The sequence below is a fragment of the Rhipicephalus microplus genome, chromosome 2, assembly GCF_043290135.1.
Source record: "Rhipicephalus microplus isolate Deutch F79 chromosome 2, USDA_Rmic, whole genome shotgun sequence".
NCBI classification, from domain to species: domain Eukaryota; kingdom Metazoa; phylum Arthropoda; class Arachnida; order Ixodida; family Ixodidae; genus Rhipicephalus; species Rhipicephalus microplus.
In genome coordinates, this window is record NC_134701.1 from 259,149,036 (window position 1) to 259,270,931 (window position 121,896).

Genomic DNA, 121,896 nt, shown 5'->3' on the forward strand with positions numbered 1-121,896 from the left:
CAGATGCAAGGTATTCTCAGAAATATTTTAAATATTCAAGTTCTAAATTGTAACTATATTTGTTACCAACACAGCAGTTTAGCTTTTTCCACGAAGGCACAACAAGTTTAATTTTAGTTTGTCCGCCAGTCGTCTAACGAAAAAAACTTCTTGTTTCGCATGTAGTAGTAGGTACATACTCAGCTTCAACCTCACACTTCTTCTGAATGCATGTGGCTGGTATTACCAACAGCAGCCTGCACGTGGTTAAAATATGACTGCTATGGGGGACCTGCGCTGGATAGGTGGCGCCCCGAAAAAAAGCACCTGGCGGAGAGTCTCGACACAACTCGGCTGCTCGCGCCCAGACGACCGGCCGCAGTGTACCACTCTGAGAGCACGCTCGTGCGCCGCTGCTGCGCTTCATTTTGGAACGCACAGCTCGAAAAGCCAATGCGCCAATAACACTGCACTGTGGTTTAGAAAAATAACTTTTTCCGAAGGCTACTCTCACATAAAAAGCACTAAAGAATGGAGAGAAGCCCTGCAAAGCGGACTGCGTCTATGCATATAGTATCGAAGGGACAGTGCTGTGCCATGATGGCAGCTCCCTCATCTTCATTTTCTGGTTTCGTGCTGGGTTTTGGGCTAATGCCAGTACTGGCTGACATGCCCCCATTCATAAGTCCATGCTGCGACGATACCACGCTGCCAACATCTGCAGTAAAAGAAAACAAAAACAGAGTAAGTGGTAGCTGCGTCATTTTTTTTTTTCTGGCATCGTTTGTATGCCCTGTCCGCGATATGTATGCATGGGGACGTTGATCAAGCAAACAACCGTGGCAGCATAGCATGTGTGGTGCCGCACTACTATTCTTGAGGGCGCGGAATAGATTGGCGACCACGGCTGCCGCACTTCGATGGGAGTGAAATATAAAAAGAACACCTAATAAACCAAGATATATGTGTGCATTGGAGAATCCGAAGTGGTCACAATCTCGATACGCACACTATACAGAGTACCTAAAAAATTGTATTTTGTTTGGCACATGAAAGCCTTGCAATTATCAATGTTCAACAGACATCTTCATTTTAGGCTGACACAGGCAAGCGGGAAAACTGAAACTGTTGTTAGGCGAACTAAAAAACGAGTGAAAAGTTAAAGAAATTTGATACTTCTCTAGAAAGGCATAAATTTCGATGTTACTTAGCCACGGCAGCCAGTGAGCAAAATGCTTATTGCATCAGCTGACTCCAGAAAACTAAGCTTCGAGTAGTCTACTGCTTTGTTTGAAACAAGAGCCTTGTCTTTTGCACAAATTAAGTTAAACAGAGGCATTTCTGCATCGAGTATCCACCGCGAGATATCTTTTATAACAGCTCAGAGGCGTAGGTGAACGTGGCCCCGCACAAGTCTTGTGGACAAGGCAGCTTTTCTTTACACGAGACTGTTTACAAAAAAAAAAAAAAAAAAGACTACCTGCTTACCATATCATTCACTTCACGCGGTGGTGGTGGTCAGATGGATGGATGCATAAAAACTTTTTTAGTCCTGATGTGCACGACTCAACGCTCAGCGGCCACATTAAAAAAGAAAGTTTACATAGGCCGTATGTTGCATAATACGCTCGTTTTATTTCCGGCGAAACGCCGTTCAAACTCTACTCATTGACCCTGGTTTCCACTGGTGGCTGTCTTCACTATTGAATAAATATAAAAGACACGCGCCTTTCAGTTTAGAAACGAGCTCGACAGCACTAGACAGGAGAGCGAGAGCAGAATTTTGCTCGCCTGACCGCTTGGATGCAACGCCGTCTCTTCTTTCTACGTTCGCCCTCTTTTTATATATGGCTGCACCAAAATACGCAGTAGTACCGCCAGTGCCCTTTGGTTTTGTCATGGCGATGCATGCATGCACCACCTCTATTAGCCGCCACTCTAGTCTGCGGGAGCAGCTGAGAAGTGCGCGCTCTCACCACGAGGGTGGTCGTGGAAACTCCAGCGCTAGTTCCCTATAATAGTACCTACTTTTCGTTCATGGTTAACTGGTTCATTTTTGCTCATTAATTTTCACACCAAATTTGAACTGGACTGTCTTGTAGGAAAGGGAAACCCTTGAAGACAAGAAGGCAGCTCTGGAAAGGGAGCTTGAGCTGTCAAAGACAAGACTGGCTGCCTTCAATGAAACAACAAAGGCATTAGGAAGCCAAATAGCTGGTAGGTTTATCAGCTTTAACGAGTTGCATTCAATATGAATTTGAAGAGCTGTACATCATTCTTATAACTGGTAGTATTTGAACTGGTGTTAGATTCATATCTCCATGCCATTACACAGTCTTGATGAGAAGTGCCTTTAACTGCATGCCCCATGTTGCAACTCATATTGCAAGTGACCTTACACAATGTATTTTCTCGCATACAACCTACGAACTTTATGCAGAAAATTCCTAGCTGAAATCTAGATGTAGGTTGTGCTAAGCAAATTTCACTGTAAAAGATGGCTTTGTGGCACTGCTTCACCGTAATGCAAAAGAGGGCAGATTCATGGCCATACGCAGGGGTCTTCCTTTCTTAAAAATATTTTAGGAGCTTGCTCAGCAATCTTCTTATGCTCGCTCCCTGTCCGGCGGCGCCGGTGTGTACATCAATGTTGGCAGTGTACACTTCTTCAGTCACCACTGAAGGCTGCCGCTGCGGTCACCTCTCCAGTGATTCCAACAATGCTCACTAGATGGCCCACCGCCACCCAAGTTATCGGTTTTCGACAGCCCGCGAACTCTCCTTCTCGCGACTACGTCCATTTCGTTCTCGTCGCTTAACAGGCACGGTAGCACGTGAGGAGTTCCTATGATGAGTGTCACGCACGGGTATCGTTATCTCCCAAGCCCCCTCGCCTGCCTGCTCAGGAGCCTGTTATGCCTGATAGCTCCACGTCTGCCATTTATGAGTGTTAGGCATTTGACTCACTGCAGCGGCCAGTATGGCATAAAGGGGCAGGTGGTTAACATGCCGATCGACGTGGCCAACACTCTGCAGTGCCCGACCACGCTGCCTTCGGCGTACACATCATGCGCCGGTTCATTCACAAGCCTTCCTACAGAAATGGTCTCGCCAAGAAGCGTCCCGTGCACCTCTGAGCAAGCTCCTCTAACATCATTCACTTTGTGGATATGGCGGTGATATTTTTTTTTAAGATTTATTGTTCGGGCTATGGTTTACATAAAAAAACTAGTTTTATATGAGAAAATACATAGTCAATTGAAACAACGGGCTGGTCAAGAGTCAAAGGAAACAGATGCAGACAAGACATGCCCATGTTATTCTTTTTTTTTTTTTTTGATGATCGTGAGTCTTGATGGTCGTTGCGCAGCATAAGTGTACAGCAACTATCTTGAACTCAAGATCATTCTTTCTTATAATTATTTTAAAAGTTCACATGAAAAAGACTTTCCTTTTGCAAATTTTTGTGTGCTTGCTCAAACTGATGCAAGACCTAAGCACATACCCATGCCCTCGTGTTGGTAACTTTTGTCATTGAATCTCATTAGGATGATGAGTGTGGTCACATGCTGACGTTCCAAAGGAAATTGCATTGCATATGTGTATATTTAACATCATAAGCAACATAGACAATGGTATATCTGTAAGTAGTATCAGACAGCAGACAAGATAGTTCATCATGTCGCTAGCATATACACAGTTAGATCTTATTTTAATAAAATGGATTATAACCAACTAGTTGGAAAACAATGTAATAGTGTTTCCCTTTCGAACTGCCATAGCACTTTATAGGTTCAGTGGGTTAATGCGACAAGTACTAACAGCAACATTCAGATGCGCCCGCAACAGGAGATATGCAAAAAGTTGTGTATTCTCTCCTATCTATAGGCTGAACACGCAACTTTCAATGAAAAGTCTCAGCATGTGATATCTCAGGAGGGTTACGCATTATTTCTGCAAGGTTTTGCAGGCCAAAACTACATTACAATCACGGGTCTTGCCATAGTGGAAAATTAACTGGCGCTACTTTTAAGACAAGGACGAAAAACACGAGACACAGACAAGTACACTTACGGGTCATGCATTAATAAAACGGAAATTTGCCATGGGGCCATTGGCCTGTCGACTTTTGTCGACAGGAATATGTGTGCTTTGTCCAACTGCTGAATGAAAGTATTACGGGAAACTTCCAGAGCTTGAAAGCGATTCCAATGCCACATCTCGGATATACGAACTGGAGCGAACTGTTCAAGAAATGTCTGAAGAGAAAGCACGCAGTGAAGAAGACTTGCAAGCTGCATCGAAAGAAATGGCGATTCTTCTACTAAAGCGGACAAATGCAAAGGCTACGGTGCGTATAGCAAGTTATTCATGGTTGGTGCTCTCTAATCAATTGTTGCTGCACTGTACTTAACTGGCATGTCATTACCATGCAGAACTTTGCTTTGACAATTCTTTTTCACAGCTTACCCGTACTGTGGTGCCCTTCTAGCAGCATTGCATAAATTAGAACTTGTGCATGGTAAGGCATCTTTGTGATGGAACACTTCAAGTGAGGAAAGATTGGACAGACTGGAAAGTCTTGCTTTTTGTGCCCATCTATCTGTCTCGCTAACAGAACTTTGTTCTCATGATGTTTCACTTTCCTTGTTTGGTTTCTTAAAAATGACTGGCAAGATGCAGAAAAAATGACTACTGTGCAGTGTCGATTCACCAAACACGTAGCCAGAAATTTTTTTCACAGAGGAGGGGGGGCATAACCTTGATTTCGGGAGGCTGCCTTTTAAGATGGCCATTTTTCACTCTCTATGCAAGGGCGAAAAAAAATTTGGGGGGAGGGAGGGCACATGCTCGGTTTGCTAATTCCTGGCCATGCCCCTGTGATTCACCACTGACGTAAATGATGTTTCTAACTATATATGTCTCTGAAGGAAAGAAATTCCTCAAAATAAATTCACGAAAGGAATGCTTCAGCCCTATAATATTTTTCATTGATCTTGCCGTACGTCGTCCTCCTGTGTAGTCATATGGCATTGAACTCACTGAATTAATTTAGTTGGATAAATTATTGTTCAAGAACTCTGTTGCACTTGACTTCCAGTCCATAGTTTAATTGTTAAAGGAAAAGCTAAAGCTCGGTGTCTCATTTCTAAATTTCTCACTGAAACACTGCTGTCTCAGAATTTCTGTGACGTCACTTTATTGAAATGTCTTTTTTTTTCATATTTTGGTCACATTCGTTAAATGAAATTTCTCTGGACTTGCCCAGTTGAGTGGTTGGCTCCCTCAGAACACATCTTCATTCACTTTGTCAATGCAATTAACTCATTTCTTTTCACTGCAAACATAAATAGAGACACAAGTTTTAATGTAGTACGGGCGATGCATACACGTCAAGCAACGTGTATGCATCGTCCTTCATGTGTATGCTGTTACAAATGGTTCGCCTAGTAGAGAGGCCCAAAGTGAATTTAGTGTTGTTAATTTTCTCTTTCTGCCATGCCAATCTGCAGCTAAAAGAAATCAAGAAGAAGGCCTCCATGTTCGGCATCGTCTCCAAGAATTTGAACACATACCGCAGCATGGGGCAGTCCGAGGTATGCAAGTGGCACCAATACACCCAGTGTCTAACCTTTGGTTGTTGGCTTTTACTCACACTTTCGAGATTCAAGCATCGTAGGTTGCATTCCGTACAAATTAAATGTAACTGCATAAACTTACTAATCTTATTTCCCACTCACCTACTGAAAACTATACTGAATTTCATCCATAACCTTAAAGAGGCTTTGCAGCACTATTCCGAGTAGTCATAGAAAGGCTTTGTGGAAGAAGTTTCGCCAAAAGAACAACTTGAAACTGTGCTCCTAGTGCAAAGCAGTGTCGTTATGTTAGCGCATTTTCTAAGCTTGTGCAAATATTGAACTTCAGGTTCGATGCAAATAGTGATTTGGTTCAAATACCTAGAACCAAATTTGAATAGTAGTATATATCACATAAAAAATATTATGAAGAAAAATGAGCATATTTTTTCTGACCCAACTAGCCTGCCCAATATATATATATTTTTTTTTCATATTGAAGCAAAGCATGTGAAAATGTCACTTTGTGTTTGTTTGAAGAAAGTGGAAGGAACATAGAATTGTAGGAGGACTTTATTTTTGGCAGAATGCCGAAAATAAAGTCTTCCTGCATTTCGGCAGAATGCCGAAAATAAAGTGTACAACACTAGAGCACAAAAGCTGGCATAAAAAGCTTTTAAACTTAAAAAAATTATAGTTTGATGCGAGGGTACTATAATCATTTAACCTTCAAGTGAGGCTACAAGGCCGGCTGTGTTTTTTTTTAAAGATGTATTCATAAAATCGGTTCGATTCACCTGCACCAACCCAAACTGGTTCGCAGCTGTGCACGTGAAGTTCACAAATTGTGCAGCGCGACTTCAGTGGTGCAGGCACAGTGCGACACCCGAAACGAGTGACGATGTGCCAAAAAGATGCTGGGCTTATTTATGTTTGCTTAGTTTACATCGTTCAGCAAACACTGACCGATATAAAACCACACATGCATACAGTTTATGAGGTGCAAACATCTTCACAAGACACGCTGCATTAGTGGAGGCGAGTATGGCGCTTACGGCAAAGTGCTGCGTCGTCTGCTCAGCTGCACACATGGCTGCACCAAGCCGGCACCATCAGCGTAGGAGGTGCAATAAAAACGTGAACCAGTGCTGCACCTCTTTTGCACCTTTCAAAATAAATGGTAGAGTTCAGAGGTCATCAATACTGCACCACTGAAATGAATGGCAAGGTGCAGCGCCTTGTGAACTGGTTCATGTGGTGCAGGCGAATCGAACGGACCTATAGTGTAGCACTTCTCCACTGAAGAGAACCCACCTTCACAAGAGGTTACATGTGGACTTGTATTCATCTCTTTGTTTAGAATTTTTTGAAACTTCCAATTATTCAAATTTAAATCAAAGCAAATTAGAACACGTTAATATTCGTTCAAATATTTGAAGCGCTCGAATATTGACGCAAGCCTAGTGTTTTCTCATTAAATAAACTTGGTGTTTGTTCGCAAGCAATGCGGCCTCTTAATTTATGGCAGCATGTATAAAGTTCAGTATTACAAAGATGGTAGTGGTAGTAAAACTTTATACACCCAAAAAACGGTCCCGCAAAACACCCAACTGCTCATCAAGGTTCAAAGGGCACTTTCCACATCGGGACAGGGAGCCTTAGTCTCACCGCTGCTTCGCGGGCCTTCTAGACAGCCCAGAAACGGTGATGTTGTCATGTACATCATTGGATACGAGCGCATGGAATATTCAGAGTGGTCACATTTCCTTGGAACTACCATATTTAATGCATTTTTTTGTTGTCCTTAGCCAGAAATGGTGAAACGCTGATGGGTTGTTGCAAGATGGCCACACGTGACATCTGCACTTCAATTTCGTTTAGCTAAGCATTCTATTTCTGTCGAGTTTAGATTCTATGTGTTTTGAAATCATGGCAGCAGGCTAGAGGTCAAAAGTTTAAGTACTATATCTATAAAGTGGGCATATGACTCAAATGAATGAGATTTTCAAAACGTGCGATGTGATATTTTGTGGCTGCATCACTTGTGCTTTTTTCCATATCCTGCTTATAGTGGCATAAATAAAGTGGAAAGGAATGACAGGATAGTTAATGCATGCATTTAGACACGTTTCAGATGTATTCTTCAGAACATTTAGCTTGTTTCGGTCTCTCTTTAGAGGAGCCTAACTGCATATTAAATTTTTATTCAAGGTGCCAAATGTTTGTTTACCGATGGCTCAAAGTATTTATTGCTGCTGAAAATTGTTTAATTACTCGTCGCGGGAAACCTTAAGCAATGCAATTTCGACACTTGCACTTGTTTCATTGAGTAGCTTGGCCAGTGTAGCGATTTCGCGTGAAATGGCACCGGTCCGAATTCCTGCGGCCACTCCGCAGCTCGATCACGAACGGCAGCGTCTGCAGAGGAGGATTGACAGGATGAACCCACCTGACCTCCTGGCTGGCAGACTTCATGACCAAGCCTCCAAGATGCTGAATGAGGTGCAAAAGGGTCTGGAGGATGTGGACGCAACCCGTAATGTACGTACAGTCACATTGTGTCGAAGCTTGTTCGCTATACAACTCCAGCCATATGCATTCGTTTGTCGTTGGCCTGACTCTACAGTGGCGCATTAAACATTGACGATGAGAACTGTGTGAACTGTCCTTATGTCCTCTCTCCCCCCCCCCCCCCCCACCTTCCCCCTTTTTTAATTGTTTGTACTGATATTTGTTAGTTGCCAAAGAACGAAGCAATTGTCCCTGCATCAAATGCATTGTGCCAACATAAAAAGATGTTGGACACAGGCTCCAGTTGAAATTCAGAGCCTTTTCTTCTTATTGTGTGCATTCATGTGTGTCTGTGTAGAGGTGAATGCATGTCCACAGCCTTTTTTGTCCATGTATGCAAAATAACACATGCTTCTGAGTGTTGACCAACCATCATTCACACAGTCAGGCAGCTTTGAGAATACTCAGTAGCTTCACTGTTTGGAAAGCCCTTAACAAGGCTTTCAATTCAAGCTAGTGTTAGTAAAATAAAGAAAGAGTTTCACGGCATTGTTCACATGCAACTGTGCGGTCTCTGTGTCTGTCTAATCACACAGAATCGGCACGTTGGCTTGCTGGCTATGGGCCAGCGAAGCTAAGCGACTGGCCGAGCCACGTGTTTATGTTTGCATGCCTAGAATATGCTGCTTAATGTGTGCATTTTTGCTTGTGGAAAAAATATTGCGGCTGTGAGTGAACAAATGCTTGCTTTTTGGAAGTTGCCTCACTGCGGTTGTATGGTGGTTACGGCGCTCAGCTGCTGACTCAGAGGTCGTGGGATCGAATCCCAGCTGCGGCGGCTGCATTTTCAATGAAAGCAAAAATGCTTGAGGCCTGTGTGCTCAAATTTGGGTGCACCTTAAGAACCCCAGGTGGTCGAAATTTTCGGAGCCCTCCACTGTGGCGTCTCTCATAATCATACGGTGTTTTTGGGACCTTAAACCACACATACTATTACAAAGGTAGGTGAAGCAGACAAAAGCAGGAATAGTTAAAGGAAAAAGGACTCACGGCTGCATTTTGCATCCTTTTTGCCATCTGTGTTTGCACATTTTATCTATCTTTAAAGGCAAAGACCTTACTGCTCTTGCTAAGTGAATTCAGTCACACTGTGGAGTTGTAAGTTAAGATCTTAGATCTAATATCTGTGCATAATACTTGCTCACTAAAGCAGTGTATCTTCATTGGAGTTAAACTAAATTGTGGTGTGTCTATCTTTTCCTTCAAAGGACCTACTTGGTTCTCCTTTATTTATTTATTTTTTGCCCCCCCCCCCCTCACACGCTTTCTATTTTTTTTACCTCCACCACTCTTGAGATGCTCGTTGAATAGTAAAGAAGATGCACAGAGTTCTGCAATCAGTGCCGTTGCTCCGGTGTGAGGCTCGACATAGTGTGGTCAATGCTGGGAGCTAAGATGGCTGCTTGAGACTGTCTGTAGACACCAATATTAGAGCCTCAATTATTGAATTCCCCGTTTTACTTGGCGGTGGCCCTGGGTAACTGTGAAAGCTGGAACTCCAAAGATGTGCCCGACCCGCTGCAGCAACCGTGACCGTAGAAGCCACTCAGTGATTAGCATCAAGTGCACATTGCATCTTCTGCACTGCAGTATTAACAGTACAGTGCTTCAAAAAAGGTTCGTTATCTGGATGCAGGTTCAATAGGTACCTAAGGCAAGAAAATTCAAAGTGAACCGCAATACTGTTGCGAACAATGGCTCGTTATGTCTGAGTTTGAATGTGCCTCTTCAAGTTGTATAGAATTATAACATTTTGTTTTTTTTACTAAATGCTTTTAAAAACTTAAGTAACGAAGAATTTATTAAAACCCAATTAGTGCTTCATTGTTAGGACATCCACATTGTATTGTCCTTAATGCAGACAGCTGAGGAACTGACAGGCAGCCAAAAGGATCAACAGTTCTGGAACATTGAGTTTACTCTGAAGCAAGTATGCAAACATTTCATGGATTTTTTCAAGAGGTTTGTGCCTAAAGGCCAGGCCATGATGGTGGTCAACATCGAGAAGACAAATAAACAGGTGAGTATCTTGAAATGACTCATTATTGTTTTGTGAATGCAGCTCGCAAGTGAGATCTCATCATGGATTCTCTGCAAGCACCTGTCGTGGCAGCCAAATTGTGCTTACCGTGGCATAAAAAAAAGAATTGCTGACTCACAATGTCATTATTGGCAGTGCTTGCTGGAGCTGACACCGTCTTAACCCTTTAATGCTGAATTGTGAAACTGCTGAACAAAATAAAAATTATTTTCATTTGTCAGCTTTAAGTGGTAACCTATGAATGATTCTGCAGTTAAATTATCTAAATGTAACTTATATGCATACCTTTATGTATGTCGCAACTTCTCCGTATGCCACAGAAGCGAAGACCTTGCAAGAAAAAACATACTTCATAACTGTGTAACATGTTCTGTGCCACCTCTTGGATGCGTGGACACCAAATAAACAAAATTATTAAATATAGAACCCAAGCAAAAAAGAACAGAGAAGCTGGAGCTGTTGCATGCGTTTCGCGCTGTCCACCACTGTCTACAAAACAATAGACCTCTACCGCGATACGTCACCACGTGACGTCACCGTTGCACATGCAAGGCGGTGATTGGCAAAACACTCCCACCGGTGGCGTGTGGGGCACAGTCGCTCGGTGCTTGGGGCATGTTTTTGTTTCATTTTGAAAGCTTAATCTTCATCTCACAATAGCAACATTAGCTGTGGTATATGTCAGAGAACATTTAGGCATGTGGTAAAGTTCGTGATGAAATATTTGTCACGCTGGCTGACTGTTTATCTTGGAGAAATGAACGCACATGGGGGCCTGTGCGAGGAACAGCGGCATCGTCATCGAAAATAGTGTGCGTTGACAGACATCGACAATATTGGTTCACTTTTACGGACGGTTAAACTGGAAATATTGTGCTTGGTGTGTGCAGTGTGAATAACGCGATGCGTCCTGTTTGCTAAGAAAATAAAGTTTTTTCATTCCATTCCATTCCTGTTTGCTAAGACACTGGTATTCGTAGTGGGCGGGTTGCAGTAACCGGTTGTCGATGGAAATTCACGATCTGACATTTTAGTGAAGGTAAAAATGCATTTGGCGCGATCATCTGCCAGTGGGTACATCTCAGCGTATGCACGGCGTGCAGAAAACTAAAAGTATGTGATCTCCGGGTGATATATACAACTACGCATGAGCTATAAGCATGTTGTAGCATTGCAGAATCTGCATATACGCTTCACCACGGCTATAACTCATATTATCGAATACCTGATACGTGTTAATCGAAACAGCACAGATTTTTGTTTCTTATCCACTTTCTACTTTTACGGCTCGGTTCTTATGAAGTGACAATGCGCATCAGAAGTTTGTGTATCAAACCTAAAGAAGCAATATAGGTACGAAAACACGTTATAAGTGTCAAATGCAGTAAAATAATATTATATATAATAAAAATGTTGGGTTTTACATCATATGAATTTTCACTGGGTTATTGAGAAACGCAGAGGCAGAATTTCACTTTAATTTTCACGAGGATATGTTAACCTCAGCCTATCGCACGACGAGAAGTTTTTTTTTTCTTTCATTCATCTCCGATCAGACTTTTGTTCAATGAGTGAGAATCTTATCCGTGACGTCGCCCACAGCAGCTCAAAACCATGCTGCCGCCAATGCTGTACCTTGTTTAAACCCCCCTCTTTCAAAAGCTGTGACTTTAGAATGTAGCAATGTAGAAATTTCTGTCGAAAAAATGCAGACATGCAGCTCTGCTATGCAGAAAGATGCCGCCGGCGGAACTTTCTTGCCAACCAGCACCTGCTACGAGAGAGAGAGTATGGTGGGCGGAGTGCCCGCAGTGACGTCACACCGTTTACAAACAGGGAGAGGTCTATTGGTTCTCGCATAAAATACCTTAGACGAGGCAGCGCTAGATCTTTCACGCTGAGGGCTACATTCCCCATAAGTACTTGGCAGCTGGCATTAAGGGCAGTTGCTTGCTTGCTTGAAGTTTTTTGGTATGTTGCAAATTCACGACACTCGCAAATAAAAGGGTTAAGGGGCCCTGCTACACTCTTCCTAGTAATTATTGGAGGGATTCATTAAATGGGCTTGAAAAACTTGAAAAAGTAACTATGGCATGAATTCACTGTAAGAGCTTATAGCCTCACGGATTCAACGCAGCAAAAATTTTTGAGAATCCGTCCAGTGCGAGTAGAGTTACAAAGGTTTGTGGCATGGCTGCAATTGCATTCTCTCTTCTCTCTTCCCGATGAAAGCGCTGGAAGCTAAGCAGGGAAGGATGGCAGGGCCACAGAAAAACGTCATGTACGATTCGCGACCTTGAGCACTTTTTTTTTTTCTGCGAATGTGCGGCTTTTTTAGTGTGATCGCATGCGCACGCGTGGACAAGTAGCGGCCTCTTGCGGCGATCTCTGTTATGAGTGAGCGCGCCATGTTCAAATCAGCCAATGGCTGATGGATGGGCCGTTGACGTGTGATTTTTGGGCATATAACGTGATTTGTTGAGAGAAGAGAAAGCAATTTTTAGCTGACTTTGATCAACTATTGTGAATGCCAGGTTGCGTGCTGTGCTATATTATTTAGCTCTCGCGTGTTGTCGAGAGCCTCTACTACTTATCTACTACCGAGAAATTGATTTCTCTTCTCTCGACAAATGATGGGGGAAGCTCAAAAATCACTCGTAGAAGGCCTTCTATCAGCCATTGGTTGATTTGAACATGGCGCGCTAGGTCGTTACAGAGATCGTCGTGAGAGGCTGCCACTTGTCCATGCGTGCGCGTGCAATCACACTGAAAAAGCAGCAGACAAAAAGAAAAAATGCTCATGGTGACGAGGTGCACGTGACGTATTTTCATTGTCTATGCCATCCCTCCCTCTTTAGCTTCTAGTGATTTCGTTGGGACGAGAGAAGAAAGAATGCGATTGCAGCGTGCGACAAATCTTTGCAGCTCAGCTCGTTGAATTCGTGAGGCCATAACCAATTTTAGTGGATCCAATGCATGGTTACTTAAAAAAGGTGTTTCAAGGCCCCTTTAATTCAACGCTGCATCTCCCGCATCTGTACGTGGTCTGTAAAGTGGACTGGGTTAGAAAAATACTAACCATAAGAAATGTGTACGTATGGTGTAGCAAACAGGCCTGCAGGGATGGCGTGAGCTGAGTAGGCGATGCGCTGCACACATCTAGTCGGAAGATGATCAGCTCCACATGGCCGTACCAGAGAACACTGCTGTACCGCGTGTTTTTGCTTAGTAGCAGATTGCTATGCAAAAACACATATGTTGGGTAATCCGTTGCTCTCCATTCTGTCAGTACATCAATCACTGCGTATCCCGAACCCCAAACAGTTAAACCCCTGTATAACAGACATGTACCAGGTAGCAGTTCTTGTCTATTACATGAGGTGTCTCTCATAAGCAGACTACCACATATGTATTTTCTTATCAACCTCTATTTCAATGTATGCACACTGATGCCTCTGTACCCATTTGTTTCTTATATCAGTCTCTCTTATAAAATGGTTCAACAGTAATAGTTTTAAATACTCCATAGCTTCAACCACTACGCTCTATAGCACAGTCAAGTGAGTGCTAGAATCTTGTTTTGCACATCAGCAAAATAAAATGAAAAGGTTTGTGGTAGTTACTTTAGGCAATACAGTAGACTCTTTTTAAACAAAACCTGAAGGAACCACGAAAATGTGTTTCCTTTAAGAGATGTTTCATTTACTGACAGATAGACAGGGGTACAACATTAAAGCACAAAACCAAGCATATTAGTTGCAGTTGTTCCATTTAAGCAGCAATTTCATTTAAGAGAGTTTCATTTAATAGGAGTGTGCTGTATTGCTCGGGCATTGTGTCTATTTCTATGTTGGTGGCAATGGCACACATTAGGAGAAGCAAATATTTACTTCGTGGTTAATGCGTATTACTGCTTAGGTTGGAGTTATGGAGTGCTCCTGACAGGTACGTAATAACAGGGTTTCACTGTACATTTAACCCTATTCTTGTTTCATTATTCAATTATTATTTTTCTACAAACATGAACACACAGGCAGATGCAAAGCCATATGTAAATAATGTAGGCAGGTGCATCATGGTAAAAATAACAAAAATAATGTGTGCCACTTATTTAAACCTTTTATCTTGAAATTCAGGTTGAGCAGCATGCATGACGTCTCTCGCAGGGGGAAGAGGAACCCGCAAGGCAACAGAGATGCAAAGGCATCGAGTTTCTGGTAACGTGTTACGAGCATGCATTGTGCTTGTTTTTTTTTTTTTTGTTGTTGTTGTTGTTAGACGAGTGATAGTTCAAAGGATATATGTCATGGTAGATGTGAAGAAAGGTACAAATATAATGTGCCACAATTGTGTTTTCATTTGCCTCCGTGTTGTGTGGCACTTTGACTTTGTGGCATGTAAAAGAACAACATTTAAAATGCCAGGTGTTTAAAGCCGTCGTAGAAAATGTGACATTGCAGACATACTGGTTGTTGGCACAGGCATCACAGAATGACAATGTTAAATTTGGTCAAATAAAAACGAATGGCTTGAATAGTATATATTACATATTGTAAAAATTAACAAGCACATTTTTTATGATCAAACTAACCCACACAATATTTTTTAAAATTACAGCAAGGCACACGCGAACATCTTTTTACTTCGAAGTGAAGTAGAAGCAAGTTTGAGTAATTTCAGTAGGGTACAAGTGATAACTGGTAACAAGTCTTAGAGCTGTATCTTATGTTGTAATTCATATAAGCTTATACAACAGGCTTTTAAACTCAAAAATTCATTACGGTAATCCATGTAAGTAAAACATTCCGTTAACATAGATGTGAAACTTTGCGACAGTGCAAATTTTTCTTGGGAGGTGTTTTCATGGCATAGCATTTTTAGACTGCAGTGAAAGCATCTTTACAAGAAATTTACATGTAGTATATTTATTTATTTTAAATACCTCGATATTTTACATAATTTAAGTTCATGTACGGGCAAATTCAAATCTTTAAATTTAAAGTGCTTCAATATTCCCACATGCCTACTCGACATAATTTTTATCCTTAATCTCGACGGTCCCTATTCATTTTTGCAACAGGCATCTTTCAGCTCGCGCAGCATTCTCCAGTCTGTGGAGTGCTTCTCTGGGGGCCAGCAGACCGTGGTCGCCCTGTGTTTCATCCTGGCCCTCCAGAAGTGCGATCCCGCACCTTTCTACCTTTTCGACGAAGTGGACGCCTACTTGGATACAGAGCATCGGCAGTGCCTCGCTGGTGAGTGCATCCATCCCAGTTTTTTGCAACGTAACACCATAGACGGGGACAGCACATCTCGGGCAGTGGACAGGCTACAGGATCAGGGATTCTGCACATTCGAGCTACTTCGCAGTACAGCAACATGCAGCTGATTTTGGTCTTGTTTGTTTGCTTGAATCGTTAAGGCATTTAGAAAGAAATATTATATGAGAAAATATTGATGGCAGGCAGAGGCTCAGTGTCGCATTGCGAGTGTATATTTTTTGGAGAGCTAGACACCATTTTCACAACCGTACGCTCACCCACACACATCAGAAGCTAAGCTTACTTTGGGTAACGAGCATGCTGTCTAAAAAATGAAAAATGCTGTGTAAAAAATGAAAATTATAGAAAGCTTTCTTGTAAAGTGAGCACTAAATTTATTTACTAATAACTTCTAGCTAATGTTTGAGTCTCACAACTAAAGCAGTATTCATTTCAGCAAAGCGAATGGGAAAATTATCAAAAAACTTAGTAGCAGGCATGCGTTTCAGTTCTGTTGCTTTTACAGTACTGCCAAGAAATGTTCTCCCTGAGTATTGTCATGGTATTGTTGTTTTCATCAAGCCTCATTCATAAATCAGGTTGAAGCTGGCTGCTCTGAGACATCACAATTTCGAAGGTGGGTTATGCCACACTTGGCTGTAGAATTTTGTTGAGAACAGCTACAGTGGTTCAGTGGGTACAACATTTTTCTCTTTAACATGCGGCTACAATTTTTGACCTGGCTACAGTGATGCCATTGCAATGGGGGAAAACTGCAAAAACTGACCGCGTACTCTTATAGAATTAGGTGGGAAAAAATTCTAAGATATCTATAAATAAAACTCGGAGCTCTCTTCTTCATGGCATTTTTCATAGTCACAGTGCTACTTTCGCAAATTGAGCACTAGTACATTTTGTTAGCCCCGCAACTTTTTTTCAGGGAAGTCAGAAAAAGCTGCGGATCGATATTCAATGCTACTGAAAACGTGCGAGCCAAACATCGTAGCACGACATGTCGCCTGGAATTAACAATTAATTCTCAAAGCCAGCCAGAAATCGCACGCTCTTATCTTGACAAATGATGCTGCACACCCGAACGACGACGGCATATACTCCAAAGTTCACAGTAATTGGCTGATTTTAGCATCGTGTGCTGCGTAGTTCTCGCAGCTGCCACAGGATGTGACAACGTGCCTGCGCTTGCACTAGTTATCACACTGAAAGAGTAAGCTGCATGTTAAAAAAAAACAGTTCTCAAGGTCAACACGTGCTGACGAACGGGCATAGCTTCTTGCCCCTTGTCCATTCCCCCCTGCATATCCTTCAGCACGCTAACTTATACGAAAGGAGAGAGAAAGCTCTTAAAGCAGGCGACAAATCCCTGTAACTCCTCTCGTACCTGACGGATGCTGAAGATTTTCTGCGGCATTGGATTCGTGAGGCCACAAACTTCTTTAGAGGGACGCTAGAGAGAAAAAATATTTTTTTGCATATGAGTATAGTACGATTCCACAATCCCCAAAATGCCACTCTTACCACGAGACAATGCCTGGTAAGCGAGCAAACACGCGAAAAAAAAAATGCAGGAGGTTAGGCCACTTTGAGATTCTCGTACCAAACACTGTGGCGTCATGGATTTCGGCAGTGTCTACTAGGTCCTACATAGTTCCTTATTGGTAAGAATGAAGTACATTGTTATTTGTGGGGGCCATAGACCTAACATATGTATTTCACAAAATTTCATCGAGCCAATGTCGTAAAAATACAACAAATAAATTTTGAAATCAGTGACATGCGTGCGGAAATGTCAGCACCAAATAAAAATAAAACTTTTAAGGTAAATTTTCTTCTCTAATAATGAACTTATAATGGTAAAGCTTACAACATTAGAGTTCTCAGAGTGCAGTTTATTAATCTAAACCAAGTAATTGTTTTACTTTAGTGTCCCTCTCATGAAACCACTCGATGGTGTCTTGGGAAAGTGTTGCAATGCACATTTAATATCTGCCACAGTCTGAACAGAAATCTATTCTTTACGCAGTAAAGCAAGAAATGTTACTCCTGTCATGACGTGCCTAAATCCTGCACAACAGCTCTGGTGAACGGGTTGTATCGAACACACAGTCAAGAAGTTACGCAATAAAGAATTACACAGTAAAGAACACAGTAAAGAATTTTAATGGTGTGATGTTGGGCATTTTATGTCATAAATCCATGTTACTATAATCGCTGAGTCGTCTAGTGCATCTGGCCGTGATACAGCAAATAGCACCTTCGACATATAGACAAGGTACTACAATACACAATGTTCAAAACATGGCTGTCATAAAAGTGTTTCCGGGATCATCAATTCCTCGAAGAAGCTTCAATTTCTCCATTTTTCAATTCCGTTTCTCTGAGGACTTTATTTGATCTGCTGTGCTTATTTAATCCTGTTATGCCTTTTCATAATCTATGAAAGTTATGCATAAGGGTTGGTTGTATTTCGCATATTTCTCCTTCAAAAATGTTTTTCTCCTTTAAAACAAAAGTGACTTCAATTAAACTTTCTGTGAACAAAGTCGATATGATTGTCAATCGTATGCGCTTTTCTCCTGATATTTTTCTTGGACCACCGTAGGTACTGCAGACTTTTCAACGTAGACCAAAGTGGCATTTCTGCCAAGTTCAGGATTTTATTTTAGAGTCTATGTGCCACACACCGGCAAAACAAAAATATTTGTCAATAGTACGTTTAATGGAGAGTTTGATAGAAGTAATTTGTGCATTCTATAGATGGTCGTGTTTTATAGAAAATTTTTCGAAAACACTACAGTTTGCTCAGTTTGTGTATTCTCTAAAGAGTGAAAGTTTTGAAGTTATCATGAGGAACTGCAACATAATAAGAGCACGTTGCTCTAAAAATGACAAACAAGCAAATATTGAAAGAATGCACGAAACGGTTCATATATAGGGAATTTTTTTTCGCACCTAGTTTTTCACCATTTCGTGAATTTTAAATGGTGGTCGCAGGCACAAATATATTTTGCTGCTCGATATATCTTAGAAAAATACTTAACGAAACACCATTAATGTGTAATTTTCTCTGACCATTGATGGAAATTTATTTATGGCGAGTGCCCCGGTTGGGACAGTTGGTGTGAAATGACCCACATATAACAGCTGCATCTTGCCGATACTTACCTACGGAGCAGAAACCTGTAGGCTTACAAAAAGGGTTCAGCTTAAATTGAGGACGCAGCGAGCGATGAAAATGAAAATCATAGGCGCAACCTTAAGAGACAAGAAGAGAGCAGAGTGGGTCAGGGAACAAACCGGGGTTAAGCATATCATAGTTGAAATCATGAAGAAATGGACATGGGCCGCACACGTAGCACGTAGGCAGGATAACAGCTGGTCATTAAAGGTTAACTTACTGGATTCTCAGGTAAGGCAAACAGCACGAAGGGGAGACAGAAACTTAGGTGGCCTGATGAGATTAAAAAGTTTGCAAGTATAGCGTGGCAGCAGAAAGCATGAGACTTGGTTGATTGGCAGATCATGGAAAGTTCTTTACCCTGTAGTGGGCATGGTCAGGTTGATGATAATTTTACATGTGCATTTTTTTCTTTCTCTCTCTCTCTCACTGCGCAGATATCCTAGAGGAGCTGAGCTCCGAAAGCCAGTTTATTTGCACGACCTTTAGGCCAGAGCTCGCTTTGAAAGGCAAAGTTTTCAAGGTCACCCATCATGAAGGAGTGAGTAGTCCTTTGTTCCATATTTCTTATATGTTGCCATTATGGGATGTCTTGCTGTCAATGACAAATGAAACTTTGTGTTTTATTTCAATACAAAATTCTTTTTCTGTTTGACAATGCAAGTTAAATGTGACTTACTGCGATAAAGAACAACCTTGCGTACTGTGGAATGTGTGCAATTAATTCATAAAGACAGAATACATGGTTGAAAATCAAACATGTAATTGAAAAAAAAATATCAATGCACTTCTTAACATACATTATTCGATTACTTATAAAGCTATGTGCAAATACTATGTCGATGTAAAAAAAAAAAATCTAGAGAGAAACTTAAGCTTCGCTTTCAAGAGCGGCATGTGATATCGTAATTGGGCCCCTTTCACGTCACGTTCTCATCTTTTTGGCACACTTTGCTTCTTTGTGGGTATCTAAACCTGTTACAAGCTGCCACTCTAGCGTCGCCAGCGCGAAGTCGGCGACGGGAATGACAGCAGGTTGGTTCGTTCAGTACGCAAGCAGAGACAGTGAAGAGATCAGAGACGTGAGAAAACAAAACAAACTTTACTCTAGTGATAGGGCAGCACACGGGATCTAATACAACACTTCAATACAACTAACAAAATACATCAACACTTGATACAACAAAAAAACATATAACAGAAACAATAAATTAGCTTACGAGAGAGAACTATTACAAACTACACCAACTAACAAGAATAGAACGACGGAGGAGAAAGTTCGAAAATATAAACAGGTGAAGGCATACGTGTGATGACCGGCAGCGTTGTGTCCCCGACGATCGGATGCGAGAAGACGAAGAGAGTTCTGGCACGACTGCGATGTCGGTGGTGTTGCAACGCTGGTGGCTCCGGGAGGCTAGTGCTTGCAGGTGACTTCGAGCAGGTTGAGCTAACTCGAGGCGAAGTCCCGATGTCTACGTTGCAGACGTTAATATCGCGTCACAACTAGACGAACGGCTAAGTTTAGGTGGCCAGCCGATACAGAGCCACACTAAAAACTTCTAGAAGAGATGCTTGTTGATCTGTTTCTACACCATCTTGGTCAGCGACTAGTCTGCCTAGCAGGGCAAAATCCTGCGCTTAAATCCCCCTCGTGTCTCCTCGCTCTCTTCCTTGGGGACAAGAGACCTCTACATGGGTCCAATCATGCGCGTTTAATTGATGGAAACTCCGCCCCAAAAATATTTTGACCCCACCCCTTTTTAATTGGGAGAGGGCCCGCAACTAGCGAGAGTGACAACCTGTCGGGTTGTTGTCATACGTCTTGGCCACCAGAGCGTTTCCCACGCTTTTCCCCGTGGGAACGGTCAAACGTTTGGCTCTCAGCCAGCGTGTCTCGTAGTCTAATCCTTGTTCGGGGTATACCGCGGCCTTCTACGACCTTGCAGACGCCGCCACAGTTACAAAAGGATTAACCGTCGGCGGCGACGTTCTAAGAAGAGCACCCCATTTTGCACTTCTCGGCTCCCTTTCATGCGCCGCCGTTTCTCACGGTCAGTCGGGGAGTACGGCACCCGTTAATTGCCGTGACGCGGTGTCGCCAAAAATGGCCGTCCGTGACAAAACCATACCACAAGAAAAAGACTGTCTGTGCACTTAAGTAGTCTACTGTAACATGAGGGCATCTTCCAGCAACCTTCAGTTACATCAACTAATAAATACAAAGAGCTAGGTTATATTTTATTGCATGGTTAATGTGGGGAATAATACTACTACACCATTTCCTCAACGTGAGTGCCCATGAGGGAATTGCTGTGGTTTCTTCAAGACAGACTGATTGACAAGTTATTACTAGTTCTTATCTCATACAATGTTGCTGTGTTGCTTTTAGACAATGCTATTGTCATGATTTTGTAGTGTAGTTACAGTCTCTGTTCTCATCTTTCATTCTTTTGCGCACCCTTCTTTAGTGCAAGGTGACCAACTAGAGTCCTTCCCAGTTCAGTTTCCTGTCTTTTCTCTATCTATCTCTCTCTCCCGGTAAACTTTGTAATATCATCGTACCATTTACACTGACGCTAGCTTAGACTCTTTCCATTTCTTTAGCACCATTTCTCCTTCATTAATGTAATGGAAGTAAAGAAGAATGATGATTACAATGAATTCAGTTTCACTACATAAAACAAAATGAGCAATCACTTAGTCGCTTGTTAATACTATTGTATTAATCTCTGTTAGGTTGAATGTTAGATGCAACCCAGCAATCTGATTATGTGAAAGGACCCGTGGATATGAGAGTACCGCACATTATGGCCATTTCTAAATTAAAAACTATAAAATTAGAATAAGCCTGGGGTGAAATGTAAAAATTTTCATGTGTTAAGAGTTAAACACAAGTCAAAGAGTCCTGTGTGTTCAAAATGAATCTGATATTCCCCAACCCGAGTGTCAAACATTATAACGTGGTGTTGGTATGTGAAACCCTGAAATTTAATTCAGTTATTTGCCTGTGTGTGTGTTTCAGACAAGTAGCGTCAGAGAAACAACCCAAGAGGAGGTACTACGTATGGTCCAGGCTGCACAAGAACTTTGAAGGTTGCCCCAAAGCATGAACTAGAAAGTTGCTACTAGTCATTGTTGCTACTCTCTCTTTAACTGTCTACATTTTGACAAAAACTTCATGTCTTGCTGTTTATGTATGTGGTCTTTATTTAAGGCAATGTACCTACATATTTACTTACTCTTCTGACTTACTCGTCTTCCAATGTGATAGTCCATGTTGTCACAATTATGACATAGCAAATGCTCTGTATGCTAGGAGCCTCTACTCTCTTTTTAACTGTGTTTGGACAAAAGCTTCATGGCTTGCTGTTTATGTATGTGGTCTCCATATAAGGAAACCTACCTCCATATTTACTTAGCCCTTCTTCCTGCGTGATCGTCCATGTTGTTACATTTATGACATAGCAAATGCTCTGTATGTTACATACCTCAATATTTATTTACTCGTCTTACTTTGTGATCGTCTATATTGTTACATTTATGACAGAGCAAATGCTCTGTATGTGAAGAGCCTCTACTCTCTTTTTAACTGTGTTTTGACAAAAGATTCATGTCTGGCTGTTTATGTTTGTGGTCTCCATATAAGGAAACGTACCTCTATATTTACTTAGCTCTTCTTCCTGCGTGATTGTCCATGTTGTTACATTTATGACATAGCAAATGCTCTGTATGTTATGTACCTCAATATTTATTTACTCGTCTTCCTTTGTGATCGTCTATATTGTTACATTTATGACAGAGCAAATTCTCTGTATGTGAAGAGCCTCTACTCTCTTTTTAACTGTGTTTTGACAAAAGATTCATGTCTGGCTGTTTATGTTTGTGGTCTCCATATAAGGAAACGTACCTCTATATTTACTTAGCTCTTCTTCCTGCGGGATTGTCCATGTTGTTACATTTATGACATAGCAAATGCTCTGTATGTTATGTACCTCAATATTTATTTACTCGTCTTCCTTTGTGATCGTCTATATTGTTACATTTATGACAGAGCAAATTCTCTGTATGTGAAGAGCCTCTACTCTCTTTTTAACTGTGTTTTGACAAAAGATTCATGTCTGGCTGTTTATGTTTGTGGTCTCCATATAAGGAAACGTACCTCTATATTTACTTAGCTCTTCTTCCTGCGTGATTGTCCATGTTGTTACATTTATGACATAGCAAATGCTCTGTATGTTATGTACCTCAATATTTATTTACTTGTCTTCCTTTGTGATCGTCTATATTGTTACATTTATGACAGAGCAAATTCTCTGTATGTGAAGAGCCTCTACTCTCTTTTTAACTGTGTTTTGACAAAAGATTCATGTCTGGCTGTTTATGTTTGTGGTCTCCATATAAGGAAACGTACCTCCATATTTACTTAGCTCTTCTTCTTGTGTGATCGTCCATGTTGTTACATTCATGACATAGCAAATGCTCTGTATGTTAAGACCCTCTACTCTTTTTAACTGTGTTTTGACAAAAGATCCATGTCTTTCTGTTTATGTACGTGGTCTCTATATAACAAAACGTACCTCCATATCTACTTAGCTCTTCTTCTTGTGTGATCGTCCATGTTATTACATTTATGCTCTTTTTAACTATGTTTTGACAAAAGCGTCATGTCTTGCTATTTATGTATGTGGTCTCCATATAAGAAAATGTACCTTTATATTTACTTAACTCTTCTTCCTGTGTGATCGTCCATATTGTTACATTTGTGACATAGCAAATTCTCTGTATGTTAATGACAAAAGCTTCATGGCTTGCATGTTATCCTTCATGACTGTATGTGTTCTGCCGCCTGTGATATAGATTATGAACTGTATTTTATAGAACATATCTACATGTTAACTAATTCTTTGTTTCAGCATTTATGTTGTGACAGTTATGACATCGTAAATTCTCTCTATGTTAAGAAGCACACATCAATATATCAACTTATTCTTTAACAGTCTTTCAGGCACCCTTCCAGAATGTTTAACTCTAGTGTACTGTTGAACTTCCTATTTTACAAATGTTTATTGCCATGTTATTTACAACTGCTAGAACTGCAGGACCTTTCCATGCTTTTAAGTATATTTTATGTTGTTTGTTGCTTATTCATATTGTTACATATTTTTTGCTATATTTTCGAAGAAATATATCTTTAGTTTATTGTTAGTACTTTGGTTCTGACGACTATCCTATGGGTATGATTCTTAATAAAAGCATTTTGTCCAGTGATTTTTTTTAACATGAGATGTGTATTATTCAGGCTTGGCAGCAGTGGAATTAAACTAATAAAATTATAGTAAAAAATTACTTTTTGCTGTAATGAACAAAGTAGTGAAAAATTTTTTATTAGTTGTTGGTTTTGTAATGTAATTAATTACATTGCAATTTCAATTACAATTTCAAGCAAGCAATTTCAAGGAAATTACTGATTACTATCTCTATTATATTTGATTAAAACAGAGCATGTTCGTTTGCTTCTGGCATAGAAAAGTGCCAAAAAAATAACAAAGACAAGTTATTATGAATGTTAAAACTCATGAGTGTGAACAATGCAAAGAAAATAGCAAAGATTTCGAGGTACATATATCAGTTCTAAATAATGTGTAAATGAGATAGTGCACGGATGACAAACTTTTCTTCAAGTAATTTCAATATCAAATAACTTCAAAATCATAAAAAGTTTTTCATAGACTATATATCAAAGTAATATTTTGAAAATATTGACACACCTCGATGGGCGCATGAAGAGGAAGAGGTAGAAGCTGTCTGGCTCACGAGCAGCTCGGTCGCCGGTTTCTGGCTCTGAGCTGTACCGATCTCAACCATTTTCCTGTAAATAAACGCGTTCCTTCGTCACAGTTGTGGTGGAAGGTGCTGGGTAAGCCAGCTACTGTCAAGCGAGACCGGAGAGCAGCCGTCTACTAACGACGGAACCGCAAGAGCACGAGCTTCGCCGCAGCCGTCGACTAGCGGGCTTGCCACCACTACCTCAAGATATGAACTTGGACGGAGACATCCAGCAGCCGGTCGCGAGGGCGCCGTCTTTCCACTACCGAGAGCCACGCACATTTACAGGAAAACCTGGCGATGACGTTGAAGAATGGCTCAGCCACTATCAACGGGTGAGCCGAGCCAATGGCTGGAATGCGGCCAGCCAGTTGTCCCACGTGGGTCTATTTCTCGATGGCAGTGCTTTAGTGTGGTTCGAGAATCACGAAGACACCTTGACAACATGGGACCAGTTTATGGAGGAGATCAAGAAGTGCTTTGGCGACCCTGCGACGAAGAAGAAACGTGCAGAGCAAATGTTGTCGCAGAGAGCTCAAGCTTGTGGTGAGACATGCAGAACCTACATTGAGGAGGTACTGAAACTGTGCAAATGTGTGGACACCAACATGACGGAAGAGGACAAGGTGGGCCACATTCTCAAAGGAATTGCGGAAGACGTCTACCACTTCCTTATCGGCAAGGAGAGTCTTGAGTCTGTGGCCGATGTGATTGGGCACTGCCGAACGTTTGAGGCCCTGAAGACTCGCCGCATCACTACGAAGTTCGGACGCCTTGCCAATGTTACGACCGTCGCCACTGTCGATGTGTGCCAAGACTCCGTGCCTACCGACCTTTCGTCAACGATTCGCCTCATTGTACGTGAGGAACTTCGTCGTCACCTTTACGCGCCCTTGAACGCCCGAGAACCACCGTGCGATACACCGTCCACAAGTATCAATGCTACGAGTGTCGAGGAGCGCAGCTATTCCAACCGCGGCCCTCAGCTAAGGGCTCCACCACCGGCGTCTTCTTATGTAGAGCCGCCTCATGCTCCCCACAGTCGTTACGGCTACAACAGCCATCCACCTCCTTTTGCGTCTCAGTGGGAACAGAGCGCCGCGTACCCTCAACATCCAGCGACGTTCCCTATGCCCCGTGAACGGCCCGTCTGCTACCAGTGCGGTGTTCGTGGACATATCGCCCGATTTTGCCCAATGCGACGTAATCCACGTTCGACATTCCCTCAGAGATCCGCGACGTTTGCACAACGAAGCCAACGGCCTGACTACACCTACTGGCCCCCCAACCCAACTAACGAGCGGCACGCCTACCAGCCGATCAACCGGAGTGATTCGCCCGGATCTGTGCGCAGCTTAACGCCGCCCACCACCCGTCCACCTCGGTCACCATCTCCACGGCGCCGGTCACGAATGTCGTCTCCGCCACCGGGAAACTAGCCAGCGCGGCCGACGGAGGTGAGGTCGCTGGACGTACCGATTTTCATCAAAGAATGCCTCCACCAGTTTCTATGCTTCAGAATAAGGTTCAGGTACTTGTTGACGACGTTCCCACGATGGCATTGATAGACACTGGCGCAAGTGTTTCCGTGATGAGTTTAGTTTTTAAGCAACGACTGGGCCGTAAGGTTATGTTTCACTGGGACAAACCTGCCACATTTCGGGCAGTGAGCGGCGCATTCTTGCGTCCTGTCGGCGTCTGCACTGCGTCTGTTAGTGTTGCCGGTAAAACGTTCAAGGCGGAATTCACAGTACTGGCTCAATCAACGCATGACGTTATACTTGGCATAGACTTTTTGCGAGAGTGTCGTGCGACCGTGGATTGTGGAGCAGGTGAGGTTCTGTTGTCTACTCTCGCCCAGCAGCCTGATTGTGAGAAAGGTAACCTCACTGTAGCTAAAGATGTACTTCTGCCAGCGTGGTCCACGGCCAGCGTACAAGTGACCACTTCGGAAACCAACTCGAGTTTGAATTCACGTGACATAGTGATTGAGCCATTGCCTGTAGCTTGTCTCAAGAAAAACATCTTTGTACCACGGTGCGTTGTATCTCTCGCAGACGAGACGGCTCAATTATGGGTGATAAACAGCTCACCCGAGTCGGTTGTACTACCGGCTGGTATGCGCCTTGCCCTGTTCGAAAAGCAGAGCAGCACCTGCATTGGAGCTTTAAGCGATCTTGAAAGGGCGGGTCCGGAAACTTCTGGTATGGAAGCTGAATTTTCAAAAATGGTTAGCAAGTCCATTTCCTCACAGAAGCGCAAAGACCTGGTTGCACTGCTGGCGAGACATGCTAAAGTATTTGATTTTGCACGGACGGTGCCTAGGGCTCAGATACCGACCACGCGCGCTCGTCACAAGATCGATACTGGCTCTGCTCATCCTCTCCGACAAAAGCCCTATCGCGTGTCCGTGTCCGAACGCAAAGTTATTGCTGAACAAGTTGGCGAGATGCTAGCCACTGGTGTAATTCAAGAATCGTCAAGTCCGTGGGCTGCACCTGTTATTTTGGTAAAGAAAAAAGACGGGTCCTGGAGGTTCTGTGTTGATTATCGGCGTCTCAATTCTATAACCAAGAAGGACGTGTACCCCGCACCTCCACCACAACTAGCATAAGCACCACACCGATGCCAGTGGAGTTGGTCTCGGCGCGGTGCTTATTCAACGACACAACAATGCTGAACACGTCGTCGCCTATGCAAGCCGGTCCCTGAGCAAGGCAGAGCGTAATTATACGGTTACCGAATTGGAGTGCCTCGCCGTCGTTTTCGCCGTACACAAGTTTCGCCCCTACATCTACGGTCGTCGTTTCTCAGTCATCACCGATCATCACTCTCTTTGCTGGTTGGTGAGCCTACGTGATCCATCTGGTCGACTTGCGCGATGGGCCATACGGTTACAAGAATTTGACTTCACGGTCCGCTACAAGAGCGGTAATCGCCACGCAGACGCTGACTGCCTGTCACGGCTTCCTCTACCAACGACCGAGTGTGAAGCTGATAATTTTGACGATTTTATCACAGCTATTGACTCTCATTTTCCTGACATCGCGGCTTTCCGGACAGCACAGCACGAGGATCATTGCTTAGATCACCTGTTTGCCTCCGCGAATGACCCGGCCAGTTCAAGCTCTTTTGTAGTCCATGACGCCGTCCTTTACAAGAAGAATTATTCTGGCCAAGGCGCCCGTCTGCTTCTGGTAGTTCCACGCGCTCTACGTCCCCAAATTTTTCGGTTCTGCCATGACAACGCAACCAGTGGGCACATGGGCTTCGCCAGAACGTTTCATCGCATCCAGCAAAGGTTTTACTGGCCCAAGATGCGACGCGACACAGAAAAATACGTAGCGGGTTGCGAACAATGTCAACGTCACAAGCGTCCCACGACTACATCACCCGGACCTCTCCATCCCGTACCACCTCCTAGCTCTCCCTTCGAGATTGTTGGTGTCGACCTTCTAGGTCCGTTTCCGCGGTCAGCCAGTGCCAATCGATGGGTCATCGTGTGCGTCGACCACCTGACGCGCTACGCAGAAACTGCGGCTATACCTACTGCAACAGCCTTTCACGTGTCGCAGTTTATGCTTCGGCATATCATTCTCCGTCATGGCCCTCCACGAGTCGTCATTAGCGACCGGGGACGTCAGTTCGTCGCTGACGTCGTTGAAGAGATCCTACGCCTGTCTGCCAGCCAATTCCGCCACGCAACCCCGTATCACCCCCAGACGAATGGCCTCGTAGAGCGGACCAACAGGACGCTAACGAACATGTTGTCAATTTATGTTGATGCCAAGCACAAAAACTGGGACGAAGTACTGCCCTATATCACATACGCCTACAACACCGCGAAACACGAGACAACAGGGTACGCGCCCTTTTTCCTGCTCTACGCCCGCTCCCCTCGCAGTTGCCTCGACACCATTCTGCCTTTTACGTTAGATGTGGAAACATCGGTTGCCGAGTCACTATGCCGCGCTGAAGAAGCCCGTCGCGTCGCACGCCTTCGAACCATTGCATCTCAACAGCGCTCCAAGACCCGGTACGACGCCCACCATCACTCCGTTGCCTACACAAAGGGTGACCTGGTGTGGTTGTGGACACCTGTCCGCAAACGTGGTTTATGCCAAAAGTTTCTGGCCCACTACTCCGGACCATTTGTAGTCATTGACCGTCTCAGTGACGTCACATACGTCATCTCCGGCGTCACAAGCAATGGTCGGCGCTCTAGCAAGACACAGCTGACACACGTCGCGCGCCTCAAGCCATATCACCACCAACCTTCCTATTGACTCGCCCAGTGGGCATCGTCTGCGAACGGGGGAAATGACACACCTCGATGGGCGCATGAAGAGGAAGAGGTAGAAGCTGTCTGGCTCACGAGCAGCTCGGTCGCCGGTTTCTGGCTCTGAGCTGTACCGATCTCAACCATTTTCCTGTAAATAAACGCGTTCCTTCGTCACAATATTTTCTGAGGTAATATTAACATCATTACTTTCAATCAGCAGTGATATTTTATGCAATTTAACTACATTGAAAGAAATTACTGACAAGTAATCAGTAGTCACAAGTGTAATTTCAAAAGATTTTAGAAGTAACATAGCGACCTTTGGCTAGTATTTTTAATACTGAACTGACCATAACTTACAGTTGTTCATTATTTTGTGCGATGTATTGATTTATTTCATGGGAAAATATGAAATGCTTCAATTTTCAACTGTGGCATGGGAGTACAAAACACAACCCCAGCAGTGAATTTTTGAGGGCTCACGCCTATTTAGCACAGCCCAGACAAGATTACGGCGGCGCTCAGGGAGCGTTCCGTGAAAAGGTCAATATCAGTATGTAAAATTTTGCTTTGACTTTAATATTAATTACAGTAAACTTATATATTAATTACAGTAAACTGTATATTCATCTATGCCAAAGCTCTCAAACAGACTCGCAAACCTTTTGCTAGCAACCCCACCTGGGCATGACTGTCTTTGTCCCACATTTTTTTTCTTAATTACAGTGAGCTGCGCACCGGCGACTTGTGTTGAATATTTTTTTTCATAGGCACTCTATCCAGAGATCATGTGTTAAAACCATGCTCGCAGTCAGTGGGGGTGCCATGCCGTGTAGGTGCCCAGGTCAGATGGAGTGGGGGTTTTTTACAGAGGACAAATAATAAAAATAAGTTATTTCAAGACCTTTATCGAGTGCCCCCCCCCCCCACCCCTTGAAAAGAATTTCTGGCTACGAGCCTGGTTAAAAGATAACTGTGAAAAAAAAATATGTTCCAGGATTAGCACCCAAAGTAAGTCATTGTGGAGGTTATCATCAATATGTTTCTTGGAACACAACTTTGAGTCCCTTTCAGAAATGACTGATATATATTAGGTTTAGAAAAAGGTTTCTTTCAAATGGCAACATGTTAGATGACGTTTTGCCTAAACTCTCTCCTCCCTTCCTTTCTCCTTATCTTTTAGAGAGAATAATTTTGTTAGTGCTGCTGCCAGCTGAGGTGAATTTGATACACTTGATCTATACATATCAGCCACTTGGCTCACAATATAACTTCTTGTTATTATATTTTGGTGCTGCAAACAGATGCACGCACTTACCTGTCAAGATTGGTGCTGCAATGGTTGAATAAGAAAGCGCTGATGCTGCTGGTGCTCACTCCACTGGACACGTGATCGGCGCTCCGTGGTGATCAGGAGATCCGCGCTTGAAAGTCGCAAATTAAGGACGCGTAGTGCCCACCAGTAGGTAAGCTTAATCCCGAGCGCAAATCTTGTACGGTATGTCTGTATCGAAAAAAGATTGCATACGAAACTTTGCGCAGCAGTATATAAGTATATATACACAATCACAGCAGTATGCGTAGAGCACCTCAAATATACCGTTTTCCCCTCTTGTGCACGCTAACTCTGATTAAGCTGTTCTGCCCCTAACGTTCATCTTTTCTTTAGACATAAGATTACCGTTGTCTCCAGTTGCCTCGGTTGCCTGCGCGCGGTTGTTGGAGGGGGCCGCATGGCCAGTTTACGCAGATAACTCGCACCACAGATCACCAATCGATTTTAGGAAATGTCAAGTCGTGCCCTTTAACGTGGTTACTGTCTGAATACCCAGAGTGCCGGCAACCTACAACATTGTGGGAGAAGCAACGTGCCGTAGGGCGCGGCCACATCGACATGTCTCGCTATTCTCGCGCCGCCGCGGTAATGTGGACAGCGTGCCGCTGCTTGAAGCACGGAGGCGCCGATGGGCGGCATGCTGCCGCGGCAAGCTTTCCGCAAGTGAGCACGATTCACACCGAAGGCGAAACAGCAAAGCAGAAAGCGGGAAAAACCTCCTTTCCAGTGAGCAAAAGTAGGCATAAAACGAGGCGGAAAGTGTGATCGCCCCCAGAGCAATTTTTTGCCGCTCGTTGAAGCTCGCTCTTTCGCCGCGCCAATCAGAACGCAATGCTGCGGTGGCGCTGGTGTACCTTGAGGAATATTTGGGAAAAGCGTTGCCCTGTGATAGCGACGCGTGAGCAAAAGCGTGAAATGCCTAGGAAGGACTATGACGGCAAACAGTAAACCGTTTTTGACGTAAGCCGGTGGGTGCGCACCTGGGCACTCGCTACTCTCGCATTACGTATTGGGTATGAAACCCGTCATGAGAGAAATCGGTCGCTTAGGACCACTACACCTGAAAGTAAAGTCATTCCCTTCTCTCTGGTGCCAACTCTCTAGAAAACCACCTTCTTCAAAAAAGAACGCACATGTCGTAAATTTTATTTAGTGCACACGTGCACTAAATTCACAAATCGACAAAAAGAAGTTCGTTAATTTCTGTGCACTCCAAAAAGGCTTAAGTCATTCCCGCGCACTTTATGACCGCGTACTCGCCTGTAATCATCCATTCTGGTGATAGCTCCGCCACCTCGTGGACAACCGATTTATCCACACCCACCACAGTGTTCGACTTGATGGTGCAGAGTGCGCACAAGAATGTTGGCTCAAAGCCCCTGATTGCCTGCTTGAAAGGAACTGACGGGTCCCACTCGAGGTCTCCCACCAGCTTGTGGTAGTTGGCGTCCCCTTTGATAAACACCAAGTCCGCCGACTGCAGCGTCTTGTAGAGCTCGGGTCTCTGTGTCGCCATCTGGGCTTACAATCGAATGGCTGCGTCCAAAAGATGTCGTCCTGCATGGACCAAGTACCGCCATCCAGTCGGCACTGGCATCACTCTGCGAGTGCCCGCATTGACTCGTGTTCGCTCTCCTGCATCTTGCGCAGAGTCCACGACATGTCCCGGCGCATCACGTCTGACACGTAGTAGGGTATGGCCTTAGCGTGTATTGTCACGCCGGTCACGTAGCCCATTATGTGCAGGAAGTCGAAGAGGACAAAGTCCGAGCATAGCTCGTAGCCCGAGCTGTCCACCACGCAGTGCAACCGTGTCGGCTTATTGCCACCGAGATTTCGTTCGCGAAGCTTCCACAGGTGCTCCATCAGCTTGTCGGTGTGGTTGGAAATGATGAAGGACCGAAGCGTGTCAGTCTTTTGCAGAGCGTCGGCTTGACTAGATGCGTCGACACCGCAGGACAGAGACAGATCACATCGGTTGCCCCACAGGGAAATTTCAACCAACCTATGCACGAGGTATACCGCTTCGTCAAACGCCAAGTACATGGTGGAACATCATAGCACAAGTGCACTTTAGTGCACTTGTGCTATGATGACGGTGAAGACGCGTATAATACTATTTGGGATTTTACATCCAAAACCAAGATATGAGGGACACTCTAGTGGAGGGCTCTGGAAATTTTGACCATCTTGTGTTCTCAAACATGCACTATATATCACACAGTACACAACTCTATAATTTCACCTCCATCGAATGTGACTGCCGATGCCGGGATTGAACCCGTGACCTTCGGGTCAGCGGTAGAGCACAGTAACCATTGATCAACCACAATGAACGAGAGTCGCGCAGGACACAGCGCTGTGCTCACTGCCTCGCTGTTGTGCCACAATGTTTATAAACCAAATAGTCCGCGACCCAAGATGAAAAGCTGCATGTAAACAAGAAAAACGTCATCCATTTTCATTACCTGTACAGCAACATGCATAGTCCGCATGTTTTCTTTAGTGTTGTGTCGCAGATGAACACGCTTTTACAAATAAGGTGACGGTACATCATCACATGCTGACTTCACCGGGTCACTTCATTACATGTATACTCTTCGCCAGTTGATACTCCCCTTTTGGCCTGGCAGAATATACAGTTGGCTATTCATGAACACTGCACGAATAAGTGCTAAAAGTTACGAGCACACAAGAAAGAGTAGAGAAAAAAAAATCACAGCATATCCACAGAGTGAATGATGATGAGCGGGGCGAATTGTTTGTCCCTCCACCCCTCCGTGCTTCTCTCTATCCGTTCATTCGAGCATCTGTCCGTCCGTGCATCCATCCGTCTCTACTTTCATCCGTCCTTCCATATGAATGGACACACAGACGAACGCTTCGCCCCGCTCATCATCATTCAATTCATGAATATGCTGTGAAAACTACAAATGCAATCTATTGAGCCACTCATAATCTAGAGGTGGCTACATACTACATACGGCTTAAGGAGCTTTACCCCTAAAACTGACGAAGTACATGTGAATGGCAGTGCAGACATAGGACAGCGCCTGTCATGTGTCACCTTTTCCTTTTACATATGTGCTTCTTTCAGCGTTTTGGCCTGGCCTCACATTCTTAAGTGCGCTACGGCCTTTTGCCCACAAAAGGCGGCGACACACAGTCTCACCTATTTGTATCATATGTGTTGTTTCTTTGATTATTCGCCTAAATAAATGTTAGTCATATTTTGAGCCCGCAATATCAAAAATACATGGCAATGGCCATAGTTGAAGGTAGAAGACATGCATTGCGTGCGTCCACATATACTTTGCAAATTTTCTTAACTACATTTGTGTATATATGGCGATGCTACGTTCAAATTAAACGTGTTTGTACAGTACTGGTACACAGATTTCTTAACTGCCCTCACTCGCGGTCAAACAGGGCAAATAGCAGTTCAGTTAAACGAATCAAGACATTCCGGCATTTTTAAGCTGCCAATAACAGCTGCATCTTGCCGGTACTTATCTACAGAGAAGAAACCTGGAGGCTTACAAAGAGGGTTCAGGACGACGCAATGAGCGATGGAAAGGAAAATAATATGTGAGACAAGAAGAGAGCAGAGTGAGTCTGGGAACAAACCAGGGTTAAGGATATCATAGCTAAAATCAAGAAGAAATTAACATGGGCCGGGCATGTAGCACGCAGAAAAAGCACGAAGGGGAGACGGAAGGTTAGGTGGGCTGTTTGCAGGTATAACGTGGGCGCAGAAAGCTCGTAGCCCGACATCTAAGAATCCCAGGTGGTCGAAATGTCCAGAGTATGCCTCCACTACCGCGTCTCTGTCTCGGGACGTTAAACCCGGGCCCAACAATTCATAGAGCTTCCTCATTTTAGGAAACTGTATGCAACAATTATTATCATTTGTCTCCCCCCACCTCCATATGATCACATTTTTCACGCAGTTCTTCACAGGGAACAGCGTTGTTGTTGGCGGGCAACATGTTCAAACACACGAGCACGCTCAATTGCCGCTTACCTGCGAGTGGCCTGCTTGAGTGCCGTCGGCGCAACATCCCGCTGTTCGCTTGCAGCCGCAGAATCGATGAGAATGCGTACTGCATTGATCGAGCCTTCCAGCGCCTCATGCTTGAACTTGGCAAAGTAATCGTAATCCTTCAGCTTCGGCGATGCGTAGAACGCCCCAAAGATGCGCCGGTAGAAGTAAGTCTCAAAGTACAACCAGGGCACGTCGTACCAGTGCGGCGGGTCGCCCTTGCCTTCGGCCGTGTACTCGTCGAGCACCGCGTTCCACACTGTCGCATTTTCAAAGTCGTCCTCGAGGGCAACCAGCGCCTTGTTGGCTGCGATCTCGTCGCGCAACTTGGTCAGACGTTCTGCGACGAGGTTCATATCTTCGCACGCGTCGGGTTCCATCGTGGCCACATCGTTAGAAGCGGTGTCCATGGTTCTGGTCAAGATGACGGCCAGCCTTTCGTGCACTGTCTTGTAGGCGAAACCGGCGGGGTCCTTGGCGGTGAGCGGAGGTGGCTGCGACGTCGTCGCCGTGTCTGACTTTCGCTGCTGATCGAATGGGCTCACGTGCGGTGGGGCACCCGATACGCTTGACGCCGTCATGTGGTCGCCCGTGGGCTTGTAACTAACTGGATCGCTACTGGAGGCCGGCGTTTCACTCAAATTTTGCGCGCTGCTGCGCTGATTGCGGTACGGGCAGCCGGAGGCGCCAAGGCTCGAGCCACTCATTTTTAGCACATTAGAAGTGCTAAATATAGCCAGCGTCATTGGCTGCACACAAAAGGTCTCAGAAATGTCCTTGGTGTAGAACAACGGGCAGGGCCTTTGGCATGAACCGAAGAGCACTACCAGGCATGACTCTTTGATTAGCGAAGTGGCAATTATTCTGGCGACCCGTGCAAACATTCTACCTCTTTTCTCGCAGCCGGCGCGCTGTTCGAACGTGTAGTGGTAGGTGTTCTGTGGTAGTACGTACTGCGTGGGGCCGCTTTCCGTCCCCACGAAGTGGGAGCAGCCCGCAGCGTTGCTCTAAAGGAGTATCAGGACCCCAGTTAGAGTGTACTAGACTAGTACACTCTAACACTGTGCCCCCTTTCTTATGTTATTCTTAAAAGAGAAAAGAAGATAAAAGTGAGCCCCGTAACTGTCTGCATCAGTGTGCGACACCTCAACAGTAGCTCATGAGGGATGGGGTTAAGGAGCGATTAAAAGGATATTATTAAAGGTATAGAGATAGAGGGTGGAAGGAGAGAGCGTGGCGCAGGGACAGTGACACCTACCGGAAGATGGACACGGTCGCAGGAGACCGAGGACGGGGCACCACTCAGCGAGAGCTCTTGTCGGCGGCAGGAGATGGCGTAGGGCGAGCCAGTCGGCCAGAGCTGCGCTGTTGTCGGAGATCGCGGGGGCACAATCTGGTCGGCACGAAATCCAGAGAGCGAGTCCACTGTACCCCAGTAAAGTTCTGTGTCATTTTGTAGCATATGATATTAGCAGAGTCCTTCAATACTTGAAGGACTCTGGTATTGGTTATTCTACAATTTAGTCGCGGGGTATGCTCATGGCAGACCATGATTCGTCATACTTGTAGCACAGAACACCTATACACTACCATCGTAGTGTAGTGTATGCCGGTTGGTGCTGGATTTATTACTCAATATGGTATGGACTTAAGATTTTTTATGTCCTTGCTTGCTTGCTCCTATATGCTGCGGCTCGTACCCACTATGCGGGATTGGCCATTAAACTGGCTGTTATTATAATGAGGAAAGCGAATCGTTAAAACTTAAAGAAGAAAAATATTCAGTCATCTAGGGAATATAAGAGTGGATGATCATACGGTGGCTTACAAATAAAGTAAGTAAATAACTAATAATTGAAAGGAGTACAGCACTCTGAAAAGCGGTTCCAAAAACACAGCACGGTTTATTAATGCATTTCCGCCATTGTTCCAACTATTTCTTCTCTCTCCTCAGCAGACTACACACTACTAGCTTCCCCACTTCTAGATCTCTGCTTGGCTGCGCTCGGTTCTCAAACATGCAAGTGGCTGGTCGTGCTTGCTCTAGGGTTTTGGCTTAAGTTTGTGTAGTGGCTGTGGTTTCTTTGTCTGTATTAGGTGTTTCTATAGTGCTTTTATAGCTAAGTAAGCGCTTTTAGCGCTAGAAAGAGCACTCAGATGCCGTTTTCTTCACTTGGACCAGGGGCTTTCTTCTGGTCTGCTTCACTTCCGCCACAGGAGATACCAGTGGATCAGTTTCTGCGCAACAGCATTCCCGCAGTTCCTGTGGTCCTCGTCTCTAGCAATGACGACTTCATACGGATGAAGAATCCGAAAGTGGTCCGGTCGGGGCTTAGAGCTGCGACGTCTCACTTTCACAGCATCGCAGAGGTCCGCCAGTTCGACAGAGGTGGTATTCTATGTTTTTCATCTGATCAGCTCTGTGTTTAAGACCTATTGAAGTGCTCGAGTTTCGTGACCAATCCGGTGAGCGCCTTTATTCCCCCGCATCTGGCATGTGTGAAAGGTATTGTTCGCGGTGTCGATGTTAACTTTACCCCGTCTGAGGTATTAGAGATGTTTGCTGTGACTGGTGCTATCTCCGTGTATAGGTGTGCACGACTGGTAGAGAAGCAGAAGATGCCAACTGAGTCGGTAATTGTAACCTTTGCTGGAGCGAATCTCTAAAGCGAAATCAAGACATGGCCACTAATATACAGAGTGGAACCGCTATCACCGCGACCACTCCAGTGTACGAAGTGCTGGCGATACGGTCACACTATTAAAGGATGCAGGTCAGAACTCAGATGCCGGGTGTGTGGTGACAACCACAAAACAAATGACTGCAAAGCTAAAGAAGAGAAATGTTGTCTCTGCAATGAACAACACAGTCCAGATAGCCCTGATTGCTCAGCTAAGGCTCGAGAAATGCAAATTCTTGAAATTATAAGGCGTAGGCGCTGTCGTCGACGAGAAGCCGTAGAGGAAATACAGGCTTGAACTCAGGGGTATGCCAGTGTTGCAGCACGACATATCTCGGAAATAAATGGGTAGATTTCCCTGAATATCGCGGAGGTCGTAGAAAAGGCTCTAGAAAAAGCCATGGAACGACTGGCTTATAACCTTTGCGATTCTCTATCTCAAATTTTGGCTAACCAGATGACTCGCATATTTGGTACAACGGGAGAGTCAGGCCTAGTATCCCAACATGTTGAGAGTTCACGACCAATGGCTGACGGTGAATCTGAAACTGTGCCATCGTATTATCCGTCTGCAGGAGCCTCTGCAATAGGCATCCACAGCCAAAAAGAGGAATTTGAAACCGCACCATCGTATTCTCCGTCTGCAGCACCCTCTGCAGTAGATATACAGTCTAAGTGAGGACAAAGCTGCATATACAATAGATTCAGATGACATGGATTTAGACCCTAGGTCCCTGAAGCGATCTAGATCCCCTGTGTCAAGGAAAACTAACTCACTGAAACAAACAAAGAACAAAAAGTATCAGAAGAAAAAGGAGAGCCTTTCAAAGAGAGATTTCTTGAAAGAAAGCATTCTAGAGAAAGTTATAGAGAAAGCAGCTCTTTCGAAACCATAGGGTCGCTTAAAATTCTCCATTGGAATCGCCGATCAATTTATTCTGCATCTACGGATTCGGTATACTTGACTTCTAAATTCGCTCCTGATATTATAGCATTACAAGAGACATGGGTAGCTGTACGTAATTTGTTCCAGTTAAATAACTTCTGGTCTTTTCGACTAGACCGTCCATCGACAGGTGGGGGTCTAGCTTTCTTTATTAATAATAGAATTAATATGAAAGTCAAATGCTCATACAAACATATGTCGCCAGAATGCGAAATTTTGGCAGTAGACATTACATTACCCAACTGCACTCCTTTCACTTTAGTTATTATGTATTTTCCGGATGGAGTTCAAGACACATGAAGTTTGGATCTAGCTACAAAGTCGTGGTGCAAAGACAAAGTTTTAGTTGGAGACTTTAATTCTCACCCCACGAGTTGGGGTTTTAGAACTGATCTGAGTGGGAAACGCTTGTGGGAGTGGACAATGGCTAATGACCTGACGTGTCTCAACGTCAGAACCCCCACATTTATTCGTAATCACTCCAGGTCGGCCTTAGATTTAAGTTTTGTCAGTTCGGCCATTACTACCTCTTCTTGGAAAGCGCTGGACTGTGGCACCAACAGTGACCACTTACCGATAAGTTTTGAAATTTCTTGCCCGATAATTCCATCTTGTTCAAATGTAAGAGTATTTGTAAATTACACTAAATTTAAGAATGATCTGAAGTCAGCATTGGCTTTTCACTCGGAAGAGAGCGATGATACAAAAGCACTGAAGATAAATGCAGTCATTAAAAGATCCTACAAAAGAGCCGAATTTACTGTTGAATCCACAAAAAGGGTATATAGCCGTTGGTGGAATTATGAATGTACCAGAGAGCACCGACGACGTCAGGCGGCTTGGAAGCAGCTCTTACATAATCAATCCCCCCAAAACTGGGCCGATTATAAATTCATTGCAGCAGGCTTTAAGAGAACGGTAGCTCAAGCTAAACAAGAATATGACAGAAGACATTATGAATACCTGTCGAAGCCTAAACATACGAAAGCACTGTTCCGATATATGAGAGCTCGGAAAATGTTGCCATCACCAGCTAATGTAGCTTGTGATAATCTATCGGTGCAAGAAATGACCACTACCTTAGAGGCAATCGGTAAAGGTCTGGAAAGCAGATTTACTTCAGTAGTGCCAAACAACTGGCACAAGTCTACGACAAATTCTGACTTTGATGAAGTGACACAGACTAAAGTATCCAACGTGATTAAACATTTACCCTGTGCGTCTCCTGGCCCAGATAGAATCACAGTACCCATGATTAAAATTCTGTTCAATTTATCGCCTAGAGACGTCGCCAATGTTATTAACTACTGCTTAAAAAACTCATGGGTGCCACAGGATTGGAGGATAGCAAAGGTGATTCGATCCTATACTAAAAAATCCGGGTGTAGGATTAACAGTCGATAATATCAGACCAATCTCTCTAACATTTAACATGGTCAAACTAGTAGAGAGGGTCCTACATAGCCGAGTAAGTATCTGGATGGCAGACAATTTAGTAATAAAACCGAACCAAATTGGCTTTCGTAGTGATTTCTCTATTTGGTGTGCCCATGCTGATTTAGAGAGCTGAATACAGCTCGCGCGAAAAAGAAGGCAATACGCTGCTTTAGTAACGCTTGACATAGCCAAGGCGTATGACAGTGTGGAGCACTTCATATTGTTAAATACGCTAAAGAGATTGAATTTCCCACAATATTTTATTGAGTGGGTTGCAGAATTTTAAAATCAAGAGAATTCTACTGCGTCAAGGATGGATGTTCCTCATCTAGATTTAAACAAACGCGCGGAGTTCCCCAAGGAGCAGTCTTATCTCCAGTGTTATTTAATGCTTTAATGAGCACAATTCCAACAGATCAAGAAGTTACTGTCTACATTTATGCTGATGACATCGCATTCTTTGCTGCTGACTGTGGTATTTACTCACTACAACTTAAATTAAAAAGATATATTAGCATGTTAGAAATTTGGTTGCAGTCGATTTCGTTATCGTTAAATGTCAACAAAAGTGCGCTCTTGGTGTTTCCGCTTGCAGAACCAATTTCAATTTCAGTTCTATATAAACACGAACCCATCCAGCAAGTAGAGAGAGAGAGATAGACTTTATTAATTTCCGGCAGATTGCTGGGATGGGCTCCCACCTAGGGGCCAACGGAAAGACCGTGTCTCCCGGCAGCTTCCTTGGCCTGCTGGATCGCCCAAAGTTGTTTGTCCAGGCCCGAACTGAGCAGCGCAGTCCGCCAACGCGCCCGAAGGTCTTCATTGGAGGCCGCGACCCCAGAATTTCTGACTAATGCTGGACATTCCCATAGGATATGGTCGAGAGTGGCTCTGGTGGTACAGTACTGGCATAGATTAGAACTATAGACGTCAGGATATATGTGGTGCATTATGACAGGGTTCGTGTATGTGCGTGTTTGTAGCTGTCGCCACTGAACGGACTGGGCCCGATTCAGCTTGGAGTGAGGCGGAGGGTACTCCCGCCTTTGCAGTCGATAGTGTTGAATTATGTCATTAAATTTAGTGAGCCGATCGTCCCATTCCCACACCGGCGCAGAAAGGTCCGTTTGGGTGGCCGCTTCGTCTGACGTGATTCGGAACGTAAGACCTCGAGCCACGTTGTGCGCCACTTCATTCGGATTGGCCTTCGCGTTACCTAGTGGTGTGTGGTCAGGGAACCACAAGATGTGTACGTATTTGTCCGCCTCGTGAATTTTCCCTGTATTAAGAATCCGCAATGCCTCGGGGGAGATTCTGCCGCTGGCGTAGTTTCGAACGGCTGTCTGCGAGTCGCTGATTACGCATGAGGCGTTAGTGTGGGCTATGGCCATCGCGATAGCCACTTCCTCTGCCGTTTCTACGTTCCGTGTGATGATTGACGCGCTGCTTTTGCATTGTTGTGTGTGGTCTACGACAGCAGCCACGAAGTGGTGACGTTCCTGGTAGCGTGCTGCGTCGACAAAGACTGCCTCATGGTTGCGCCCAAACATCTTTGACATGATCCTGGCTCTACTGACACGTCTGCCCTTGTTGTGTTCAGGGTGCATGTTTCTTGGTATGGGTGGTACTGTTAGCTTAGCACGGATAGTGCGTGGTATGTCGTGTTTGTCTCCGTGTTGAGTGTGGTAAGTAATACCGAGATTACATAGAATCTGGCGGCCTGGCTTAGTCTTGGCTAAACGCTCGAATTGGGAGATTTGTTGTGCCTCAATAAGTTCCTCAAGGGTATTGTGTAAACCAAGTTGAAGGAGTAGTTCGGTGCTGGTGTTTTGAGGCAAACCTAGCGCTTGTTTGTAAATTTTCCTAATTAGGCTGTTGAGTTTTGACTTTTCCGCGGTGAACCATCGGTGGTACGCCGCCGTATAGGTGATGTGAGTTAGAACAAACACTTGGATGAAACGGATGATGCTGGCCTCTTTCATGCCTTTGTGTTTATTGGTAATGCGCCTAATGAGGCGCATCGTGTTAGACACTCTGGCTTCAATGTTGCGAACTGTCTCTCCGTTGGTACCCTTACTTTCTATGATCAAACCTAGCACTCTGATTTTGTCCACGGTTGGTATGGCGTGACCATCGCTTGTAGTGAGTTTTATATCAGCGTGTGCCTGCGCTTGGGGATGTTGTTTGGGTGGCCGACCTCTAAGTGTAGGGCGATATAGCAGTAGCTCAGATTTCTCCGCCGAGCAGGATAGTCCAGTTCCTTGTAAATACCGTTTGACTGTGTCAATCCCCTCCTGTAATCTCTGTTCAATGGAACCATCACTGTTGTCGCACACCCAGAGGGTGATGTCGTCAGCGTAAATGGTATGATGAAGTCCTTGGATGGTTTGAAGTTTTGAAGGAAGACCAATGAGGGTGAGGTTAAACAACATGGGAGATATCACGGAACCCTGCGGGGTGCGCGCACTTCCTATGGTTATTTCGGATGACCTGAGTGCTCCCACGGTGATCGTGGCCGTTCTGCCCGTAAGAAATGCCCTAATATAGTTGTACGTGCGAAGCCCCAAGTTTAGGGTATTGACCTGATTTAGAATGGTGCTATGCGTGACAGAGTCAAAAGCATTCTTCAGATCAAGACCAAGTATGCCCTTAGTGGAGCGTCCCGTATACTGTCTATGATGTGATGCTTAAGCTGCAACACGGCATCCTGCGTTGAAAGATTCCTGCGGAAGCCAATCATGGTGTGTGGGAAAAAATCATTGTCTTCGAGGTAATTTGTCAGTCTAGCCAGGAAAGCGTGTTCCATCAATTTGCCTATGCAAGATGTTAAGGAGATGGGCCTAAGATTGTCAATATTCAGTGGTTTGCCTGGTTTCGGAATCAGAATCACCTTGGCCGTTTTCCAATGCGGGGGCAAGATTCCGGTGTTCCAGCAGTTATTAATATAGTCTGTGATATGCGTGATCGACTCATCGTCCAAATTGCGTATCATCTTATTCGTGATGTTATCCGGAGTGCAGATTTAGTGTTAAGTTTTTGTAGGGCGGCACGAATATCCGCTTCGGTGAATTCTTCGTCTAGAGTAGTGTTGATCTGGCCCGTATAATGTGGATGCTGCTGAGTAGGAGCCTGAGAGATATATTTGAGCTCTACCTGCCTAAGAAACTCCTCGTCGGTGCCCTTGTAAGCATGTATTAGTTTGTTGATGGTTTGTCGTTGGGTGGTTTTGCTGTCTTCTGGGTCGAGCAGGAACCGTAGAAAATGCCAAGTTTTACTAAGACTTAGCTGCTTGTCCATCGCATCGCAGGTTTCATCCCAGTGTTGCCGGCTTAGCTGTGTTGCATACATCTCTATCTCTGTGTTGAGGAGTGCTATGCGTTTCCTGAGGTTTCTGTTGTGTTTTTGTGTCTTCCACCTCTTTTGGAGCGATTGCTTTGCCTCCCACATGTGGAGGAGCCGGCTATCGATCTCTTCGAGGTGTGCCTCGGGAGGTACGATTCGGGTGGCATCATTAATATCCTGTTTAAGCGTGTGTATCCAGTCCTCTATGTCGCTAATGGGTTGGACCTGGTTCTCACGTGATTTGCGGAACTGGGTCCAGTCTACCAACTTTAGCTCTTTTCCCGTGGGTTTACGTGGGCCACCTTGAACATGTACCTCGATGATGTAGTGGTCGCTACCCAGGTCCTCTAGGGTATTTTTCCAGGTGGCTGCTGATGTGTTTCTCGTGAACGTCAGATCAGGCGTTGTGTCTTTACTGGAGCTAGTGCCCGCACGTGTGGGTGTGCTAGGGTTGGTGATGAGAGTTAATCCCTCTTGCTGCGAGTCAAACCAGAGGGCCCTACCTTTAAGAAACACATAAGAGTATCCCCAGGCAGTGTGTGGTGCGTTGAAGTCCCCCGCTATTAAGATGGGATTTTGGCCAGCTATGTTGAGGGCGCGTTTAAAGAGTGTGAAAAATCTGTGCTTCTTTTGTTTAGGGTTGCTGTATATGTTTAGTATAAAAAGACTTTCCTGTGTCTTGCGTTGCGGAACAAGTTCAATAAATATATTGTCTATATTGGTAATTTCCGTGTCGTGTTGCGTGAACGTAAGGTTTCGTCTAACTAGGGTGGTAAGGACAGTCGTCTCCCCGTTGGCATGTCCGATCGAGCGGTAGCCTGCCAATTTAGCGAGACAATGTGTCTCCTGCAATAAAATGATATCGGGCTTCACTTTCCCCTTAAGGTATTGGTTAAGATTTGCTTGCTTATTTGCGTAGCTTCTACAATTCCATTGCCAAATTGTGTAGGCGTGATTTCTAGCTATGATGAGATGCAGGGGGTAGGAATGTCGCCGGCTGTATCACACTGAATGCCGACGAGGAAGGTTGCTTTACATTCGCTGTGGGGTCCAGTCCGCTAGGTGGCAGAGGGGTGGTTCTAGCCTCCACAGCGATGAGTCGCTGTTGTAGGTGTTCGTTTTGTTTCCAGCAAGTAGACTCTATAAAATATTTGGGAATCATTTATAATGACAAACTTAACTGGAGTGCACACATAGAGTATATAACTACCAAAGCACAGCGGGCTTCAGGCTTACTGCACAAGCTAAGTAACCGGAAATATGGGTTACGGAGGCACACCTTGATAACGTTGTACAAGATGTATATGCGCCCCATCATGGAATTCGGCTGCATATTATTTTCGGGTGGCTCTGCTTATAAAACGAAACCTCTAGTTGTCTTGAAGCGAGATGCAGTGCGAATGTGTCTGGGACTCCCTAGGTTTGTGGCTATCAACGTACTGTACCAGGAAGCGCACCTGCCTACACTACATTGTCGATTTCGAATTTTGACCGTACAAGCATTTTTAAAATTTTATAGCTTACCGGCAAGAAGATCTCAATATGCTTTTATCGCAAACCCAGACGCCTTCTTTCTTGCTCATTGGCCACGGTTTCACACACCTCAGATAATGTTTGTACAAAAGAATCTACATAGTATAAATGTGAACATTAGAAATTTAATTGAGACTAATGACTCGAATTGTCATGTTATAATTGAGTATGATGATATATTCCCCCAAAATGCCAAGTTACAATTTCTCAAATTTTTAAATAACATTTATTAGATTACTTGGAGCATGCAGAAACTAAAAATATAATAGCCACAGATGTTTCCGTAAATAATCAAAAGGCATGTGTAGGCATTTCCAACCGCGCCTCCCCGGGGATGCGTTCTACCGGTGAAGGGGATAACCGGGAAATTCTTACAACATATAACGAGCTCACTAAACATTTCTACCTGTCTAGAAGGATTTTCCCTCCACCTCACAAAAATCTAACCCGGCCCCAAGCACTTACATTAAGGCTTTTGCAAACGCGGATGTACCCTACTTTGAAAATGTTACACATCATGTACCCTGACCTATACCCAAGTAATCTTTGTCCACATTGTGGGGAAATAGTTTCATTAGAACACATGCTCTGGCAGTGCACCAAATTCGCTCATTTATCGCACATCACCTTTGCCAGATGGGAGGCGGCAATCCGCAGCTCGTCTTTGGAAGATCAGCTCTGGGCTGTCCACCAAGCCCGCGAGGCGGCTGAGGAGCTTGGCATCTCAGTCCACACGTGGGAGCTGCCCGCAACACAGTGATCTGTGTTTTGGAGGACCAAATAAAAGTTTATCCAATCCAATCCAATGTGTAGGCATTGCCTCTGATTCGCTTGACTGGTCCTTTTCAGTGAGACTGCCTGATTTTACTCCAGTTTTTGAAGCGGAGCTCGTGGGGATTATTTTAGCTTCCATCAAATCGAAAACTTCCATCAAATCAAAACAACGCAGTCATAATGACGGATTCTCTTTCAGATTGTGCAGCTCTGACAGCTTCAGAGAACTCTCGAATTCTAAGCACATTCAAAACATTAGTACCCCCGCAGTTGAGACTCCTGAGGTTACTATGGGTTCCAGGACACTGTGGATTAAGATTAAATGAATTGGCCGATTCCTTAGCACGAGCCGCACTTGATGGGCCAGTTTTATCCATACTGCCAGATGTTGAATATATTACGGCAATAAGATATTGAAAATCACCAATCTCCACTGATACGATAGAAAAAGTAACTACATGGACAGAATATAACCACCTCAAGTTTCCATGGCCACCCCGCTGGAGTCAGTCCAGAAAGCTCGAAGTTTTAATTACTAAATTTCGATGTCGTGTCCCCCCAATAAACCTGTATCTACACAAAGCTGGTCAGACAACATCACCCCTCTGTGCATTCTGCGGAGAAATGGAATCACCAGAACATTATATTTTGTATTGTCGGCACTACGCTATACTTCGAAAAAGGTTACTAGTTATTCCATTTCTGAAAACAGGCGTTAGTTTGACGGCGGAAGCGGCGCTAAGCTTTGGTGCCTCAGTTTTGGGACATTGCCACAGGGATATGCTTTCAATGCCGTTTGCGATTATATTCAGACAACCAAGCGTATACCTTTGTGATTTTCAATCAAAAAATTATTATTTATTACTCCCCAGGGCAAAGTGAAGTCAATGCAGCTGAGTGGTAATTATAACACCTCAAATCTCAAAATTGCTCAACTTGACTTTTCTAATTTTTTTCTTTCTTATTTGCTCTTTTTTTGTTTTCCTTACATTAGTCTTATTATAATACAAATTCGCGATGCTTAGGCGGAACGAGTCGGTGAAGAGCCTGTTTGACTGTCGTATATGGAGTGTCACCAGGCGGGCCCACAAGGATGTCGCGTATTTCGGCCATTGCCTGTGGCGGCAACGCTTCAACGAGAAGATGCTTGCAAACTTCTGACGTGATGCGATGAATGCGGAACTTGTTCTCGACTTGAATGAACCATAAGGAGGGATCGGCAAGCCACAGCTGTGGTAGCGTCATCGTAGTAGTACCTCCAACAACACCCGAATAGGGTACATGGCCGGGTGCAGTGGCAGCGGTACCAGGGCTGAGGCTGTCGAGATGCTCACGCTGCTCCATGGAAGGTCGCGTTCGTAGTCCGGGTCACCAATAAATATAGCACTCTGAAACGCGGTTCCGAAAACACAGCGTGGTTTATTAATGCATCTCCGCCATTGTTCCAACTACTACTTCTCTCTCCTCAGCAGACTATCCACTACTACCTTATGTCCCAAGTGTGTCGTGCCAGAAGAAGAAAAAAAGTATGCCACAGGAGTACATGGATGGTAATTTAAAATAAATAGAATTTCATTAGTTAATAAAAAGGAAAAAAAAGGAAATTTACCAGCAATGGACCGTCCAGCAGGCCCACGAAGCGGCCGCCAGGTACTCGAGTCCTGCAGGACGCGCTTTAACGCGTAGCCGGCGTCTCCCACGTAGGGACCGACAGGGATCTGCAGGATGCGCTTAGCGGGCGTCTACCACGTAGGGACCCACAGGGATCTGCAGGACGCGCTTAGACAGGGATCCTGTCGATCCCTACGTGGGAGAAGCCCTACGCGCGTCCTGCAGGACTGAAATAAAGTTTTTTTTTTTTCATTCCATTCTATTCCAACAAGCAAACCTTTGTCTGAGAAATTCACAAACTGATACGCAGACCATCCTGTTGCTGTGGTCCAGAAAAGAAGCCCTAAGGGAAATTATATTTTCAAAATTTAGGATAATTGTAATGTTTAATTTTCTGAATATAGTTTCTAAATATTTCTTCTTGTAGCTTGTGAAACGTCGGCAAATCTGAAGCTGATGCGGGCCGCTCCGCCGTCGGGATTAAGAGGCCGAGCCCCCCTCTGCCACCCACGAGGAGGTCGTGCTGCCACCCCGCAGGCTCAACGGAAGCATTTCACTTTCTCTATCTTTGTAACATCTGTAACATCTCTTTTATATCATCTTTCATTCTCCTTAACCCCTTCACACAGGGTAGCTGCAGCCAGTCTAAGAACTGGCTAACCTAGCTTACTGTCGTAAGGTCCCTAGATAAAAACTTGTTTCATCTAGGGGCCTTACCCTGTCCTTCCGCTTTTCTTTCCTCCTTTTCACTCATAGGCGTATCAGACGGGGGGGGGGGGGGGGGGGGGGGGGTAAGGGGGGCGCATGCTTTTCACTGAGAAAGGTTGGGGCAACGTTTATAGATACTTTCTATAAATGTTAGTTGAAAAAACTGAGCCGCCCCCCCCCCCCACACTTTCGACAATGGTTACTCGATCTTGGCTGCACGGTGGGGAAACCAAAAAGTAAGGTGAAGTTTTCCGTCACAACAGTAATAACTCAATGAAGGTGGCGATTTGGGCTTGTTGGTATGGTAGCATGATTACATGGTAGCGCAGACAAAGGACATGGGCAAGAGAAGGCACATACTCAAGACAACACAGCGATGTGTTGACTTGAATGTGCCTTCTCTTGTCCATGTCCTTTGTCTGCGCTACCATATATATTATCAAGTAATTACTCAATTTGTTCTTACGTGGGAGAATGAAAATGTTACGAGGCAATGTTACAACATAGTGAAGTTTTGCAACATATTTCCGCTGTGATGATTTTCCTTGTAGGTTATTTGCGGTGCGGGTTGCCTCTGCGACGTTTTCGAGATTTGTGCTGTAGTATTGCAGAGCAGGCAAGCGCTGAACAGGAGTTCCCTAATATTACATCACTTGTTTATGCTTTTATTCTGCTGTGGCTTGTTGATGCAGTTACGAATTGGAACGAGCAAACGTCTTAATTATGATCTGGTCAAAATCATTTTGGTGCTTCCGGAAAACAATTTTCTCCGAAAAGGGTATATATCATCGCCGCTGCTCTGTCGAAGCTGTTGCGAGCCAACCAGGGTGGCAAATTGTTTTTGATGTTTAGGTTTTTCCGCACAGAAACGCCAAAAATTGTTTGCGCTTTAGTCTCTGATAAGCCTGATCAGCCTTGCTTGTGGTAACTTGGAAGTTGAAGTTATAGCGGCAGTGAACCGCTAAAGTAAAACGCACCTTTACAGAGGTAATTGAATATTTACTGTACATTGATAAATGAGGGTTTATCGAATGTGTGTCGACGGTTGGTACAAATTCATTGCATCCCGACAACAACCCTGATACATTTCCTGAAGAAAATGTTTTTTTTTTTTTAATTTTGCATACAGATACGTACAGTGAGGTTGACCCTCTCTATTCCCCCTTCCCCCCAAAAATTGACGAATAATATTTAGTTGTTAGAGCTTTTAGGTCGTTTGTCCTTTCCTCAACTGCCCGTAGCCGTCTGCTAAACAGCGGGAGTGCCGTGTTGTGGCCTGACCTTGTTTTTTACTAATCTAAGTTTTATGTCCAGATTATGCTAGCGGTCCACGCACGATTGCATTGAGCACTAACGACTCAGAACTTCGTGCAAGCTGTTCCACGCTAGCAGGCCAACTTCACTTTTGGCCAACTGCATTTCCGATGGAGGCGGAAATGTTGTAGGCCCGTGTGCTCAGATTTGAGTGCACGTTAAAGAACCCCAGGTGGTCGAAATTTCCGGAGCCCTCCACTACGGCGTCTGTCATAATCATATGGTGGTTTTGGGACGTTAAACCCAACATATCAATCTTTTGGCCAACTGCAATTTAACTGCTGCCTTTCCGACGTGCACGTAATAAAGCCAAACAAGCTTTCTTTCAAAACACTTCAATTAATTATGCAATATGCCGAAAGGTTTTTAAACTATTCTATTTCAAATTATTATTTTTCACACGTTGGTTGCGTTTAGTAGATGCAATAATGCGGCCTGGCTGAACGGTACCTGGCCATATTGGCAAGTGCGAGCAAGCGAGCAGGCTGTCGCGCGGGGTTGTGCTTTCGTTGCACTAGATTCAGCGACTGACTCGAATAATTACGAAGGTCTAGCTGTCGGCCTATCCTTGCATGTAATGTCTGCAAAAGGTTAGTACGAAAAACTTAGTCACTACTTCGCTGAGCGTCACCTTGTCCGCGCTCTTGCGGGCAGTTTCTTGCGCGGAACAAATTTCGGTAGACTGGTTTTTCACGCTGCCGAGTTAACCTGCGGAGCGTTGCAATGCTCGAAATACACCAACACCGTTTTCCTGCGGAGCGCAATTGGCAACGTGCTAAGGCGTGACAGTTGCATCATTTACGATAGCGAGACTTTTTGAGCGAACGTGTACGTACGGTGAAAGGTGAAGTTTATTTTAGGCGACTGATGGACGTCGCACTTCGCTGCAGCGCCGCGACAGAAAGTCAACCATTCGCGTGATTTTTTTTCTTAAGAACTTTACGCGATTTGAATGCTTTCATTTCACGCACGACAACCCCACCTGCGGCCTTGTCGTACAGAGAACGCGTCTCTTTCGAGGATGGCGGCTGCAGTGCCTTAAAAGTGCTACAAGCTCGCCATGGTGTTCGCAATGGGTACTACCAAGGAAGACGAAGCCGGAGGCAGTTTGACAGACAATGGAGCGGCCACCGTTGCTTCTCCCGACACGGCGTCTAAGCTGTCGTCGAGGGATGCAGGCGCACCGGTGGCGTACTTCGGCGTAGCCTTGGGAGCAGGGATGATTCCCTGCGATGACGATGGTGAGTAGAGTGCGCGCTTTCATCGTTTTGGTGCTAGTTCCTGACCATCCACCTGCTCTTAAGTTAATAGATGCAACAATTTAGCGGTCGTCCGCCTCGGTGGATCAGTGGCTAGGGCGCTCGGCTGCTCATCTGAAGGTCGCGGGTTCGATGCCGGTCGCATTTCGATGCACCGTGCAATGTCAGTGCACGTTAAAGAACACCAGATGGTCGAAATTTCCGGAGCCTTGCACAACGGAGTCTTCTTATAAGCATATCGTTGTTTTTGGACGTAAAATCCCACTTACTATTGTTATTTTTATTGATAATAATATTAACAGGTTAGCAGTCTAGAACACTGTCACGTAGCACCCAAGTGCTTAGCACGTCATGGGTCCGTCTTGTCATACTTCTTTGTCACGTCACATGGTCATGCAGTGGTCACTACAGGCGCCAAGCGAGGCTCACCATGTTGAAAACTGGAGCAAAGTAGCAAGGTTGAACAATGTAAGCTACAGAAATAACGAGGAATGAATCGCAATAATTCACCGACGATTGCGAGAAAAGCTTTCGAAGCATGCAGCCGTTAGCCACACTGCAGAAGAGAAAGCGCCACCGCCTCGGCAAGGGTGCGACTGTCGAGGGAACCCGTGCTACGCACTTCCTCAAGTTTTGCGCTCGTGGAGTTGCATTAAGTGCAGGATTTAAAACTGCGCCAAGACCTACACAAGAACTACATTAGCGCAGGATTCAGGACTGCATTAGGACCTACACCAGGATGAAATTGGCGCAAGTTTTTTCTACTGACTGTTGCCGAGGGGCATGGGCGTCCGGAAAGTGGGCCAGGAAGGGCCACCTGCCCCTTCTGGAGTGTTGGATTGTTTTCCTTGCAGTAGCAACAAGCACAGCTTGATTAGCACACTCATTTCCCGTGTACCCATTTGATACAGCCTTTAGAATTGCCAGCCAACTTTTCATGCTACACTAATTTTTCTGGTAATGTCGCAGCAGTAAAAGAAAAGCTGCGCTGGGGAAGTCTCCTCCCACTCCTTTGCAAAAAGTGGATGCCCTTGCCGGAGGATACATGTTCGCACTGTTTACATATATAAATCTTTAGAAAAAGAAGTTCTTGCTGTTATGGCTGAACAGTTCCGAGATAAATTTTGAGGAAAGTTTGCATTTCGTTGCTGGGATAGTTTAATGTAACATTTCCTCCTTGCTGCATCTCTTTCTTTCTCAAGATTCATCTTTTCTTTTCCATGTATTATATGACCAAAATATCCTTCTAAAGAAATTTAACACCTCATCAATGAAACTGCTCTTTGTTTTAATAATGGTAATAGACATACTAATTGCCTTTTTTTTTTTGCAATGCAATCATGCCACGTAATTTACTTTGAATTTGTCGGCCAAATCACAAACCATACAGCAATCTTTGTTTTTACTGCGAATAAAATTCTGAAGTTATATTTCAGCACTTGATTCGTTTCATGCAGAGTTGCCGTTGGTTTTTGTGGACCGCACCCTGGCATTGCGCTGCGTAAAGAAGTACCGTGGAGCTCGGTTTAAGTCTTTTGGCTCCAGGGAGGAAGCGGCAGCTTTCAGCCTTACACCAGCAGTGGCAGTTGTGGAAAGCACGGATGTGCCAGACTCCACAACCGGTAAGTAGTACAGTTTCATAGTCTTCACGTGGTGAATTTATGAAATTTGAGGATGTATATGGTAGATGTCATTAAAACGAAGTCATGATGTGCATGAATATAGTACTATGACAGTAAAAAGGAAGCAATACCGCTTTACTCATTACTGAACAAGATCTTGCCCAGGTGATGCTCTCGTTGGCCCAAAAGTAAACGGAGGAACACTCGGTTGATACAAGTGGGTTTGCCCTACACAATCCAGAAAGATACAAGAAACGAAAGTGTTATTGTTTCCTGGCATTTACCATCAATATATTATTCCTTGTGATGCCAGTAATTCGTTCTTGTGGTGTCATGTGGGTTAAGTTTCAGATTGCTCCTAATATAATGGGTATTAGCTGCAAATTGTCACATTACTCTGCCTTGGCTAGCAATCAGGCACCTGTTCTGCCTTGCCTAGCATAACTATCATGTGCGATCAATCGATTTCATTTCACTTTGTGCATCTCTGACTGCGTCAGTGGATTCTGTGTAGCCGAAAAACATGAATACCTGATGGGCTTAATGCTTAGTGCTTCCGTTGCCCACGTATTTTACGAAGAAATACGTGGTGGCGTGGAGATGGTCGGGAATGGTCGGGAAAACAAGAAACTGCTCTCTTTGAACTTTGGAGGGCCGGTGAACAGGTTCAGACCTTTTTTTTTTTTACCCCCCTCCCCCCGAACAAGTTCATCAATTTGAACAGTAGACCACCGTGACCACAGTATTCTAATATTACAGTGCCGTGCATTATGCAGACCCCCCATTTGAAATAACGATTCTTGCGTTTGACCGATCCCCCTTATACACACAATGAGGCAACCATGTCCATGGGCAACCTGATGAGTCACTGGGCTCATCAGGTTGCCCATGGACATGGTTGCCTTTGCCCTTCGAAATGGCATATTGGCCTTGCAATGATGCAATGAGCCCTTGCAATGAGCCATGCAGTCTGCATTTCTATTTTCCTGTGCTGTCCTCTGCTGTTTTGTAGAGCCCGAGACCTGCGAGAAAAGTGGTATTGCCATAACGAAAGCCTTAGAGATAAAGAGGTGTCTTGCTACTTTACCGCTAGGGCAGCGTGCTCTTCGCATCGTGCCACCTCCGCAAGCTGCAATGACATGTGCACATGTGGGGAAAGCCTTGCTCGGTCGTTGGCTGCACACAATGACGTATCATGTCACGTTGCCGAAGTAGGCGGAGTCATGACGAGGGGCTACGCCGTCCCCTTCTTATGGCGAAGAAGGGTGGAAAGGCCACACGAAAATTTGAAACCAGCTGAAATAAATGCTCTAAACCTTGTAACTGTCTTATTATAGAGTATATTTGCAAAATTCTTGGGGCAGCATGTTCACACAGCAAAATCGCACGTATTTCTCTTTATTAAAATTTTTGGAGTAGCGCAGTATGTGGAATTTCCTGTTCTACTGATTGTGTCTGAGTGTGCACCCTTATTCAGTCAAAAGATGAAACAATTTTTGGACCTTGCGGTTGTTTACTGGAACTTTAAAAAGGATGGTGCCACCGCGTTTCAAGGGTACGAAAAGCCTGCTGTAGGCTTCTTTTTTACACAAGGACAGTCAGCACGAAGTAATCACAGCAACATTTAGAATATCATATTTCAATAAGCTTCTAATGTGAGCCTAAATGCTCATTCTCGCGATTGAGACTCATTGCTAGTGCAACTGACTCAAATGCCACTGTGTAGGAAGTGTAGCGATTTCGGTGACATCAGGCCATATTCAAATGATGCGCTATGAGAGGTGACACCTCAGCTCCACTGCACCAAGCAAGCAAACAGAGCATCAGTTGCGAGCCTTCACTAACTTCTTTCTCAGCCTGTTGTTGAAGTAGCCAGATAGACCTTATGCAAAGTTAGCAGCACTGTCTAGTAGACACTGTAGCAATCGCCAGCTTCATCTTAGATATGTCATGTGGAGCAGACGACATAGTGCTTGAACGCATGGAGTATGTTCTTGTGTAGCATAAGCGAAACTCCTTCTTTATAACCATTAAAAGTGGGCTGTAGCATGTGCAGCTTGCACTGAAAACTTGTTTCAATATGTGCTTTGTTACCCAGCAAAAGTGCAATTGGTTTGATGGTGTCATGTTTTAATTTTTTTTGTTACGTTAATCTCGCGCTATTCAATTTATTGCCAGGATTTGTAACCCCAAGCAATCTCTATTTAGTTCCCCCCTTGTTTAAAACACATGGTGCTTCCCCACCAAGCTCTCTAATAGATAAATTTTATGGTGTTTGATGGTTTTAACAAGGAATTAAAAAAAAATAAAAAGGGGCAATACACTAGAGTTTGCGATGTTACCCCTGCCGTTTACACTCCGGCACAGATGAAGTAAGCAAAATTATTAGCACAATGTTCGACGTTACTTCAGAAGAGCTCGTGCAGAAGCTTTGTCCGTGTTGTTCTTCACCGCTGTCATGAACTTAGCAGCACCACCAATGCCATTTATGATCTTGCATCGCCGCGTTTGTGTTACGTCAGCAATAACTCATAACATGCCACTAAAATTACATTTTCACTTGTTGACTGTACTGCCACAGCGCAGAGCGCGGACTTCACGCCGAGCACGATGAGCTCCATTGAGCGCTAAGAGCTTTGTCGATCCACTTCATTAGGATAAGGAAATATTTAAGTGGAAGGATCAGAGTTGTATATCCATATGAATGAATAAAGACATTTCTCTTAATCTCAGTATGTTTACGTTTGCTTTCTTTATTGCACATCTCTCGACAGATACTAAACAGGTTGTGGCTGCCATTGTTCACATTGCGCAGTGTCGAATCGCCTTAATGCTTATGCAGGGCCAGTGTCAAAGGGAACTCAAACAGCGGCAAGCATTTGCAATGGCATAGTGTGCGCCGTCCAGTCACCATCGTGGACAGGCATGCATATGTGCCTGTCCACCCCTTTAATGTCCTCAGTTATACTCAGGCTGCGAGGGATGCCGTAGTAGAGAACGCCAGTGGATTTTGACCTCCTCATGTTCTTTTATGTGCCTTGGCACTGCATTATACAAGGTACTCTAGCATTTTCTCTTCCTCTGAATGAGATTGTCGCAGCTGGGTTCCAACTCGCGTCGTTTGTGTCAGCAGCTGAGCACTCGAACCACTGAGCCAATGTGGCGACCAAAATAACGCTCTGGGTTCTATCACTGGCTAATGGTGAACCTTGTCTAGAAAAGCTTCACTTCTGAGGAATAAGTGTGGGTTTAAATTGAATGCAAGGGCTGCTGCAAACTGGCCAATCCGGATAGGTGTATGGCTAAACTCCACCCATTTCTCCAGTGCACCAATTGCTCCACTATTTTGTGTGTAAATGGGGAGTGATAGGTGTGAGCTACATGCACACTTCTGTGGCAAAGAATAATTGCACGCGCTCTTTGCAAAAATAAAACTGCCCTGTATGAAAGCAGGCTTTATGAAAACACTTATTCAATTTCTTTTCCTTCCAACCTTTATTTCGTGGATCCTTTGGCCCTTATTCTGATTTTGTTCTTGCCTTCCTTGTGAGTGCCATTGTGAGTATATTCATCCAGTATGCTTGTGTAGAATTTATGGTAGAAATCATAGGCAGGACACGTAAGACTGTCCGAGCTCTCATGTTTCCACTTTCTTCCGTCAATGTCCTGCTGTGTCACAGATATGCACCTCTGCTTTTTCCAGCAGCACTTATTGGGGAGAAGAGCAGCAACTACAGAGCTCCGAAGAGTCAGGACTTGGTCCAGCTGCGCAAGGCTATCGAGGCTGGAGACGCCAACTTCTTCAAGCAAAGTGTCTGGTCCAATCCTCGCTACCTCGTCGGAAGCGGTGACACCCCGACCATCCTGCAGGTGTTGCTTTTGTTTTCACGTGCACCAGCTACACCCGTATCATTTATGGCCTTGCCGCTGTCAAGTCTGCTGAATTTGTTTGTTTAAAATGTGGACCATATGTGTGGTTTACATCTTGTGCTTAGATACACACTGTCAAGAGGCCCTTGAAAGAACTTGGGTTACTGAGAAGTTTCTTAAATTCAATATGCAACCTTTGTAATCTTCAGAAACACGAAAGCGGTTTTAGAACTGGAGGCTACAAGTCTTTCTCTCAGTGAACTTGATCTACAAAGTGGTCTGCCATCTTGATGTTAGATTACAAATCACTTGCAAAAAACTACAATCTCTAAAAATTCTAAAAAAGTATCTTCATTTAGCTATAAAGTTCATGAAAGTGCAGACTCAGAAATGGAAGCAAAAAAACGATAAGGTCATCAAACAGGTACTATGTACATCATGAGTTCTTGTCTACTTACCAGAGGCGTGTACGAGATGAAACTGTTGGGAAATAAATATATTTATCCTTGTTGATAACGCTCCCGTTGTGCCATATCCCATACCTTCACGAAGACTAACTGGCCCATTGAATTATTACTCCCACTATATATATATATATATATATATATATATATATGTTTGTATATATGTATATATATATGTTTGTATATATGTATACATAAATGTGTGTATATATGTATACATAAATGTGTGTATATATGTATACATAAATGTGTGTATATATAAGCTTATTATTGTTAATATACTTTTTTTCTTATTGAATTGTTGTCATTCATGCCTACTTTATTTCACTTACTTATTCGCTGTGTTTTTTTTTTTTGTTGTTTTACATTGCTTCCGTTATGTATATCCGCACTCCCCTCTGTAATGCCCTTGGGCCCTGAGGGTGCAATAAATAAATAAATAAATTGCACCGTTTATCCAGTATCCACCGACATTAGGAAGTCTACAAAGTAAAGCTCTCTGCTGCCGGGATGGTACTGTGTAGTGGACAGATAACTGCTGCAGCACTCCCTATGTGTGTACTTGAGAATGGTGTGCTTTTAGAACGCAGTGTTGCCCGATCTAAATAAGTCCATAAAGCGTACTGTTGCAAAATGCCAGTGTGGCGATTTCACTGGTCCCTTCGTCACTTCTCAGCCTGTTACTTTACAAATGATCTCAGTAAAAATGTTTCTGCACGCCTAATGCAGCGTCTGCTCTAAGCATTGCGTGAAACGTTGCCTCCGTTAGACGGCTGCAAAAACAAGATCGCAGCCACCGAGGGGATTTGCAAAGTGACTAGAGCTTCTCTCGCAGATTTTTACGCTCCTCCCAGCTTCTTCGTCCATCGCCACACCAGATAAGTAACGTAGTTCATTGATCGAGGAAATAATCACTCTCGGTGCTCAACACTGGAGACGAAGCAGCTGCACTGACGGTATAGCAGAAGCGGGCCAGGGATGTCACCGGCTCTCGTGGTCACGTGATAGTATTTGTTGACGAGCAGGCCGACTATGTCATGGGGCACACGAGTGCTCTTTAAAATTAAAACTGCCTCTGGTTGTAACATAGGAGCATATAAAGAAAAACATAGGAGCATATAAAGAAACATTTGTCTTGCACTGGGGGAAAATGATGAATTTCATTGCTGCGAATAACGAGTCCATAGCAACTGATTAAAAGCAAAGAAAAAAAAGCCGAGGTGCACGGAATTTCTGTCACGACTCCTTTATGTAAGACCCTTATCTCTTATGACAACGATGTACGATGAGCATTTCTTAATATGTGCATTATAAAAACAAGCAAGTAGAAAATGCAAACTTTTAGCATTGCAGTTGCGTTCCTAGCAGCTCACTATTCCGAGACATCTTGTGAATTGGTACCCGCTTTCACGACACTCATTTCTTACGCACTAGTTGAGGACATCTTATGCCTTGGCCAAAGGTGTGCTTAGGTTAGCTACCCACACCATTCGCAATTGCAACCAGTTCACTGCCACCAAAAGGGGTATTTGCTTTCATGTATGTTCAGATATTGTTCATTTGCTAAAAAAAAAAAAAAAATTCCGTATGTGCAGGAGGGCTACCGGTACAACGCACTGCATGTTGCCTGTGCCAAGCGGCAGCCCGTGCTGGTGCAATTACTGCTGGACACCCTGCAGGATCCACATTTCCTCGAGCTGCTCTACCCCGACGACAACCTCGACGTGAGAAATCGGCGCAAGGTGTTTCTCCTCGACCTGTACCTGAACACACCAGACAAAGGGGTGAGTGTACAACCGCTGTTAACAGCCAGTGTTTTTTTTTTATTCTTCAGAAAGCAGTGTTCTATCTGCGACAGCAAGTGTCATGTTTGCATGAAATTTGAAGGTCTGTCTGGAGAGAGAGAAAGAGAGAAAAAAAACTGCGAAGGCTATTCCACCTTGTTTAAATTGGTTACGAATGAGTTGTATAGATGGCTTTACTGACGTCACTGAAACTGCGATGTTGGAGCACCATCATGGTGGGACATGAAGCTGATAATTTCATGTTTGCTTTGTGAGTTAAACCTATGCAGCTCTCTTCGCTGTTTGTACGCAGAGGCCAAAAACATTTCAGTGGTGGTGTTGTCACATTGAAACGAGGTAATTTCTATGTGATTCAGGAGGCCTTGATGTTATCAAATCAGCCATGTTGGAGCCCCTGTATGCTAAGAGCTTGGGTTCATTGATTCACATGCAAGCTACCAACATACTACCCCAGCAAACTTGGGAAAGCTGCGGCGCCAAGAATCGTGCAGCTTGCTTGCAGCTTCTAAGCAGGGACAGTGTGAGCACTTGTTTGTTACACTTGCAAGATACTTTGTCTAGTACATGAAGTTGTGGGCTGAGGATCCATGTGTTCCAGCTTATACAGTACAGACCTCTTATAAGATAAGTCACAGGAGTCTCGAATATCTGCACTATAAGATTTACCGCATTACAGTCGAGCCTGCTTATAATGAACCTTAGCCTGACGAGGCATCCGTTCGCTGTATCCCGAAGTTTGTAGTAAATGAAACGCAGCTTTAAAAAAAGTTGCGAGTGAAAACAAAATTTTTTTTGCCAAGAAATTCCAGGATGCACGTGTTTCGAAGAGAAGCGATAAGGGCGGTATCGAGTTTATTTCAAACGGCAGCGTGCTCTTCGCCGAGGCCCGTGGCATAAGCTGCATGAGGCGCAGGCTCCAACGTTTACTCGTTCTCGCTATCCGATCCCTCCAAATCGCTCTTGTCGCGTGCTTAATTCACAATGCCCTAATCCGTGCACAGTTCCGCGGTGTCGGCATCATCGTCGGCCGTAATTAAACCATTGCAACTTATGTCCCACCCGCTCTACCAGGTCGGAGTCGACAACGTGCTACCACTGCCACAAATCGCCGCTGAAGTGGTCCTGTTCAGAAGCTTCAGGCTCAGCATCAAGCCCGACGTAGATGAAGTCGACCTCGCGAAAACAGTTTTGCGCGCATGTAGCCGTCACCGCCTTCCACGAAATAGTCACCATCTCCACAGCTGAATACCGGGAGGGCCAAAGCGGCAAGTTGGCTGCCAGGTGGTCAACAGCTATGAGCAAGCGCTCCGCAATGCGGCACTTAGCACGCGGATTACGCTCAAGCCAAGCGGTCACGCTTTCGATGTGTTGTTGAGCGGCATGAAAAAACGTGCTAGTTCTCCCATCGGTCATCCTGACCACACACGCACACCGAAAGCGAGCAAGACGCGCACACGCAACACACATGCCAGAACGTGTGGTACAGCTCTGGGCCCGTTTCAAGTCAGAAAACAAGACTTTTGAATTCGAGTCAGCGTAGCTGCTGCCATGGAGCGGTGGAGATGGTCGAAGGAGTTGTGTGAAGAGAGGAGAGCCGATTTGCGAGAGAAGATCAAGGAGTAGCGATAGAGTGAAGAGAGGGGAGGATACGGCGGGCGGGAAGGCAACCTCGAAAACCAAAACACGTGGGAAGGAGGCAGGTCGTGCAGCTTGCTTTAAAGGTCCGTGAAACAGGCAACTCGCGCGTAGAATGCGCGTGCAGAGGTCCAAGTACGGCCGCCTAGATCGGCGCGCGGGGCGTTAAAAGAATCGACGGCCGTGCTCAAACACTTGTGGTTCTTAGTCAGCTTCTTGGCCTGTGTCCTTTTGTTACAAGCTGCCACTCTAGCGTCGCCAGCGCGAAGTCGGCGACGGGAATGACAGCAGGTTGGTTCGTTCCGTACGCAAGCAGAGACAGTGAAGAGATCAGAGACGTGAGAAAACAAAACAACTTTACTCTAGTGATATATTGCAGCACACGGGATCTAATACAACACTTCATACAACTAACAAAATACATCAACACTTGATGCAACTAAAAAATACATATAAAAACAATCGATCAGCTTACGCGAGAGAACTATTACAAACTACACAAACTAACAACAATAGACTACGGAGGAGAAAGTTCGAAGATATAAACAGGTGAAGGCATACGTGTGATGACCGGCAGCGTTGCGTCCCCGACGATCGGATGCGAGAAGTCGAAGAGAGTTCTGGCACGACTGCGATGTCGGCGGTGTTGCAACGCTGGTGGCTCCGGGAGGCTAGTGCTTGCAGGTGACTTCGAGCAGGTTGAGCTAACTCGAGGCGAAGTCCCGATGTCTACGTTGCAGACGTTAATATCGCGTCACAACTAGACGAACGGCTAAGTTTAGGTGGCCAGCCGATACAGAGCCACACTAAAAACTTCTAGAAGAGATGCTTGTTGATCTGTTTCTACACCGTATTGGTCAGCGACTAGTCTGCCTAGCAGGGCAAACTCCTGCGTTTAAATCCCCCTCGTGTCTCCTCGCTCTCTTCCTTGGGGACTAGAGACCTCTACATGGGTCCAATCATGCACGTTTAATTGATGGAAACTCCGCCCCAAAAATATTTTGACCCCACCCCTTTTTAATTGGGAGAGGGCCCTCAACTAGCGAGAGTGACAACCTGTCGGGTTGTTGTCATACGGCTTGGCCACCAGAGCGTTTCCCACGCTTTTCCCCGTGGGAACGGTCAACCGTTTGGCTCTCAGCCGGTGCGTCTTGTAGTCTAATCCTTGTTCGGGGTATACCGCGGCCTTCTACGACCTTGCAGACACCGCCACAGTTACAAAAGGATTAACTGTCGGCGGCGACGTTCTAAGGAGAGCACCCCATTTTGCACTTATCGGTTCCCTTTCATGCGCCGCCGTTCTCACGGTCAGTGGGGGAGTACGGCGCCCGTTAATTGCCGTGACGCGGTGTCGCCAAAAATGGCCGTCCGTGACATTGCCCCCCACTTTCAGAATGTTACTCATAACATTTGTTCACACGGAGGGGAATTTTTAGACAACAAGAAACAAGACACCACCAATAAGGGAGACATGAGGACTGTCCCTCTCATACACAACATAAATAGGCAGAGCGCATCAAAGTAACCACAAAAGAAAAAAAACAAACAATTGTTAGAGTACCAGCTTCAGTTACACGCAAGAATACCAATGCGCCATACAAACAAGAAGAGGAAATAGCCGTGTACGGCAGCCATCAATACAGAATACACTGCACGAATGTATACTACGAAACAAAACGGAACAGGTGCGCTCCTTTACTGTAGGGCAATCTTTCAATGTGCATTACAACAAGCAAAACAACCAATGCACCAAGCAAAAAGAAAATAACTCAAAATACACTTCTTATACAATGAAATACGCGCATACAAACAGAAAACAACCGACGAAAGGAAAAAAAATAACATGCTCATAGACCGCAAGAACTATATCCGGCTCAAGTAATCGGCTCCCACGTTTTCGCTACCCTTAATATGCGTAATGGTGAACTGGTACTCTTGGAGTAGTAAACTCCATCGAAGTACTCGAGTGTTCAGCTGTTTTGCCCGTTGGATATAACTCAGAGGCTGGTGGTCTGTCTGGACACAAAAATGTACTCCATATAAGTATATGGAGAATTTCTGAATTCCCCATACCAACGCGAGACATTCGCGTTCGATGGTACTATAGGAAGCCTCCCGTGGAAGCAGCTTTCGGCTGGCATAAGCTGTGGGGTGGAGCTTGCCTTCGTGGGCCTGCATGAGCACGGCTCCGAGACTTGTGTCCGACGCGTCCGTTCGAAGTACGAATGGTTGATGCAAATCTGGTAGCCGTAGTATCGGCTCCGTCGAGACATGTTGTTTGAGACTTCGAAAAGCCTCCTCGTGGGCTGCTGTCCATTTCACCGAGTTAGCTTCGCCCTTCCGAGTTAAATCTGTAAGGGGAGCGCTGACTTCTGCGTAATTCGGGATAAATTCCCGATAGTACCCGGTCAAACCGAGGAAGGCGCGCACTTGTCGCTTGGTTGAAGGACGTGGTGCAGCTTCGATCTTGTCGAGTGTTTTCCCCAGTGGTTGCAATCTGCCCCTGCCAACTCGGTGTCCCTAGAAGTCGATTTCTTCTACACCAAGTTCGCATTTACTGGGGCGCACTGTAAGCCCGGCCCTCTGTATGCGCTCAAAAAGCAGTCCCAGAGACCTCAGGTGCTCTTCCCATGTCTCGGCGGCTACCAGTACATCATCGTAGTAGTGGTCCACACCGGGTATGCCTTCTGCAACCTTCCGCATCAACTTGGCAAATACAGCAGGCGCTGTCTTGATGCCGAATGGCATGAAGCGGAACTGATATAGTCCCGATGTCGTCGAGAAGGCCGTCTTCGCTTTGGACTCTTTGGTCAGCGGGATCTGCCAATAGCCCTTCACGAAGTCGAGCTTCGAGAAATACTTCTTCTTTCCCACTGTAGCAAACACCGCGTCAGTTCTTGTCATAGGTTCGGAGTCGGCCACCAGAACGTTGTTCAGGCGTCGAAAATCGATACACAGTCGATTTGTTCTGTCGGGTTTCTTTACCAAAATGACTGGCGAATTATAAGGTGACTCTGATTTCTCAATGATGCCGAGCTTCTCCATCTCCCGCACCTCTTTCTCTACACCTTCCCGCGTTGCAAAGGGAAGAGGGTATTGTTTCACGTGGACGGGGTTACTCGTGGTGAGTTCGAGGTTGCAGTGGACCCAGTCAGTTTTGCCCGGGACATCCGAGAAAATACGAGCGTGTTCCCTGACAATTCTTTGCAGCTGTCCGATCTGCTGAGCGTCCAGTTTGTCGGAGAGCTTCACGTCTTCTTCCCCTTCTAATTTCAGCCAGTCAGGGGTTGGAATATTCTCGTCCTCGCTCGATTCCACAACACCAAATGTCACGTTGCACACCTTGGTGGAGGGGCTGTCCCTCTCCTCGTATCTTTTTAGTAAGTTGGCGTGGAAGATTTTTCTGCCGCCTGCCGTGTCTACGACGTAGTCAGCGGGAAGTAAAATCAGTACCTTGTCTCCGGGGTTGAAACTCCGCTCCTTCGCCTTTCGATTGTACAGCTTCGTGTACCGTGCCCCGGCTTTTTCCAACTCCTCGTGTGCCAGGCGGCACGTTTCCTCCAAACGGTTCCGAAGGTCGAAGACATGCTGTTACGTCGTCTTAGCTTCTTCAGTCAAGTCGGCGTTCGTCCATAGCTCCTTCAGTATCGCCAAGGGTCCCCTCACATGGCGGCCGTAGAGAAGCTCGAAGGGTGAAAACCCCATACTGGCCTGCGGAACCTCCCTATAGGCAAAGAGGAGAGGTGCCAGGTAGCGGTCCCAATCTCTCGGTTTTTCGGCGCACATGCGCTTCAACATTAATTTTAAGGTGCCGTTGAATTTTTCCACCAAGCCATTCGCCATGGGGTGATATGGGGTGGTGTGGAGCTGGCGCACGGAAAGGAGCCGCGCTACTTCCTTCATCAGGTCCGATGTGAAGTTCGTGCCACGGTCGCTCAGTACCTCGCGGGGGACGCCAAATCGGGAGAACATCTCGACCAGGGCTTCGGCCACTCGCTCAGTTTCGATACTCGGGAGCGCCACTGCGTCTGGATACCGGGTGGCATAATCCATTAAAGTCAAAATGTATCGGTTTCCATGCGTTGAGGGCGGGTGAATTGGTCCCACTATATCGATCGCCACTCGCTTGAACGGGATGTCGATTATGGGTGCCCTCCCCAGTGGAACATGTGGTACACGGCCCTTTGGTACGGTGCGCTGACAAATGTCACATGAGGCGACGAACCTTTTTACGTCAGCTGTGATGCCTGGCCAAAAGAACTCCTCCGAGATCCGGTCCTTGGTTTTCTGCGTGCCCAAATGTCCTGCCATTATACCATCGTGTGCTGTTTTAAGCACAGCTTCTCGGTGGCAGTGCGGAACGACTAATTGGCGTACAAGCCGTCCGTTAGCCTCTGTGTACTGTCGGTACAGCAGTCCCTGTTCTTGTTTGTACTCGACGGTTCCCTTCTCATTTCGGCATGTTTGCTTCCTGCCGATCTTCTCAAAACACTGTTTGAGTGTCGCATCTCCCTTCTTCTCGCAGCCATAGTTATCTCTCGGCAATCTCGCCGTGGTCCCAGGCGTACGAAGCTTGGCAAATTTTTCCGGCTGTGCATGTGCTTGGGAACGGGTGATAGCTGCTGCCACAGGCTCTTTCCTCAACTCCTTTGTCGCGACAGGTTTTTCAGTCTCCTTTCTGGGATCATTAGGAGGTCTTATGCCATCGATATTGCCCAGAATGAGGTCATACAGTGGATCTTGCAGACATAGTGCTGTCAGATTGCCAGTAAAGTAGGGGGTGTCAACCTCAATCCGTGCTTCGGGCAGCATCCTCGCTGTTCCGTCAACCAAGTAGACGAGTCTGCTTGTACCTGTCAGCTCGTCTTCCTTCACCAACTTCCTCCGCAGGATTACTGTGTTGCACCCCGTATCCCGCAACACTGATATGTCTGTGCCTCGGAGGGTCCCTGTGGCCACTGGTAGGTTCTCGGCCAGATTTTTCGGCGGTGTCACCCTTACGGCGTTGACGACGGGGACTTTTTCGCCATTCCTAAGCTCGACATACCCGTCGCATATGGGATCCTCACGCGTTTCCCTTGGTGCATAGAGGCAGGATGCCTGGAGTGAGTTATTTGCTCCTGACCGGCAGTTGTTTGCCCTATGTCCTTTTTTCCCACACTTGAAGCAGACGATGGCTACATTAGTGGCAGGTCTGTTGCGACACAAGTGCGGTGGGTGATTCCCACGATTGCAAATATAGCACCGTGGTAGTGGTGAGTGGCTGTTGCCTCCATTTTTGGTATTTCCCCTTTTCGTCCGTTATGGGACCATCTTTCTTTGTTTTCGCTAGGCTCCACCCTGAGCTTCCAAAAACTGGTCTGCCAGCTCAAGCATGTCTTCCAGGGATTTCGCCCTCCTTTCTTTCAAATATAATGCCAGGTTCGAACCACATCCATGCAAAAACCTCTCTCTAATCAACAATGCTCGGAGGGACTCGAATTCTGTCGCAGTTTTGGACAGCTCAACCCATCTATCGAAGTAATGTCTTAAGCGAGCCGCGTACTGTGTTGCTGTTTCACCCCCTACTGGCCTCTCCTTATTAAACTTGTTTCGGAACCCATCCGCCGTGAAGCGAAAGCGCTTCAGGAGGGCGGTTTTAACCTTGGTGTAGTCCGCTGCATCTGCAAACACTTAGCGCCTCTCCTGTAAGACATGTCGAAAGCGCCGTCACCCATTGGCTTTCAGGCCACTTTTGCCCTCTGGCGATGCTCTCAAACCGGCGTATAAACGCATCCAAGTCGTCCCTTCCTTCGTCAAAGGTGACGAGCAGTCTACCTGCGTGTATTCTCAAACTCGGCTCCTCCCCTGGCATTGCCGTGCTCACTGCTGGATCCGCTCACCCTGCTACTCTCACTGAGGCGAACCTTTAATTGCAGTAACTGCACTTCCCGTTCTCCGGCTTCCCTAGCCGCTTCCCTTGCCGCTTCTCGTTCTTTCTCCCTTTCAACACGTTCTCTCTCCTTTTCGTGGCGCTCTCTCGCCTTTTCTTTGCGTTCTCTCTCCTTTTCTTCGCGTTCTCTCTCCCTTTCTTTTTCCTTTTCCTCCCGGGCCAGTGCCCGCTCTTCTCTGGCTAACGCCTGCGCCTGCTGCTCCTTAACCCATTGTCTCAGTTCGGTGCCCTCGAGGCCTAACTGTTTACCGTGTGCGATCCACTTATCAAAATCCATACACTCCATACTGCAAATTGTCACTATAATGCCCCTATAAAACCAGCGCAATCATATGCAGGATGCAACCGCTTCAACTGTGCGGCTCTATTACCACGCTGTCCGCACGGTTCTCGTTCACCCCTCACTGTTTTACTCTTGTACGGAACGTCCTGTCTCGCGGACGCCAGTTTTGTTACAAGCTGCCACTCTAGCGTCGCCAGCGCGAAGTCGGCGACGGGAATGACAGCAGGTTGGTTCGTTCCGTACGCAAGCAGAGACAGTGAAGAGATCAGAGACGTGAGAAAACAAAACAACTTTACTCTAGTGATATTGCAGCACACGGGATCTAATACAACACTTCAATACAACTAACAAAATACATCAACACTTGATACAACTAAAAAATACATATAAAAACAATCGATCAGCTTACGCGAGAGAACTATTACAAACTACACAAACTAACAACTATAGACTACGGAGGAGAAAGTTCGAAGATATAAACAGGGGAAGGCATACGTGTGATGACCGGCAGCGTTGCGTCCCCGACGATCGGATGCGAGAAGTCGAAGAGAGTTCTGGCACGACTGCGATGTCGGCGGTGTTGCAACGCTGGTGGCTCCGGGAGGCTAGCGCTTGCAGGTGACTTCGAGCAGGTTGAGCTAACTCGAGGCGAAGTCCCGATGTCTACGTTGCAGACGTTAATATCGCGTCACAACTAGACGAACGGCTAAGTTTAGGTGGCCAGCCGATACAGAGCCACACTAAAAACTTCTAGAAGAGATGCTTGTTGATCTGTTTCTACACCGTGTTGGTCAGCGACTAGTCTGCCTAGCAGGGCAAACTCCTGCGTTTAAATCCCCCTCGTGTCTCCTCGCTCTCTTCCTTGGGGACAAGAGACCTCTACATGGGTCCAATCATGCGCGTTTAATTGATGGAAACTCCGCCCCAAAAATATTTTGACCCCACCCCTTTTTAATTGGGAGAGGGCCCTCAACTAGCGAGAGTGACAACCTGTCGGGTTGTTGTCATACGGCTTGGCCACCAGAGCGTTTCCCACGCTTTTCCCCGTGGGAACGGTCAACCGTTTGGCTCTCAGCCGGTGCGTCTTGTAGTCTAATCCTTGTTCGGGGTATACCGCGGCCTTCTACGACCTTGCAGACACCGCCGCAGTTACAAAAGGGTCGACTGTCGGCGGCGACGTTCTAAGGAGAGCACCCCATTCTGCACTTCTCGGCTCCCTTTCATGCGCCGCCGTTCTCACGGTCAGTGGGGGAGTACGGCGCGCGGTGTCGCCAAAAATGGCCGTCCGTGACACCTTTCTTGTCTCGTCTTTTTAGTCACAGAGTTCTCCAAGATTAGCTACAGGGGACTCTGGCACTGCGATCATTCAGCAACATATTGAGAAAGACAGGTAGTACACGGATTTGCTTCTTCGCGCTTGCGGGCTTCCAACGCACTTGTGGCTTCGTTTATTGCTGTGTTTTGATTTTGTTTCAAAATGAACAATGGTTGTCAACTTCGTGAAGCGATTTGAAATGATGAGCCTAAAGGGCTAAGTTAGTGAAGCGCAGCTCCGGAACATTTGCTGATTTTTGCCAAATGGAGCAAGAGGAACGAAGATTAGAAAAACTCCACTTCGATATTTTCAGATTCGTTCCACGCAAATGAAATGCCGCTTTTACGCTTCCGCACGCGTGCAGAGGGCATGCTGAGCCGACTGTAAAGTGAGCGGGAACGGGTCCTAAACATGAAAAGAATCACGAATTATCAGAGTGGGTGGGGTAGCGTACGCGCGCGCACTAGAACGATACGATAAGACAAGATGCAGACGATCGGATACAGACAATGTTGGCAAATGGTCTGGTCACTCCAAGCCGGCGACGCCAACGACAGTACCAGCGATCAAAAACAAAGGAGATGACCTACCGGTCTTCGAAAGATGGGTGGCAGTGTGAAAACACGGGCCGCACCTGGCAATGTGGGGTGCTCAGAGTAGCGGGGGGGGGGGGGGGGGGCAAAGTATGGAAGAGTGCCTAACAAAGAACGGTCTAGGAGTGCAGCAACTAGAGGGGCGCAGAGGCACGGTCGGCATTTAACAGTAATAATCTATGGGCACCTTGTCGATGCCTCACCCGTGGTCGAAAGTGGTTTTCAGGGAAGTCTGCAAAGCGCCGACTCTGTTCACTGTAATCACTGTAATCGCCCCGCCATGGTGGTCTAGTGGTTAAGGTACTCGGCTGCTGACCCGCAGTTCACGGGATCAAACCTGGCTGCGGCGGCTGCATTTACTATGGAGGTGGAAATGTTGTAGGCCCGTGTGCTCTGATTTGGGTGCACATTAAAGAACCCCAGGTGGTCAAAATTTCCGGAGCCTTCCACTACGGCGTCTCTCATAATCATATGGTGATTTTGGGACGTTAAACCCCACAAATCAATCAATCTGTTCACTGTAATCGATCGGCGGCGCTCAGAGACGCTCGTTGTAAGTGCGATTTTGTGTCATTGAAACAATGTATATTTTAACGGTCACGCGGGTATTGTTCGTTTTAAGCGAAAGTTCGTTTTAAGTGGGGCCATTATATGTGGGCTCGACTGTATAATCAAAACAACCTTTTCTAAGGACCGCAAATGCGCAAAACGTGTTGAGCAAGCAGCCTGACTCGCATGTTTGAGAAACGAAGCATGCAATGAGTGGTGCTTACAACATTTTAAATTTCCGAATGTTAAAACAAAATTTAACATCCAAAGAAAAGCGTTGCTATATAAATGAACACGAAAAGGGAGTGGTGGCTCTAATGAGAAAAAGTATCAGCACATAAATTCGCTGACTGCTTCTCAGATCGCCTTGATTATGTGCATTACACAGAATATTGAATCATATCCAGAATTTCACTCTGAAAGACGTCAACCGTTCAATTTCATGGGCGCACACCCATTTTGAGACTAGCAATTGAATCACGAATCGCCATTCGTGCGCTACAGGTGCCACCCTCGTTTTCATTGATAATATCTATCCCTTACCATCGAGTGCAGCATCCGCAAAGAGTTTCGTTGTACCAAACCGCAACTTGGATTGCATGCAACCGCTTCCGAAACGCAACTAATGCAGATTAGGCCTAGCCTGTCATTAGGTACATTGTCGCTGAATGTTTGTCCAAGACCTGAAGATCCGACGTCAAAAAAACTGCGCTCGAGCATTGAACAAAGAACTGCATGTAATATGCAGTTCACGTTCGGGGCCGGGAGATAAACAATGACGAAAACCAGTGCACTGTTAGCAAAGGCAAAAGCTCGCATCATAGAGCCGTCAAAGGTTCTAAATTTGCAGATGAGGTACCATGCTCGACAATGACGATGCTTTTCCCAACAGGAAACTGTTAAGCACAGTTGATAAGGGCAGGATCGCATCGCAATGTTGAGCTGCGTGCAGTCGGACCCACTCTAGGGACGCTTGCTGGTGTGAACGCTTATCCATCGCCGAGGCGACCGCCCTCCTCCCTTGCTCCGCACCCGCGCAGAGTGCTGCAGTCTTACTGTTTTTTTTTCTTTTTCTCCCCTCCTCCTTTCGTTTATTCACTCCGCGTCCCCCCCTCCTCCGTAATGACCTTGTCGCTCGCTCCCCGACGGCAGCGGCGCGTTTCCCGTCAGGCGTGCACTCGCTACCGCGATTGTCGCAGATTTTCCAGCAACCGTATTATCACTGGTTACTCATCTTGGAGGGCTGCACAATCAGCTATGCGTATACTTAAGGTTGTATGGGAGGGTGAACAGGAGTCGAAAAAGACTGCATTTTAACCGGTTCTACACTATGAGTGGTTACGTTATAATTTCGTAGCTGATTTGATAACATGGGCTGAAGCTAGTGATACCTACTAAACATTTATTTTTAGTAAAATTTTTTTAAAAGCATATTAATGAGCATAAAATTAGTACATTCATTAAAAATTGATTTGATATTTGATATAAGCTCATAAAAATACATGTCTTCAACTATTTAGCACCGTAATTATAGAATAAAATTTATTTAGGTATATGGCAGCATTTCAGTGGGGGCCAAATGAAAAAGTTTTAGGTTTTAGTGTGTGTACTTAGATTGCTTGATAAACAGCCTTTTTACGCAGTCAAGACTAATCGTCATCCAGTTTTATGACCTTTATCATGATTATAGTGTGGTTCTGGCTTCAAATTTTATGTTGCCATAAAAATCTGTGTTGAATGTGGCTAATTGTACTTCTTTCTTTTTTTTTTTTTAGCGTTGCGAGACACCGCTTCACTTTGCCTGCAAGTTTGGCTGCTACGAAGCAGTGGAGCTTCTTGTAGCACTGCCCGAGTGTGATAAAAACAGGTGCAATAAGGAAGGACAAACACCTCGTGAGGTCAGTACTGCTTGACAGTGCCCGTCAGTGATGAATTAGGGAAGTGTTGGTGCACGTTTGAATAAATATCTAGGTAGGGAAGTGACCGATGCACGGAGCATTCATGTTGTACTTTTGATTCCTTTTTGATTTTGGCTTTGGCTGCGACTACAGTTAACCCGTTTGTAAGAAGCATACTCCGGGCAGCAATTCTTGGCTTATATATAACATGTCGCTTATAAGCATGGTACCTTATGTGCATTTTCCTATCATCCTGTATTTTTCTGTAGGCACACTGGCGTCTCTTATACCCCTTTGTCTCCTAAATCAGTGTCTTATAAAATGGCTCAACTGCAATATGTCTTGTCTTCATTTCAGATCATTTGTGACCGGGTGCCATCTGCCTCTGCAGACTTAAAAAAGAGGATGGACTCGTTGTTTGAAGGCAAGCTTGCATTCACTTAGGCGTTTCTCTGTACATTTATTCTACCTATACCTTTTAGGTTGTTTCAAATGTAATGTCTAGGCTTGTGCGAATATTCTAATGCTTCGAATATTCGAATGAATAGCTGAGTTTTCGAAGTATTCACAATGAACGAATAGGTGTATACAGTCGAACCCCGCTATAACGAACACTGCTTCCACGAAAAATTCACGGTTCCCTGTCAGCAGTCCATAGGAGTCAATGCATAAATATTGTCGCCACAATGAGCACTTTTTCATCTGCCGTCCTGCCTTAACGAATTTTCACGATGCAATTCCAAGCTCAGATATTTATTGCTATTCAGAAAACCCAATCTTTAACACTTTGATGCATTTTAAGAACTTTAAAATACGTTGACGAAGTCTAAAACACGCGTTGGCACCACCAGAAACCACCCCTGTTTAGCAAACATGGGCGTCGCCATTGCTTGATAGCAATGGCAATAAGTCTGCCCTGCTCTTGGAGGATGGCCCTGCTTTTGCCACTGGCTTTTTTTCGAGCCGCAGACGATCCGGAGCTGAAGCTCAGTCGCTCAATTCATGGTTGCCTTCACGCAGCTTCTGCGTGCAACCGCGGAGCGATGCTTTCTCCAATTCCAATGCTTATTATTTTATTCGCGCTTGGCCAGTGAAGTACCTAATCAAAGCAGCTGTTCGTGCGCATTATCAGCCAAATCAGCCAGCCACGAGATTTTGATGATAAGAATGACATAGAATAAGGCAAAAGTCACCGCTCCACGATACCGTGCCTTCATCTCTGCGTTGTCAGATATGCTTTGACGGCGGACGGCTGCTGGTGTTAACGTGTTAATGTAACTGTTTGGTACGTTTACGAATGCGGTTGTAGACGTGATTTCAGTGGTTTTCAATGTGGCCTTGCTATGCATGACTGTGAATCTCGTCGAGATGCTGCTGGGAAAGAATAGGAAGCAGCGGACACTTTTTTAATTTTAAGAACAAACGTTCCTTTGTTTAGTTAGCTCAGATCAGGTATATTTTTTTTCTATTTCACTACAACGAAATTCTCGCTTCAACGAAATATTTTCCGTGCCCCGTGAGTTTCATTATAGCGGGGTTCGACTGTATTAATCTGCATGTAACTGCTTGTAAAGGTAGTTTCACTGCAATGTAGGGGTGCTAAACCGTGAAAGCATCTAAAGAAAATTCGCTTTACCGTGAAGCCCCCCTTCAAATTTAAAGGGCCCTGCAACACTTACTGAGCATGGTTAGAAGACGCAGCCGATCGATAGTCGAGGCTCCCGAAAGCATGCGAGGCAAATATTATAGCGCAGCGACCTGTAAATCACAATATTTTTTTCAAAGCTAAAAATTATTTTCTTCCCTTGGCAAATTACACTACGAGCTCAAAAATCACTTGTCACCGCCAAGAAAGAATATGCGGCTCTGGTTACAGCCATCGGCTGATATGAGCATAGCGCGTTTGTCGTTAACAGGGATGCCGCGGGGGCCGCTGCTTGCCCACGAGTACGTGCGCGATCGCACTGAAAAGCCGCGTATTCTAAGAATGAAAAAAAAAAATATCCAAGGTCACGAGGTGTGTGTGACTTATTTTCTTTCACCGTGCCATTCCTCCCTACTTAGCTTCCAGCTATTTCGTTGGGACGAAAAGAGAGAATGCAATTGCAACGTGTGACACACTTTTAGAACTCCACTCGTACTGGACTGATTCTAGAAACTTTGCAGCGGTAAATTTGTGAGGCAACGAGCATGTTTACTAGCTCCATGGCTACTTGAAAAAGTGTTGCAGGGCCCTTTTGAAGGATCATGTTACCCTCAATACAATACTTCATTTTATTAAGCTTGTTATGACTGCTTATATGCTTTAAGTACAATAAATTTTAAAGCATAAGTATTTTACAGGTTATCACTCGCCTCCTACCGAAACTACTACTCAACGTTGATTCGACCTCCTTTGAACGAAAAAAAAAATGGCATATGCATAGAGCCCCTATTTCAATTCAAAAGAAATATTGTGCAGGGTAGCTAGGTAATGATAAATATTCCCCCTTTTTTTTTCTCATACATGCCTTTCGAATTCGTTTTGAAATTATTCAATCAAAATCACTATTCGCTTCGAACTTAAAATTCACTATTAGCACAAGCCTAGTACAATGTCATATATCATATATTGTCGATTATAACTCGACCCACCAACTTGCAACCCATCTTAGGCTAAAAAGAAAAGTTGGCTCCGAACACAGCCTCATGCTGCAGCCATAGCACATCAATAAGTCTTTCAGAAGAAGTAGTGATGCAGAGAAACATTTATTTGATTGTGAATCATCGCTTAAGACTCAACGTTGCTTGATATAATCTTCAGTAAGTTTCTTTGTAACTTACTGAAGATAAGCTACCAACAAGCCCGCATTGCATCTCTCGTGAGTTTGAGAGAAGGATGCAGCAGTCATGGTCATTGCCGTCATGTGAGCCACTGCTGCTGCTCGCCGTCGGAAGAGGTGCTGGGGGTACTGAGCTGCTGCACATCGAAAACGTTGCGCGGACTACGTCAGTTAGCAGTGTATACCAGGCATCATTAACTCATTGCTCCACTTCACACAAAAGACTAGGTTAGCGGGAGGCACATATTCTTCGCGGCAGTACGGGTTTTGCTTCAATATCATCGTAGCAAACACTCGGGCTGCTTCTCTGGTCGTGAACCCAATCTCGAACGGCCTCCTCAATGGCAAGGTATTGTCCAGACTGCGGTCCGTGAACGGAAGGGAATGTTGCTGCATGCGCAACGAACTTGGTCCTTTGTTTTCTTCCTTCCTTCACGCTCTTGTCCGACACATTGAACTTCCGCCCTGCTTCGATGCTTTCGAGCTCTGCCCGCAGGATAGCTAGCTGATTGAAAGCAGTGCTGTACTCTTGCCAGTGTAGCGGTGGCATCTTGGCGTCCGTTAAGCAGCTTCGCAAATCGCACACACCACTGTACGCAAGCGAGGCGAAATGAAAAAATGGCGGACAGGCGTAAGCGCAAAAAGACGCATGAGGTCCTGAGGGCGCATGTGACTAGACGTGGGTTTTAGTTCGCATGTGACTGGCCATGTTGACCATGTTGCTAGCCCACGCAGCGCGGCCAGGTTTTCCGTGCAACGCCCATGGTGCTTCGCAGGAAATCTGAATTGTTTTAATTGCCTAGTCAGCAAGCACTGGTCGTCACGCTGTCCACTAAAGCAAAAAACGCATGTCACGTCTTTCGCGAACGGTGTCATCTTTTCTTGTGAGCTAAAAATGCAAGTCGTGTTTTTCGCGACCGATAAAAGTATGTCGCGTTTCTTCGCGAGTCAAATGCTTTGTCATACCCATATGCGGCAAGTGCCGGTGCTGGCTATCTCTCGTGACAGACGCACCGATGTGGTGGCGCTACCATTGAAACAATAATGCGTCATGAACGGTGACGCGTCATGAACAAAAATGCTGCATCACCGACGCGCTGTCGCTGACACCTCCTCCTCTAACCACCATAGCTATACCGTAGTTTTGTGATCGTCGCGGCAGATCGTAAAAATGTCTGGCTCCGGAAGTGTGTTGGGAGATAGCAGTTCCCACGACTCTGTTGCCTCTGCGGCTGATGTTATTGATGCGTCGAATAGCAGTAAATTCGAAGATGACAACCGTTAGTCGGATCCCTCAGAAAAGTCGACCTTATTATTCTGCGTTGTTGCGACCGGGGTTTGCAGGCACCGGAAATCCAGAAGGAAGTTGTCAAGGCAGGAGGAAGAGACTTGAAAAGGGATTATTTACATTATATAAGTGAGCTCTCGTACATGACGAGCTCTTTCTTACATGGTGAGCTTTCGAATCTGGCGTTCCTCTACATGGGGCTTCTTTGAATAAACCGGGTGGCTCAATACAAAGGGTATGTTCTCCCCAGATCCCTAGATCAGGGAACACGTGCAGAGGTTACTGTCCAATCACAGATCACACACAGCCGGCAAGGGTGAAGAGCATGCACGGCCCACGTGAACGTCCAATATTGAGCCATGATCACTGCAATCCAAGGTGGCACCAGCGGGGCTCTTCCTCGTCGTGTGTGTGCCGCTGGTCAAGGGGTCCCAAACTCCTGACAGCATACGTAAAAGGGTCCGCCGAACCGCTCGCCTAAATAGCGGGTCGATTTGCGGCGGCCGCGGTGGTCGCTTCCGAGGAAGATGCCGTAGTTGTTGTCCTCTCTCGAACGGCTTACGGCCTCGTGGTGACACGACGTCTCACCCTCCGTTTAGGAGGGACAATGCCTGGCGGACATAGGCAGCCGGCCGGTCGGCTACTTGATTGAAGATCCAAAGAGCGCCGCTCTCTCGTCGGCTTCGACGCCGGCCGGTCGGCTACGACGCCGGCCGGTCGGCTACTTGATTGAAGATCCAAAGAGCGCCGCTCTCTCGTCGGCTTCGACGCCAGTCACAACAGCGTATAGGTCAACTCCGATAAGTCGACCCCCAAACTTTGGAAAGCCAGTTCATGAAAAAGAAAGTCGACTTATGATCGGCAATATACAGTACTTCTGTAGCAGGAGCAGGCTCTGCATTCCATTTCTCCTTGATTACGTAGGGATTTGAGCTCAGTCTAGTTGTAGGGTCATGAAAATATTCTCATAGGCACGAAGACGTCACTCTAACCTGGGTGCTAAAATGGCACTTACTGGAAGAACTGGCAATGTTGTTGTAGGATCAAGTCTGGAGCTGCCCTGTTGGCCTGCATTCCTGTGCACTCCGTGCAACGTTGGCTAGACCAGCGCTGACTGATGACTTCTGAACACTCCTCATAACATATTTTTGGTGAAGGTGCAGGGAGTCTCTTGAAAGATCACATTTAGCTACGAAATTTGACTCTTTCATTGGCTGAGCTGATCCAAGAGAATGTGATGAAACATGAGCTCTCTTGGACTGTCAGTCAATCATTTTCTGTAGCTGTTCTTTCTTCTATGAATGAGTTGCAATTTTATTCGGAACAAATGGTGCCGTGGGTTACAAAAGTGTGGTCTACAAGCCTTTCTTTATTGAAAGTATATTTTCGTCAGCACCTCTGTTGTCTTTCTTGCATTGTCTACAGCATTCTGCAGCTAGCAACTTGGTTTAAAGGGCTGCTGTGAACAGGCTCCAACAAGCTCGCCGATTCATTAGGCCACGGTGATCACATTTTCTTAATATTACAGCGCTGCGCACCCCACAGATCCTCCATCTTGAAAATCAGTTTGAAACAGCACCTTGGCCCTGCGGTGAAGTTTTGGCCGTGCGGTCCGCATTTTCATTTTCCTGTGCTGCCCTCTGCCGTTTTGTTGAGCCCAAGACCACCGGGAGAAGTGGTATTGCCAGAATGAAAGCCTCCGAGACGAAGGCGTCGCGCTGCTTTACCGCTAGAAGGGGGCTCCTTGTGCTGCAGTGATGAGTGCTCGTGGGGGAAGGCTTGCTCAGTTGTTGGCTGCGTGCCAATGACGTATTACTGAAGTCATGTTACATTGCTGAAGTGGCGAGGTCACTTGCGCATTTGAAACCAGCTAAAACGGATGATCAAACCCATGCAACTTTCTTATTATAAAACGTACAGCCGAACATTTTAAATGCTAAGCATTTCTTGGCGAACTTCGGCGACTTTGAGCGTATCTATATATCTATCTAGCCGCCTACAACTTTTAGCTCTCCTGGCCGTTTCGGTAATGGTATCGATACCAAACTTGGTATAGCATAACATGACTGTATGAAGAACATATTTGACTAGCCATAACATGAAAATCATGACATATATGTCATGAATGTCATGATTTACATTTCATGGTCCTGCAGCTATTGCAGGGGTTTCGTTCACATGGCATGTTGCAAAACTGGTATGGTATGACATAATTGCATGGAAAACACAAGCGACAGACCTAAACATGAAGATCATCATATGCATGTCAAGTAACAACATGACTACATGCCACGCTCATGATGTGCTCGCGGCTGTTTCGTTAGTGTCATATATATACCAAATTTGGTATTGCGGTGCATGAATGGATGACGAAGGTATGATACTGGTGCAAACATCATGCGTGTCATGTAACGACGTGACTACATACCACACTCATAATGCGCTCCCGGCCGTTTCGCTAGCTTCACATATGGCAAATGTGGTATTACGTGACGTCAATGGATGACGAAGGTATGTGGCTGGTGCAAACATGATAATCATGAGATGTGTGTCATGTGGGAACATGACTCCATGCCACAGTCAAGGCACCAATACATTTCGACGTGACGCGGTGCGCGTGCTCGTCGGTGTTCATTTTGTCGCTTCACGTCGGCGTTGCCACGCCAGGTGCCGGTCCTGCCATATACTCGCAGGCACGCGCCGCGCTGCGTTGCTTTAACGCATGTGCGTTTCAGCGCATCCGGCATCCCTCCGTCACGAAAAGAGGGAGACGCAGTGTTGTCTAGGTAACGTATCGGCGCACCGACGGACGCTGGTCGCAATGGTCGCACCTGCCGTCATACTATAGAGTGCTCGCATTTTGCTAACGTAGCGTCGATGTGCCCAGCATGGGTCAATGCTACATTGAAGTTTATTGAGCCCTTCATGATGCGCTCGTGGCCGTTTTACTAGCTTCACATACAGTGCAGTCCACTTATAACGATACCACATATAACGATATATCGGTTATAACGATGGGTCGACTTAACAGTCTCATTTTATGCATTGGGGCTATGGGGAAAAAAACCATATATAACGATATGTTATCCACCGCATATCGGATACAACGATGAAAAGTTTGCCGTGGACGGCATGTTTCATTCAGAATAATCGTAACAATTAGATTGATAAGTTCCTCTGAAACGAACTATGCCGAGACAAGACGAAAAGTTAGCGTAGGCGAGTACGTATCTGCCGCCACTGCAGCACAGCGCCGGCAGCGCGTCCCGGCCGTTCAAAAAGCCGAGGAGAGCATCGCGAGTTGGCGCGACGCACTACAGATGGCGCCAGCTGTGTCACGTTTTGCGCCTCGCCGCGCGTCGATCGCGGAGAGGCTGAGAGAATTAAAAAAAAAAAATGCGAAAAGCAAAGCGCCGCGCTCTGCGGCTCCCCGCCTTCTACAACGGCAAGCCGGCAAGCTACTCGTAGCTTGCCGAACGAAAGCGGGAAAGAGAGAGAAAATAAAAAAAAAGCGAAAAGCAAAGCGGCACGGCGGCATCGGGGCGGGGCCTCGTTGGCATTCCGGCTGTGTACCTCTGGCTGTGCTTTCTTCCTCCCACTGCTCCCACCCCGCCGTCGGTCAGTCTCTCTTCCTCAGCGAACCCGTGATGCGTTCTTCGGAGTAAGAAATAAAGTCTTGTTTTTGACATCCTACTGTCTACAATATTAGCGAAATGAAGCCTGGAGCTACAAAAGGAACGTCCGGCGACGATTTTTTGGCGGCAGTCCAGATATAACGATCACCGGTTATAACGATCATATTTTTAGGTTTTCTCGATATCGTTATAAGTGGACTGCACTGTATACCAAATTTTGTGTTACGTGACGTCAATGGATGATGAAATATATGACTGACGCAAACATGATAATCCTGACACGCGTGGCATGTGAGAACATGACAACATACCACGCACAGAACGTGCTCGCAGCCGTTTCGCTAGCCCCACATATATTAAATTTGGTATGACGTGACGTGAATAGATGATGAAGGTAAACAAGACATCCAAGCATGATAATTATTTACCGGAAGTCATGTACGGCATCATTCACCTCCACTTCGTAATGTGCTGATTTTAAATTGACATGTCAACATTTCTCATTCGTGCTTCGCATATTATAGATTCCCGCTGCACGTGGGATCTGACAATTTTTTATAAGACACACTGATATAAAAGACGAATGGGTATAAGACACACTAGTGTGCCTACAGTAAAGATACGGGTTGATAAGAAAATGCATACGAGGCAGCTCGGTTATAAGAGACATCTCATATAAAAGGTAGGAACTGCTGCCCAGAACATTCCTCTTATAGAGGGGTTTACGAAATCGTATTTACGAAATCCTTGTGGCAGTAGTATGTTCAAATAGCGAAAGTGCGCATATTGCTCTGCATTGCAATTTTTGAACCTTGGAGTTGTTCACTGGCCCATTAAGGTATTACTGTCAGCCATGAAAACTAAATATGACAGGCAGACTAAAAAAATGTTTATGTGGTTAGATTTGGATTCCTGTTGAAGAACCCCAGGTGATAAATACTGTCCTTTAGCCCTTGAAGTTTTGTTTTGGGGCCCTGCAACACTTTTCGAGGATGTGGTCAGAAAACTTCGCCATTCACTAGTTGAGGCCCTTGAGAAACATGCAGGCCAAACATTACAGCACAGCACAGGATCTGGAATTTACAATGTATTTTCAAAGTTGGCTAGAGATCGCTCACTCTTCTCTGAACAATTGATGTTGTAAACCCTAGACGACTGCATGAAAAACACGAGGTCCACAACCATTGCCTGATTTTAGCATCATGAGCTGCATTGTTAATGTGGCTGCTGTGAACGCCACCACGTGCCAAATGCTCACTCGAGGTCACATTGAAAGTAAACCATGTTTGAAAGAAAAAAAAAAGTAAAAAGGGCCTCAGGATTGCAACACACGCTGGGGAACGTGCATAGCTTCTTGTCTCTTTGTCATCCTCCTGCCCCTTGCTTAGCATTCTGGGAAAGGTGAGAGAAAGTACTTAAAAGCGTGTGACAAATCTCTGTAACTCCACCTGTAATTGACAGATTTTATGGCAGTGAATTTGTGAGGCAGCAAATTCTCTTATGAAGCCATTCGATGATTACCTGAAAAAGTGTTGCAGTGCCTCTGTAAGTACACTGAATCTGTTGGCCAGCCAGTCAAGTTGTTTTGCTTTCCCAAATCTGACAGAACGGCTCTTTGTGCCAGTGCTGAGGTCGGAGGACAACTCGGTGGCACCGACAGTCGGGGAACCATTCTCCCCCAATGCATCGACCATGCACAGTCCTGTGACAAGCCCACGCGACACCTCACTCAGCATCATGGCCACTGCGGGACCCATGTCTCCCACTGAGGTGCAGTATGGTTGCTCTGCACTTGCTCATACTTTTTGAAGTTCTGTTTTGGACACAGTAGAACCCTGTCAATACATTCCTTGCTGTTGCCATTTCCTCGCTGCTGGGCCATATTTATTTTGGCCTAACCTTAATTAAGCTAATTAAATCCGTAAAGTTTCTCACACAAACTTCATCACTCACCGTGATTGTCTAGTGGTTATGGTGTTTGACTGTAGACTGGAAGATCACTGAAATGAATCCCGGCCACGTCGGCAGCATTTCAATAGAGGTGAAATACTAGAGGCTCGACTTCTTGCTAGTCGAGCCTCTATACTACAAGGGTACGGCACTGGCGAATTTCAAGGCGGCAGCTGTCGTATGATTAAATAGGAAAATAGGGGCCAATGGGAAAGTTCGCGAATTATTTTCTTCCTTAAAACAAAAAATGTAATGATAAGACTTCGCATATGAAAAGAACTGTTTATTTTCTTCCGACTTCTGTGCAAAGGTGATTTTTAATTGGACCACTACAGGGTGCAAATTGCGTCTCAATATGGACAAAAATGAGGATTTTGCGAAATGTGTGATTTTTTTCTCGTAAAAATTAGCAGCCTTACAGTAATGAAAATATTTCTTCCTCAAAATATACTTTCTGTGAAATGAGTATTCACAACTCAGATATTCATACAAAGTGCAGTATTGCAAGAGAAAAAACTGCGAACATAACACATTTTGGCTAAATTCTTGGAAGCGTATGTGCCAGTAAAATTGCACTAATATTCTGGAGCTTCAAACACAATACACAAGCACCTTTACTATACATGTAGACCAACTTTGGTATAGAAAGAAGGGGTACTTTTAAAATAAATTTTTTCCACAAACAACACCTAAACGACATGCCAGGATGTTCAGAAGGCAGCCACGTGACCAAACATTTTTTCTCCTCGAAATATTCTAGCAGTTCACTGTTTTCAATGCAGTAAGTCAGCCTGATTTTTTTTTTTTAATACATTTGAGACTGTCGCCGAAATGGCTGGGATGTTTGGTGTAAAATGACCCAACTGCGAGTGCAGTGCTGGTGTGTCTTCCCTCTTTTTTTGTTTACATTTCTGCAGTTTTCATAGAAAAATAAGTGCTACTCACCAACTACGTGCCATTTTTTCCCATTTTCACAGTCATTGTTTGAGCTCTCGCATGCATGAATATGCTCGCACCTGCTTTTGTGCTAGGAATAGAACTTTCTTCCCCTTCTATTGGCCTCTGTGATGGTGGGAATAGGCCAGTATGCAAGGGTGGCATTCTTTCTGTGCGTGTGTATACCACAGCTCCTTTCCTTTCAACTTTCACCAGGCCCGTAGCATGTACCGTCAGTGGAAGACTCCGAAGCGACGCAGCATTGGCCTCAAGGAACCACTCTCACCCATGGACAGCATGCGGCTTGCTGACATGGAGAAGGGGCTAGAGCGTATTGGTCGGTAAGTAAGCTGCCAAACTCTTGCCAAGAGGTTGGGTTAAGCTCTACTGCACCAACTACTGGTACAACTCTGAAACCAAGACTGAATTAAATTTACTGATGCAGCAAGATGGTCATGGTTGCATAAACCTCGCATATCTGTTTGTACCTTTTTTGTTTATAAAGCAGCAAGAAAGATAAGGAAGAAAGAGAAAGAAGCTACAGGCACACTGCCATTGGCCTCGACCTGTTGTTGAAGCAGTGGTTTGCAGCCACCCAGCCTGATAAAAATAGGACTGTTGTTAGTAATAAATAAGAACTACACTGACCTTATCATCTGATAATAGCACCAGCACTATTGACCTGATCATGAGCGTAGTCTACAAAATGTCGGCTCTAGTTTTCAGTTTGCTACTATACATGTATGAGCATGTGAGCAGGGGGGTTTTTTGCATTCTGCTACTTGAACCACATGCTGTGAGCTTCCATGTAGGGCACATTTGTAGTAACTTAGACCTGCAGATTCAAGAAATATATATGCACGTACATTTACCGCGTTGTGCATCATTTCAATGTGTAGTGGTGCGACTACTTGAGAGAGGAACAACTTGTTCTTTAACACTTCCCGTAACTACTTTCCAGTGGTCTTGCCAAGGAAATGAGGGTGCCTTGGAACGAGTACTGGCCTTTCCTTGGCTGCTGGTGCAACTTGGCTTCTCCAGAGGGCTTAGAAAAACTTGAGGCCCACCTACGAAGCAAGCGTTCACAGGTACATACACATCATTATATTTTCTTTTTTGTTTTGAAATTAAGTAACAGGGACACATTTGGTGGTCAGTGCTTTAAGCTACAAAGAGTGGGTCAAAATATAAAATAAGTAGGAAAGGCAAAAAGAAAGTTTCAGACAAAAAATATAATTGGATTGCCTGTTATAAAAGAAGTGAAATAGCCCTGCCGTGGTGGTCTAGTGGCTAAGGTGCTTGGCAGCTGGACCTGCAGGTTGCGAGATCGAATTTTGGCTGTGACGACTGCATTTTTGATGGAGGAGAAAATGCTGTGAGCCCGTGTGCTCCGATTTGAATGCATGTTAAAGAACCCCAGGTGGTCGAAGTGTCCGGAGCCCTCCATTATGGCGTCTCTCATATTTATATACGGTGATTTTGGGATGTTAAGCCACACATATCAATCATCAATTGAAAAGGAGTGAAATAAAAAGCTAGTTGACACAAGTGCATGATTCTTGCTACTGTACAGCAATAAAACATTCTAAACATATACCTTGATGTGAGCCTTTTTTTTTAAACATGGCTGGTTCATCTGTATGCTTGAGCTTAATATGAGGTGGAAAATAGCCAAGCTGTGTGAATGTGTACGCAGGAACACATCCATACGAGACAATGTTGTGCACCTTCTGGTAGCTGGTTGGCGACATGTGATTTTTTTCTTGACATTTGAAGCGCGGTTTGTGCTTTATTGGGCTCAGTGGGCTCAGTGAAACAAGGTACGGCTCCTTTTTTCAGGACGATTCTAAATGTGCTTGCAGGTGGTGTCTGAAAGGTGGTCTCTAGAGAATTCTCCCGCGGCATCTGACGAACTGTCGCTGTCCAGTCCCATCAGCCAGCTTTGCGAAGCGTTGGGTGATCTCAAATTGGGCCCCACATTTGAAAAAAGCTGGGGGAGGAGGCAAGAGGGCCAGAACCACCTTTACAATGCCAAGACGTCGAGGACTCCCAATGGAAGGGCAGTTTCGGCAGCAGGTGTGCATTGTCTTCGTGCATTATGCCTTACTGTTGTTGCTCTTTGTGTCCAGCTTGGCGATGCTCACACTTGTTTGTGCAGTGGAGTAAAGTGTGGGGATTGGGCTAGTTGGTAATTCATTATTAAACTTCTCAGCACGAAAATTTCAGACAACAAACACAAGAGACGAGGACAAGAGATGCGGAAGAGCGCTTGTTCTCGTCTCGTGTTTGTTGTCTGTAGTTTTCGCGCTGAGAAGTTTAAAAATGTGCAGTGGAGTCTGTCTCTAATTCTGTATTGGTTAAAATTATAATGCTTAAGCAAACTCTTCTACAGACAAGTTTGTCGGTTAAACACTATGTTGAAATTGCTCAAGCATCTCGTTTTCAGTTTTGCCCTGCCCCTTTATGGGGTTTTGCGCTGCCTCTTTTTGACCTTTTCTAGACTTGCTCGAAAAGGTCTTTCTGGCTGCTCTAAGCCTGTTACAAAGGGCAGTTTTGCCTGCTCCTAGGTCTGCTTCTAAACCCATGCACTCCAAGATTATGCCGTAAAATTTGCTATCAGCATAAGTCTTGGAAATGTCTATCTTTCAGACCCTGGATGCACCCCTCCTCAGTGCGGGGCATCGCACAAAGGGGTTTCCCCAGCAGCTCAGCGCTTGGCAAGGGTACTGTTTGACTGGGCAGTGGCCCATGACGCGGGCCCACAGCCGGAGGCCGATCTCACCTTGCAGCTAAATGAACAGGTAACACTGAGGGATGGCTTGGCAGATGAAATAGGCACGGTAGGATTGTTTCGACTTTTTCTCTTAAGTTTCAACTTGTATGCTTTAACTTTACTAGGTGTAGCCTTTTATATTACTACCCATGTATTTTCACTTCTTGTGTTTTGTTCATTACGACCTTTGCCAATTCTGTGTTGCCACATTGGGAAGCAGTCTCGTGATCGTAAAGCTTTATGTCTACGATTAATACATACAATCGCTAACAAAATTTTCGGACTCCAGCCATTTGGACTTTTTGGATATTTCGGACTTCACAAATGCACTGCCAAGGTTCTCATTGCACTAATGCATTTTCGCGATTTTTCAGATTTTATGTTCCAAAGTTCGATTTTCCAACTAAATCGTTTGTTTCGAACCATGCCGCTCCATTTTGAAAGTTATGTTGGATATATTGTTGGCTTGGTCGAGTATGGCTAGCAGTGGCTAGTTGTGTGGCCTCCAAGATAGGAAGCGCGCACAATCTTTCAGTTTCGGAGGCCATGTCTTATCTTTCTTGTCTAGCAAAACTTTTTCAGTCAGTCTTATCATCATCATCATTAATACGCCGGTAGGTTGTTTTTATTTTCTGGGCGTTCATTCTTCTGATCGTCATTTGGCGCATGGTCGTGTAACCTGTGTGTCAAGTGTGTTTGATAAAATGGTTTGAGCCGTCGTGCACATCACATGCTCGCTGCTGTTCGTGATCGCTCAGTAGCACTCCGTGGTCACGGTGCTCGGCTACTTACCTGGAACACGTGGGTTCAATCACAGTCGCGATGGTAGCGTTTTGATGGTGGCGAAATGCTGGAGGCTCGCATACCCTGCGGTGTTGGTGCAGGTAAAAGACACCCAGAGCGTGTTGTTAAATTGCACAAAACAGGTGAAATGTTGCGTGCATTTTTTGGCTACCGGCATCAAGTTTTGTTTGCTTGGTTCCGTGGACACCACCTTTGCCGACCGTTGCTTGCCAGCAATGTTACTGTAGCTCAAATAGAGCCAAATTTGCTCGTCCCCAAGCAGCTTGAAGAATTGGATTAGTTTGGATTTTTTATGCTTTTCTCCAGATACGCTTCACTTTCATGGCTTGACAATTTTTTCAGACTGTTAGATTTTTCGGACTTTGTGGTCTCTGCCAGGTCCGGAAAATTGGTCAGAAATTGGCGTAACATATTGTTTTTGAAACGTAAGAAAAAATATTGAATGGATATTTAAATAGCCCATTGATTCTAACAGTATTTTAATCACATGACTTGCAGCCCTGGTTTTCTCTGTAATAAATTCCCAGCGGTCTTGTTGTTGTTGAAATATTGTGGCTGAAAGAATGTTGTAACTTGTATTGGTATCTGTGGTAAGCATGCCCATGTCTGTCTTGTCCCTTTGGAAAACCTCATAAACGAACCAACCAACAGTAAACACGTTGTGCTGATCATTATAATCATAGTTTCGTAATGGTACACTACAGGAAAATATGGCGATAATGTCTTTGGGAGCTGCAATGCATGGGATTTCAGCCAGAATGAGAATGGTGGGTAGTTCACGGATTTGCCCAACCTACATTCTTTTGGCTCCATGTGGCCTGCAGCTGCGTTGCTAAGACATTTTCAGCAAAAGTTCAGCCATACTACTCCTCCACATTGGGGGGTCTCGAACGAGAACGCCGCTCTCGGAGCACACGGAGACAGCATACACGGTCAAAGAGACGAAACAACAAACATTTATTGAACTACTTTTACAACGACGACATCGTCAGCTGAATCACATAAGTCACTAGCGGCATGCTAATACAACCTTACACAATATTCCAATACAGTTGCCGACCGATTTTTCGGACCTGGCGGGGACCGAAAAAAAGTACGAAAAATCGAACAGTCCGAAAAATTCGTTTTTGCCAAAAATCTGAAGTTTATTGCATCGGGCAGGTTTAAAAAAGTCCTTGATGCTGCCTTGCCTCAAACTACGCTTGGAGGCAATTTGGTTTGCCCGTATTTGCGCCAAGGTGACATCGTCGGCGTAAACGCTCGACAAAATTGTCACCGCGTTGGCGATCTCCGCCGCCGACGGCTGCGGGCGGTCGTCGTTGTCGTCATCAGAGCCGCTCTCCGGCTCCGGGACAACCTGGCGAAGAATTTCGTCGTCAGTGGCCTCCGCGCACGAAACAATGTCGTCGTCCGCACGCGTGAAGTCTTTAAATGTCATTGTGGCAGGTAGATTCACTCCTACGCTGCGCAGGTCGCGCATTAGGTCCTCTCCGCGATCGGTGCCGTCCGGGTCGCTTACGTCCGGGTCATCCGCCTCGGGCTCTTCAGCAGCAGCGAACCCGGCATGCCTAAAGCAATGCGCGATGGTATCTGGCTTCACCGCCTTCCAAGCTTCGGCTAACATGTGGATGGCGGCCAGAATGTCGACCTTTTAGGCCTTTCCATTGTCAAGGCACAAGACGGTGCGGCTGAGCAGGCGGGCACGGTAGTGTGCCTTGATGTTTCGGATCACGCCTTGATCCATTGGCTGGAGCACGCTTGTGGTATTAGGCGGCAAAAATTCCAGCCGAATGGCCTCAAGGTTCGGCACGCTACCGTGCGCACCACAGTTGTCCACAAAAGAGATTACCTTTCTGCTCTGTCGCGCAAACTTGCGGTCAAGTTTGCGTATGTAATGTTCAAACAAGGACTGAGTGATCCATGCCTTGGAATTACTCTCGTATTCAACAGGGAGGGTTCTCACAGCCTTAAAACACCTCGGGTTTCTCGCCTTCCCAATAACAAGAAGAGGCAGTTTCTCCGTACCGGTGGCTTTGGCACCTACCATGACTGTTATGCGCTCCTTGCTGAGCTTCCCACCGGCGCATGAATCCCCCGAAAATGATAGGGTACGATCCGGCAGCATCTTAAAGAAAAGTCCCGTCTCGTCACAGTTGAATATGTCCGAAGGAGCGTATTCTTTAAGCAAGGCTTGCAACTTCGTGGCACGGTAATCGGACACAATAGTCTGCTCCACCGCTCCGCTTTCACCGCTCACTTTTTTGAACAAAATTCCGTGCCTCTTCTTGAAGCCACGAAGCCATCCGTCCGTAAATTTGAAATTCTCAATGCCCATTTTGACAGCGAACGACTCGGCCTTTTCTTTTAACGAATCTCCCGACACGGGCAGGTTCTTTGCCAAAACTCCTTTAAGCCACAACTGCAGAGCCTCTTCAAGGGCTGGATGAACGCCCTTACTGTCGTTCTTTTGGCTCTTGTTGTGTGAATTCTCGAACGCTGTCAAAATCTTAATGCGGTTTTTGACATAGTCGGATACCGTTTGCTTGGAGAGGTGGTATTCTTTGGCAACATCTAGCTGCGAACGTCCACTCTCTATTAGCTTGATTATGGCAGCTTTCTTCTCCATCGTCAGGGTCGTATACTTCCCACGCTTCTTCACACCGCCTGGCTCCCGCGATGGCACAGATGGCGGAGCCATGGCACCGAGAACACAAAATTCGATGCCGCAGATAGCCGCTGCGAAGCACACAACGTCTCGACGCTACGCGACACAACACGTGCAGAATGGCGACTGAAAAAAGCTGCAACGACAATAAAAGAATCCTTCTTTCGCCTCCTCCCCGTGCGATGTGATGACGATAGTGCTGACCGAAGACGAAAAAACGGCATCCATCACCGCGTCTTTTAAAAAGCAAACACGGCCTCCGAAACTTAAAATATGGCGTGCGCATTCCAATCTCGGAGGCAGGAAAGACATCCGAAGACCAAGCTTAGCCAAGCCGACGGAAAATCCAACATGGCGGCGTTCACAATGGCTTGGGGCGTGGCACAAAACGAGCGATTTAGTCCGAAAAATCGAACTTTCAGGGGCAAATTCGCCCGAAAAATCGGTCGAAACAATGCATTAGCTCTATGGGATCCCTGACGGTGCATTTATGAAGTCCGGAATATCCAACAAGTTCGAATTTTTGCAGTCCGGAAAATCGGTCGGCGACTGTACAGTCAATCAACATGAGAACAAACGCAAGGTAATGCAAAGGCCGCGTCACTAATGTTCGACACACTGCTAGGGCCCCACGAGATGCGACCCGCGGTAAACACACCTCGTGGGACTCTCTGTCAGGAGGCGACCATCTGCGCCAGCCACAATATGCCAAAAGGCGCCAGTCTTTTCTGTCCGGCCACATAGTCTCGCCTACAGGAGTCACTACTGGCACTACAGCACTAATCATAATGATGGTCATCGTGAAGATCGCATGCGAGCGCTGTGTCAGCTACCGCTCAGCGGCTGTTAACCCTAAATGTGGCTTATTCACGAAACTACTTTACAGGAGTGATAGCACCACCATAACTTTGACCTTTTTCACTTGAGCAATTCAAATTGACTCATGAGGTTTACAAAGATACTTTTATTTGAAACAAACGTCAAAACAATAAATAAAGCCACCGCTGCATTCAAAACTGCAAACACAGGGACTAGGCAAATCCACATGCAATGTACCTATCATTCTCGTGGTGGCTGAAAAATTTCAGTGCCATAGTTCCCTCTATTAAATATTATAGAAAACTCTATGGTTGTGGTGAACACATGATGGGGTGCTGGCAGATTCTGCCAGAGCTGGCCCGCCTGGAGCGCCCTGGTGGACCCGAGCTGTGGCGGCTACACTCTTGGCTGGGCCGGGAGGTGCACTTACTTCTGCGCGATAGCCTGGAGCCGTCCGAGCGGCAGAGTTTGGGCCGTGCCCTGAACACGCAGCTGGCACCTCTGTCCACCAATCGTGCAGCCCCTGCTTCTCCGCCTTCCACCGATGACGAAGATGACGGTGGCAGCGTCAGCGACATGACACGACGTTACCGACAGGTGAGCTGTCTTTACTTCCTATTTCTAAATAAATGTTGCTACTATTTATTCAACAATGAATGGGTCAACATTACCCATTTATCTATAGTGATAAGTGTCGTGGGTATAGTTTTGGCTTGAAATGTAGCATAATGGTTCTAAACCTTTGGTGGTGCAATGACTGCATTTGGACTAACCAGAGTAAGGAAGTGGTGAGAGAGAGGGGGTTATGGCTCGTTTGTTAACCATATCTTGAAAACCACGAAAGTATCTGCGAAGTGAAATGGATACAGTTTTATTGGGCATGCATATCAAAACGACTTCCCTGCTATGATTTGCGGGCGCAGTTCAGAATGAGCTTGATCGTGAATGCAAGGGCTTTGGGGACTACAGGATTGTTTTTGCAGATTCGAAAAGACCTGCAAACATCTATTTGAGAAGGTGCATGATGAGTGTTTCATTAGTTTTATTATTAGTCATCATACAGTGTAGACTACCTATAATGTAACCACTTATAGTGCAGAACTGGTCACAATGCAATCTTTTTCAACTCCCGTTTACCCCCTCCCATAGAACCCCATTTATACGCATACCGCTTATTGTGCAGTCCCCCAAGATGAAAGATCGGTTATAATGCGATTGCTGGAAAATCTTTGAACGCGGTAGAGAATTTGCGTCTGAAAGAATCTGCATTTAGCGCCGCTGGGGAGCGAGCAACGAGGTCGTTACGGAGGGGACGCGATGTCAACAAACAAAGGGTGGAGGGAAGAAGAGAAAAGAAGACCCTGCTACGTTGCGCGAGCTCGCCCACTTTGCATTGACGCCGACGCGGCTGCAGTGTACGCATCGCTAGCGTGGCGCGGGCCGCGCGAGGCTCAACAGGGCACGTGTCATCCTGTCCTTATCAAATGCGTTTAACAGATTTCTGTTGGGAAAAGCGTCATCATTATCAAGTTTGCTACAGATATTGTGCTTGCTACCTCGTCAGTAAATATTAAACTTTTATGGTTCTATGACCCGAGCTTTTGCCTTTGTTGCCAGTGAGCGGTCTTACATAAGCTTGGCAGGTTTTTGATGTCATTGATCTTCCGACTGTGAGCGCGAACTTCGTATCACGCACGCTGTTCTTGGTTCAGTGCCTTAGTGCGATCTTTTCGATGCAGAATCTTCACGTCTTAGACGGATTTCCCTTGACTACATACTGAACGGCAGGCTAGGCCTAATCAGTGTTGGATGTGTTTCAGTAGCGGTTGTGTGCTATTTATAAGTTGCGGTTTGGTACGGAATCAACGAAACTCTTTGCAGTGGTTGCATTCGGCGAAAAAGTATACATATCATTAATGAAAACAAGGGTGGAACGTGTGGCGCACGAATGGTTGTTCGGAATTTGATTGCAATGTCTTGAAATCAAGTGCTTGCCCGTGAAATCAAATGACTGGCGTCTTTCAGCGCGTGAAATTCCTGACGTGATTTAACATAGTTTCTGTGCAATGCGCATAATGGAGGCGGTCTGAGTAGTAGTTGGTGAATTTTCGTAATTGTGCCTTCTTTTGTTAGATCCCCCCCCCCCTTCAGTTTTTCAATTTTTATGTTTGTAAGAACCAAGCATCGCATGCTTTAATTTTCGGACACACAAGGCTGCTTGCTAAACATCTTTCGCGCAAGTGCAGCCCTTGAAAAAGGTTGTTTTGGTTATGGTGCTGCACCGCTTACAGTGCGTATATTCGCGACTCGTGTGACTTGCATTATAAGCGGTCTATACTGTACTTCACTTTCATTAACACGTAATTATACATATTTCATCTCGGTATTCTCGTATGCCAAGCCAGCAAGATGAGCAACATGAGCATTAATACCCTATTTACTTGAATCTAGGCTGGCCCCAATTCTAAGCCGGCCCCCAAAACCTTTAGTGTACACGCATCGTGAAGGAGTGCGGCCACTAGCGTGGGTCCGGTCTTAGCGAGCCGTAGGGCACGCGTTAACCGTCGCCATGGCGAGAACACGATATGGCTCAATGTCGCAACACATTGTCTGTGGCAACACCAAACGCAGTACAGCCCGTTGCAAAGGTGCGGCGGGAAAGCAAATAGGCTTATTTACGCCACGGGCATAAAAGTACTACACAGGGTGCCACGAGCACGTCTCTGTGGTAAAGGTGATCCACGGAGACACAGGGACCAAGGCCCGGTTGCTCGAGCGAGGGCAAAGGCGCTCGCGTTGGCTTCAGAGGGAGACGGGTCGGCGTAGCTAGGCCGAGCGTACGCAGTGGGGCAACAAAAGGAGAGCGTTCGCCTCGGGCGTGAGGCGCCGTCAGCGAAGTCCGACGAGCCCCCGAGCGACGGGAGTCTACGGACGGAAAAGATTGCGTGGCTCACCGTCTGCTGTCCCGGAGAGTATCTGCCCGCTCCCGACGCAGCGCGCGAAAACCTCTCGGGAGACTCCGCGCGCGGCGCCACAGTCAACATACGCTACTGGGTGAGGGGAGACATGTCGGGACATGAGAACGGCAGAAAAGGCGGTTAAGCCCGCGCAAAGGCAGCGGGCTAGCCTCAATTCTCACAAACTCCAAAGCACGGGGGGAGTAAAGCTTGTAGGCTGATCGAAAAAGAGAAGACAGCATTCACAGAGAGAAAACATTTATTGAACATGAAGATGAAACAAAGCAGTTGGTTCATGATGCAGATAACTCGAGAAACATGGTCGTCTGCAATCTTAATTTTTGTTCTCCTTAAAACAAAGTTAGTGTTTGTTTCAGCTAGCTGCTGAACAGTGTGAGAATTTGAATAGTATGCCATTGACAGCATATAGCATCTGTTTTGTGCCATGTCCTATCCCCACGTTGCTTTTTATTTTCCCCACTTGTTTCCATTTTGTTGCTTAATTACAAGCATTCCAGCAGAGCAAACTTTTTGCCTTCTGACAAATGTAGGCTTGCTGCCTTGCTGCGAGTTTCCTGTGTATTTGCTGCGCATTTCCTGCGCAGTGCACTCGCAAAAGTTGAGCGAATAGCCGCAGCTTATGTGCCAATCTAGCAAGATGAGCAACATGAACATTAATACCGTAATTTCATCATTTGATTTACAGTTAGCTGTGCTGATGTTAACGATGCCATCTTATCGCATTGCCTGCATCTTGTGTGTATACAGCCATCGAGCCGTCGGAGGAGTAGAACTTTAAAGCGGCACCTGCAGTGTGTGCTGCGTTCTCTGTGTGCCTTGTTGGAAACAGACTCGGCCGATGCGGAACCTTCCCACTGCCAGTGCTCTCAAGGAACGACGGGAAGATGCGAGAGTGCTTTTCTCAGAGATTGGTGAGTTTGTGGGAAGCCCATGTTTTGTGTTGCCGAGTGTCGATATGTATATATAAAGTCGTGCATTTTCTCGCCTGCACACTCTCTGCAGCAAAGCCCCGCCTGTGGAGGAGGAGGAAGAAGAGGACGAAGTGTTTTTCACCCCTCCTACCAGCCCTTGCTCCTCGAGTGGATCGTCCTCTGAGGCACACACCCCAGACGAGGGTCCACTCTTCTTTATACAAGGGTGAGCAGGCCTTGCATATTGCCAGGTTAAGAGTTTACTAGAGGTGCATCTGTCTGCATTACCTTGTCCTCGGCATTCAAACTGTCAGGTAGATCTAGAGGGCAGGACATGTCCTGCCCAGATGACCGAAGTGTGCCAGCAGAGTGCTTCCCTGACTAAAGAAATAGTTCTCCTCGTGTACTCCGCAATGTCATGCAGAGGTATGTTAATCGACTGTCTGGTGTAGGACACCAGTCTAGAGTGCAAGACCATTGGTGCAAGCTCGTGTACGTCTGCAGTAGAAGTGAAAGTGGTGCTGCCTTATTTTTACTCAACTATGTATAATGCTGGTTGCTTTTTGGCGTAGCTTTCTCATTAATTCATCCATTCATGCTGGTAAGCTTTCAGGGCTACTGTGATGTACTGTTCTATATGAATCTTGATTGCCATACTTAGTTGTAACTTTTTTGTGGTCTCCATCAAAGTGCAACTGTGACAGAACAACTTTCACACAAGTTCATGCTGTTTCCAAGTGTGCATCACTCTCTCCTGTTACGCTTCTACCAAAACAGACTAATAGGGCACGTCAAAGCATAACCTCCTTCATAAGCAGCACATTATAGGCTTCCTGTGTTAGGGGTCTTCATTTGTCATAAGGTTAGAATGGCATTTGTAGTTTACTACCAACAGCTCAAGAGCTCTCTTAAAAAATAGTGCTGCAACATATTGCTGCGTACGAGTGGCGTAGCGATCCATACGACGAAGAGGAGGACGACAGCGGACAGACTGGGGCAAGGTAATCTGTGTGGCTGGCGCTGCTCGCTTAACCGGTTGTAAATATATGCGTCTACTCTTCCGAGTTGGTCTCCTTCTTGTAACATATTTGGTGGAGTTGTGCGATCCTCATCCTCGCCACGGAACTTCGAAGTGGACGGTCGCTCTTGGCTTTCAACATGACCATTCAAGACTAAACTACATCTTCTCCAGTCGCCCGCCCTCCTGCCTGGTCTGCCAACCCAGCGGTCGCAACAACTTTCGTGACGCTTCCCACCCTCAAAGATTCTGGCGTGTTCTCGGGCCGTGAGGGTTCCGACGTCGACCAATGGTTACGCCTCTACGAAAGCGTCAGCGCCACTTACCGGGGGGATCCCACATTTACGCTCGCGAACGTCATCTTTTATTTCGACGGAACCCATCGTGTCTGGTTCGACAACCACGAGCATGACATAACGAGTTGGGACAGCTTCAAGGAAAAGATTCGTGAGCTTTTTGGGAACCCCATCAGGCTGTCCTCGCACTATGCCGCCAAGCTGATGAAAACATGTATGATGTGTCTTTTGTTGATGCCATAGTTCAAGAATGCCGCCGGCTCGAATATGCTAAAAACAGGTGCATCTCTTATCAGATCCAGGGCCTTCCGAATACAGCAGCGACGTCATCGTGCCTTCAGTCATATCGTTCATTCGACACCTGTGACAGCTTAACTCAACTCGTCAGGTGTGAACTTGAAGCGGCCGCCCCTGCTACAGTGCCGGCCCTTCAATTCCCTCCGGTCCTTCAATTTTCTTGTCCCTTATTCAAGCCGTTGTACAGTGAAACCTCGTTAAACCGTAGTTGGCCAGAGCTCGAAAAAAGTACGTACTAAACAGTAGTACTGCTTAATCGAAATAGCGTCAGTCACTCACTTACCTGTCAAAAAAATAAACCTTCAGGGAGTGCGATGAAAGAACAAAAAACGTGCAGTAATTTATTAACTTCGCGTGACAGTCTGTACTCTTCATCTGACGACGCGGCGGCCGAGCAGCAACGACAGCGGCCTCAAACTCACTTATGCTGTGAGCCAGCTTTTCCACCAGCCCCCTCTTCTCGGCAAATACCCGCATGACGCTGACGCAATGTGCAGCTTCGGCCACTGTCGGACCTGTATCACCCGTGTTGTCGCTTTCCATGTCGTCCTCATCACTATCATTTGGCGACACTTCGACAACCGAGGCAACAATGGCTTTGTCGGACATGTCCGGAGATGTTTGCACATCGCTGTCTGCGTCTCTGAAGTCGGGGAAGGAAATGCCTTCCCAAACGCTCTGCCGCTCCAGCACTTCAGCTGGCAGAGTTTTGCAAGCTTCGTCTACGATGTCCGAAGTCTGGTCGATGGTGTCACTGGCGTCATCTGCGTCGCCCGCACACACGCTGAAGCCAGCACGCTTGAAGCAATTTTAAACTGTCGTTGCTTCAACCTGCCGCCACTTGTATACGAGCAGGTGAATCGCGCCAATCAGGTTGATGGAGAATAATTTGTCACATTCAATGGCGAGAAGAAATCTGCGCAGCAGATTCTTCTTGTAGAGCTGTTTTACAGCTCGAATGATGCCTTGGTCCAAGAGCTGGGCAATCGCTGTTGTGTTTGGTGGCAGAAACGCCAACTTCACAGTCGTCAGGTTGTCCAGGGCGAAGTGCGCCGAAGCGTTGTCTAAAATAATAACAACTCTTCTGTTCTTAGCCGCAAAACGACGATCGATGAGGCGCACGTACTCCTCAGAGTTTTGCCGTCATCCATGCTTTGGTGTTGCTGCGATAGATGACCCCTGATGGCAACCGGGCGCCTTTGAAACATTTAGGCTTCGCCGACTTTCCAATCACGAGGAGCGGAATTTTGTCAGTTCCAGTCATGTTTATGCAAAACGCCACTGACATTCTGTCTTTTGCATGCTTGCCGCTGGTGCACGTCTCGCCTTTGAACGCGAGCGTTTTGTCTGGTAGCAGCTTAAAGAATAGCGTCGATTCATCCATATTAAAGATGTCATCAGGTGCGTAGTCTTCCAAGAATGTTCTTCAGCTGACCATTTTGCCACTGCTCCGCGCCATCCACGTCAGCAGCAGCACCTCTTCCCGAAACAGTCCTCGTGGTAATGCCGTGCCTTGCCTTAAATCTGGCCAGCCAGCCATTGCTGCACACGAAGTTGTCATGGTTGAGCTGCGAGGCAAAAACCAGGGCCTTCTCCACGAGCAGGGGTCCGCTGATAGGCAGATTTTTTGACCGTGCAGCTTTTAGCCACTTCACCAGCGCCTCCTCTACATCCGAAAACGCCGAACCGCGTAGCCGGCACCTTTTCGCAGTTGCAGCAGCACTGCCGAGCAACTTCTCTCTGGAATTCAAAATTCCACACACTGTGGTTAACGGCAGGTCCTTTTCGCGTGCCAGCGCGGATTTTTTCGTGCCACTTTCAATAGCATGACTCGTTGAGGTTGGGGGGAGCGCCTTGGACCTGTCCAACATGTGCAGGAAACCAGATCAGTACGTGGTGCTTGATGCCGTCGCGGCCACCACTCTGGAGCACGCGCAGGGCTTTCTTGGAGATTACACCGCGCTCGAAAGCGCGAATAGCTGACCTAGAGTCACTATAGGTGACCTCCCTTTCACCTTCCAGGATGGCCAGGGCGATGGCCACTTGCTCGGCAATCGTCGGATCGTCAGTGTGAACCGATGCGCAGTTGGTGATTGCTGTTTGGAGTCTGCCCACAAGGCCGCGCGCGCGCTAACCGACCGCGCCGGTTCCGGGCAACGATTCAGGGCCAATGGGGTTGCGGAAAACAGGGACGCGCCTGCCACGTACAACGAAATAACAAAACATTTTTACCTCGCACGGAGACTATATCCACTCCCTCATCCAAATCTTAATAGGCCACAGGCCCTTACGCTCAGACTACTGCAGACCTGAAATCCCTTCACGCTTTATCCTGACGTGTTCCCCAATGACGCTTGCCCCGCATGTGGGGATGTATCCACGCTGGCGCACATGCTCTGGGAGTGCAAGGCAATGTACACTAACCCCAACACTACATCGGTCAGGTGGGAGGCGGCCCTACGCAGCTCCCTCCTGGCCGACCAACTTAGGGGCTTCCAGCAGGCCCGCGGAGCGGCCGATAGGCTTGGCCTAACGGTCCCGACATGGGAGTCGCCCGCTGCGCGCTGACGCCCGCCTTGCAGGACCTCAATAAAGTTTCGCAACCAACCAACCAACCAACTTTCAATAGCATGAATTATGTCCAATTTCTCCTCTATTTTCAGCACTCGATGCTTTTGTCCCAGCTTCGGCATGACGCAAGTACAAAGCAGCACAAGCACACATACACAACACGTGAAAAACGACGCGAGAGCTGTACGGCACGGATCAACCAGAGAACATCTATGCACGGCGCCAAAGGAACAAAGAAAGCAAAGCAAGCGCACACCGTGTTTGGATGGATGGATGGATGGATATGGCTGTACCCTTTAGATCGGGCGGTGGCTAGCACCACCAAGCCGTAATACCTAATGAACCAAAAACTAGATTTATTTTTTTTCCTTTTAAAAAGTGAGGTTGAGGATTCGTACACAATGCAGTGAAGGGTTTAATTTTCACTCGTGCCTTGACTTTAGCCACCAGTCAGATAACCTCCTTCTAGTTAATTCTACCCGCTTAAAGTCTATTTTGCCCTCCCTGTGGCTAAACCCAACTGCTTTGAAAAACTCTGCGCCATCATCCTGAACTATAGGGCGAAGCCCTTTACAGAACATTATCAAGTGTTCGGCAGTTTCTTCCTCTCCACACGCACTGCATACCGTGTCTACCCCTTCGTATTTGGCCCGATATGTCTTGGTTCGTAATACTCCCGTCCTGGCCTCAAACAGTAGAGAACTACCTCAAGTATTATCATAGATCCTTTCCTTGGCAATTTCCTGCTTAAAAGTACGATATACCTCTAGTGCGGACTTCTTAATCATGCCAATTCTCCACATATCGGTCTCGGCTTCCTTCACCTTCTTCTTAACGGATAATTCTTTTTGGTTTGGCCGCCTGCTGTTTTCTAAGTATTTACCAGTCAATTTTCTGGTTCGCTTCCTCCATTTTGTATCGACATTGTTCATGTACAAGTGGCTGAATACCTTCCTAGCCCAACGGTCTTCCCCCATTTCTCTCAATCGCTTCTCAAATTTTATCTTGCTGCTAGCTTCCCTGCCCTCAAATGATGTCCATCCCATATCACCTTGCACTCCCTGATTTGGTGTATTCCCGTGAGCTCCTAAGGCAAGCCTACCTATTCCACGTTGCTTAATTTCGCGTTTGTGCAAAGCGCCATCGCGTGGACAACGCCAGAAGCCTAGCCGGCCGAGTGCTTTTTGTTGCAGAAAAATCCAAGAGATGGTGCTCACCAACACAGCCGCCATCATCATCAACACAAACAAGCGAGGAGTGTTTCTATCTCTGGGGCTTGCTGTTCTGTCGGGACACCCAGTGGGGGACGACATGCCGCGGCGAGTGCGCAACGAGAATTGGAAAAACTACTTTAACCGATACATACGCGATAAGCTGGTACGGCTTATGCGGATACAAAATGCATTATGTTCAATGGCCGCCGAGTCGGGGATTTGAATTCACTACTTTTAAAATGAAACTACTGTTTACGCGGGTACGGTTTAACGAGGTTTCACTGTACGACAGAAAGTCGCCAGCATAGGTCTATGCTCCATTTTGATGCCTTCCCGTATCGACTGGCGGTAACAGTTCACGTCCGCACGTCCTTCACTGTCTGGCTCTTCATTGGCATTTCGAAATCCTTCTGCATGGTGAACACCTGGTGACAAGCCCATATGCTTCTCTTGTCACTGTATTGGGAACATTTCTCGTCTATGCAGAAGCCGTTGGTGCCCTACTGCACAACCGTTCCAGCGCTCCTTCAATGCCCGACCTTCTGATCGTCAGGAGACCAGCCCCGATCATTTAGCCCATCAGGAACCTGTGACTGATCACCGCTACTCCTAATCTCCATCCCTTCAACTTCGCCATTCTCGTTCTCCACAACCCCGTCTCCACCTTCCCCCGCTCACCCTTGACGTTCCCTGACGGAAAACTAAAAGTTGCAGCCTCTGGAGGGGGTGCTGCATCGATTCGACTGATAAAAAATTCTTTACTGACTGTACAGACAAAAAGGAAGCTTATCGACATGAAAATCGGGGGGTGTACCTGTGACTGCTCTAGTGGAAACTGAAGGTCAACTTTTTTGCATGACCACTTCTTTTCCCCTTCAGCTCAAAAAAAGTCCTCACGCTTGCGACGACTCAGTTCGTACGTGGTGCCGATAGCGAAACTGCATCTGTCGTTGGAATGTGCGCCGCTCATGTAAGCATCGTTGATTGCCACACAGGTGTTCTGTTCGCCGTCCTCGAAAAGTGCCCGCAGGACGTTATCTTAGGCCTCGACTTCCTGTCAGCACATTCTGCCCTCATTGACTGCTCGGCCAGTATGCTCCATCTTCAATTGCCCATCACAGACCCCGCTGAACAATGACAGAGTCGCCTCTGCACTGTCGGATATATGCTCGTCTTCCACCTCAAATGCTGACCTACGTCCAGTTCAAATCAAACCCACCTGTTCCCGACGGAGACTATGTACTGACTCCCGTCGCCGATGTCCTCATCAGCCACGGTATTACGTTACCGCACATCATCCTGTCAGTCGCAGGGAACTCCACGTGCTTCCCAGTTGTGAATTTCAGTTGGACACCTCAGGTGCTGTCGCAAGGTATCGCTTTGGCACTGCTTTCCACCTTGGAAGACGACGCGGTGGATGTTTTCACCGTGGTCGCTCCTTCCGACCCCTCTGCCCAGCCCCACTCCACTCGTTGCTCTGACAGTGCAATTAGGTCGATGGTGTCTCCTAATCTAACAGCGCAGCAGACTGAAGAGCACCACCATGTTCTGCTGTCTTACATCGACGTTTTCGACCTTGGCGGCCGTTCATTGGGGAAAGCTACTGGAGTAACCCGCCGCATCAGCACAGGTGATCAGCCTCATATTCATAGGCATCCGTATTTATTTATTTATTTATTCATAATACCCCTAAAGGCCCTCGTGAGAGGGTATTACATAGGGGGGTTACATGAGCAAAATAAACAATAAACGTCAAAAACGAGAAAAAAAGTAAAAAAAATTCAAATTAAATACAGACTAAGGTTGAGATATATGTTATAACTAGTAATTGGTAAAGACAGCAAAAAATAGAGAAAAGAATAGGCAACAAATCATTATAATACAGATGAGTACCTAGTGAACAACCTATGAAAATGCAAGAAAAAATAATCAATACACTTGAAAAAAAAAAAAACGTACACTCAAAAACGAATAAAAAATATACACTCACTCATCACACCTCAAATAAGCTGAAACAAGGTAAGAATACTACACGTGTGCTCTGCACGTTATAGAAAAGAGGGAAAAACAAGTAAAAAAGCAAAAGTTAGATGATATCAGTATTTTGAATTAGTTCTTGAAATTTAGTGGCGTTTTTTTCTAAGGAAATGTGTGATGGTAGTTTATTCCAATCGATTATGGTACGCGGAATGAATGACTTGGAAAAAGCAGATGACTTACAGTTTAAGCGTTTAACTTTGTAGGGGTGATCGCGGCGAGGAAAAATAACCCCGCTGAACAATGACAGAGTCGCCTCTGCCATTGTATCTCGTGTCATTGGTGGAGTGTCAGATTATCGAAACTGAGGTCGACAAAATGCTTGCCAAGCACATCATCGAACCATCCTGCAGTCCTTGGGCATCTTCTGTTGTGCTAGTCTCCAAGAAGGATGGCACATGGTGTTTCTGTGTTGATTATCATTATTTAAACAAAATTACATAAAAAAGACGTGTGCCATCTGTCAGGAATACCGTGTTTACTCGCGTAATCTTCGCACTTTTTTTTGCGGAAAACCGATGCAAAGTTGGGGGGTGCAAGAATTACGCGGGAAAACTTTCCACGAAAACGTACAGAGCGAATAAAAAAACGAAGTGGCCACAAATCGCGATTCTCACACCAGAAACTAGCAGCAAGCTTTGAGAAGTATTAATTAAAATTTACCTCAACAATAAAAGCGCAGGTTTAACACAAGGCAAGATTTATTTGAGACACAAAAAGTGCAAGCAAATAGTGGGGAATTAGAATACCATACGCAAAGCTTGTAGGCGTTGTGGGCGTGACAGTAGCGTTCGTTGCTCAACAGGAGCCCTTAAAAAGTGAGCGTAGGTCTTCAGTATTAGGCTGATAACTATTCAACAGAATTGTCCGCAGTTTCCTCCTGAAGAAATAATGTTTACCATCAATCCCAGTTTTAGGCACACGGCAGGCCCAACGCGTCTTGGTGGCTTTCAGCTGCCATCACCAGTAGCGAACACAAAACTCGTATACTCCAAAAGGCCTACCGGCGGCCCTGTTGCCGTTGTTTAGATCATGATCTATCACTTTCAACTTGAAAGCAGTCGTGTAGCTTACGTATCACCCCATAACGTGACAAGATTACCGACAGAACATACAAAACACGCCGCAATGCGCACTTGCCACTTTGGCTTGGCTTGGATTCGATTGAATTTCCATGCAATAATAGTAAGTTTGATGCTTAAGAGATGGCGCCAGATGGCACGCGCTATCTTTATCAGTGGCTGGAACGAGCAGACGACACTATTGCGGCAGTTTTCGGCGGTGCGATAATTACTCGAGGAAAAAATAAATCGTATTTTTGTTGGGCGATGTGGGGGGGGTGCGAGAATTATGCGAGTGCGAGGATTACGCGAGTAAATACGGTAGATGATGCTCTCGAATGCCTCTACGATGCCCGCTATTTCTCCTCCATAGACCTACGTTCCAGGTACTGGCAGATTAAGGTGGATGCCATGGATCGGGAAAAGACTGCATTTATTACACCCGATGGCCTATATCAATTCGAGGTCATGCCCTTCGGCCTATGTAACGCTCCACCCACGTTTGAACAAATGATGGACTTTCTGCTCAGAGGCTTTAAATGGTCAACCTGTTCGTGCTATTTGGACAATGTCATTTTTTTCACCTACATTTGAAAGTCATATAGAGCGCCTATCAGTCATCTTAGATGTCTTTTGTCGTGCTGGCCTCCAGCTGAACTCATCCAAGCGTCACTTTGGGCGCCACCAAATTATAGTTCTTGGCCATTTAGTGGACGCTAACGGCATACAACCCGACCCAGCAGTCAGCGCAGTCCAAAATTTTTCTGTACCACGATCTTCAAATGATGTACGCAACTTCCTCAGACTGTGCTCCTACTTCCGTCGCTTTGTCGAGAATTTTGCGGACCTATTGAGGCCACTTACGTGGCTCCTCAAGCAAGACGTCCCCCTTTTTTGGGGCTCCGAAGAGGTATCTGCGTTCTCGAATCTAATCGTGCACCTTACTACTCCTCCGATCTTGGCCCATTTTGACCCTACTGGTCCTACTGAGATTCATACTGACGAAAGTGGCCATGGCATCGGCGCAGTGCTAGCCCAACGACGTGGCCATGACTGCATTATCGCATATGCCAGCCGTCTCTTATCCGCGCCCTAACGCAATTATTCTATCACAGGGCGCGAGTGTTTGGCTCTCGTCTGGGCGGTCGCCAAGTTCAGGCCATACCTATACGGATGCCCATTTTCGGTTGTTACAGACCACCATGCGCTCTGCTGGTTGAACTCTCTTAAAGATCCTTTGTGGCGTCTTGGTCACTGGGCTTTGCACCTGCAAAAAATTTCATACTCGGTCGTGTACAAATCTGGCCGCCTGCCCCAGGATGCTGATTGCCTCACCCAGTACCTTGTGGACGATCCTGCAGACCCCAGCATGAACGAGGTGCACTCCATCTTCTCTGTGTCCGAATTCATTCACATTGGGGAAGGACAGAGAAAGGATCCACTCCTGCTCGACATCATCAGCCGCATGAAGTCTTCCCCAACAGACGCCTCAGTCAGTCATTTTGTTTTTCAAGAAGGCGTCCATACCACTACAATTTCCGACTTGATGGGCCTGACCTTTTTATTGTCGTACCCAAGCATTTATGGCGCAGTGTCCTCGCTGAAATTCATGATGCTCTCACAGCAGGACACCATGGCGTAACTCGCACACACGAGCGCATACGGCACCGTTTCTACTGGCCAAGCCTCGCTCGCTCGGTACGCCGATACGTCACAGCGTGTGAGCTATGTCAACGTCTCAAAACACCATCGCTGCTACCCCCTGGCCATCTCCAACCAATTGGCATACCCACACAACCATTTTACTGCGTTGGGTTAGACCTGCTTGGTCTTTTCCAAGATCAAGAGTAGGCAACAAGCGGATAGCCTTGGCAAGTGATTACGCCACACCCTACGCTATTACTTGAGCTCTGCCAACGAGTTGCGCGACCGATGTTGCAGACTTCCTGTTGTGTGACGTTATACTAATTCACAGTGCATCAAAACACAGACCGTGGACGTACATTTTTCTCTTAAGTCGTCGCTGACATCCTGCGTTCCTGTTCCATGCAGCACAAGGTGACCACAGCTTACCACCCGCAAACCAACGGCTTCACGGAACGATTAAATCATACTCTTACAGATATGCTTGCAATGTATGTATCACCGGACCATCAAGACTGGGATCTTGCCCTACCTTATGCGACGTTCGCGTACAACTCGTCCCGACACGGCACAGCTGGTTTTTCACCTTTCTACCTACTGTACGGAAGGAAGCCGGCTTTACCCTTCGACACTATCATTTCCATCACCTCGTCCACCGGCAAGTATGCTCGTGACGCTATTGCACGAGCCAACCATGCCTTTCAGCTCGCTCGTGCTCGTCTGACAGCGTGGCAGAGCAAGCAGCGACGTTGCTACGATGTCTCACATCGCGACGCACATTTCGCTCCGGGTACCCTTGTGTCACTCTGGTCTCCTCATCGTCGGGTTGGCCTATCTTAAAAACTTTGGTGTCGTTACATGGGGCCTTACGGTGTATTGCGGCAGGTAACACCTGTTACTTATGAGATTGGCCCCACCTTTCCGTCGTCAAGTTTAGTGGAGTGATGTTGTTCACGTGTAATGGCTCAATATGTACAACTCTGCCTCTGAGGACGACTTATAAAGTTCCAGGACTGTGCTTCCGCCGTCGGGGGTCATGCTACGTACGAGTAGCATAGCGATTCACATAGTGAAGGGGAGGATGAAAGCGGACAGACTGGCACGAGCTAATCTGGTGGCTGGCGCTCCTCACTTAAAATATATCCGTGTCTACTCTTCCGAGTTGGTCTCCTTCTATAACAATATTTAGAGTAATACGTATATTAGTCTAACAGGCCAATTTAGTGTCCGCTTTCTTTCAGAAAAATTTGTTGCCCTTCCCCCATTGCAACAATGCTGGCAAGCAAAGCTTGGCTTTGCCTGATCTACTTTTTTTTTCTATTGTATTCTGCAATGCTCCCTCCTCATTTCTTCCTTCTTCCTTGGCAAGAATCGGATGTACACACATATACTTAGCAGCACAACACTTCTGCTGCAGTCAATTGTGAAAGTCATGCATGAATCAATGAAATGCTACATTAAAATGCAACGGAATCGTGTAATGGAACTTATTCCATTCAGAACTGTGAAATAAGTGATCTTATTAAAAAGATATGATAGTTCTCATTAATATTGTGTCTTACAAAGAAAAAAAAACGAGCGCTTAAAATTTCCCCTCCTTTACCTTTTTGATAAAAGATCGCATTTATATTTAGAAAATGGCTGATCACCAACAAGCCCACGATCAAGAGAGCATTATTTCCTGGAAAATGGTGCCTACAATGCAGTTAAACCTCATATAACGAAATATCTGTTTTAACGAAGTAGCTGAAAAATATTCTTGCAGTATACAGTCGGACCATGCTAGAACAAAACTGACGGGGCGTGGAAAAAATTTCATTGAAGTGAAAATTTCGTTGTAGTGAAATCGAAAGAAAATATAGCCGACCTGAGCTAGCAAAACAAACAACTTTTTATTGTTAAAATTTGAAAAGTGTCGGCTGCTTCTTTTTTTTTTTTTCGATGCGATTCTCAAACATGCATAGTAAAAATAACGGCCACAACAGCTTTCGTAAACGAACCTAGCAGTTGCACTGACACACTAACACCAGCAGCTGTCCGCTGTCAAAAGGTAGATATCTGATTCTGACAACGTTGTGATGCAGGCGTGGTTTGTGGAGGAGTGACTCATGCCTTATTCTATACTACGAGTGTTAAAGATTGGGCGAGTTGGTTTGTCGTACTTGAACTGGTATAGCGCATTACGGGGAAGAAGAAAGGGCCGAGCAGACCGACACAAGAGGACAGAGCACTAACTTCCAACTGAGCTTTATTGTCAAACTGCATCAAATATGTAGACCGGCACAAGCATACAAAACCACCCAACGCAACGACAAGATTACACACAACATCGCACCGTCACATATCACAGATTCATAGGCGGTTATGCTGATTAAGGAAGGCCACTTCATGTTCAGATAAAACCAAAGACGGGGCGCTAATACACGTGCTGCCAGCTCTTGCTATACAATGCGTTTCTATAATTTCCCGAGTTAATTGTGACGGGTGCTTTTTAACCACTTCACATTGATCAAACATGGGGGAACATCCACAATCGCGACAGTGAATCCCAATGTGGCCCTGGATTGCTTTGTGAACATTATAATGGTGCTCTTTTAGCCTTTCATTAAGGCAGCGCCCCGTTTGGCCGAAATACCACATACCACATGAGAATGGAATCGCGTAAACAACCCCCGCTACACACGGCACAAACCGAATTTTGTGCTTGGTTGAGCAACCAGTGGCACGTGATTTGAGAGGATTTACTGCTTTGCAAAGCCGCTGTAACTTATCCGGTGCTGAAAGCACCACTTTGACGCTGCATTTCTCTCCTATCTTTTTTATCCGGTGGGAAATGTCATGCACGTATGGTAAAACTACGGGTCTTTTTCGGTCGTTAGATTTCGGCTGAGCCTCGGAGTTGCAGCCTTTCTTTATCTGTTTTAATAGCTTTTCAGCTATAGATGCCAGTAGGATAGCTGGGTACCCAGCACTCAAAAGCCTTTCAGCTTGAGCTGCAAAGCTGCGCTGCATGACATGATGACATGATTTCCTAAGAGGATTGATGAGACAAAGATTTGTGATGCTTCGCTTAACTAACTTGGAATGGGAAGAGTCATAGGGTAAAAGAGGTTTTCCAGTTCTAGGTTCAAATATCCAGCACACATGGTTAGGTGAAAGAATTAAATTCAAATCTAAAAAGCGTAAGCTGTTGTCAACTGGCATCTCATGAGTCAATAAAAGCGGTTTAAAACATTCTTTAAAAGTCATTACAATACCGTCGGTTAAGTGCTGGCAGGCAGCGTCGCTGCAGTCGATGAAAATTAAAAAGTCGTCTACGTAACGACATATTTTGGTGACAATATTTTGGTCAAGCATGCTCATCAGCAAACGGTCATGATATGCAAGGTATATGTCACTAAGGATCGGGGCGAGGCATGACCCGATGCAGACACCACTATTCTGTATGTATTTACGATCATTAAAAGAGACAAAAGTCGACTTGATATAAAAAGACAGAAGCTCTAAGAGGTTACTGTTATGAATACCCGTGAGATTCTGGAAGGCTACAGCACCAAATGAGTCAATGGCATTGTCAACACACTGTAACAACTTCTCATGCGGCCAGGAGTAATACAAATCCTTTATATCGACAGAAAGTGCTTTTAAGCCCCTGTCGTTATGTTCCAGAAAGTTAACCAAACTGCCCGAATTTCTAATTAAAAAGGGGTCATCAATGGTGAGCAAATTGAGCTTTTCTTGTAGAAATAATGCCACAGTTTTTTGCCAAGTTCCTCTCTCTGTCACAATTACCCGCAGAGGGCAATCGACCTTGTGTGTTTTGGCCGTAAAGAACACATCAAGTCTAACGACAGGGGCTTAAAAGCACTTTCTGTCGATATAAAGGATTTGTATTACTCCTTGCCGCATGAGAAGTTGTTACAGTGTGTTGACAATGCCATTGACTCATTTGGTGCTGTAGCCTTCCAGAATCTCACGGGTATTCATAACAGTAACCTCTTAGAGCTTCTGTCTTTTTATATCAAGTCGACTTTTGTCTCTTTTAATGATCGTAAATACATACAGAATAGTGGTGTCTGCATCGGGTCATGCCTCGCCCCGATCCTTAGTGACATATACCTTGCATATCATGACCGTTTGCTGATGAGCATGCTTGACCAAAATATTGTCACCAAAATATGTCGTTACGTAGACGACTTTTTAATTTTCATCGACTGCAGCGACGCTGCCTGCCAGCACTTAACCGACGGTATTGTAATGACTTTTAAAGAATGTTTTAAACCGCGTTTATTGACTCATGAGATGCCAGTTGACAACAGCTTACGCTTTTTAGATTTGAATTTAATTCTTTCACCTGACCATGTGTGCTGGATAATTGAACCTAGAACTGGAAAACCTCTTTTATCCTATGACTCTTCCCATTCCAAGTTAGTTAAGCGAAGCATCACAAATCTTTGTCTCATCAATCCTCTTAGGAAATCATGTCATCATGTCATGCAGCGCAGCTTTGCAGCTCAAGCTGAAAGGCTTTTGAGTGCTTGGTACCCAGCTATCCTACTGGCATCTATAGCTGAAAAGCTATTAAAACAGATAAAGAAAGGCTGCAACTCCGAAGCTCAGCCGGAATCTAACGACCGAAAAAGACCCGTAGTTTTACCCTACGTGCATGACATTTCCCACCGGATAAAAAAGATAGGTGAGAAATGCAGCGTCAAAGTGGTGTTTTCAGCACCGGATAAGTTACAGCGGCTTTGCAAAGCAGTAAATCCTCTCAAATCACGTGCCACTGGTTGCTCAACCAAGCACAAAATTCGGTTTGTGCCGTGTGTAGCGGGGGTTGTTTACGCGATTCCATTCTCATGTGGTATGTGGTATTTCGACCAAACGGGGCGCTGCCTTAATGAAAGGCTAAAAGAGCACCATTATAATGTTCACAAAGCAATCCAGGGCCACATTGGGATTCACTGTCGCGATTGTGGATGTTCCCCCATGTTTGATCAATGTGAAGTGGTTAAAAAGCACCCGTCACAATTAACTCGGGAAATTATAGAAACGCATTGTATAGCAAGAGCTGGCAGCACGTGTATTAGCGCCCCGTCTTTGGTTTTATCTGAACATGAAGTGGCCTTCCTTAATCAGCATAACCGCCTATGAATCTGTGATACGTGACGGTGCGATGTTGTGTGTAATCTTGTCGTTGCGTTGGGTGGTTTTGTATGCTTGTGCCGGTCTACATATTTGATGCAGTTTGACAATAAAGCTCAGTTGGAAGTTAGCGCTCTGTCCTCTTGTGTCGGTCTGCTCGGCTGTTTCTTCTTCCCCGTAATGCGCTATACCAGTTCAAATTCTATACTATTCTTATCATCCACTAGCAGGGGCTAGCTTATGTTTTCTCGACGCCCAGGTGGGCGTCGAGAAAAGGAAGGTGGCAAAAAGCGCAACAGCCTGAAGTTCTCAGGAAGCCAACGCACACCAGCCGCTACCTTCAATATGATTCATCCCATCCTTCCTGCCACAAGACCTTGGAAAGGTGGCAAGAAAGCGCAACAGCCGAGAGTTCTCCGTTCACAAGAAGCCAATGCACACATGCCGCTACCATCAATATTATTCATCTCATCCCGCCTGCCACAAGGCCTCAGTTGTGACCACATTACTCCAAAGGGCCAAGAACATATGCTCCAATGACACAAAGCGAAAGAGAGGTCTGCGTAATTGCGGACCTCAGAAGAAAATGGATACCCAAAAAACTTCATTCGAGCCGCAACCCATCGCGCAGAGCAATAGAAGATGCGAAAACCCCAATAAGCATTAATTGGCAGACCTACGAAACGCGTACCGGTCCCATACGTCCAGGGAACCAGCGAGATGTTGGCGGTGGTCTTCAAAAAAGGTGTTTGCATCATGCACGTGCCTTCGTGTATGCTAGGCCGCCTCCTCCCCCGCCCGAGAGACCGGCCAACAATGGACAGGACCCCCGGTGTCGTTTACAAAATTCCGTGCGTCGAGTGCCCTTCTTTGTATATCGGTGAGACAAAAAAAAAACACCGGAACGACGCAAACAACACGCCAACGACGTGCGGAAGTTCTACCAAGAGTGCAGCGCAGTCGCCGAGCACGCTGAGACGTTGGACCACCGGATAAATTTCGATGCAATGACCATCCTTGAAAGCAAGACTAACTGGAGGAGAGTGTTACTACTCGAGTCGTGGCATATACAGCGAACGGCCCAAAACATCAACTGCTCTCTCGGAACCCCTCCCCAACCGCTCCTCGAGTGCTTTGATGATGCCGCTGCTGCATAGTCCCAGTCCCCCCGAGGAAGGAACCAAGTCGGTTCCGAAACGTCGGGTTTCTTCACGAACTTTTGGTAGGAGTTTAAATCATTTCCGGAGATGCAACTTTGTTATAATGAGGTTTTAGTATCATATATGTGACCGGCACAACTTTGAAAGCCTAACTTTGAACACCTTCGAGCTATGCTGCTGCTGGTAATGGCATAGCTTTCTATTTATGCGACCACCACTGAAATTTGCAACTCATAGAAGGTTTGGTTAAAGTGCTGCTGAAATCAGCGATTCCACAGTGCACGGGTTCATCCTGCTTTGTGCAGATCTCGTCCCAGCAAAGTGGACTTGGATGTGCTGAGGGCCCTGGAGCCAAGTCTGTTGGCGCCAGATGTGTTCGACCCTCTCACCTATCCTTGCGTGCACCAGTGGATGCAGGTTATTCGCTCATTTCCTGTGGAAGCCACTTCAAGGTGAGCTTGTGTACTTGAAAAAAGTACCTACAGTTGTGTAAGACAGTGTCCAGAAAATGGCATGCAGTGAAAAAGTAATTGCGTGATAATGACAGTAAGCACCGCACCACATTGTCATGTAATAAGTGTATGCAACGATAGCAATGGCCCCGTATCTGCATTTAATCTGCAAATGTCGTCGAAAGACGATAGTCTTGCGTGTGGAGAGAGTGGACAAAACATTTATTTGATGTTCTGCTCAAGAAAATCGTCGAATGGTATTCTGGAGACGCTGCGTTAGAGTGCCTCGAGCGTGCAGCGGAGGCGAACGAGCGCATCAAGTCACGTCACACGTGAGACATGAGCGCCATCTGGCAGTTTTTTCAAAAACAAAGCGCATGGCTCTGAGACGGGTGTGCGCGCCCGTCTCAGAGGTGATAAGGTGTAGAACGCAAAACGACGGGTAGGTGCCACCACCGTCTCGTTTTAGCAAATCATTGGAAACACTCGCCTTTCCGTGCAAGCGTTGGTTGGTCAGCGCAGCATGATAAGCGCTACGGTCCTTAACATTACTTATGTATGCTTTTTCTAGTAAAAGGCGCACATGCAGAATATATACGTGTTGTTATTGTGCCCCAGACACACGTAATAATTGCTTTTTAATCGACAACTGCCCCGCAGGGGCACCTGCACAAGTAGGCGTTTGGTGTGTAGCGACACCACGGACCCGAGCTAACGGGAGAGTTTTGGCTCCTTCCCACGCCTAGCAGTGCGTGGCTTTGCCGTGTCCGGGGAAAAGGGGATCCTGGGAGTTGAGCTGACGCTGGGTGATTGGATCTTTAAGGCCTCCCGGCAGAGGCAACACACCCCTTTGGCCCCGGCTTCACGTAGACGGCACCCCTGGGCTGACCCACCCAGGGGAAATCGGCAGTCGCCTTTTCCTATTTCTCTCTCCCTACATCTTCGTCTTTATCGCTCACTTCTTACCTGTCCTGTCGTCTTATCTTTTCCGTTTACTTCCGAATTTCTTGGCGGCTAGGGTTAACCCTGGGGGACTGACCTCCCTTGGTCAGGACCACAGGGTTATAGTAGCAATGTATGGCTAACGTGTGTATACGTTCCTCTTGTTGGACTCCATGGTGGGTGGCCAGCATAGCTACCGAATGAACATGCTTTTCTATGGAAAAAGTACCCCCCTTTCCACAATGATCGGTCTTGTAAGAGGGGTCGCACCGAAGCAAATAGAAACGTTCTTACTAAAGAGAGCGATTACACGAAATTCTTTGTTGTAACATCATTGACTGAAACTAAGATTCAGGACATATCACCATTCCCGATTGCAAAAGCAATCAAAGAATGCATTGGAAGCAATTACAGTGCAAAAAAAAAAAAATGAATTCAGGAGATCTCCTCATAGAAGTGAAAAACAAAGAACAAAGTGACAAAATTAGACACCTTGGAAAAATCGGACAACATGAAGTCCGTGTAACAGCTCCCCGATCTCTAAATTACACGCGAGGTGTAATATCGGACAATGAACTGCTCAAGTGCACTGACGCAGAAATTGAGGATGCTTTAGCGGATCAAAGTGTACTTGCCGCACGAGCAATTATCATTCGTAGAGATAAGAAGGAAACCCGCACAAGGAATGTAATACTAACATTCGCAAGCATGACGCTTTCTGCTGCAGTTAAGGTAGCGTACCTTTACCTACGTGTGAGGCCCTACATACCTAATCCTCGCAGGTGCTTCCGGTGCCAGAGGTTTGGGCACGGGTCTCATTCATGTCGTGGTAATCCAACCTGCATGAAATGCGGCCAGAATGAACATGAAGATGGCGAGTGCACCAACCCTTTAAACTGTGTGAACTGCAAGGGGCCCCATGCAGCGTACTCACGCTCGTGCCCGGAATGGCAAAAAGAAAAAGACATAGTTACGCTGAAAACCAAAGAAAAACATACCGTATCCAGAAGCGCGCAAGCGAGTGGTTCTTGCCCAAAAGGGCACTTTACGCTGAAGCGGTGCGAAGGGGGAAGGCACCGCCGACGGTCTCTGTAGGCACACAGGTCGAACTCCAGGACCTAGTGGCCACGGTCCGTCCCCCAGACAAGAGCGAAAAAAAGGCACCAAATGCCTTTTTTCAGGGAGGCCCCAAAGCCTCGACCAGTGTTGGTGTCAGCCAACCTAATGTCGAGGCAAAAGAGGTCTCAACAACGGTGCCGAGTAGCCGGCCTCACTTGAGAAGGCCAGAATCCTTGCCGGGCACCAACACTGTTCAGCACCCTTGTGGTGCTGAGTCCATGGACGTGAGTCCATCGGACACTGAAAGCCTGACAGACCCTGCTCAACTAGCAGGGCGATCAGGCAGCCCATCATTCCTCCCTGCCAAGGAGGGAAAGGGAGCCGAAACACTTTTTCGGCCCCACAAAAAAAGAAGTGACGAAGCACACGAATAGTGTCGCTTTTTAGCTTATGTACAAATAACTCGAAATACTAAATTTTATACACATCATTTCCCGTAATGGCATACATCATCCATTGGAACTGCAGAGGCATGACACAAAACTTAAGCGACATTAAGGACATATTTACAAGCTTCTCTCCTGTAGCGTTATGCTTGCAGGAAACGAATCTGGGACCAAAAAACACCAAAATACTAAAAGGTTACACTGTTATACGTCGCGACCGCTCGCAAAGCAACCGGCTGTCAAGCGTAGTCGCCATTGTTGTCCAAAGTGGTATTGCGGTAAGAGAAGTTATAGTTAACAGTTTCATTGAAACGGCTGCAGTCACCATTTTATCACATAAAACTATCACAATTTGTTCCATATACATTCCACCTCATACACATCTTACTGTAAAAGATCTAGAACAGATTGCAGAACAGTTACCTAAACCCTTTTTAATTACAGGAGATTTCAATGCGCACAACATACTATGGTGTAGTGTAAAGACAGACAGTAGAGGGCAGGTAATTGAAGATTTTATTCTTACTAACAAGGTGTGTCTTTTAAACACTGGACCACCAACATACTGCTCTCCAGGCACAGGAACCATGAGTTGCTTGGATTTGGCACTGTGCTCTAGCTCGCTGTTTGCTGATTTTACATGGGAAACAATAAACAATCCTTACGGTTGTGACCATCTACCGTCGATTGTAAAACTAACATCACCACTTCCGACCATACGCTCTCGACCACAGCGTTGGAAGCTTCACAAAGCTAACTAGCCTTTGTTTACACAGAGAGCTAATCTACGGGATGAGTTCTCTGAACACGTAACTGTAGGCGAAATAAATGACAAGTTCATCAATTGCATACTGTCTGCGGCAGAGCAAGCTATTCCCCAGTCATCAGAACTAGTGGGAAGAAAGCTAAAACCATCGTGGACCAGTGAGTGTGCAAAAGCTAAAAAACTACAAAATAAAGCATAGTGCAACTTCCGTAGGTACCCCACATGTGACAACCTCCTTGCGTTCAAACAAGTTCAAGCAAAAGCACGATTTATTCGTAGAAATGCAGAAAAATTGTCCTGGCAGAAGTACATGTCTACAATCAATAGCATAACCACATCCAAGAAAATGTGGAACCAGGTTAGAAAATTCAGCAGTGACTATTCCTCATACGCAATACCCATACTTACAGACCTAGGCACACAGACATCTCTAGAGGAGCTGGCGAACATTTCAGGTGAACACTTTTACACTATATCCAGTTCCGCTAATTACACGCCATCCTTCCTGGCATACAAACAGTCAACCGAAAAACAAAAACTACCAGTAACCGGTGGCCTAGATGAGCCGTACAACGCTCCCTTGACACTCCAAGAGTTAAGCACTAAGCTTTCAGCAGGAAAAAAGACAGCAGTCGGTCCAGACAGAATTCATTACGCACTGCTCGCGCACCTGTCTCAAGATGCGCTGCAAGCATTATTGAAGTACTTTAACGTGGCTTGGAAAACTGGCAAAATGCCCACAAAATGGAAAATGGCAACCATAGTGCCATTTCTAAAGACTGGAAAACCACCCACTTCACCGGGTAGCTATAGGCCCATAGCACTTACAAGCTGTATGGCAAAATCATACGAAAGCATAATAAACAGAAGACTAACATACGCCCTTGAAATAGACAACCTACTAGATGATCATCAGTGTGTGTATAAGAAAGGCCATTCAACAATAGACCATCTTGTCCGTCTCGAACACACAGTACGTGAGGCCTTCTTACATCGGCAACACTGCCTAGCAGTGTTTTTTGACCTGGAGAAGGCCTACGACACCACGTGGAGGTACGGTATACTGAGAGATCGGGCTAATCTCAGAATACGCGGAAGAATGCTTAATTGCCTCTCTGACTTTCTATCAAACCGAAACTTTCAGGTACGGTTGGGCTCCACACTATCGCGAGTTTTTGTCCAAGAAAATGGTGTGCCGCAGGGTTGCGTATTTAGCACTACACTGTTCATAGTCAAAATGAATTCAGTTAATAAAGTAATCCCACCCTCCATCATGCACTCATTATATGTTGACGATCTTCAGATAGCATGTCGGGCCTCAAGCATATCCACATGTGAAAGGCAGCTGCAGCTAACCATCAACAAACTGACCAAATGGGCAGATCAAAATGGCTTTGGCTTTTCTACCCAGAAAACCGTTACCCTACTTTTCTCACAAAAGCGCGGTTTGTATCCCGACCCTGTTCTTAAAATCAACAACAGTGTACTGCCACTCAAGTCAGAACACAAGTTCCTAGGCCTAGTCTTTGACAGGAAATTAAACTTCATTTCCCACATAAATTACACAAAAAAGAAAGCAAACAAAGCGCTCAACATTCTGAAAATACTATTGTGGAAACACTGGGGTGCCGATCGAGTCTGCCTTTTACGCATATACCTCTCGATCGTGCACAGCATACTTGACTACGGCAGCGTTATTTACTGTTCAGCCAGAAAATCTTACCTCAAACGTCTTGACCCAATACATCATCACGGATTGCGCTTGGCGACTGGAGCGTATAGAACCTCACCTGTCCAGAGCTTATATGCTGAGAGCAATGAGCCGTGCCTAGAACAAAGAAGAGCGCTACTTACTGTATCCTATGTTTTAAGAACCAGATCGAAACCAAGCCACATAAGTCACACTATTGTCTCTCGCATCGGTACCAGAATACAACAGACCGCACACGATAAGACCACTTCTCTTGCGCTTTGAAGAAATATGTCTAGACTACAAAGTACCGAATCAGGCACTAAGCGTTGTCCAAATACCGGAAAGACTGGCTCCATGGTTGGACACTTCGCACTACACTGACCTTGCTTTGACCCATGTAAACAAGAAGGAAACTCCACGGGAACAAATTATGCAGGATTTCCTAGCTGTACAAGAAAAATATAACATGCATTCTGAATACTACACTGATGGATCAAAAACACAAGAATATACAGGAAGTGCTGTCATATCAAAACACTCAGAAACATGTATAAGACTGCCACCATTCGTATCTATCTTCACAGCAGAAGTATAGGCTCTTTTGATTGCTCTCGAAGAAATTTTACTAAGAAATCACATAAAAGCTGTCATATACACTGACTCACTTAGCGCATTAAAAGCCCTACATTTAAGGTCGGAAAACAAACCGTTTCTCGGGGACATTCTACAGAAGCCAGAAAGAGCTGAGAAAAATGGCAAGACAATACGGCTTGTATGGGTGCCGAGCCATGTTGGTATCCCAGGAAACGAAAAGGCAGACAGGGTAGCAACAGGAGCAGGTCATCAAAAAATAGCAGAAATAAGGGCACCATTCAGAGACTGTTTCAGCAGTTGTCGGACAGCCTTTAGGGCAAAATGGCAAGAAGAGTGGCAGGCTCAAGTGCATAACAAGCTGCAAATTGTCAAGCCTATTCTACAAGAATGGAAGTCATGCAATCATCAAAAGCGCTTCATCGAAGTAATACTATGCCGCCTGCGGATAGGTCATACTCACCTCACCCACAACTTCTTGTTGCGCGGAGAAAATCAACCAGAATGCGAACATTGCAAGGAACCTCTGAGTATTAATCATATTTTAATAACATGCCCAGTCTTTGAAAAAAGAAGACAGGCTTATTTTAAACAATTTTACAGAACACAAACACCTTTCCACCCATTGTTAATACTATCGGAAAATGCAATCATCCCCATAGAGGACGTTCTCCGGTTTCTAGAGGCCGCAGGCATTTTAAACAAACTGTAAACAGAAATCTGTTTTTCATCTCATATTTTAACCCTATTATCAAAATCGCCTAGTGTCTGGCGCATCATAGCTATTGTTGCTTTTGCACCATAAAACTCAACGTAACTAACTAATCGACAATTGCACAAGTATGACTGCTGAAACTTGAGCAACATAGATTGGCGCTGCGGATGGGGTCGGCCGTTTCAAATACCCGATGCTGTTAAGAGTGGACAGACAAATGTACAGACAGACAGACCAAAATTTTTGCGTCGAAGGTTCCCAAGAAAGAATATCGTCTTTAAAAAACATAGCATAACATTTCTTTGGGTGACTTGCTTTGAGACTGTAAAGGAAAGACAGTAGCGCTAAAGAGATTGAATACCAAACTTGCCCAATTTCAACGTGCACTTTTTGTCGGGACCAGTAGGCCTTAAAATCGCATGTGCATTGGGTTTGGGCACAAGCCGAAACTGCCCCACAGCTGCCTATCATCTCTGCCATTATTTGGTGTGACTGTTAATTAATTTATTATTATTTATTTGTACATACTGCAATAACAATTTGTTGTTGCTTTCTGCATTGCGCGTTGCGCGGTCTGTTAGCCATCTTGTTCAAGAATGGGTGCAGCAGCCACAGACTCGTGTCCGCCATGAGAATCGCTTTAAATGTTGTATGCGGTAGAGGGCGGCAACAAGAGTAGAGCCCATCATTTTATTGTGCAAGAGACCTGCATTCACCACTGGTAAAAGCTGAAAGAGTATCTTCGACTGTAAGCCTTCAAGTAAAGGCCCCCACGCTTTGCAAGCATGGAGACATTTAGATCCTGTACATGGGTTGGCAAAGGAACAAAGTGTCTGTACGTTTCGTTCATGAAAATCACATGCACATTAGAATCGGGGCATGCAGTATTTGTTTTGGGGTTATGTAAATTAGATGAATGTTAGAATTGGGGGCGCATCGGAATCTGATAAATATGGTAAATAAGCACTTCTTTCACTTCCTCATCTTGCCCCCATTTCTTTTGCACCACTCTATCTTGTGTCATGTGTGCACAGAAAACGACTGTTGCTGTTAACCACACGGCTTTGGTTCCTTCAAAGGGGCCCTGAAACACTTTTTCAAGTAGCCATGGAATAGATTCACTACAATAACTTATTGCTTTACGAATTCAATGCCGCAAAAATTTTAAGAATTCGTCCAGCGCGAGCGGAGTTACAAAGATATGTCGCACGCTGCGAATGCATTCTCTATTCTCTCGTGCCAACGAAAGTGCTGGAAGCTAAGCAGGGAGGGATGGCAGGGGCAAAAAAATAAGTCACATGCGCCTCGTGATCATGAGAGCTGTTTTCTTTTTTTTTTTGTCTTCGAATACGGGGCTTTTTCAGTGCGATTGCTTGCGCGCACGGGTGGACAAGTCGCGGCCTCCCGCAGCAATTCTTGTAACGACCGAGCGCGCCATGTTCAAATCTATCAATGGCTGATAGACGGCCTTCTACAAGTGATTTTTTAGCGTCTTCTGTCATTTGTCGAGAAAAGAGAAAGCAATTTTTAGCTGACCTTGATAATTTATTGTGAATTTTATACCGCGTGCTGCGCTGTAATATTTAGCTCGCGTGTTATTGGGAGTGCCTGGCACCAATCGGAAGCGTTGTCTGACTATGCTCAAAAAGTGTTTCAGGGCCCCTGAAGGCTTGTGCGCAAGATGATGCAACTTGGGCACTTGATCTGAAAACTCATTGTAACTCCTCGCATTCCATACCTGTTTATAAATCACGGCATCAGACTTTTTCTGCAGGGAGTTGTTGAAATGGAAATGATATGACTGAGAGTATCCCCTCTCTTATGCCTCCTACACTACACTTCTGTGCATCTCTTTGCTTCAGCATCGTCAACAGAAAGCTGACTTGCTTGCGCTTGGGTTTGTTGGTTTGGCATTGTGGTATGTTCTAGCATGGAGATGCACATGCATTTATTTTTTTATACTTATGGCTCTGCAACTCTTATCAGGTTTTTAGCAGGGTGGAATACAGTACATGAAAGAAAGTACAACATAATGACACTAAAAATACATACAAAGGTTACAGTAAAAAAAACAAAGAAAAACACATTCAGGTTCAGTTATTCAATAAAAAAAATTTGCAAACAAAATTGTAACAGGCAACACAGATGTATAATAATACACACAGTCATCTCGAAAACAACTAATTACCGTATTTGCTCGCGTAATGCTTTCCACTCGCATAATCAACGCACCCCCAACTTCAGTCGTCAAAATTTTGGTTGTTTTTTTTTCTACCGCGTTATAAACATGCCCCCTAAGTTCACCTGTTGCAGTCCTGCCAACTGATCCATGGCGCCTCCTTGCCCAATAGATCTCTTCTGTTTTTTATTATTAATTATTATCCCGACCCACCTCGGCTCACTCCCTCCTTCCGTTCGCCCGCTGTTGCGTGCCGTATTGTTCTTTTTTTTTTTTGTCTGTGCGTGGCACATCCCCAGTCATTTTAAGTTATCTATGCGCCACAGAGGTGTTCACGAATGGTTCAAGTGTGGAGACATTACAGCTAATAAGTACAGAGTGAGCGAAGGTCAAGAAACTGCCCGCACCTACCGACGGTCGCTTCCTGCAAATGTGAAACTTAACGCCCAACTGCATGCACTCAATTTTCGAGCGACGATGATGGGATTTGCGATCGCCATGGCGGTCGCGAAGGGCCATTCATCACCATTGCATCACAGGTTTCTTGAAAACTAAAAAAAAAAAATCGCTTCTCACCCAGACAAGATCGTGACTATTTCTGCAACGTGGTAGCATCACCGATTCTCACTTCAGTTGCAATTTGCTCTTCGTGCTTGTTATCCGCACGTACTTCAAGGAACACAATGATATCGGCTACCATTTCTATACAGTCAAACCTCTTTAGTACGTACGCGCTTTAAGCGCACTAACAGTCAAAACATAGTTGAGATGAATCCCCGACTGAGTCTTACAGAGATTAATAATGAATTTGCAGACTGCTTAAGCCAAAGTGTTCGTCTTATGCCTACTAATTAGTGCGTACTAACTGCGTACCACAATAAAATTTTGGGCCGGTGAACTTGCACATGCCACAATATGCCGCGAACGTTTTTCCGTTATGTTGATAAGTGCGGAGATCAGCCGATCTGCAGTCATTCCGACTTCCGCGCGATTGCGGCAATGACTTTACGAGTAATCAAAGCGAAAAAAAAATGCCCCCACTTCCCCGAAGGGGATTGTAAGGAAATGCAAATGCATTACTTGCACCGAGAAAGGGTATCGTTGCCGTCAGATCTTCGCCTTCACCAACTGATGCCATCGCCTTGAGAGGCACCCGGCCAGTGAATGGTCGAAAGTGAGGAGCGAGCGGACGGAAGAGAGGGGCGCAGGGACAAGAGATAGCGAACGACGAGAGAAGGAGTGGCAAAGCACTGCACCACGGCCGCTGGATAAAAAACAAAGTGGCTGTGACTGGTACCCTCGCCTGCACTCTCTCCCACCACATGCTCTGGTTGCTAGGGGAGAGGATAAGCGCGTGCACTCGTAGCTGTTGCTGTGGGAGAGGAAGTGAGAGCGGAGAGATAACACCTGCCAGCGCGCAGACAAGGCCGGATGCCAGCCATAGCCTGACTAAGAAATCGATTCGCATTTAAAACGAAGGAGAGGTGGCGACCACTGACAAAAGCGCTGGTATGGCTTATCTCTGAAGAAAAGCTTTATCACTGTAAGCATCCCCGGCTATCTGCTCGTGCATGCGCATGTGGCGTAGCGCCACTTAAAGCCTACTGCATGCATGCTTTTAGTTAGCGACTACCTGAAAGCACTGAGCCGCTGATCACTGCCGCTTCATTGTGCGGCACCGTATTCAAGAGTGCACCGCTTTACAGAAATGCAAGCAGCTTGCGGTCGCGGAGTTTGGCGCTGTGGTTTGCAGGCACCAAGAAATCTTGCTGTATTATGCTAACATGCACACCATACAGCAAGCGTAGCGTTTTTGTAACCATACTGCACGCGCTTATTTAGCGACAGCCCAAGGCGCCTCTGTTGGCTACCAGGACTGCTAGAGCATCGCGAACAGTGCATCGCTTGCAGAAAGCTCTTCGTCGCTGCCTTAACCAAACAGGCTACTGGCTGCATCTGTGCATGGCCTGAAGCGGAGTGGGCGTACTCTACAGCAAGTGGATCGGCAGTCATGTTGTGTGCGGATTAGGCGAAGCGCTGCATGCAACCACCCATGCAGTAAACGATTTGTCTCTCTGCGACCGTATCGCTTAAATAAAAAGCGTCAGTTTTCATTTAGAAGCAGACTGCGGAGCTCGTGTATCATGGACTGTCGATTATGTCCACTCTGTCGCTGTACCGCGTGCGTAACAGGGACCCTGCGGTAGTTTCGAAATGTTCCTGGCCTTGCCACAGGATGCTGCCGGGCAGTTGTGCGAGAGTGACAGAATCTTTTCTGTACTTTAGCAAAAAGAAAGAAATGGCTTTGTGGTGGGCACTTTAGGCAGTATTTCCTGTCGTGCTGATTTTATTCCTTTGTTGACGGCAATGATGCATGTCAGAAGGTGCAAATTTGCATTGATGCGTAGTGCGCTTATTGCGTAGTTACGCCGCCGTCTTCGCCAGGTACGTATTAATGGTGTTTCACTGTAGTAACTTCTCATGTGGACGGTGAGGTGGCGGCCATATTTTGTCGTTAATCTTGTTATCGACGGTTTGTTTTGATGCTTCAGTGGTAACTTGCTGCAATGTTGTTTACTTGCTACTATGTCAATGGCGCCGTTGCGGTCATCGTGCGAGGTTGCCGCGAAGTTGGCAAAAGGCGTCGTAGCACACGTTTCTGGGCGCCCATTGATACCACAGCAGATACCACTGTTGCGGTTAAACGATTGCGAGAAAAGATAGCCACGAAACGCTTTTATGTTAAGTGCGGGCGTGGCGGGGACAGCTTGCAAAAGATGGCGCAATAAACCACTCAAGATGAGCGATGTGCAACAAAGAAGCTGTTTTCAAGCAGTGTACGTGTATGTCAATTGCAGAAAAGAAGCAACATAACTTTTTTTTTGCATTACCGCATTTTTGCTCATCCACAAAAAAATTTTCCACAAACTTTGCTCCGCAAATTAAATGCACCCCGAAATTTGCTGCGATTTTTCGAGAAAAGAAGTGCGTTCATTATGTGAGTAAATAGGTATGTTTCAGTCATTAAGAAGGGATGAAAATGCTGACCAAGAATTGGTCTGAACAATGGAGCTGCTGAGGTCATTTTAGTCTCCGAATCCCCGCTGTGGTGGCCACATTTTGATGAAGGCAAAATGCTAGAGGATCATGTGCTTCGATAAAGATGCACATTGAAGAACCTAAGGTGGTCGAAAACAGCGTAGCTCTCCAAAAATTGGGGGACCCCTAATTTTTGCATTTAAGAATTGAACGCAATAGGGATATTCTGTTCCTAGTGCGTACTTTTAACACACAGTGAATGACATCTTCTTGAACTTGCTATGCAACCGCTACGTGGCCTTAAGGGTGCAGTAGCGTGTGTGCCATTTGTGGTGGGTGACTGACTTTAAACTATGCACTCATTATGATAATCCCATATTCTGATGCCCGATGGCAATGCACGCTTGTACCACGTTTTAATACAGCAATACCTCATGTTGCATTGCGAACCATGTCTACATGACGCATGTGTTTTTAAAGCATAAAAGTTGCTTTCACTGCATTTCCAACCAGAGGAAGTTTTCGTAAGTGTATTCACAAGCAGAGGCATGGCTGTGTGGTAGAACACCCACTTGCAAACGACCTGGGTTCAATCCAGACGCAGACCCAAAATTTTTATTATTTTATTTGCATCTTTTTCTATTTTCCGGTCTTGCAAAGATGCTCGATTTTTCGCTCACTACCGACAATGCCAACGCCGGAATTTCTGCGAGATGAGCTCTTTAACGTTATCACATTAATATGGAATCTCTCGTAATTTAGTGCTTTCTGCATGTAAAACCTCAACAATTATAACAATTATATTTTTTTGTGTGTCCATTCTTGAATTTAACTTGTTTAAAGAGTCAGCTTTGAGCTTTTTACCTCTGTTGAAATATTGACTTAATTGAAAATTTGTAAGTAGCATGCATTCATTGAGCAATGGTCTCAATTCATCGCAGATGGCCGAGTCCTATGGTGACGAACCTGAGGCGCACGGTGCGCACGGTATCATCGCCAGACTCTCCATGTTCCAGCGGAGATGGCAAGTTTGACGGATGCCGCACTCCGCAGAGGGAATCATCGAGCACTCAACTGCGCCCAAAAGTGCTTTGGAGTGGCAGTCCGAGGCACCCATGATATTACGTACCTGCTTTTGCTGGAGCCCAGTGCCAACTCATTTGCTTGTGTCAGCAAGTACATTTGATCAAAGTGAAACCGGTGGCAGGGTCAGCCATCTGGGCATTCTCGTGCACATACGCACACCTCTGGAAAAAGTGCAGTGCCTCGGGACTTTTGACGGCCTCAACGAATGGGGTACAGTTTTAGAAGTGGTCTTGTAATTTGTAATTTATTTAAACGATTTTTAGAAATGTTGTGTAAACCTGATATTCTGTCTGCCAAGCGCCAAGTGTACCGCTTCTGACATACGTGTCTTACTGTGATCGCTTCATAAGGTCGTAAAGACAAATCAATGTGCGTAAGCTTTTTAGCATGGAGTGCTTCAGTGCTATACTCTGATATTACGAAAAGGCTTTGGCAGTGCCTGCTCTGTGCTTTTGGGGCAAACAAAAACAGAAGCTCTAAGAGGGCTGCTTCAACAAATTGGCCAAAATAGCTTGGTGAAGGAAGGGAAAAGGCTGGAAAAATGAAATCTTGAAGAATTCTGTTCAGGAAATCTTGTGAATGTTGACTTTTAATTACTGTATACACTTCCTTACTGCATTTACCATTTATATATTATTTATTTTTCAAAGTATCTCAGAATGGGAGGACTCACTGATGTGATGCTGTATGCAGTATGTTGCAGTGCACATATCAAGCTGCTTTTACATTAGACTGCACTTCATGCTCAACTTCCACCAATTCTGAGCAGTGATAGAAGTTTTGTTCCAATCGCTCCACACTGCTACAAAAGAGAATTGCTGCTCCATGCTGCTCTAAGCAGTAATTTTTGTTAGTAATTGCTCCAAAGCTGCTCCGAAATGACAACGGGTGTATGGGAATGACACATTTACTGTTTGACCAACTCGTAAGTCCCAAAGAAACTGAAAATAATCTGTTTACAGTAGACTCTCAGTAAACGGAACCTGAAGGGACCGGGAGAATGTGTTCCACTTAACAGGAGTTACGTTTGCCAATAGGTGAACATGGGTGTAGAATACAGGCCCGAAACCAAGCATTGCAGAGGCAATAGTTTCGTTTAAGCAGTAGTTCCGTTCAACAGATTTTCATTTACAGAGAGTTTACTATAGTATCATCCTAGTGTGCTCTGTAGCATTATCGGCTGGTATCTCATTTGTGCGAAAAGAATTGGCGTATTA

At 45.7% G+C, this 121,896-nt stretch overlaps 4 protein-coding genes and 1 long non-coding RNA gene across 9 annotated transcripts in view; 2 read left to right on the forward strand and 3 right to left on the reverse strand.

Moving 5' to 3' along the window:
* The window catches only part of LOC119169252 (structural maintenance of chromosomes protein 3), a 44,447-nt gene extending 20,549 nt beyond the window's left edge, over nucleotides 1–23,898 (forward strand). For 3 of the 4 annotated variants that reach the window (XM_037420366.2, XM_075880283.1, XM_075880289.1), the window contains exons 11-19: nucleotides 2,082–2,196; nucleotides 4,173–4,330; nucleotides 5,493–5,576; nucleotides 7,956–8,099; nucleotides 9,991–10,149; nucleotides 14,337–14,387; nucleotides 15,251–15,425; nucleotides 19,065–19,168; nucleotides 21,653–23,898. In XM_037420366.2, coding sequence (XP_037276263.2) covers nucleotides 2,082–2,196; nucleotides 4,173–4,330; nucleotides 5,493–5,576; nucleotides 7,956–8,099; nucleotides 9,991–10,149; nucleotides 14,337–14,387; nucleotides 15,251–15,425; nucleotides 19,065–19,168; nucleotides 21,653–21,721 — 1,059 coding nt within the window. In that variant the 3' untranslated portion in view covers nucleotides 21,722–23,898. Of the gene's footprint in view, nucleotides 1–2,081; nucleotides 2,197–4,172; nucleotides 4,331–5,492; nucleotides 5,577–7,955; nucleotides 8,100–9,990; nucleotides 10,150–14,306; nucleotides 14,388–15,250; nucleotides 15,426–19,064; nucleotides 19,169–21,652 lie in introns of those variants that run through there. The other variant, XR_012887582.1, reaches the window with a different exon arrangement.
* LOC142776510 (uncharacterized) lies at nucleotides 455–2,088 on the reverse strand. The gene is made up of 2 exons (XR_012887598.1): nucleotides 1,468–2,088; nucleotides 455–697 (listed from the first exon to the last, which is right to left on the reverse strand). It is a non-coding gene; the product is annotated as an uncharacterized LOC142776510 (long non-coding RNA).
* A 6,984-nt stretch (nucleotides 23,899–30,882) lies between the features above and the next one.
* On the reverse strand, nucleotides 30,883–36,865 carry LOC119169253 (damage-control phosphatase ARMT1). The gene is made up of 3 exons (XM_075885929.1): nucleotides 34,099–36,865; nucleotides 32,672–32,700; nucleotides 30,883–31,595 (listed from the first exon to the last, which is right to left on the reverse strand). Exons 1-3 carry the CDS (start codon nucleotides 34,998–35,000, stop codon nucleotides 31,297–31,299), a joined length of 1,230 nt encoding a protein of 409 aa, XP_075742044.1. The 5' UTR covers nucleotides 35,001–36,865; the 3' UTR covers nucleotides 30,883–31,296.
* On the reverse strand, nucleotides 31,538–33,415 carry LOC142776516 (damage-control phosphatase ARMT1-like). Its single transcript, XM_075880324.1, has one exon. The coding sequence runs from the start codon at nucleotides 32,118–32,120 to the stop codon at nucleotides 31,671–31,673; it is 450 nt and encodes a 149-aa protein (XP_075736439.1). The 5' UTR covers nucleotides 32,121–33,415; the 3' UTR covers nucleotides 31,538–31,670.
* Nucleotides 36,866–48,915: 12,050 nt separating the features above from the next.
* LOC119170059 (ankyrin repeat and LEM domain-containing protein 2) lies at nucleotides 48,916–120,935 on the forward strand. 2 transcript variants are annotated; one of them, XM_037421085.2, is made up of 17 exons: nucleotides 48,916–49,052; nucleotides 49,464–49,703; nucleotides 51,179–51,343; nucleotides 55,047–55,213; nucleotides 57,273–57,461; nucleotides 69,565–69,687; nucleotides 70,045–70,111; nucleotides 79,039–79,202; nucleotides 80,535–80,659; nucleotides 81,280–81,406; nucleotides 82,181–82,394; nucleotides 82,968–83,119; nucleotides 87,722–87,976; nucleotides 91,105–91,268; nucleotides 91,360–91,494; nucleotides 108,017–108,163; nucleotides 120,535–120,935. In XM_037421085.2, exons 2-17 carry the CDS (start codon nucleotides 49,523–49,525, stop codon nucleotides 120,710–120,712), a joined length of 2,553 nt encoding a protein of 850 aa, XP_037276982.2. In that variant the 5' UTR covers nucleotides 48,916–49,052; nucleotides 49,464–49,522; the 3' UTR covers nucleotides 120,713–120,935. The 2 variants fall into 2 exon arrangements, with proteins under 2 accessions (XP_037276982.2, XP_037276983.2); XM_037421086.2 differs by having other exon boundaries at nucleotides 55,050–55,213.
* The last annotated feature ends 961 nt before the right edge of the window (nucleotides 120,936–121,896 follow it).

Bases quoted from the DNA above. Each gene is read 5' to 3' on its own strand.
- LOC119169253 (XM_075885929.1), bottom strand. From the start codon at position 35,000: ATGTTTGCACGGGTCGCCAGAATAATTGCCACTTCGCTAATCAAAGAG. The intron at 32,701-34,098 runs GTAAGCGGCAAT...ATATTCTGCCAG, and splicing joins CTCAAGCAGGCCACTCGCAG to GCCAAAAGGGGAGTATCAAC. The intron at 31,596-32,671 runs GTATACATGTAA...TTCGATTGTAAG, and splicing joins GGAGTATCAACTGGCGAAGA to CCCAGATGGCGACACAGAGA.
- LOC119170059 (XM_037421085.2), top strand. From the start codon at position 49,523: ATGGTGTTCGCAATGGGTACTACCAAGGAAGACGAAGCCGGAGGCAGT. The intron at 57,462-69,564 runs GTGAGTGTACAA...TTTTTTTTTTAG, and splicing joins TGAACACACCAGACAAAGGG to CGTTGCGAGACACCGCTTCA. The intron at 80,660-81,279 runs GTAAGTAAGCTG...ACTACTTTCCAG, and splicing joins GGGCTAGAGCGTATTGGTCG to TGGTCTTGCCAAGGAAATGA.
- LOC142776516 (XM_075880324.1), bottom strand. From the start codon at position 32,120: ATGTACTTGGCGTTTGACGAAGCGGTATACCTCGTGCATAGGTTGGTT.